This window comes from Scyliorhinus canicula, chromosome 7 (genome assembly GCF_902713615.1).
Source record: "Scyliorhinus canicula chromosome 7, sScyCan1.1, whole genome shotgun sequence".
In the NCBI taxonomy this organism is placed as follows: Eukaryota; Metazoa; Chordata; class Chondrichthyes; order Carcharhiniformes; family Scyliorhinidae; genus Scyliorhinus; species Scyliorhinus canicula.
Window position 1 is genome coordinate 90,412,908 of NC_052152.1, and position 144,179 is coordinate 90,557,086.

Consider the following 144,179-nt stretch of genomic DNA (forward strand, 5'->3'; position numbering starts at 1 on the left):
TGATTTCCAAAGCCTTTTCCCATTTAGAAAACAGTATATGCCTCTATTCTTCCTACCAAAGTGCATAACCTCAAACGTTTCCACATTGTATTCCATCTGCCGCTTCTTTGCCCACTTTCCTATCCTTTCCAGATCCTCAGCAGGCTCCCTGCTTGATCAACTACAGTCTGCTTTTATGTAACTTGCAAGTGTACTCATTCTCTATCTTTCCCTTGTTAATCAATTTATTGGTCCTTCTTTGCTGAATTCTGAATTCTTCCCAATCCTCAGGCTTGCTGCTTTTTCTAGCAACTTTATATAACTCCTCTTTGGATCTAATATTATCCTTAATTTATTTTGTTTTCTATGGTTAAGCCGTTTTTCTAGTGTTTTTGCATCAGAAGGAAATGTATAATTGTTACAGTGCAACATTAGCCATTATCTATTCATCATCATACCTTTTAATGAAGTTCCACAATCTATCTGAGCAACTCACTCATACCTTCATAGTTTCCTTTGTTTCGATTTAGGACCCTAGTTACAGATCAGACTTCTTTACCTTCCATCCTAATGAAGAATTTTATTATGTTCTCTAAAAGATCCCACAAAACAAGATTATTAATTAACCCCTTCTCATTGTGTAATATCAAATCTAAGATTGCGTATCCCCACTGGTATCCTTGACATACTGGTTTAAAGAACCATCACGGACACATCCAGAATTCATCCACCGCAGTATTATTGTTAATTTGGCTTGCCTAATCTATATGTAGATTAAAATCAACCATGATTGCTGTAGCTATCTTATTACGGGCATCTTTAATTTTCTATTTAGTACCATCCCCTTCCTTATCACTACTAGTTGGAGGTGTATAGATAATTCCCACTAATGTTTTCCGCCACTTATTGCTTCGAAGTTCCATCTAGACTGATTCTACATCTATATTTTTTGAGCCAGGGCGCGGGATTCTCCGTCCCCGCGCCGGAGATGGAGTCAATGGTTGGGAGGCAGGTTCGTGTGATGGACTGGGCGGTGTTCACGACTCTGAAGTTTCTTGTGGTCCTGGGCCGAGCAGTTGCCATACCAGACTGTGATCCAGCCAGATAGGATGCTTTCTATGGTGCATCTGTAAAAGCTGGTAAGGGTTAATGTGTACATGCCAAATTTCCTTAGTTTCCTGAGGAAGTATAGGCGCTGTTGTGCTTTCTTGGTGGTAGTGTCGACATGGCTGGACCAGGACAGAATTTTGGAGATGTGCACCACTAGGAATTTGAAACTGCTAACCATCTCCACCTCGGCCCCGTTGATGCTCATAGGGGTGTGTACAGTACTTTGCTTCCTGAAGTCAATGACCAGCTCTTTAGTTTTGCTGGCATTGAGGGAGAGATGTTGTCGCTGCACCACTCCACTAGGTTCTCTATCTCCCTCATGTATTCTGACTCGTCGTTATTTGAGATCCAGCCCATTATGGTCGTATCATCAGCAAACCTGTAGATGGAGTTGGAACCAATCGTATAATCTGTCAAATCTACAACACACCAGAGAACATTGCAAACTTATTAATTATAAGAAGACAGTGAGACTTATGGAAAACACAATTAAGTTAATGGGCAACTGGCAAAGTGGCATTGTAGCACGGTGGGCATTGATTTAATTAGATCAATGGATGGGGCTGTGGACAAAACAACAGGCAATAAGTAGAGGTGGCCTGTTGTAAGCCAGGAAGTGGGAATGGAGTCGGCCAGCACCTGTGCAGTGCAGAGTGGGTGTTCTATCTTACCTGGAAGGGGAGCCTGCATGGAGTAACACTGAGAGCAGTACAAAGGTACCAGATAGACCCACAGTCACCAAGGTTGATTTTGGGCATCTGGTGAATTCAACCTTGTTCACGAAAATTGACCTTTTATTTAAGATTGAGGTGCTACATACTATGCAGAGAGAAGCAAGCACACCCATCTCACTGATGTCTATAAGTAAACATGTGTATTCTTAAAACCATTATTAAAAAAACTTTCACATTATGAGTATCATGTAATATACTTTTTATTTTTTCCATGAGATGTGGGGGTGTCGCTGATAAGGCCAGCATTTGTTGTCCATCCCCAGTTTTCTTTGAGAAGTTGGTAGTGAGTCACCGTCTTGAATTGCTGCAGTCCATGTGGTGTTGGTACACCCACAGTGCTGCTAGCGAAGGAGTTCCAGGGTTTTGATATGTGACAATCGTGAGGATGATGTATGGCTTGTGCCTTGAAGATGATGGACAGTCTTTGGTGAATTTGGAGATGAGGGGTGAAATTCTCCAACCCCACGCAGGGTCGGAGAATCGCCCGGGGGCGCCGATAATCCCGCTCCCGCCATGTTCAAAATTCTCCCACCCGCCATAAAACGGCGTTCTTCAAATCCCGCCGCCCGCCTCGGAGAACGGCTGGCGCCGGCGGGATGCCATTGTTTATTGAGGCTTAATTATTCTCCGGCCCGGATGGGCCGAAGTCCCGCCGCTGGGAGGCCTCTCCCGCCGCCGAGGTTTAAACCACCTCTGGAAGGGCGGGATCAGCGGCGCGAGCAGGCCCCCGGGGTCCTGGGGGTGATCATACCCCGGGGGGTGCCCCCACGGTGGCCTGGCCCGCGATCAGGGCCCCCCGCTCAGACTCCGGGCCAGTGCCCTGGCTGCACTATTTTCCTCCGCGGCCGCCATGGCCTTCGTCCATGGGGGAAGCGGAAGAGAACCTCACATCGCGCATGCGCCGGCAGTGACATCAGCGGCCAGCTGCCGCTGACGTCACTGCTGGCGCATGCGCAGACCGGCGAAAGCCTTTCGGCCAGCCCCGCTGCCGGGGGCGCCGGTTTTTTGCGCCAGTCTTCTGGTGGCAACCGCTCCGGAGCGGGGCTGGCCCCCAAAGGTGGGGAGAATTCCCCACCTTTGGGGAGGCGCGACCCCTGAGTGGTTGGCGCCACTCCCCTACTCCGGGACCCTCCGTCACGCCGGTTAGGGGAGAATGCCGCCCGAGGTACTTGCTGCAGAATGTCCAGTGTCTGACCTGTTCATGTAGTCACAATATTTATATGACTGATCTAGTTTGGTTTCTGATCAATGTTAACTCTCAGGAAATTGCTAGTCAGGTATTCAGCGATGGCAATGCCATTGAATTTCATGGGGAGATGGTTAGATTCTCTCCTGAAGGAGATGGTAATTGCCTGGCACTATGTAGCATGTTACCTATCAGCATAAACCTGAATGCTGTCTTACTTCATATTGACTTAGTATGTGAGGAATTGCAAATGATACTGAACATTGTGCAATCATCAGTGAATATCCCCACTTCTAACCCTATGAGACAGGAATATTATTGAAGCAGCTGAAGATGGTTGGGCTCAGGACATTTTCCTGAGGAACTCCTCCAGTAATGTGCTGAGACTGAAATTGCTGACCTCCAACAACTGCAAACCTCTTCCTTTGTGCTCAGTATGACTCTGATTCCCATCAACTGTCAAGGGTAGTCGTCTTGACCTCCCTTCTTGAGTTCAGTTTTTTGGTCCATGCCTGTCCCAAGGCTATTACTAGGTCAGGAGCACAGTGAATCTGGCACAACCCAAACTGAGCATCAAGGAGCAGGTTAGTGCTGTGTAAGTGCTGCTTGATAGTACTGCCAACAACACCTTCTATCACTTTGCTGTTGATTGAAAGGAGGCTGATGGGATAATAATTGTCCAGATTGGATTCGTCCTGGTTGTTGTTGACAGGACGTACCTGGACAATTGTCCTCATTGCTGGGTAGATGCCAGATTGTAGTTGTACTGGATTAGGGATGCAGCTAGTTCTGGAACACAAGTTTTCAGTATGATTGTTGGGATGTTGTCAAGGCTGAATCCAGTGCCTTCAGCCGTTTCTTGATGTTATGTGGAGTGTGTGGTGAGATGCATGCACACATAAAATTGTAGAAATGTATAAAGTTACCTATCCGTACATGTAATCATCGGTGTGACCTCCGGCCAGGGGGTGGCTCAGACATCTAGCACGTGACCCATCAGTTGGTAGTAGGACATACAACAGGACAGTCGTATTTAGAGTAGCTCCCAAGGAATTCAAGCAACTTTGTCTGTATATAAATCTGTTAGTTAACAATAAATCATCGTTCCAGTTAAACACATATATGTTCTGTGTGTATATTTGTCCACGGTGGAACCACAGAACACAACAGGGTGAATCGAATTGACTTAAGACTGACATATGTGATGCTGGGAGCTTCGAGAGGAGGCCAAGATGGATCAACCACTCTACACTTCTGACTGAAGATGGTTGCAAGTGCTTCAGCCTTATCTGTTGCATTGATGTACAGGGCTTTCCCATTGGGTTTGGTGATATTGGTGGAACCTCCTCATTCTGAGAGTTTAATCGTCCACCACCATTCACTGGACTGAAGACCTCTGATCTGATCCATTAGTTTAGAATCCCTTAGTTCTACCTATTGCATGCTGCTTTTGCTGTTTGGCATGCAATAGTCAAGTGTTGTAGCTTCACCAGGTTGGCACCTTGTTTTATGTATGCTTGGTACATTCCTGGCATGTCTTCCTGCATTCTTCATTCAACCAGGGTCGATCCCCTCCCTGACTTGACGGTACTCAAAGAGTGAAGGATATGCCTGGTAATGAGGTAAGATTGTGGTTGAATATAATTCTGCTGCTTAAGGCCCACACTGCCTCATAAATGTGCATTTTGAGCTCCTAGACCTGTTGTTATATTGTAACATAATTTGGATGGGTGACCGTGAATATTTGATAAGAACTTCTTCAACCAAAAAACTTTTATAACCATTGAATTAGATGCTGATTAACTTTTCAGTTTTCAAAGCACCAATTATTAAAGGAATATATGGAAATCATAAAAGTGTAATTTTGAAATGTTGTCATAGAGAAATAATTAATATCTGAGATTTATGGAATTATTTTAGCCACAAAAAACTTACTCTTAAAGTATCTTGGAATATTGTGGAAAATATTTCAACATACAAGTAATAAGTTGCATACTTCATGCCGTTTTTATTCTGCATTGATACAAGAGCTGTGCCAACACTACCATCAAAGCGATGTACACAACCATTGATGTAGGCCAGTATAATGTTAAGGTTTGGTTTTGCTCCCTTCACAACAGCAACTTGCATTTTTTAAGCACACTTAATGTTGTAAAATGTTCAATAACATTTGACAGGAACTTATCAAATAAAATTTGACATTAAGCCACATAAGAAGATCAACCTACACAGAAAACATTACTGCTTTTGGCTCAGTTGATGCTGCAAAACATGGATTATGCAAATTTCCAGGATAAATTTGAAAACAGGGTTGAGAATTTAAAGGCCTAAATGCCTATGTTTGCATATGAATAGGATTTGATTCAGGTTAGGATGTAGATAATGGAGTTTTGGGTGAACTCAGGTCTATGGAGAGTGGAATAATCAGGTCCAGTTCTAACAAAAGCAGAGATGAAGGGCGGAATTCTCGGCTCCCGGGAAAAATCGGGAGGGCCGTCGTGAATTCGGCCGAGTTTAACGACGGCCTCGGAGGCCGCTCTTCGCCCCCTATTCTCCCCTCCCGGCGGGGCTAGGAGCGGCGCTCCGTAACTCTCGGCCGTGGGGCCAAATGACGCGGCTGGCGCGCCTAATGATGTCAGCCGCGCATGCGATGTAAATCCTGCCCATTGTGGGCAGGATCACTATTTGGCAAATCCGCATGTTAAAGACAGCTAGTCTCACTTTAATGTGCAGGTTCCCGAGGTATCCTAGCCGTTCAAATCTATCCTCTTCATCTAGAAGATCTCGGGCAAGCACGTTCAGTACTGACCTCCACAAATGGGGACAAGATGGAATGGCATTAATGGTGAACTCTCAGAGGATCGGAGGTCCCAGGTGCATGCCCTTTGGATGGTACACTGGCACTGTTGGTGCCACCTCAGCTGGCAGTATCACCTGGGTGCCAACCTGGCACTGCCAAGCTGGCATTTTTTGCACAGGGTGGCAATTGGATTGGGGGTGCCATGCATGGGTGTTGAGGGTGTATGGGCCAGGGACCACTGGGGCTGGGGGTCGCTTTAGGGGATCCATAGATTGGGATGCCATTTAAAATTGGCAACCCGATCGCTCACTACAGTGAGGACTTGTGCAGCCTCCACCGTGTGTTCCCAGTTGAGGTCTCGAATCTAACCCGGGTACCGTTTTATAGTGTTGTGTTTCTCAGTGCTCTGAGCAGTAGGAAACACATGGCTAACGTGCTCGCTATGGAACTGTTTTTAGTTAAATCCTGCCCAATAGCTTCAATCTTCCCAATATTTAGTCAGAGGAAATTTCTGCTGATCCAATACTGGATGTCAGACATCTAACTTGAAAATCAAGACAGTGGAAGAGTTAAACAATGTGCTGAGGTAGAGCTGGATGTCATCAGTGAACATGTGGAAACTGACATCAAATGATGTCACCGAGGGGAAACACGTACATGAGAAATAGGCCAAGGATTCTTGGAGATTCCAGTGATGGAATGGCATTCATGGTGGACTCTCAGAGGATCGGAGGCCCCAGGTGCCTGGAGTGGGAAAATAAATCATCACAGGCGATTCTCTGACTCGGACTTCATAAACAGGCATGGAATCTGACAAAATAGTCCCACCTAGTTGGATGATGAAGGAGCGGTGTTGGGGGAGGACTGTGTGCTCAACCCTGTCAAAAGGCAAGAAGAATAGTTTACGATGGGCACAAAAACATAGGATGGCGTTTGTGACGTTTTATAAAGGGCCAAGTGAAAGAAAGGATTTAAAATTGATTGGAAGAGTTTAAGCACAGAGCTGTGGGAAAGATAGGTATGGTTTTGGGAGGTGACAACAGGGGCCTTGGACATTAAAGTGAGTTTGGAGATGAGACAGTAGTTCCCAAGATCAGAAGAATTATGGGTGGGTTTATTTGTGGAGGGGGTTATAACACCAGGTTAAAGTGACAAGGGACAATGCCTGAGGAGAGAAAAATGTTGACAATTATCATCTATCATGGGGGCCAGGGATGGAAGTTGGGTGGTCAGCAGTTTGATGGGAATAGCTTCTAGGGAGCAAGAGGTGGGTTTCATGAACAAGATGAGTTTTGAGAGAGCGAGGGCTGCAGTTCTGCAACCTGCTTTTGTAATCATTACATTTGATAATGTAGGAAGAAAGGGAGAGAATTAGAACGGGTGACATATATTGTACACCTCCATAGTGTATCTGGCTCTCGAATATCTGACCCTGTCAGCCTGGAGATTAGATGTGAGTGCAATATTCATCTGTAATGCACCGTCTTTGCATAGGAGAAAGCTCCTATCCTCAAACAAAGGCGAACAGACATACATCTAATAGAGGTCACTGGATAGTCTTCAAGAGTAATAACACTTGCAATTTTTTGTTTTCTCCAGACTGGGATCAATGCAGCTGAACAATTAGCACGTCACCACCACTGTGGTCGAGACTGATATCTCCATATAAACCATTAAGAACTGGAATCTACCAACGATCGACCTTTATCTTTAATGTCTTGGTAATAGAGTGATACAGTGAATTGTTTTCCGAAGCTGACATTAATCCGTTTAATTAGACACAGCTATCTAAACTGAAGATGGTAAGAAGTCTTGACTTGTTCCAAATCACAGCCAGGTTTGTTGACCATCCACTGATAGCTCTTCAAACACATTACTTCTGATGTAAGTGCTAAACTAATAACAATGTTACAAATACAAAGCTTATAAGCTTGTTATATTTTGGGACGATCTCTTTAATTTAAGGTAAAATGGAGGAATGGAGTCATATGAACAGCTCTGAATTATGCCTGACAACAAGCTTAGATCACTTGGTTTTAAAGTTAAAAAGGGGTGGGGGGAAGGCTATTTTACTGGGAGCAACATATAAGATGTGCACCCCTGTAAACAATAACCTGAGCAGCTGTGCCAATAGTCGATAGAATGTTAGTTTCCAAGTCACAGAACATAAGAACTAGGAGCAGGAGTAGGCCATCTGGCCCCTCGAGCCTGCTCCGCCATTCAATGAGATCATGGCTGATCTTTTGTGGACTCAGCTCCACTTTCCGGCCCGAACACCATAACCCTTAATCCCTTTATTCTTCAAAAAACTATCTATCTTTACCTTAAAAACATGTAATGAAGGAGCCTCAACTGCTTCACTGGGCAAGGAATTCCATAGATTCACAACCCTTTGGGTGAAGAAGTTCCTCCTAAACTCAGTCCTAAATCTACTTCCCCTTATTTTGAGGCTATGTCCCCTAGTTCTGTTTTCACCCGCCAGTGGAAACAACCTGCCCGCATCTATCCTATCTATTCCCTTCATAATTTTAAATGTTTCTATAAGATCCCCCCTCATCCTTCTAAATTCCAACGAGTACAGTCCCAGTCTACTCAACCTCTCCTCATAATCCAACCCCTTCAGCTCTGGGATTAACCTAGTGAATCTCCTCTGCACACCCTCCAGTGCCAGTATGTCCTTTCTCAAGTAAGGAGACCAAAACTGAACACAATACTCCAGGTGTGGCCTCACTAACACCTTATACAATTGCAACATAACCTCCCTAGTCTTAAACTCCATCCCTCTAGCAATGAAGGACAAAATTACATTTGCCTTCTTAATCACCTGTTGCACCTGTAAACCAACTTTCTGTGACTCATGCACTAGCACACCCAGGTCTCTCTGCACAGCGGCATGCTTTAATATTTTATCGTTTAAATAATAATCCCGTTTGCTGTTATTCCTACCAAAATGGATAACCTCACATTTGTCAACATTGTATTCCATCTGCCAGACCCTAGCCCATTCACTTAACCTATCCAAATCCCTCTGCAGACTTCCAGTATCCTCTGCACTTTTCGCTTTACCACTCATCTTAGTGTCATCTGCAAACTTGGACACATTGCCCTTGGTCCCCAACTCCAAATCATCTATGTAAATTGTGAACAATTGTGGGCCCAACACGGATCCCTGAGGGACACCACTAGCTACTGATTGCCAACCAGAGAAACACCCATTAATCCCCACTCTTTGCTTTCTATTAATTAACCAATCCTCTATCCATGCTACTACTTTACCCTTAATGCCATGCATCTTTATCTTATGCAGCAACCTTTTGTGTGGCACCTTGTCAAAGGCTTTCTGGAAATCCAGATATACCACATCCATTGGCTCCCCGTTATCTGCTGCACTGGTAATGTCCTCAGAAAATTCCACTAAATTAGTTGGGCACGACCTGCCCTTTATGAACCCATGCTGCATCTGCCCAATGGGACAGTTTCTATCCAGGTGCCTCGCTATTTCTTCCTTGATGATAGATTCCAGCATCTTCCCTACTACCGAAGTTAAGCTCACTGGCCTATAATTTCCTGCTCTCTGCCTACCTTCTTTTGTATCAGTGGTGTCACGTTTGCTAATTTCCAATCCACCGGGACCACCCCAGTGTCTAGTGAATTTTGGTAAATCATCATTAGTGCATCTGCAATTTCCCTAGCCATTTCTTTTAGCACTCTGGGATGCATTCTATCAGGGCCAGGAGACTTGTCTACCTTTAGCCCCATTAGCTTGCCTATCACTACCTCCTTAGTGATAACAATCCTCTCAAGGTCCTCACCTGCCATAGCCGCATTTCTATCAGTCGCTGGCATTTTATTTGTGTCTTCCACTGTGAAGACCGACCCAAAAAACCTGTTAAGTTCCTCAGCCATTTCCTCATCTCCCATTATTAAAACTCCCTTCTCATCCTCTAAATGACCAATATTTACCTTAGCCACTCTTTTTTGTTTTATATATTTGAAAAAAACGTTTGCTGTCTGTTTTTATATTCTGAGCAAGTTTACTCATACTCTATCTTACTCTTCTTTATAGCTTTTTTTAGTAGCTTTCTGTTGCCCCCTAAAGATTTCCCAGTCCTCTAGTCTCCCACCAATCTTTGCCACTTTATATGCTTCTTCCTTCAATTTGATACTCTCCCTTATTTCCTTGGATATCCACGGTCGATTTTCCCTCTTTCTACCGTCCTTCCTTTTTGTTGGTATAAACCTTTGCTGAGCACTGTGAAAAATCGCTTGGAAGGTTCTCCACTGTTCCTCAACTGTTCCACCATAAAGTATTTGCTCCTAGTCTACCTTAGCTAGTTCGTATCTCATCCCATTGTAATCTCCTTTGCTTAAACACAAAACACTAGTATTTGATTTTACTTTCTCACCCTCCATCTGTATTTTAAATTCCCACATATTGTGATCGCTCCTTCCGAGAGGATCCCTAACTATGAGATCATGAATCAATCCTGTCTCATTACACAGGACAAGATCTAGGACCGCTTGTTCCCTCGTAGGTTCCAACACATACTGTTCTAGGAAACTATCGCGGATACATTCTATAAACGCCTCCTCAAGGTTGCCTTGACCGACCTGGTTAAACCAATCGACATGTAAATTAAAATTCCCCATGATAACTGCTGTACCATTTCTACATGCATCAGTTATCTCTTTGTTTATTGCCTGCCCCACCATAACGTTACTATTTGGTGGCCGATAGACTACTCCTATCAGTGACATTTTCGCCTTACTAGTCCTGATTTCCACCCAAATGGATTCAACCTTATCCTCCATAGCACCGATGTCATCCCTTACTATTGCCCGGATGTCATCCTTAAATAACAGAGCAGCACCACCTCCCTTACCATCCACTCTGTCCTACCGAATAGTTTGATACCCTCGGATATTTAACTCCCAGTTGTGACCATCCTGTAACCATGTTTCAGCAATGGCCACTAAATCATAGTCATTCACGATGATTTGTGCCATCAACTCATTTACTTTATTCCGAATACTACGAGCATTCAGGTAAAGTACACTTATGTTGGTTTTTTTACCTCTGTTTTGAATCTTAACATCTCCAGTTTTAGTCCTTTTAGTATTACTGGGCCTATTCACTGAGCTCCCTCAGTCACTGTACCTTGTACTGTCGCCCTTTTTGATTTTTGACTATGTCTTCTCTGCCTTGCACTTTTCCCCTTACTTCCTTTAGCTTCTGTCCCTGTTTTACTACCTTCCAACTTCCTTCATCGGTTCCCATCCCCCTGCCACATTAGTTTAAACCCTCCCCAACAGCTCTAGCAAACACCCCCACTAGGACATCGGTTCCAGTCCTGCCCAGGTGCAGACTGTCCGGTTTGTACTGGTCCCACCTCCCCCAGAACCGGTCCCAATGCCCCAGGAATTTGAATCCCTCCCTCTTGCACCATCTCTCGAGCTACGTATTCATCCTATCTATCCTGACATTCCTACTCTGACTAGCTCGTGGCACTGGTAGCAATCCTGAGATTACTACCTTTGAGGTCCTACTTTTTAGTTTATCTCCTAACTCCCTGAATTCCGCTTGTAGGACCTCATCCCGTTTTTTACCTATATCGTTGGTACCTATGTGCACCACGACAGCTGGCTGTTCACCCCCCCCCCCCCCCCCAGAATGTCCTGCAGCCGCTCCGAGACATCCTTGACCCTTGCACCAGGGAGGCAACATACCATCCTGGAGTCTCGATTGCGTCCACAGAACCGCCTGTCTATTCTCCTTACGATCGAGTCCCCTGTCACTATAGTCCTGCCATTTTTCTTACTGCCCTGCTGTGCAGCAGAGCCAGCCATGGTGCCATGAACCTTGCTGCTGCTGCCTTCCCCTGGTGAGCCATCTCCCTCAACAGTATCCAAAGCGGTATATCTGTTTTGCAGGGAGATGACCGCAGGGGACACCTGCACTGCCTTCCTACTCTTGCTCTGTCTTTTGGTCACCCATTTTCTATCTCCCTCAGTAAGCTTCACCTGCGGTGTGACCAACTCGCTAAACGTGCTATCCACGACCTCCTCAGCATCGCGGATGCTCCAAAGTGAGTCTATCCGCAGCTCCAGAACCGTCAAGCGGTCTAACAGGAGCTGCAACTGAACACACTTCTTGCACGTGAAAGAGCCAGGGACAGTGGACGTGTCCCTGAGCTCCCATATCGCACACGAGGAGCATAACACGGGTCTGGGATCTCCTGCCATGTCTTAAACCTTAGGTAAACTTAAACAACTACAATTTCAAAGTAAAAATGAATAAATTAGACAATGAAAAGAAAAAGAGAAACTACTTACCAATCACTTACCAGGGTTAAAAAGCACCTCCGAAAAAGCACCTTCTCTCACTCTGCACCGAATTACCTCACTGCACCAAATTACCAAGGTCCAACTTCCCACTCTGGATTTGCCTCACTCCGGATGTGTCTCCTTCAAAAGCGCAGGCTTTATAAACAGTTTTATTTTAAACTGTCTATTTAATTTCAAGTTAGATTGGGTGTCTAAAGGATAACTAATGAGCATTTTTTCATGGATATATGTTGCCATGGAGCTAGGTTTTGAGAGATAAGAGGCCATAGCAAGCCATTGTATTATTGAGTCATAGGATATTCTAAGATATCAGTATGTAAATAGTCCAACTCGGGAAGGGCCCATACTGGACCTGGTATTGGGGAATGATCCCGGCCAGGTGGTTGATGTTTCAGTCAGTGATGACTTTGGGAATAGCGATCACAATTCTGTAAGTTTTAGAATACTCATGGACAAGGACAAGAGAGGTCCGAAAGGAAGAGTGCTAAATTGGGGAAAGGCAGAGTATAACAAAATTCGGCAGGAGCTAGGGAATGTGGATTGGGAGCAGCTGTTTAAGGGTAAATCCACATTTGAAATGTGGGAGTCTTTTAAGGAAAGGTTGATTAGAGTGCAGGACAGACATGTCCCTGTGAAAATGAAAGCTAGAAATGGCAAGATTAGGGAACCATGGATGACGGGTGAAATTGTGAGACTAGCTAAGATGAAAAAGGAAGCATACATAGGATCGAGGCAACTCAAAACTGACGAAGCTTTGGAGGAATATCGGGAAAGTAGGACGAATCTCAAACGCGCAATAAAGAGGGCTAAAAGGGGTCATGAAATATCTTTGGCTAACAGGGTTAAGGAAAATCCCAAAGCATGTTATTCGTATGTAAGGAGCAAGAGGGTAACTAGAGAAAGGATTGGCCCACTCAAAGACAAAAGAGGGAATTTATGCGTGGACTCAGAGGAAATGGGTGAGATTCTTAATAAGTACTTTGCATCGGTATTCACAAAGGAGAGGGACAAGACGGATGTTGAGGCTAGGGATGGATGTTTAAATATTCTCGGTCAAGTTGTCATACGGAAGGGGGATGTTTTGGGTATTCTAAAAGACATTAAGGTGGACAAGTCCCCAGGACCGGATGGGATCTATCCCAGGTTACTGAGGGAAGCGAGGGTCGAAATAGCTGGGGCCTTAACAGATATCTTTGCAGCATCCTTGAGCACGGGTGAGGTCCCGGGGGACTGGAGAATTGCTAATGTTGTCCCTTTGTTTAAGAAGGGTAGCAGGGATAATCCAGGGAATTATAGACCTGTGAGCTTGACGTCAGTGGTAGGCAAACTGTTGGAGAAGATACTGAGGGATAGGATCTATTCACATCTGGAAGAAAATAGACTTATCAGTGATAGGCAGCATGGTTTTGTGCAGGGAAGGTCATGTCTTCAAACCTAATAGAATTCTTTGAGGAAGTGACAAAGTTAATTGATGTGGGAAGGGCTGTAGATGTCGTATACATGGACTTTAGTAAGGCTTTTGATAATGTTTCCCATGGCAGGTTGATGGAAAAAGTGAAGTCGTATGGGGTTCAGGGTGTACTAGCTAGATGGATAAAGAACTGGCTGGGCAACAGGAGACAGAGAGTAGTGGTGGAAGGGAGTGTCTCAACATGCAGAATGGACTAGTGGTGTTCCACAGGGATCCGTGCTCGGACCACTGTTGTTTGTGATCTACATAAATGACCTGGAGGAAGGTATAGGTGGTCTGATTAGCAAGTTTGCAGATGATACTAAGATTGGTGGAGTTGCAGATAGTGAGGAGGACTGTCAGAGAATACAACAAAATATAGATAGATTGGAGAGTTGGGCAGAGAAATGGCAGATGGAGTTCAATCCAGGCAAATGCGAGGTGATGCATTTTGGAAGATCAAATTCAAGAGCGGACTATATGGTCAATGGAAGGGTCTTGGGGAAAATTGATGTGCAGAGAGATCTGGGAGTTCAGGTCCATTGTACCCTGAATTTTAATTTAATTTAATTTTAATTTTTTAAATTAAGGTTGATAGAGTGGTCAAGAAGGCATACAGCATGCTTGCCTTCATCGGACGGGGTATTGAGGACAAGAGTTGGCAGGTCATGTTACAGTTGTATAGGACTTTGGTTCGGCCACATTTGGAATACTGCGTGCAGTTCTGGTTGCCACATTATCAGAAGGATGTGGATGCCTTGGAGAGGGTGCAGAGGAGGTTCACCAGGATGTTGCCTGGTATGGAGGGTGCTAGCTATGAAGAAAGGTTGAATAGATTAGGATTGTTTTCGTTGGAAAGACGGAGGTTGAGGGGGGACCTGATTGAGGTCTACAAAATTATGAGAGGTATGGACAGGGTGGATAGCAACAAGCTTTTTCCAAGATTGGGGGTGTCAGTTACATGGGGTCACGATTTCAAGGTGAGAGGTGAAAAGTTTAAGGGAGATGTGCGTGGAAAGTTTTTTACGCAGAGGATGGTGGGTGCCTGGAACGCTTTACCAGCGGAGGTGGTAGAGGCGGGTACGATAGCATAATTTAAGATGCACCTGGACAGGTATATGAACGGGTGGGGAACAGAGAGAAGTGGACCTTGGAAAATAGGAGACAGGTTTAGATAAAGGATCTGGATCGGCACAGGCTGGGAGGGCCGAAGGGCCTGTTCCTGTGCTGTAATTTTCTTTGTTCTTTGTTCTATCACTGAACCCGACAGAAACATCAGTCTGCAAGAATTTGAGAGAGAAAGAGCAGATAAATAGGGGCAGCCAGTCTCTATTGTTCACCACACAAACTGCTTATGGGAACCCGTGCTTGGATTGAAGAGACCAATATCATTAGGATTTAAAGGAGTTTGGAAGATTAATCTCGCTTTGGCGAGAAGGAGGATACTCACAGTGAAGATCAGTTGAGGAATTAGAAGATATCTGGCTGGAAAAGGAATCAAGCCATCAGGAGATAAGAATCACTTTGGACTTAAGTGGTGGTGTCAAATACAACAGTAACATGGGATTTTTGTATGTGTGAACAGTTAAATGGGAGATGTTCTTTTCTGTAGTTGAGAATATAGGTTGTCTTGTGAAAGTGTTTACTTAATGTTGCTGTTACTTTTTTTAACCGTACAAATCTATAAGCTTTAAATCTTATCATGTAATTTTTCCAGTCAGTCTCTGGAAATTTAAATATCTTTCCAAATATCGGTCTCTGTAGGAATTGTAGCATGAAAAGCATTAGAAGAGACAATTTGAGGAATTAGAGATTCCAGTCAGACCAATGCAATTTAATATGCTCCATAAAATTCATAACATTATTACTGCAATGCATAGGGCTAGCCTTTCAAGGCTTAAATGATGCTGGCATTGTTAGTATAAATACCAATCTAGGTTGTAGGTTGATGTACCATCAATTGAACGCGAGACGAGTTGCTGAACAAAAGTATGGCTTTAATATACTAGATGTTAAGTCCTGCGGTCGATTACTGTAGAAGGACGACCACTGGGAGTACTGGGTATTTATACCCCGCCCGGCGGGGTTAGCTCAGCCTCTCGACCAATCGGGGAGCCGTCACATGACTGGTCTCAACCAACCGGTCGAGAGGCACATGATCGACCAGGGCCAAAGGTAAGCCGGTGTTCTGCACCAATGGCAGGCAGCTATGCTAATCATACCACCACATAGGTGCCATTGATCATATCAGCACATCAATTATTGTATTGACCAATTCTGGAAATACAGTGTCAAACACAATTGGCAAAATAAAACATGTTCTTAACAGCAAACCTTTCTTTGGATCCAAGTTTATGGCTTCTGAAAAGGTCAAGCGGAATAGGCAGGAGATTTACACAGATGCAAAATTTTCAATCTATTAGAATTGGTGAACCCAGAAGCTGCTTCCACGGTTCAGTGGACGACTTTTCCCTCTGCATTATTGGGTTTGGATGAAAAAATCAGTTTATGTCAGGCTACATGGCAACTGCAAAGGAGTCAAATCAATCATGTTGCATATTATGTCATTAATATTTGACTCCTAATTAAATGTTGTTTAATTCCAATTATTCAGTAACTCAATTTTCTCAGCACTAAATTTTCATTTTACCATTATTTATATTGCTTAAATCAAGTATTTGGATAAATCAAATTTATTTAGTGCAGAAAACAACTGAATTATCAGTAGATTGTAAATATAGCCAGGCTTGTTTAAATTAGCCTATTTTCATTTACAGTAACGCAAAGCTATACAAATCATGTAAATATTTTAGCTTTATGCATCATCACAAGTATTCAGCAGAAATTCAGCTTTGTTGCAAAAATTGCAGTTTTCTCGGCTCAGTAACAATGCATCAATTCTCAAACTACATCCCAGACTTGAAAATATTATGTTGTTCTATCATATGGTTTCAGCTACAGAACGAGAAACAAAGATGAACTGGACAAACGAGAATTTGCCTAGCAACAAAAGGCATTTTCATCAGTCTTTCGTAATCATGACTGACCTTTCACCCAGAGGCTGCAAGTTGCACCTCTGTGTCATCAACTTATGCTAAACAACCAATGAACAGTCCTTCTCACACTGCTAACTGAGTCAAAGCCCATTACCATGGTTACCTTTAGACGTCAAATCAGCTTGTTTGTCTCATTGATAATTAGCACCTTTCCAAGACAGTAGAAAGAAATTGCTGGATTATTCCTGAGGTGCTTCCATTTTACCTTTAAAGGTGAATAACATAATGCCAGCTTGCCTGAGTACGAAAGGTTATTGTTGACTCAGATTCACTCAATACATTTCTATCCTAACAAGTGAACATTTCAGCAAAAAGACAACGAAAACATTTTCTACTGGTGGCACAGACTACAATTGTGAAACCATTGTTTTTATCCAATGCCACCCCACTCTCTATCCTTGCCGCCGACTTCACCTACCTCCTCGCCCAGTGTCCTAGATTGTTTGCAACCTTGGTGTCCTATTTGATCTTATATCTAGTTAAAATGAGCACCACATTGCCTACCTCGTCAACTGGCTCATTCCTGCCATTGCCACATCGAGCAGACAATTCTGATACTCTTCTGCTGGTCTCCCATCTTGCACTCTATTCAGAACCACGAGAAGCTCACTCATCACCCCTATCTTTGCTGACCCATATTGTTTTCTGTATTAAGTCTCCTAACAATTAACCTTGTATCTGGGTTGAATGGTGGTTAGCACTGTTGCCTCACAGTGTTCTATTCTGGCCTTGGGTGACTATCTGTGTGGCATTTTCATGTTTTCCCTGTGTCAGCGTGGGTTCCCTCCAGGCGCTCTGGTTTCCTCCCATCTTAAGATGTGCATGTTAGGTGGATTGGTCATGCAAAATTGCTCCTTAGTGTCCAAGGAAGTACAGATTAGGTGGATTGACCACAATTAATGTGCGGAGTTTTGGGGATAGGGCAAGGGAGTGGGCTATACGGCAGGGGAGTGGGCTGTAGGTCATTTTTGACTTCTCCATCATGAGAGTCTATTAATTATCCTGCCCTAAATGCCATGAATTTGAACACTTCTATCACATCACTCCATAATCTGCATTATTTTAACAAAAAAGTCTGTTTTTTCAAGTCTCAAAATGCTGAAACAATGGTCCACTGTTGGAAGTGCCATCTTTTGGATAAGTCATTACACTGAGGCCCCCTTCTGTTCTCTGAGGTGAGTTTCAAGAGCATAAGAATTAACCACAGCGTCTTGGTCAATCAACGCTGTTAGGATATGGTCATCTGTACACTGCTGTTTGTTGGGAGTTTTCTGTGTGCAAACTGACTGCCACATTTCCAACATTACAACAGTGACTACTTCAAAAGTACTTGATAGGATATAAAGACCTCCGCTTCCCAGTCATGAAGACGCTAAATAATTGCAAGTCTTAAGTCTCTCTTTTTTGTCTACTTCATTAGTAATAACCAGATCTAGCAGCATTGCTACCCTTGTAAAGCACTATCTTGTAATGCTGGAAGAAGTACATGAACCTTTTCCTTCTTTATCTGTCGTGGTAAAAACTATAACACGGTAGCACAGTGGTTAGCACAGTTGCTTCACAGCTTCAGGATCCGAGGTTCGATTCCTGGCTTGGATCACTGCCTGTGCCGAGTCTGCACATTCTCCCCGTGTCTTCTTGGGTTTTCTCTGGGTGCTCCGGTTTCCTCCCACAGTCCAAAGATATGCTGGGTAGGTGGATTGGCTGTGCTAAATTGCCCTTAGTGTCCAAAAAAGGTTAGATGGGGTTACGGGGATAGGGTGGAGGTGTGGGGATAGGGTGGAGGTGTGGGGATAGGGTGGAGGTGTGGAGATAGGGTGGAGGTGTGGAGATAGGGTGGAGGTGTGGAGATAGGGTGGAGGTGTGGGCTTGGGTAAGGTGCTCTTTCCAAGGGCTGGTGCAGCCTTGATGGGCCGAATGGCCTCCTTCTGCAATGTAAATTCAATGTTCTATAACTAAACTCTCCCAAGAATACTGATTTTGACATTCCCTGTCTCTGATCTGATTGTGTGCTACCATTTTCTAATCTGATCTGGAGATCTTAAATGGCCCCTTGGCTATGGAGCAGGAGGCCGGCTAGTTCACAGAATCCCTACAGTCCAGGCTATTTGGCATCTAGTCTACGCCCACCCTCTAAAAGAGCACCCTCCCTCGGCCCACTAGTCCACCATATCGCTGTAACCCTACCTAATCTTTTTTTTGGACACTATGGACAATTTAACAGGTCTTTGCCCTGTGGGAGGAAACCGGAGGACCCAGATGAAACACCTAAGTGTGCAACCTCAACACATTCACCCAAGGTTGGAATTGAACACAGATCCCTGGCACTGTGAGGCAGCAATGCTAACCATTGTGCCACCTTGCTTCCCGTAGTTGGCAGGTACGAAGGAAAGATTTGATAGTCTGTTAGTTTTTTCACATGGACAGCTGTACTGGTTAGCGAATTCCTTTGCACTTCACAAAGCTGACTGCTCACCATCTCCAACCCAGCCTGAAGGACAGAAAGTTGCCTATGCGCACGGGGTTCTGGGGGCTGTCGTTCAGCAAGTATCAGCCAATCGGCTTCGAGATTAAGGCACCGGAAGACTACAGCTCCCAGAACACACTGCAAACGGCCCTTTGTCTCCAAAATCGTCACTATAAAGTTAACATTTACTCTCTGTGCTGCTCCTTTTCCTCACTAAAATTCTGTCCCACCAACATATTGATGCATCAGAGAACAGACGCCGGCGATTTGAATCCGCCCTGTGCTAACGGTCATTGCGCGGCCCCCTGTCAGGCCGGGCTATGGCGGCCTGTGTGTGAATAGCTGCCCGGCCGGGTGCCTGTCTCCGACTGCTCAGTCGAAGCGCAGAGTGCGGCCGAGTAGTGGCGGTGAAAGCGTTAACAGTCTCGCCGCTCGACCTCCCCCCTCCCCCCTCCCCCCCCCCCCCCCGCTCTCTCTCTTATCCTCCCCCCCCTGCTCCATCATGACCAAATGAACACTCGGGGAATGAAATTTAAATTTCGGAAAGGAGAACGAGTCCTCTGCTTCGAGCCAGACCCGACAAAAGCCAAAGTTTTATACGATGCCAAGGTATCCGCTCCTGGTTCATTGATGGGCGCAGCGCTAGAGTTTAGCCGATAAAACCGAAAATCAGTCTTGGAGAGCCCGTGGGTGGGGGGAGTGAGATGGGGAGGAGGGAGTGAGATCGGGAGGGGGGAAGGAGGGAGTGAGATCGGGAGGGGGAGTGAGATCGGGAGGGGGGGGGGAAGGAGGGAGTGAGATCGGGAGGGGGGGGGGGGGGAAGGAGGGAGTGAGATCGGGAGGGGGGGGTGGGGGGGAAGGAGGGAGTGAGATCGGGGGGGGGGCAGGAGGGAGTGAGATCGGGAGGGGGGGAAGGAGGGAGTGAGATCGGGAGGGGGGAAGGAGGAGTGAGATCGGGAGGGGGAAGGAGGGAGTGAGATCGGGAGGGGGGGAAGGAGGGAGTGAGATCGGGAGGGGGGGGGGAAGGAGGGAGTGAGATCGGGAGGGGGGGGGGAAGGAGGGAGTGAGATCGGGAGGGGGGGGGGGGAAGGAGGGTAGTGAGATCGGGAGGGGGGGAAGGAGGGAGTGAGATCCGGGAGGGGGGGGGGAAGGAGGGAGTGAGATCGGGAGAGGGGGGGAAGGAGGGAGTGAGATCGGGAGGGGGGGGAAGGAGGGAGTGAGATCGGGAGGGGGGGACGGAGGGAGTGAGATCGGGGGGGAAGGAGGGTGAGTCGGGAGGAGGGAGTGAGATCGGGAGGGGGGGAAGGAGGGAGTGAGATCGGGAGGGGGGAAGGAGGGAGTGAGATCGGAGGGGGGAAGGGGGGAGTGAGATCGGGAGGGGGGGGAAGGGGGGAGTGAGATCGGGAGGGGGGGGGGGAAGGGGGGAGTGAGATCGGGAGGGGGGGAAGGGGGGAGTGAGATCGGGAGGGGGGGGAAGGGGGGAGTGAGATCGGGAGGGGGGAGTGAGATCGGGAGGGGGGGGAGTGAGATCGGGAGGGGGAGTGAGATCGGGAGGGGGGGGAGGGGGAGTGAGATCGGGAGGGGGGGGAGGGGGAGTGAGATCGGGAGGGGGGGGAAGGAGGGAGTGAGATCGGGAGGGGGGGGGGAGGGGGAGTGAGATCGGGAGGGGGGGAAGGAGGGAGTGAGATCGGGAGGGGGGGGGAAGGAGGGAGTGAGATCGGGAGGGGGGAAGGAGGGAGTGAGATCGGGAGGGGGAAGGAGGGAGTGAGATCGGGAGGGGGGAAGGAGGGAGTGAGATCGGGAGGGGGGGAAGGGGGGAGTGAGATCGGGAGGGGGGGGAGTGAGATCGGGAGGGGGGGGGAGGGGGAGTGAGATCGGGAGGGGGGGAGGGGGAGTGAGATCGGGAGGGGGGGAAGGAGGGAGTGAGATCGGGAGGGGGGGGAGGAGGGAGTGAGATCGGGAGGGGGGGGAAGGAGGGAGTGAGATCGGGAGGGGGGGAAGGAGGGAGTGAGATCGGGAGGGGGGGGAAGGAGGGAGTGAGATCGGGAGGGGGGGGAGGAGGGAGTGAGATCGGGAGGGGGGAAGGAGGGAGTGAGATCGGGAGGGGGGAAGGAGGGAGTGAGATGGGGGAAGGAGGGAGTGAGATGGGGGAAGGAGGGAGTGAGATGGGGGGGAAGGTGGGAGTGAGATGGGGGGGAGGGAGTGAGATGGGGGAAGGAGGGAGTGAGATGGGGGGAAGGAGGGAGTGAGTAGGGGGGGAGGAGGGTGTGAGATGGGGGGGTTGGAGGAGGGTGTGAGATCGGGGGGGGAAGGAGGGAGTGAGATCGGGGGGGGGGAAGGAGGGAGTGAGATCGGGGGGAAGGAGGGAGTGAGATCGGGGGGGAAGGAGGGAGTGAGATCGGGGGGGAAGGAGGGAGTGAGATGGGGGAAGGAGGGAGTGAGATCGGGGGGATGGAGGGTGTGAGATCGGGGGGGAAGGAGGGAGTGAGATCGGGGGGGAAGGAGGAAGTGAGATCGGGGGGGGAAGGAGGGAGTGAGATCGGGGGGGAAGGAGGGAGTGAGATCGGGGGGGGAAGGAGGAAGTGAGATGGGGGGGAAGGAGGGAGTGAGATCGGGGGGGGAGGAAGGAGAGTGTGAGATGGGAAGGAGGGAGTGAGATGGGGGGAAGGAGGGAGTGAGATGGGGGGAAGGTGGGAGTGAGATCGGGGGGAGGGAGTGAGATGGGGGAAGGAGGGAGAGAGATGGGGGGGAAGGAGGGGAGTGAGATCGGGGGGGAAGGAGGGAGTGAGAGAGCGGGAAGGAGGGAGTGAGAGAGCGGGAAGGAGGGAGTGAGGTCGGGGGGGGAAGGAGGGAGTGAGGTCGGGGGGGGAAGGAGGGAGTGAGATGGGGGGAAGGAGGGAGTGAGATCGGGGGGGGGAAAGAGAGAGTGAGATGGGAAGGAGGGAGTGAGATGGGGGGGAAGGAGGGAGTGAGATCGGGGGGGAAGGAGGGAGTGAGATCGGGGGGGGAGGGAGGGAGTGAGATCGGGGGGGAAGGAGGGTGTGAGATCGGGGGGGAAGGAGGGTGTGAGATTGGGGGGGGAAGGAGGGAGTGAGATCGGGGGGGGGAAGGAGGGAGTGAGATCGGGGGGGGAAGGAGGGAGTGAGATTGGGGGGGAAGGAGGGAGTGAGATTGGGGGGGGAAGGAGGGAGTGAGATCGGGGGGGGAAGGAGGGAGTGAGATCGGGGGGAAGGAGGGAGTGAGATCGGGGGGAAGGAGGGAGTGAGATTGGGGGGGGAAGGAGGGAGTGAGATTGTGGGGGGAAGGAGGGAGTGAGATCGGGGGGGGAGGAGAGAGTGAGATCAGTGGGGGAGGAGAGAGTGAGATGGGGGAGGGAGGGAGTGAGATGGGGGGAAGGAGGGAGTGAGATCGGGGGGAAGGAGGGAGTGAGATGAGGGGGGAAGGAGGGAGTGACGCTCGGGGGCCAGGGGAAGGATGGCCGGTGAGATCGGGGGGGGAAGGATGGGAGTGCGATCGGGGGGGAAGGAGGGAGTGTTACAGATCCGGGGGGGAAGGCGGGCGTGAGATCGGGGGGGACACACGAGGGATTGAGACGAAGGGGGGAATGTGTAGGGAGTGAGATCGGGTGGGTAGGGAGTGAGGATGGGGAAGGAGGGAGAGATGATGGGGGGGATAGGATGGGAGTGTGAGATCGCGGGGGGAAGGAGGGTGTGAGATCGGGGAAGGAGGGAGTGAGATCGGGGGGGAAGGAGGGAGTGAGATCGGGGGGGGGAAGGAGGGAGTGAGATCGGGGGGGGAAGGAGGGAGTGAGATCGGGGGGGGGGGAAGGAGAGAGTGAGATGGGAAGGAGGGAGTGAGATGGGGGGGGAAGGAGGGAGTGAGATCGGGGGGAGGAGGGAGTGAGATCGGCGGGGGGGGGAGGAGGGAGTGAGATCGGGGGGAAGGAGGGAGTGAGATCGGGGGGGGAAGGAGGGAGTGAGATCGGGGGGGGAAGGAGGGAGTGAGATCGGGGGGGGGAAGGAGGGAGTGAGATCGGGGGGGGAAGGAGGGAGTGAGATCGGGGGGGAAGGAGGGAGTTAGATTGGGGGGGAAGGAGGGAGTGAGATTGGGGGGGGAAGGAGGGAGTCAGATTGTGGGGGGAAGGAGGGAGTGAGATGGGGGGGAAGGAGGGAGTGAGATCGGGGGGGAGGAGAGAGTGAGATGAGGGAGTGAGATGGGGGGGAAGGAGGGAGTGAGATCGGGGGGGAAGGAGGGAGTGAGATCGGGGGGGTAAGGAGGGAGTGAGATCGGGGGGGAAAGGAGGGAGTGAGATCGGGGCGGGAAGGAGGGAGTGAGATCGGGGGGGGAAGGAGGGAGTGAGATTGGGGGGGGAAGGAGGGAGTCAGATTGTGGGGGGAAGGAGGGAGTGAGATGGGGGGGAAGGAGGGAGTGAGATCGGGGGGGGAGGAGAGAGTGAGATGAGGGAGGGAGTGAGATGGGGGGGAAGGAGGGAGTGAGATCGGGGGGAAGGAGGGAGTGAGATCGGGGGGGGAAGGAGGGAGTGAGATGGGGGGGGAAGGAGGGAGTTAGATCGGGGGGGGAGGAGGGAGTGAGATCGGGGGGGGAAGGAGGGAGTGAGATGGGGGAAGGAGGGAGTTAGATGGGGGGGAAGGATGGAGTGAAATCGGGGGGGAAGGAGGGAGTGAGATCGGGGGGGAGGAGGGAGTGAGATGGGGGAAGAGGGAGTGAGTTGGGGGAGAGGAGGGAGTGAGATGGGGGACAGGAGGGAGTGAGATGGGGGAGAGAGGAGGGAGTGAGATGGCTGTGGAGGAGGGAGTGAGATCGGGGGAGGAGGGAGTGAGATCGGGAGAGGCAGTGAGATCGGGGGGTAGGAGGGAGTGAGATGGGGGAGAAGGGAGTGACATCGGGGGGGAGGGAGTGAGATGGGGGGAGGTGGGAGTGAGATTGGGGGGAGGAGGGAGTGAGATGGGGGGAGGAGGGAGTGACATGGTTGGAGGAGGGAGTGACATTGGGGGGGAGGGAGTGAGTGAGATTGGGGGGAGGAGGGAGTGAGATGGGGGGGAGGTGGGAGTGAGATCGTGGGGAGGGGGAGGGAATGAGATGGGGAGGAGAGGAGGGAGTGCGATGGGGAGGAGAGGAGTGAGTGAGATGGGGAGGAGAAGAGGTAGTGAGAATGGGAGGAGGAGGGAGTGAGATCGGGGGAGGAGGGAGTGAGATTGGGGGGAAGGAGTGAGTGAGATCGGGGGGGAAGGAGGGTGTGAGATCGGGGGGAAGGAGGGAGTGAGATCGGCGGGGGGGGAAGGAAGGAGTGAGATCGGGGGGGAAAGGAGGGAGTGAGATCGGGGGGGTAAGGAGGGAGTGAGATCGGGGGGGGAAAGGAGGGAGTGAGATCGGGGCGGGAAGGAGGGAGTGAGATCGGGGGGGGAAGGAGGGAGTGAGATCGGGGGGGGGAAGGAGTGAGTGAGATCGGGGGGGAGGAGGGTGTGAGATTGGGGGGGGAAGGAGGGTGTGAGATCGGGGGGGAAGGAGGGAGTGAGATCGGGGGGGGGAAGGAGGGAGTGAGATCGGGGGGGGAAGGAGGGAATGAGATCGGGGGGGGATGGAGGGATTGAGATCGGGGGGGAAAGGAGGGAGTAAGATCGGGGGGGGAAGGAGGGAGTGAGATCTGGGGGGGGAAAGGAGGGTGTGAGATCGGGGGGGAAGGAGGGAGTGAGATCGGAGGGGGAAGGAGGGAGTGAGATTGGGGGGGAAAGGAGTGAGTGAGATCGGGGGGGGGAGGAGGGAGTGAGATCGGGGGGGAAATGAGGGAGTGAGATCGGGGTGGGAAGGAGGGAGTGAGATCGGGGTGGGAAGGAGGGAGTGAGATCGGGGGGGAAGGAGGGAGTGAGATGGGGAGGAGGGAGTGAGATGGGGGAGGAGGGAGTGAGATGGGGAGGAGGGAGTGAGATGGGGAGGAGGGAGTGAGATGGGGAGGAGGGAGTGAGATGGGGAGGAGGGAGTGAGATGGGGAGGAGGGAGTGAGATGGGGAGGAGGGAGTGAGTTGGGGGAGGAGGGAGCGAGATGGGGGTGAGGAGGGAGTGAGATTGCGGGGGAGGACGATGTGCGATTGCGGGGGAGGAGGGAGTGAGTTGGGGGGACAGGAGGGAGTGAGATGGGGGGACAGGAGGGAGTGAGATGGGGGGACAGGAGGGAGTGAGATGGGGGGACAGGAGGGAGTGAGATGGGGGAGAGGAGGGAGTGAGATGGGGGAGAGGAGGGAGTGAGATGGCTGTGGAGGAGGGAGTGAGATGGGGGGAGGGAGTGAGATGGCTGTGGAGGAGGGAGTGAGATGGCTGTGGAGGAGGGAGTGAGATGGGGGGAGGAGGGAGTGAGATGGGGAGGAGGGAGTGAGATGGGGAGGAGGGGGTGACATCGGGGGGAGGGAGTGAGATGGGGGGGAGGGGGGAGTGAGATGGGGAGGAGGGAGTGAGATGGGGGGAGAGTGAGTGAGACGGGGGGAGAGGAGGGAGTGACATCGGGGGGAGGGAGTGAGATGGGTGGGAGTGAGATCGGGTGGGAGGAGGAGGGAGTGAGATGGGGAGGAGAGGAGGTAGTGAGAACGGGAGGAGGAGGGAGTGAGATCGGGGGGGAGGATGGAGTGAGATCGGGGGAGGAGGGAGTGAGATCGGGGCGGGAGGAGGGAGAGTGAGATCGGGGTGGGGAGGAGAGAGTGAGATGGGGGGAAGGAGGGTGTGAGACCGGGGGGGGAGGAGGGTGTGAGATCAGGGTGGGGGGGTGAGGGAAGGAGGGAGTGAGATGGGGGAGGGATGGGGATGTGATATCGGGTAGGGATGGGGGAGTGAGATCGGTGAGTGGGATTGTGGGCGACATCAGGGGTGGGATTGGGGGCATGATCGCATAGAGACGAGGTAGGCAGAAGGATTGGGGGTGAGACGGGGAGGGATGGATTGGGGTAGCTCAAGTGGCTAGCGCTGTGGCTTCACAGCTCCGATTCCTCGCTGGGTCACTGTCTGCGGAGTCTGCACGTTTTCCCCGTGTGTGTGTGTGTTTCCTCCGGTTTCCTCCCACAGTCCAAAGACTTGCAGGTTAGGTGGATTAGCCATGATAAATTGCCCTTGTTGACCAAAAAGGTTAGGAGGGGTTATTGGGTGGAATAGGGTGGAAGTGAGGGCTTAAGTGGGTCGGTGCAGACTTGATGGGCCGAATGGCCTTCTACACTGTGTGTTCTATGAGACCAGGAGGGAGGGATTGGGGCTGGAATCGGGCTGGAGGGACTGTGGGAGAGACTGGAAGGGAGTATTAGGGGCGAGATCAAGGGGGTTATTGGGGGCATGATCGGGGGTGGGGAGCAAGGATGGGGGACGAGATTGTGAGGGTGGGATTGGGGGCGAGACCGGGAGGGAATGGATTGGGGACGAGACCGGGAGGGAGGGGTTGGGGCGATTGTGGGAGAGACTGGGAGGGAGGAATTGGGATCGAGAGCAGTGTTGGGTGGGAGGGGGATTGGGTACCAGATCCCGGGATGCAATTCGAAAATCGGGGCAGGGGATTGTTTCAAAATCCTGGGACGGGATTATGGATGAGTTCCCAGGTGGGGGTTGTTGGGAGCGTAAGGGTTTGAGATCACGGCCAGGGGCAATCTCAGGATGGGGATGAGAATTGGGAGGTGTAATTGATTGAGGTTGAGGAATTGGGGCAGATATTTGTGATATGTATGGGAAATTTTGTCAGTAAGATATTGGGAAACTTGATACAAGATTGGAGTGGGGAAGATTAGATTAGAACTGTTCACATAGAATGGTTAATGGGTGAGGTCTTGTGGGAGGTTGAGATCTTGGTGAGGGGGGAGTGAGGGTGAGATCTTGGAAGGCTGCCACTGAAATTTGTCTTTGCTTGCCTCTGATCTTGGCGATCACCATTCACAGGAAACAATGATAGTTCTTGCTCGTCTCTTCTATTTCTTTTTCTGTCACAGAATGCATAACATGCGCACACCAAAAAAACCTGTTGAAGAATTTTGGTTATTCGATTTCTGGGCTGTTTCTCTTTGAAGTTGACCCTCTTTCCCGCCCCCATCCCCCACCACCAACTCTAGGAGCAAAAATTGGAAATTGCTGTAAATAAATAGCAAGCCAGTCAACATCTGTGGAGAGAATTGGCAAGTTGGATCAGCAAGCAGGGTGTCTCACAGTTTGCCCCACAGGATGCAATTTGCAAAATGTTTCCCACAAGTTTTCTGGAAAAGTGAGCTTATTATAGTGGCACAGTAGTGGAAATAAGGCATTTTTGATCTGAGTGGATGGGGTAACCAGCGATTATATTGTTAATTGATGTGATTTAAGGATTTGGAGATGAACAGGAAAGAGCGGGGGGGGGGGGGTGAATTTAATGTCAAATCGGGTACAGAAATAGAGGGATATGAAGGTTGAAGTAAGAGAGGGAAAAAGGTAAGAACTTTTACAATTTACTCGAAAAATGCAATCTGAAACAATCCACAACCTGGAGGTGAAGGGATGAGATTCCATGCTTTTAATTGTTCACTTTCTGGGCAATGGTGTTTGACAGTCGGACAGTTATAATGCCATTACAAGGGTACTTTGAGATTAATTACGATACTTAATTTTCTATGGTGAGTTTAATGGGTAATTAATATGTAAATACACCAATAGCACATAACTCACAGGAACATTAAAGGTGAGATGCTGTTTTTGCGAAGCTCACTGTGATTTGCAATTCACAGGATATCACTTCTTTGCCGCCGCCGCAAGTTACTGGCTATTTGCATATTAATAACATTGAGTTCAGAGAATTCTGGGCCAAAAATGTTTTAGGTGAGGCCCTTCATCAATAGTCTATTCAACATTTTCTTAACCATATTTTGCTGCTTACCCAATTTGGCTGGCAGCCACCTGGGAGATTGTACGGACTTGGATGGTAGGTTAATAGCGGCGAGGATGATCAAGAAGGGATGGATGAGGTGGAGGAGGTTAGAACAGCAATTGGGCAAATGTAGACGGGTAAAGCGCTGGGGCCAGATGGGTTTTATTTAAAAAATTGCTTTTCTGCTGGTGGAGATGTTTGATTTCTTCTGTAGATTTCTTCTTAAATGTAGATGCTAAGATTTTGGATAAGATGTTGGGTGATTGGGGAAGACCAAATGAGCTTTGCAAAGGGTAACTTGACGTCCAATGTGAGGCAACTTTTGAATGTAGTGTTGTCCTCGCTGGAAGGGAAGGAACAGGAACTCATTGTGACATTGGATGCTTAGAAGGCCTTTGATAGGGTAGAATGGGGATATTTGTTTGTAGTGCTGGAACATTTTTGGAAAGGGCGTAAGTTTGTGGCGTGGGTTCCGTTATTATGTAAGGCACCAAATGCTAGTGTTCGTACACAATGTGAGCGCTTAGGATATTTTTAACTGCACAGGGAAATGAGGCAGAGGTGCCCTATGTCCCACCTCTTGTGCGTGTTGGCAATTCTCCGGATAGGAGGAGAGAGTTAGTAAGGGGGGGGGGGGGGGGGCAGGGTGGCTGAATGAACACGGTGTCCCTAATGCTGATGGCCTTTTATATGTAACGGATCCGATCCCCACAAAGGGTGATATCATGGCACTGCTGAAACAATTTGGGGCTTTTTCGGGTATAAATTGAATTGGGAGAAAAGTGAGTGATTCCCGGTAACTCTACCGGAGGGGGGACAATCTGAAGATGTTGCCGTTTCGCCTTACAGGTTCCCATTTAGATATTTATGGGGCAGGTGGCCCGTGAGTGAGTCCGGCTTCTGAAATTGGATTTCTTGAGCCTAGTGAACAAGGTGAAAGTGGACTTAGAGGTGGGACAGCCTCCCTCCGTCCTTGACTGGCAGAATTCAGTCGATCAAATTGAATGTTCTGCCGCGTTTTCTGCTTTTATTTCAGTGTTTGCCAGTTATTAAGCAAATTTGCTTTTTTAGGAGAGTGGATAGATTGATTTCTATGTTCATTTGGGTGGGAAAAGTAGTCAGGATTAGGAAGATGAGGCTTCAGAAGAATCAGCAGTAGGGGGCCAAGTCTGATTTATTGTTGGGTGGCGAATGCTGAGAAGGTGCTGGGTTGGTGTGGGGATCCGGAGGCTTTATGGGTGCAGATGGAGTTGGGCTCGTGTAGCGGGTCGGGGCTAAGGGTTTCTCTATCTTTTTCTCCCGGGACATACTCAGGGAATCAGTTGGTGGCCTCCATACTGAAGATATAGAGACAATTTCAGCAGCACTTCAAATTGGGTATCGAAGTTAGTGCCGGTTTGTGCCCATGTTCGAGCCGGCAAAGTTGGACGCTATGTTTAGGGGAAGGGAGGAGAAGGGGGTTGCTGTGATGAAAGATTTGTTTTTGGAGGGCCGGTTTGCGAGCTTTGAGATGTTAGCCGTGAAACTGGACTTTCACGGGTGGATCCATTTAGATAGTTACAGGTGTGTGACTTTGCGAAGATCTTTCCAACCTTCTCGGTGGTTCCCCCTTCCTTGTTGTTGGAAAGGGTTTTGTCAATGGCAGTGACAGAGGAGGGGAGAACCTTGGGGGTTTATGGGATACTTATGGAGGAAGGAGTATCCTTGGAGGGGGTTAAGGCCAAGTACGAGGAGGAGGGGTGTGATAAGAGATTCTGCGTGAGGTGAATGCAGTGTCATCATGTGCAAGGTTGGCTGTGTTGGGGCTCTTATTTTATCTTCTAATAAGAGTCGATAGTCCGGTTGATTGGAGGTATCAAAATATGATTTATTGCTAATTATTCACTTGAATACACTTGGTTAAGAACTGAATCAAAACTTTGAAAATGAAATACCAAACGATACATAAAAGGGTCGAACTCATTGCAAAAACAGCATAAATCATAAAGACATAATAAATCATTTCAAACACAAACAAACAGATAGATGATTCAAGAACTCAGGAATGCAGTAATTCAGGAACAAGACCTCGTCCAAGAGGTCCGACTTCTAAGGGAATTCTTATCTCTAGTTTAATCCCTCATTTACTCTCATTGGTTTCTAATTCTCAGCTGAGACCTCCTGATTTGTTCAAATGGATGTCTGTTACTTAGAGGATGATTTATTAATCAAACATTGGACATTATTTAAGATTGACTGGTGCCTATCAATACTGGCTCAGCATCTGCGTGTGCAGTCTGAGGAAAATTACGAGATATGTTTCTCACGCCACAGCCCGACCTAGGGACCTTGCTGTAACTGTTTATTTGATACTTTCCTATTGCTAAATACAGTGGAATTCATCATGTGAAACATTGACTGAAACAATGTCTGGATTCCCACAGTCAAAGGCACTTTTAATAATTTTTACCTCTGCTACATGCATTCGATTCACACCTAAAACTATGAATAAATCAATACTCTATCAGTATCCCCACCTTTTGAAGCTCCCAAGGACTCTAGCCACCCAGTAGCCCAACTCCAAAAGGTGCTGGACTCGGGTTGCTTGAGTTTTTCAACCTCCTTTTGGAAGTGTTTTGCCAAATCAATGATTTCTTCAGAGCTATCTGGAATGTAAGCATGAAACATAAAGACATAAGGAAATCATTTTAAACATAAACAAACAGATAGATGATTCAAGAACTCGGGAATTCAGGAACAAGACCTCGACCATGAGGTCCTACTCTTAAGGGAATTCTTATCTCTAGTTTAATCCCTCATTTACTCTCATTGGTTTCTAATGCTCAGATGAGACCTCCTGATTTGTTCAAACAGTTAACACTCTGATCCAATCAAAGCACATGTCCCACCACTTTTGGTGAGAATATAATCAAGAGCCATTAGATTTTGCAAGGCCACAGTACGGATAGCTCGCATTTCAGCGGAAATCCTGAACAGGACTCCGGTGGCAACATTAGCTACCTTTTATATGATGGCTGCCATTTTATTAAACTCTTTGGCTCCCTTGGCATCCCCATAAAAAGAACAAGAAATCTATCATGTAATGGCACATTTACTTCCTGCCTCTGCCACCTCTAATAGAGATGGGGAATGACGAATAGCGGGTATCACATACCACCGATAATATGATCCTGACCAAAACGTGGAAGCCAATGATAGGCTCTGTGGTCGCAAACAAAATAAGTACCATCAGAGGAAGTAAAGTGAGCAACATCCTCTGGGTACCAGTGGTCTGAGAAACATCCACCGCCGGTAGAATTGTGTAGGTCTGTTAGTGGGGAAGAACCAAGAGCGGCCTCTATTAACGCTGGAGTACGTCTGTCAACTCTACATACGCTAAAATAGTGGGTGCAATTACAATATCCCATCTCCAGTCCCTTGGGGTGTTGATTTGTGAAACATATGGACCTCTCTGAATGAAGGTGGTTGCGAGGTTTGTATAGGGAGGATTCTGGTCCCTGTCTTTGTTGGGCTGGTACCACACTGAAAAGGTAATCAGAGACTAACCTGCAGAACTCCACAACTGAGCCCTCTCTCAGGAAGACACAGGATCTGGTTCCCCGACATTTGGTGGTCCCTCTCGATCTTGGGAAGAATAGGCAGTGCCTTGGAAAATGTACCATTCTGCTGTTTCAGAAGTACTAAAAGGAAGAGACAAAAAGGATTAGCTTCCACTGAGTGGGTGAGAATAGCAATGCATACCCAACAATTGGAAACATTGAAATCTTTGGCATACACCTTGGACATATAAAGAAAAGCGTTATCATTTGACTCCTTGCGAGCCTTTGTGGGTTGGCCATGGTCTGTTAAATTAAAAAGACAACCAAAATTCAAAGTTTAACATGTGAGGCATAGATCCAGGATTTAATTCCTTGGACCTTCACATCCGCTTGGGTTGTGAGAAGCGCCTGATAGGGTGCCTCCCACTTGGACCGCAATGGCTCCTTCTGCAGTTTCTTCACGTAGCCGTTTGCTCCTGGCACGGGGTCGTGCCCACCTTCGGGAGGGTCATCCCACGCTGCTAATACAGGTAAGGAAGCAGAACCGATGGGATTTGTTAGGTTCTGACAATATTTGAGTAATGCATCACTCATCAAATGACAATCAGCTTTTCATAAGTCAATCGTCCCTGGCAAGGACATGGGCCTGCAGTAATTACTTCAAATGGACTCGAGCCCATGGTTATGTTTGGTGTTATTCTGATGCTGCACAGGACTAGGGTAAGGCTTGAGGCCATGGCATCCATTCTTGGTGATACATTGATAACCGCTCTTTCAGAGTCTGGTTCATACGTTCCACTTGTCCTGACGATTGTGGGTGATAAGGGTAATGTAGCTCTCGCTGGATATCCAATAGCTTACATACTTCTTTGCAAACAGCACCTGTGAAGTGGGTTCCGTTGGTACACCCCGTCTGGGAATATAGTTTTGCATAGAACCTTAGCTGTGTGGGTAGCTGTAGCTCTTCTGGCTGGGATGGCCTCCTCTATTGATTTCCGATTTCCCTTCAAAATGTCATTCAATGCTTGTGCCAACTGTGTGTATGAATCAATCCAATTTCTGTTAAAAGTTACACAAACCCAAAAAAGATCTCAGTTCTTCGACAGTGGGGCTCTTTGGCAGCCCGAAGTGTCACTGTTCTATCCTGGGTAAGTTCTCTTTTGTCCATCAAAATCTTCTGGCCTAAGCAGACAACCTCATGTTCGGCAATTTGTGTTTTGGCCATGTTGGATTTATGTCCTCTCTGGCTGAGATGGTCCAGAAGAACATGTAATTCACTCTGATGATCCTCTTCTTCAATAGTGGCCAGTGGAATGTCATCTACATACTGGATAATAGTGGAGGGCAATTCAGGCAGTACCCTCAAATGGTTCTGTCAGGCCATGTGAAACACAGTAGGGCTGTTATGAAAACCCTGTGGTAGTCTTGTCCAGGTGTATTGCTGCTGTTGAATTGTAAAGGCAAACCATGGTTGCATCTCCTGTGCTAGTGGTACCGACCATAAGCCTTTGACCATGTCGATAATTGAAAACCACTCAAGTTCTGATTAGGCCATTAAAATGGTGGAAGGTTCAGCCACCAAAAGAGCTATTTTATCAATACACAGGTTTGTCTTTCTGTAGTTAATGGTCAGGTACCATGTGCCATTTGTCTTTTTACAGACCAAAGCTGGGTGGAGGGTTCAGGGGAGAGTGTGTTACGCACAAAATTGAAAAAGTTGAATAAAAATATTTTTTTAAAAATTGATAAGACTGGTAAAGGTCACGGGGCAAGGAGATGTTCCTCAAACTAAACTCCAGGAGTTGCTACACATTTAACTACGCAGATCAGCGAGTTTGTGCAGGGGGTCGGGATTGAAAGCACGAGCAACAGCGCCGCTCCCAATAGCTCCGGGGAAATACTGAGGGAGTCCGGTAATAATAGCTTCATTGAGAATTTGGAGGCAGTTTCACCAAAACTTCGGGTTGGGGGCAGAGTCAAGGGAAATGCCAATTTGGGGGAACAACAGATTTGAGCCAGGGAGGTGGGATGGAAATTTTCTGAAATGGGAGGGGATGGGATTAAGGCACTAAAAGATTTGTTTCTTAGGGGACGGTTTGCAGGATTGCAGGAACTGGAAGCGAAGTATGGTCTGGAGCAGGGGGACATGTTTAGATACGTGCAGGTTTGAGATTTTGCCAGAAAGGAGATACAGAGCTTCCCTGTGGAGCTGGCCTCCACATTGCTGGAGGAGGTGCTGACGACAGGGGGACCGGAGAAGGGGGTAGTGTTAGCGGTTTACGGAGTTATTTTGGAAGAGGAGAAGGCACCACTGGAAGGGATCAAAGCAAAGTGGGAGGAAGAGTTGGGAGTGGATATGGAAGAGGAGTTCTGGTGTGAGGTGCTCCGGAAAGTGAATGCCTCCAGCTCGTGCGCGAGGTTGGGGCTGATACAGCTGAAGATGGTACACAGAGCACACCTGACGAGGATGAGCCGATTCTTTGTAGAAGATGTGTGTGAACGTGGGGGGAGGGGGGCGCTAATCATGTTCATAATGTTTTGGTCCTGTCCAAAGCTGGAGGATTACTGGAAGGAGGTTTCTAAAGTGGTGCACGTGAAACTGGACCTGGGCCCCCGGGAGGCCATATTCGGGGTGTCGGACCAGCCAGGGTTGGAAACGGGTGCAGAGGCAGATGTTGCAGCCTTTGCCTCGTTGATCGGCCAAAGGCGGATCCTGATAGGTTGGAGAGCAACCTCTCCACTCTGTGCCCTGGCATGGCGGGGGGGGCCTGTTTTTTGACTCTTGAGAAGGTTAAGTTTGAACTGAGGGGAAGCATGGAGGGGTTCTACAATTCATGGGCATTATTCATTATGCACTTTCCAGAACTGGATAACATCGAACATTAGTTGGGGCATGTGGGTGGGGGGGAGGGGGGCTGCGTGTGTTAATGGCGACTATGGGTGATCTCTAATTCCTTTTTCTCATTTGTATGAACATGCAGGCTCATGTTTGGGGTTTGGTGGGAGGATGGGATCGTTGTTATTGATATGGTGATTGACAAAATACTGTTTATTGTTAATTGTTGGTGGGTGTAAATTTGGGCGCAAATATGTAAAAGGAGGAGAATAAAAATATATTTATAAAAAAACTACGCAGATCAGCAACAGAGCAACATAACTTTCCACTAAATCTTATGTTCTCTGGTTTTGTCTGGAGCTGTAAGTTGTCCTATGTCATCAAATCCAGCATATACCTTTCTAGTGGTCAGGTCTCCAAAGAAAATGTGAGGCAACCAAATAATAATGCCAGTGGTCTCTCTTTGTTCCGAAATTTGGTGTCACAGTCCAAATGGCTGATGATATTTTGACATTTGCCTAATTACTCAACTTCTGAATGATAGTTAACAACATGTATGCCAATGAAATGCAACAAAATTGAGTAAGTCCACCCTTTTAAAAATAGGTGGATAAATATTGACACAAAATTGAAAAATTTGGTTCGGTGAAGGAGACTAATTGGATAACTTTTCGAGAGCCAGCATTGGTATGATGGGCTAGATGGCATTCTTTGCTATAAAATTTAGATTCCATTTAGTCCAAGCATAATATGGTTAATTGATTTGATTCATTAAATAATAAACTTACCGATAAGAAAACTGCCCAATAATTTTTTGGCACTTTTCTCTGTAATAGAATTTACAGTGCAGAAGGAGGCCATTCGGCCCATCGGGTCTGCACCGGCTCTTTGAAAGAGCACCATATCCAAGCCCACACCACCCTATCCCCATAACCCAGTAACCCCACCCAACACTCAGGGCAATTTTGGACACTAAGGACAATTTAGCATGGCCAATCCACCTAACCTGCACATCTTTGGACTGTGGGAGGAAACCAGAGCACCTGGAGGAAACCCTCGCACACACCAGGAGAACGTGCAGACTCCACACAGACAGTGACCTAAGCTGGGAATCGAACCTGGGACCCTGGAGCTGTGAAGCAATTGTGCTTGCTACCGTGCTGCCCGAAAATAAAGCGGGCCCGGATTTGTTTTGGTCTGATAAATGCACGCATCCCCACGCGGGTCAGTGGGTCAAATGGGAGATATGGACATATTCATGATGTTCAAAGATGTTAGTTCTAACATCTATAACTTTCAAGTTATAGATGTAAAAATGTAATTCTTTCCATTTGTGAACAGGTGGCACAGTGGTTCTTATGCTGCCTCACAGCTCCAGGAGCCCGAGTTCAATTCTGGCCTTGGGTGATGATGTGGAGTTTGTATTTTCTCCGTGTGTCTGCGTGGGTTTGCTCTGGGTGCTCCGTGTGTTTCCTCCCACAGTCCAAAGATGTGCAGGTTAGATGGATTGGCCATGATAAATTGCCCTTAGTGATCAAAGATGTGCAGGTTATGGGGTTACGGGGATAGGGTGGAGTAGTGCGCATGGGTAGGGTGCTCTTTCAGAGGTTCAGTGCAGACTCGATCGGCCCTCCTGCACTGTAGAAATTCTATGGTTGTATGGAGTCTGCTGTATGTATTTTTGAATATTTGATCATCTCTTATAATAGATTGTTGATGTAGAGGTCGGTAGAGATGAAAAAGGCCGAAAGATCCCAGAATATCTGATTCATTTTAACGGTTGGAACAGAAGGTAAGATAATTCTTTGTATTTCTCAGAAACTAATCCTTTATCATACATCTGTCTGGATGCGTAATTAGCTCCTGGCAAGTTTAAATCAAATAAAATGATCAAACCACAATGAACTTGGTAAACACAGAGAACAGAGTACTTCAACCAAGGCTTGAAAGGGTCAAATATTCCACTGATTCAAGGGCACAGCTACAGGAATTTCTCCAGCGGTTCATCAGTCCCTCAGTTTAATTTAGAAATTGCAGTGAAATGGCATGAACGTTTAGGCAGTTAGTCTGGTGATTCCATCAATCTTTCATCAAAGTTGCAGTGGGAGATTTGAAAACTTACTGGCAAGTGGCTTTATTGAGTTAGGACTGCAGAAACATTTCCAGGGTAGTTTACAGATTTTTATGCAGCCTGACAAAAGGCACTGGATTTGCAACATCAATTTGCATTGGGGAGCAGGAAGGAAAAGTTTAAGTGGGAATGTGGTGAAATGAGCATGGTTTGGATCTCATGGACAAACTGAGCTTGAATTGAAGGCAGTGTGAGGGTAGATGAGATAGGAATTAGAGAAGGACACAAGATTGGAACAAGTGCAGGTTTTTGAGAAAGGAATAGTGGGGAAGTCGCATGGTGGCTGAACAGAGCCTGAATCTCACTGATAAAGAGCTACATCAATTGCTCACATTTCTTTAGAAGTGAAGATGAAGGGGGTCAAGGTGAGGAATTTAAGGAGATGGTTGATGTAGGAGGAACTAAAACAGAGATTATCTTTGCTTTTCTAATTATTCTGGAATAATGGGACTTTTGGCAGTAGATTGAGGCCAGATAGTGCTAGATGTGAATTAGCTAGGTCTATAACAGTTGTACGCAAATATTTTTTTAATTCTTCATGGGACGTGGGTGCCACAGGCTGTGCCAGCAATTATTGTCAATCCCTAATTGCCCTTGAGAGAGCAGTTAAGAGTCAACCGCATTGCTGGAGTTATATGTACGCCAGACCAGGTAAGTATGGCAAATTTCCTTCCCTAAAGGACATTAGTGAATCAGATGGGTTTTTACAACAATCGACAATAATTTCATGGTCATCATTCGACTTTTAATTCCAGATTTTTAAAAATTGAATTCAAATTTACCATCTGCAGTGGTTTGAAGGTCCCCAGAGCATTACCATGGGTTTCTGGTGTAGTAGTGACAATACCATTATGCCACCGCCTCTATATGTTGGTGTCTAATAGAATATTTGAATCTCAGACTTGACAACCTCCGTGTAAGACATACCATTGTTGAAGTAGAGTCCATAAATTATTTTAGAAGGGAATTTTAGTTGCTTCATAAAATAGATATATATGAGTATAGGGATCAAACAGGAAGTTGGGTTAGACAAAAAGGCTGGTAGAGAAAAGTGCAAATTTAGTGCATAAAATTGTCTGTTCCTGTGTTGTAATATTTAAAAATGTAAAAGGGATAAAGTAAAAAGTGATTTAATTGGAGAAATGATGGAAGGTATACAAAAACGGAAATAGAGAGCTATCACAGTAGCAGGAAAATTAAGCACCATCCAAATTGAGTCAGGTTTTTTTGAACTAATTCCAATTATAACTCATTTGGTTTCTGCATCAATATTGGAAGGTATAAAATTTCTAATGAGATGTGGCTGGATGATGTCTGGTCTTTTCTTTAGTTCTCAATATTTTAGGCAAGAATTTTGTATGTACCACCACACAAACTCAACCAAATCAGTTACCATGGGCGGGATTCTCCGTTTTGCCGGCGCCTGGGGGTTTCCCGACGGCGTGGGGCTGCCCTACAATGGGAAACCCCATTGACTGGCCAGTGTAATGGAGAATCCCGCCGGCGGGTCGGGGCCGAAATGTGGCGGGGCGGAGAATCCAGCTCCCTGTGTTGAATTTGATCACATTTTCACCAGCTTTTGTTAATTTCTGTTTATATTTGTCTGATATTTACCAATTCAAAGATTGGTATTTTCTGTGTTCTGGGAAAAGCAATGCTTAATTTTACTGCAGAAAAATCCCCATTATCTCCAATCTTAATGCTTTGTATAGTTATGCATTGGTTAAAAATTGCTGTGCTGCACATTGCTGAGATTATTTCCATGAGCACTTGTGCTGTTATTGCATGACATTTTGCATGTTCAAGGATGTAGTATCCTTTTGTGTTGATCTGAAGAAGAAAGGCATCTGTATACTGTGCATAAAAAGAGTAGCAAGTGAAAAGACCTGTGTGGTGTTCTATCTTTGTATCTTAATCCAAGCCAGTATTCCAACACTGCTTCACTGTCTGTAAATCTATTCAGATTCTTCATTCCTTTTCCGTAGGCAAGTTCTAACTTTTAGTGAAGACATTTTATTTCCATTTAGCTGGTGTTATTTCTGCTGGATTTTTGCTTCTGAGTCATAAAGATGTTTCTACCTTGATTCATGATTCTTGCCTTGTTATCTTTACTGAGAATGAAGCTATTTTCTGTTCAGAACTCAACAATGTGGAATTATCCTTGTACCTTTGCACCCTTTCAAGTGTCCCTGTGCCTTCGGAATTGGGTAATCAGATATAGACGTAACCTGAATCTTGCCACATTTCATACATCACATATGTTGCGCCTGGAAATTTGTGTGTGCATCATACAGATGCAAAAATTATTCACTTTCCCCTATCTACTCTTGATTGTGGAGAGTTCAAATCAGAATTTGAAGATGACCAAACCACCAAGAGTGACGCAAATAAATCAGAAAATGCTGGATAAATGCAGCAGTTCTGGCAACATCTGTGGACAAAAGAGTTAACGTTTCAGATCTAAATGGCACATCTTTACCAATGCTACAGATGAATTATCTTTCTAGAAGGGCAAATCACTGAAAGGGTGCGGACAGATGGCTTTTGTCATTACATATACATTTGGCCATCGTTTAAATGTGCAGCTCATCTGAGCACTTTATTTTCAAACTCGGCTGAAGAGTACTTTGAGGTACTTTTAACATCTGCTAGTTGATCACCACCCTTAACATACCATTTTGAAGTGACAAATTCACTGCTACTGTTTTGAGTCCAGTATTTTAGTCATTTTCATATATCGACTTCTGTTTCACTTTATTGAAAGCTTCAAAGAATCTTTGTTGAGAGGTTGTAACGTTAGTTTAAACAGATGAAGAAACTATGATTTAATCGTAATAAATAATTCTACTGGTACTTTCATTGTCAATTGAAAATAAACTACTTGCAGTCTTGAACTTCACATTGTTCAGCATCTGATCTGTCTCATTGAATATTTATATGCTTTTAGATCTATGGCAGACACTTCTTTATTATTTAACTTTATTCTGCTTTTATTAATAACCCTTAATTGAAACTGATGTTTTAACTCTAAAAAATGCAAAGCTTTTTGTTCTAGCTCTTGCTATTTGTTTAGTCGCAATCCTGATAAGTCATAGTATTCTTGTGTACAAATTTGTTACGGTACCATCCAAGGGCAAAATAATTCTGATTGTTTTGAAATTCTGATTGATATTTCATTATTTAACATGTGTTAATCCATTTTAAAAGTTGTACATTGCCTACGTTAGGGAAAATACATGTATTTTGCATGTTTGAAAACTAAGCTGCCAGTGCGATGTACAACCAGCATCATATATTTAGTTCTAATTGCAAGCTCGTTCTGTTCTCAACTTGAGAACAAGGTAAATGCAAACTTTAATCAAAAAGAGTGAAATGTAGTCTACCAACAGATGGTTGACATTTGAGATTGTTTTAAGAATCAGGCCTTCCTGGAATCTACTCCATATATTGATTGTAAAGTCCTGTAATTTCTATTTTGGACCAGAGTTATAAATAAAGGAAGAAACATTTCCATGATTTCTGATAGTTTAGTACATTGGATGTAAAATCCAGTTTTTGTTTCTTCGGTAATGTTTTTGACATCAACCAACGAACAATGTTTGGTTGAGATTTGATGAATTGGTGCCATTAGTTATAAGAATGTTGGACTTTACCAGTCCTTCTGCCTTTTAGAAGATTGACAAAACCGCAGTCTCTTAACCTGTAACTGTTTCATATGAATACTTCAGTGAAACAAGAGGGTGGGAGGATAGAATTCAAAAATAGCATGTTATTTTTTCAAAGAATTTATTAGCTGTTGATGGGAATAGCAGATTTTCAATTATTTCTATCAAAGTTTGATTATTCATTGATCCATTTTATTGGTTAGACTTTTAAAATGTTGCTTCCTATGTAAACTCTGGCGATTAATGGACTTTGCGTGATGGAAATGTTTTGTATTTGTGTCAGTAATTCAGTGTGGGTAGGAATTAATTGTTTATGGTGTATTGTACTTGTGAACCATCTCAGTACAATTTGCTGTCTTTCTCTTCAAATAATGTTTATGGTTGCTCATGGTTTTTATATTGTAGCATCATTGTTGTGGTCTTGTACATCGGAATACAGAGAAATAGCTACATTAAATAATTTATACGCAAAATGCCATAAAATCAATAAGATCCAGGACTATATTTCAATAGTTCCTTTGAAGCCTGACAATTATGTTGCATAACTGGGAAGAGCAATTGACGCAAGACTCTCTTTTTGTGAACAGCACACTGCCAAGTAAAGGCCAACAATAGAATGATATGTTTGGCATCACCTGGTATTTTTAATTACCCATGCTGCTTTTTGAAATGAAAACTCAAGGACCCAATTCACTTTAACCTTGATACTCGACGGCCTTTCAGATTCCGTTTTCCTGTGCTTACTACATACTTCTATATAGCAAAAAAATTTTATTTCAAATATTGCTATATGGTGGTGTTTTAAAGCTTTTGATTTTAGCAGGTCAATCCTTTCCATAAGTACGCTTTTAACCCTTTCACTGACAAATTAGTTAGAATTTCATTTTGAAAAAGTGAATTTGTGTTGTTGAATGGGTTAATGGCTTTATTTTGGTTTTGTAAGCTTTATTTTGATTTGAGTTCTTTTTTTTTCTGTTGCCTTTTATTTTTACCTGTCTTTATCCTCCTGTCTCCAGCTGGGATAGATGGGCAGCAGAAGATCATGTACTTCGTGACACGGATGAAAATCGCAGATTACAGCGTAAATTGGCCAAGAAAGCTGTGGCTCGCATGTAAGAATAATTTACGTGATGTAAGCATCATTACATACCCCAAAGTATTTACAAAATAGTAATTATATAAAAATTCTTGGTCGCTTGGTCAGATAAATGCAGAAATCTTTTATCTGAAATCTGGCAAGAAAGACGTTCTTCAGAGGTTCACCTAAAGGATTGATGAACTGAAGTTAGAGTTAGGGAAACAAATAAATTGTGTTAATTGTCAGTACAGTATGCTGCCAGGGTACAGCTAATGCACAAATGGAATGGGGTCCCAATAGGAACAGGTTTATAAGGTGAGTAAATGTGCTCTTCTAGAGGCTCAGTTCAAAAAGCAAAGTCACAACAGGAGTTTTCCAAAATATTCAATGTGAGTTGCTTTCATATAAAGAGTGCTGTGATTGTCAATGAGGTACCATTTATGTCACAAGCAGGAGTAAAATTGTACAAAAATTGCAACTGCTGCAATGTCGGGCAGGAACTTCATCCAGTGCATCATGTACAGAAAGGTCCATTGATTGAAGTTGCCTGCAGTGTTGTGAAAAGAGTTCCATGACCACTTGCAACTTGCCAAATTTAAAACCAAATCCAGCAATATATGTACAAGTGTTCACTTCATCTATGTAGCTTTCTTTATGCTGCTGCTGAACTGTACCCAGCTGGAATAAAAGTATTGAATCATCTTAATTGGCATCTTGGTATATAAATATGAATGCAAAATGGTATATGCAATAAATGCAGTTTGAGAGTTAAAGTTACTGTTTCATTGCTCTCTATGATGTGGAGATGCCGGCGTTGGACTGGGGTGAGCACAGTAAGAAGTCTTACAACACCAGGTTAAAGTCCAACAGGTTTGTTTCAAACACGAGCTTTCGGAGCACTGCTCCTTCCGCAGGTAAAGTAGGAGCAGTGCTCCGAAAGCCAGTGTTTGAATCAAACATGTTGGACTTTAACCTGGTGTTGTAAGACTACTTACATTGCTCTCTATATACTTGTACAATTATTTTACTGTTTTCTTAAACTTTTGAAGTGACGATTTTAAGTAGCTGAATTTGTTTAATAGTTTTTGTGTGTGCTGTCTATATCTTTGGACAGTGTTGTCGCAAATATAATTTTTTAGCCGTTATTCAAGCTCTTGCCCCGTAGACTATGTTCATGAAGGATTGATTGGTTTCATACTAACTTTCATGTGATTAGGAAAAACAAAGGGAAAAAGAAGCGTCGTTGTCGGCTACCAGGTGTTGACTCGGTGCTAAAAAGTCTTCCTGTGGATGAAAAGGAGGAGAAAGATGAAAACTGTGAGTATTCATCTTTTTAGAAATCAGAGAGAAATTATGACACAGAAGGAGGCCATTCAGCCCATTGAGTCCATGCATTTCACAAGAGCAATCCAATCAGTCCCATTCCTGTGCTCTATCTCCTTAGTCCTGTAAGCTTGTTCCACTGATGTGCCCATCAAATCCCCTGTTGAAATCATTTATCATCTCTGCTGCCGCTGCCCTCTTAAACAAAAGTTCCAGGTTATTACCACTCACTGTAAGAAAAACGTTCCTCCTCACATTCCCCTGCATGTGTTGTCCAAAACCTTAATTCTGTGCCCCCTGCTGCTTGTGCTTGGGCAGCACAGTAGCATGGTGGTTAGCATAAATGCTTCACAGCTCCAGGGTCCCAGGTTTGATTCCCGGCTGGGTCACTGTCTGTGTGGAGTCTGCACGTCCTCCCCGTGTGTGCGTGGGTTTCCTCCAGGTGCTCCGGTTTCCTCCCACAGTCCAAAGATGTGCGGGTTAGGTGAATTGGCCGTGCTAAATTGCCCGTAGTGTCCTAAAAAGTAAGGTTAAGGGGGGGGGTTGTTGGGTTACGGGTATAGGGTGAATACGTGGGTTTGAGTAGGGTGATCATTGCTCGGCACAACATCGAGGGCCGAAGGGCCTGTTCTGTGCTGTACTGTTCTATGTTCTATGTACTGTCAGCTAATAGAAGCAGCTTTCTTTTGTCTACCTTATCTAGACTGGTCATAATTATTGTACATATGTGTTAAATCTCTCGGCAGTCTTCTTTGTTCTGTTAGAGGGAACAAAAGCCTCAAAGTCTGTTCTCGACCGCGTGGTGTTGGTAAAACTTTGTTTAATTTGGAAAGACTTGTGTGCACACAGGTGGGATAGATTCAGCGACTATCCTGTAGCTCGCAAAAGTCAGCTCTGCCTGTCCTCAGAATGACTTGTGTATATACATATATATTTATAGTTCTTCGGAGTCACAAGCAGGTATTGATGTCACTGAATCATCCGGAACAATACAATGTGATCAGTATGCATATTTTCTGGTCCCCGTAATGGGAAAACGATTAAAGAATACAGTGTTTCCTTACAATCTCATGGGTTTGTGCTTAACATATTTAACTTCTAGAAGAGGTGCGAATGTGATGGACAATGGATCCCTGAGACATACTGGAACTTCCTGTGTTTCCTTTTTCATATTCAAATGCTCTGTGAGATGATTAAATCATTTCCAATGTGGGTGACCTTTACCCCTTGCTTGCTGGTTTTCCCTCGGTATATGTTTAACCCCTTGTCTGCTGGTTTGCCCTTGACCTGTGCTATTACAATACTTCGAGACATCTTTATTATACCAATCCTGACACATATAGCAATTTCTTCCGCTAACAGTTCCAAGGAAAACAACCTGGTAAATCACATTCGAACCCCCTCAAGGACCTTCATATCCTTTTGAAAGCATGGTGACTAAAACTGAATTCAGAACTCTGGCCTAACCAGAGTTTTAGATATGTTCAACAAAACTTCTATACTTTGTAATCAATATCTCTTAATAAAGCCCAAAATTCCATATGCTTTGCTAACGTGCTTTTGAATTTGATACCTCTTCATAAAGCCCAAGATCATAAATGCTTTGCTACCTACTCCCTCTCAATATGTCCTCCCATCTTCAAAGATGTGAACATCCATGTTCTTCTGTCCCTATACACATTTTAGAACTATGTCATTTAGTCCATATTGCCTTCTCCATTCCTTCTGCCAATGTGCATCACCTCTCATTTCTCTGTATTAAATTCCATTTGCCACTTGTCATTTTATTCTGATAGCCTGCCTATCTATTTCCTTTTGCAGTTGATTGGTATCATTCTCACTGTCAGCCACACCTCAAAATTTATATCAGGAAATTTAGAAATTTTACTGTTGTGTTTCAAGATCCAAATCATTTGTACATAGAAAAAATAAAGCAATGGTCGCAGCACTGACCCTTGGAGAACACCACTGGCTACCACCCTCCAGTGCAAAAGAACGGCAACAAGTTCATAAGGTTGGATTCTCCGACTTTGCCGCTATGTCTGGAGGAAGCATCTGGAGAATCGGACACCACTCAGGCGCCGTACTAGCCCCCTGGGAAGGGGTGAATACCTGGGTCTGGAGGCTCATTGATGCCGGAGTGGCTCGCGCCGCTTTTGATGGCGGCGTCAGAACTTGGCCGCGAGATCGGACAATCCCGACCTAGAAGTCTGCGAAGATTAGTGGTAGGTTAGATGATTGGATAGATTTTAAGAACTGAAAAAAACGGGAAAAATTATGAGGGGAAGCTAGCTAGAATCACAAACCCAGATGGTAGGAATCTCTACTAATATTTAAATGGGAAAAGACTAACTAAAACAAGTGCTGGTCCTCTGGAGACTTAGTCTGGAAAATAAGGAAATGGTGAAAACGTTGAACAGTCTGTCTTCACTGTAGTAGACTTAGAAAACTTACTGATGATACTTGAAAGTCAGGAGGTGACAGGGAGGGATAAATTTAGAACAATCACCATCACCAGGGAAAAGGTACTGGGAAAATACTGGGCCTAAAGGCTGACAAGTTCCCAGGACGTGAGGGCCTGCATCCCACTTTTTAAAAAAAAGTGGCTACAGAGATGACAGTCATTGGTTATAACCTTCTAAAATTCCTTAGTTTGTGGAAGGGTAGCTGCAGATTTGAAAATAGCAAATGAAACGCACCTTTTGTCAAGAAAGGAGGGAGACGAAAAGCAGGAAATTATAGGCCAGTTAGCTTAACATCTGTCATAGGGAATTTGCTAGAATCCATTCTCAGAGACAAAATTGTTTTGTGTGATTTTTGTTCGAAGGAAAACAACTTGGTAAATCATATTTGGACCCTCTCAGTGACCTGCATATCCTTTTGAAAGTGTGGTGACTAAAACTGGATGCAGAACTCTGGCCTAACCAGAGTTGCAGACATGTTTGGCATAACTTCCATACTTTTTAATCAATATCTGTTAATAAAGCCAACTCAGGAGTGGTGCAACCGCTGGGGCCTGAATTAGAGCTAAAGAGCCGATCAGTTGGAGCTGGTTTTTAGGTTCTCCACTTAGCACATACTCATTGCAGCCATCAAGATGGCTTTGAAGACATGCACCCCCCCCCCCCCCCCCTCAGATTTCTCGCCGCCCTAAACAGCTCCTGGGAGGAGGATGCAGTGCCAGTCTTTGCTGCCAACGTCACTGTGGTGAATGTAATTCACACTGTATTGTATTGTGTCCTTGTGGGCTCTGTATTCACACTGTATTGTATTGTGTTCTTGTGGGCTCTGTCTGTGAGCCATTGCCAGCGCCCCGCAGAGTCGCTAGAGGACTTCCTCCGCGACTTAAAAGCCCTTGCTCGGGACTGCAACTTTCAGGCTGTAACTGCCTCCCAGCATATGGAACTCGCTGTCCATGATGTGTATGTTGCGGGGGTCCGGTCTAACTATGAGCGCCAGCAAATACTTGAAAAAGGGGCCCAGAACTTGGAGGACATGGTAGCGCTAGCAACCACTATGGAGGTCGCGTTTCAAAGTCTCAACTCGTTCCCCGCAGACCAAGCGACCCCATCGTGGACCCCCGACCAGCGACTGCCCAAGCCTGCGCCGCGCGGCCACCCACTCACTATGGAGCGCCAGCATGCCATTTTTGTGGCCAGCCCCAACATCCACGGCAGCGCTGCCCAGCCCGCAACGTGACCTGCAGCAGCTGCGGTCGAAAAGGACATTATGCCAAAGTATGCCTGGCAAAATCAAAACCCTCTAACTCCCCCGCAGTCCAGAACAATCGCCCCCGCAACGTTGCTGCATGTCTGCCGACTCCGCCTCCCTCCGCCCGACATGTGCGACTCATGGGGGCCGCCATCTTGGCAATCCTCCCCCACGCGGCCAGCCATGTGCGAGTCATGGGGGCTGCCATCTTGGGCGCCATCTTCCTTGCCGCCCTCCACGGGGGCGGCCACCTTGGACGCCATCTTCTTCATCGCCCGCCACGTGCGATCAACGGGGGCCGCCATCTTGGCCATCATCCGATGTTCACCTCGACGACTACGACCTCAGCGGGCAGTCATCACGGGGCCACTCCAGCATAGCTGATCGAGCCGCCGACTACCCGCAACTCAACGCAGTCACATTGGACCAGGTGCGTCCGAAGCACCTCCGGAGCTCGATGATGTCCGGTCAAATTAACGGATACAAGACACCGTGCCTCTTCGACTCCGGGAGCACTGAGAGCTTCGTACATCCCGACCTGGGGCACTACCACGGGGGCTTCGCTCCCATCTTGGTTGAAGTCACCGGGCCCGTTCTCCTCCGGAAGCACGTCTGGACACACAAAACGGACCCACTAGTCGAGAGGGTACTACTGCTACACTCGAACCCACACTACGCCTTCATTGAATACCCCGACGGCCGCCAGGACACCGTTTCCCTCCGGGACCTGGTGCCTGCAGGATACACCACCACCGCCGATGTACCCCTCACACTACACACCACCCAACCCCCCACACCCTGCGCTTCCACGCCTATAGGTTTCCTGCGCCTGTCACACCGGTCAGGAACGGAGCTCGGACCAAAACACCCCCGGAGTCCACCCTCATATCCAAACCGACCGTCACCACCCAGCCACCCGAAGAGGCTACAATCCCAGCGCTCCGCCGATCCCAAAGGACGACTCGGCCACCGGACTGGCTCAACCTGTAGACCCGTCACCCCCGCCGGACTTGATTTTTTTTACAGGGGGTGAATGTGGTGAATGTAATTCACACTGTATTGTATTGTGTCCTTGTTGGCCCTGTATTCACACTATTGTATTGTGTCCTTGTGGGCTCTGTCTGTGAGCCGTTGCGCGGCTCTGCCCACAGGGGAGATGAGGAGCTTGTACAGGGCTCCACCCTCGGCTCCGCCAATGACCCCTCTCAGTACCGGAAGAATAAAGTGCTGCAGCCGTGTGAGCCTGCTCTCAGTTCTTCTGGTCGCAGGCAGGCTCAGTTGTAAGTCTATTAAAACCACAGTTCACTTCCAATCGTGTCGCGAGTGAATTGATGGTCACATCAGTCACCAGGAGACATGAGATACTCTGGTACAAAATCCAACTGGTGCTTTTGTTTCCAAAATTGATTTAACATTGCAAGAACAACGACACATTCTTCCCCTCCGTCACCTTTCAACCCAATCTGATGAATGTAATATTTATTAGACATTGTCGGAGGGAAAAAGACTAGGGGCTGGATTCTCTGATTTGAAGACTTATGTGATGACGCCGGCGTGGGAACAGTGGCACTTTACGGCAGAAGAAATGGCGCAAAAGATGCGCTGATCCTCCATCCAGGGAGGTGGGGGGGGGGGGGGGGGTTGCTAGCAGCCACGCAGCATAAAGCCTCCATCTTTACCTGTGGATGAGGCTGGAGAATTGCCCGGTCTGTAGCTGAGCATACACACGGCGGCGGCCTGCAGCGGCCGCGTCGTGCAAGACGGCGGCGGCCGCGTGCGGACCACCCTCCACCAGTGCCCCTGGCTCCTCCCCTGACTGTGGCGGCGCTGGACTCAGAACGGCTCCCTCCGTCTGTGGCCGCAATTAGTAAAGGAGGCTGGCAGGGTACGATTACTCGATGTGGATGTCTTCTCTGGGTTTGAAACCCAAGGGGCGAGATTCTCCGCAAATGCGGAGAGTCGTAAAGGCTGCCGTGAAACTGGCCGTGTTTCACGGCAGCCTTCACGCCCGTTCCCGGGACCCGATTCTCTCTCCCCCCCCCCCCCCCCCCCCCCCCCCCCCCTCATCGGGGCTAGGAGTGGGACCCCGGGAATCACGGCGTCGCAGCCTTAACGACCGTTGTGCGGACCCGGCTCCAACCCGCGCATGCGCGGGTAACGTCATCACGCCATTGACTGAACCCGCGCATGCGCGATTCCACATTTCTCCACCACCACCTGACAAGATGTGGCAGCTTGATCTTGTCGGGCGGCGGAGGGGAAATAGTTCCTCCCTTTTGGACGCAGGCCCGACGATCGGTGGGCACCGATCGTGGGCCTGTCCCCTCCCGAGCACAACGGTGGTGCTCCCGCCCCAAACGGGCCTCTGGATGCCCCAAACGGGCATCCAGCGCCCGTTTTTACGACGGCAGGAAGCAGGTGTGTTTGCTGCCGTGAAAAAACGGGCGTAAAGGACCCGCCACTCGGCCCACCGGCTGCGGAGAATCGCCGCTCGCCGTAAAAAACGGCGAGCGGCGATTCTTGACGTGCGTCGGGCGAGGGGGGTGGGGGGAGAATAGCGGGAGGGCGCAAAAAATGTCAGGAGGCCCTCCCGCTATTCTCCCAACCGGCGTGGGCAGCGGAGAATCACGCCCAGGATCTTTGCTTCTTGCAATGGTTGTGCCTGGAGAACTCCCAAGTTATTGCTGAAGATCAGTTCGATGTTCCTTTCTTTATACTGGGAAGCTGGGGTTGAATCATAGGTATACACCCACCACTAGCCACACTCCAATTTGTTAATGGGAAAGACAGAGTACCTATGTTTATCCATGGTGATGCAATCAAGATCCAATGTCCTCTGAAACTCCCCTTGTCTGATCAGCCATCAGCTCATTATGGAGTCTGATGGTTTCTTTTGTCTGTTCTTCGTCCTGCTGTAAAGTTGATCACCTGTGGCTGAAAGTTTGTTACACATTCATAGTCTTTGGAGTGGGTAATCACAAAGTCCATACAGCAATAAAGGTTTATGCCTTGACTTGAGTGCTTTTGCAGGTGGCCAGTATTGATTGACAGTTTTTGTACCTGGTCTACATGTATTTTCGCAGCCTATTTTCAGTACCACGCTGTATTACATTAAATATATTACACTGCCAATATTATTTTGTTCATGACGAATGGAGGTAGCTTTTAGTTACTTCTGTTTGATCAAAAAGTGAAATAGATGTGTAACTGAAGTAAAATGTGAAAGGATTTGTCTGAGTTAATATTGCATTTAACCTTCAAAAATATTGATGAAGTTATTTTTGTTTTGATGGCATTCATTCAGTTTCTGAATGAAGCTTTTAACTATGATTTAAGCAACATTTGATTTTAATGGTGTTTACTCTTGAAAGTTAATTTTGTACAAACTGAATTACAGTCTTCCTGAGCAGTTGCATTATTTTCATTTCTTTTTTCTCACTAAACATGGGAAATAGGAGCAGATGTAGACCATTAGGCCTTCAAGCATGCTCTGTAATTTATGATGATCTATCTCAATGTGATTTAACTCCACTATCCCATATCCTTTGATGTCTTTAATATCTACAAATCTATCGATCTTTGTCTTGAACATACTCAATATCTATCGATCTTTGTCTTGAACATACTCAATGACTGAAAATGCATAGCCCTCGGGTAGAGAATTCCAAAAATTCATTACCCTTTGAATAAAGAAATTCCTCCTCATCTTAGTCCTGAAATGACCTGTCGCTTGTCTGGGATGTCACCTTGTTCAAGACTGCACACCCCCCCCCCCCATCAACCTATTGAGCTCAGTCAGAATTTTGTATGTTTTCAATTAGATCATCTCTCATTCTTCTAAGTGAATCCAGGCTCAGTCTCCTCAATCTCTCCACATGAGAAATCCCACCATCCCAGGAATAAGTCTGGTGAACCTTTGTTGCACTCCTTTGTAAGGAGACCAAAACTGTACATAATACTCCAGATGCAATCTCACCAGGCTTGATACAATTGCAGCAAGATGCCTTTACCCCCCTGCACTCAATTCCTCTTGCAATAAAGGCCAACATACCATTTGTCTTAATGATTGTTGCTCCACAAGCATAGATTTTAATGGCCCAGAATGGTCTTGAATAGACTACAGTTAGCAGCAGAAACTCCAGTTGCTTTATGCATACCAAAGGTACTCCCCAAGATTGAAGCTTGAATCAAAACACACAAAGGTCTGAAGTTCCTGAAAAACAAATGAAAACTGATGTGATGCCTCTATGACTAGTGAAGAACATTTTCTTCATAAAAATAGACAGTTATAATTAGAATATAGCGACATAGAACATACAGTGCAGAAGGAGGCCATTCGGCCCATCGAGTCTGCACCGACCCACTTAAGCCCTCACTTCCACCCTATCGCTGTAACCCCAATAACCCCTCTTAATCTTTTTGGTTACTAAGGGCAATTTATCATGGCCAATCCACCTAACCTGCATGTCTTTGGACTGTGGGAGGAAACTGGAGCACCCGGAGGAAACACACGCAGACACGGGGAGAATGTGCAGACTCCGCACAGACAGTGACTCAGCGGGGAATCGAACCTTGGACCCTGGCGCTGTGAAGGCACAGGGCTAGCCACTTATGCTAATTGATGAGGAGAAAGCTCTTACAAATCAATGTTCAAAATTCTTAATACTATATATGATGTTTCTATGTTAGATTTCTCTTTATTCCCGTGGTTGTATTCACTTAATCCTCATGAGTGAACAAATTACTATTTCAAAAATAATATTAAGCACCTTTCCCTTTTCTTCCCCTTTTGAAGCTTTAAGTGCTACTTCTAACGATGAGGTTGATGATGATAACGATGACGAAGACAATGATATAGATGGTACGGATGAAGAATCATTAGAGTGTGAAGATGACAGTGAACCAGAAGAGATAATAGAAATGGTAAATAAAACATTATTTACCGGCGTTCTGATGAGGTCCTGCTCCCAGACTCCGGAGCCTGGCCATTGTCCTTAGTTGGATGGATCTCATGGAGGTAGCTACCTAATTATCCATCTCCCTCAAAATCACTCTCTGGATTCCCCAGCCAGAATTTGTGGGACCCACACTTCATCCCAACTATTGGGATCGGGACCCAAGGAATAAAAATCCAGTCCTTCAGGTCAGATGATCAGAAGCTTTTGACAGAGAGACATAGGTGCCAGGAAAATACAGGACGGGTGTAGTATAATGATTACAGTACAAGATTGGTAATAAAACTAGTCTTGTTTGTGACATGCACAAATAACACTGTTATAAAATAAGAACATTTGTAATGTAAATCGCTAAAATGTTATTTCTTTCTTTAAAATCTGGTGAATATGCTATAACAAACCTCCCAGTTGTGCATGATGACATCATAGCAATAGGAAAATGCATGATAAAACATAAGAATTTAAATATTTACAAGGGATGGAAAATTACCTATTGTATTTTTTTTAGTTCCTTTTTCCAGAAACTCACCAGCTTGTCTCCTGATGTAATTTGTATGATCTATTTCAGTGACTTTCCATCGTAATTTATTCCACAACTCTCTTATCCATTGGCTGGAAAAATGTTATTAATTACTTCAAATTATCAACATTTCAACTTTTCTTTCCTGCCATTTGTAAAGTCCATATATGATCTTCAGAATTTAAATTTAGATTGTCTTGATTAATTATACATTTATCTCCAGAGAATGAATTTGATTTACTTAATTTCACCATACAGTTTAAATTCTTGATCGCCAGAATCATCTTAACTCACTTCTGTACCTCCTCAAGGTTGAAAATATTCTAGCTACATTAGGTGCCTCGAACTGCACAGTGCTGCAGCCGAGGTCTGACAAACATACGATTCATTTTTATCCATTTGCTGAGGCAGAATGCCCTCATTTGCATTTTTACATCACTGCTGATTTTTTAGAGCTTGCCTGCTAAAGACTCAGATTTATTTCGTAGTCTGCACTCTGGTATTGTTCCATTTAAAACATAAAGCCTCTTTTGGTTCCTTGTTGCCTGTTACGATCCCTGAAGAGACTGATGATGTTTAAGAGAAGTGAATTTCTTAGTGCTGTACGCAAAGAGTCACATGATGGGATTTCACGTTTTAAAACTTTTAAAAACTGTCCCTTGAGGGCATTAAGGCCAGCTGCACGGGTGGCACGGAGGCGCTGTGCTTAGCATTGCTACCTCACGCCGCCGAGGACCCGGGTTTGATCCCAATCCCGGGTCACTCTCCGTGTGGAATTTGCACATTCTCTCCGTGTCTGTGAGTCTCACCCCCACAACACAGATTTGCAGGCAAGTGCGTTTAGCTGCATGTTTCTCGGTGCTCACAGCGCCAAGCAACACATGGCTATAAAATGCCGCCCTCGTTAGATAAGGGGCTAAGCGAGGAACCCGAGGCCACACATGGTTCTGTGGCGTTCCAAGGCCTGTGAAATGACCCCCGACCTCCCCAAGTTCCAACGCACTATACTGCACCCCCAAACACCCGCACCGGCCCAATTGTCAGCGCACAAAAATGCCAGCTTGGCACCCGGCAGTGCCCCTGCCAGCTGGCAGTGCCACCTGGGAACCATAGACAGTGACAGGCTGGCACCCAGGTGGCAGTGCCAAGGTGCATAGGTGGCACCAGCAGTGCTAGGGTACCATCCTGCCCAAAGGGGATGCACCTGGGGGCCTCCAAACCCTCACCAAACTACTCCACCTTACCTCAAGTTACGAGAGACGGCTTTAAACATAAATGCCTTATAAAGTCCGGGATCCTTAACACCATACTAATCACACATTTACCCATAAATATTTGCATCTGTTATTGTCCTTCCATTTAGATCTTTTATCTTTCTTTAAAATGTTACAAAAATATGGATCTGACGATGGGAAAATCCCATCAAGACTGCTCCCCACATTACAATCGCTGGACCATCATGACTAAACACTTCCCACTGCTGCAGCCACATCAACGCGAGGGAGATGCAAAAAATAGAACTAATTAATAGCTATAGTTGGTATTTTGTGTTTAACTGCCCCCAAATGACCAATTTTCTTCATAATCTAGAAGGATGATCAAGAGACTTGCTTTAAAAAGGAAATGGAAGAGAAATGTATAAACATAGAAATTCCAGAAATTCTGAAGAAGAAACTTGAGGATGATTGCTATTATATCAACAAAAGAAAAAAGGTACCATTGCTGTTGTAGAGTGATATTTTTTAAGTGTTTTCAACCAATACTGGTTTGCCAATACTGAAAGGAGTTGTACTATAAATGAAGGTCTGCCAGAAGCACCTTCTCTGATTAAACAATCTGGGTGCCGAGTTCTTGCAAAAGTTGTCTCCAACTCCCCTATGCCAATTTGCATAGTAGTAAGCTTTTAAATAACAGACAAATTTTAACACAGATCATGCCCCAACCCCTATAAATAAAATACAAAGAATACTAAATCTGACAGACATTTCCACAAATCATATCTATATGACCTATGCTTGGTAGAAGGTATACTATAATTTACTCAACTTTCCTTACTATGTCAATGTTTAGGAGGATGCAAAAGAGGTTTCAGGACAATTTAGACAAGATTAGTGGGTGGGCATATGAATGGCAGATGCAGGATAATATGGAAAAGCGTGAAGTTATCCACTCGCTAGGAAAAATAGAATAGGAGAATATTATTTAAATGATAGATTGGGAAATGTTTATGTACAAAAGGACCTGGGTGTCCTTGTACACAAGTCACTGAAAGCAAGCATTCAGGTACAGCAACCAATTGGGAAGGCAAATGGTATGTTCACCTTCATAAGACCACAAGACATAGGAGCAGAATTAGGCCACTTGGCCCATCGAGTCTGCTCCGCCATTTAATCATGGCTGATATTTTCTCATCCCCATTCTCCTGCCTTCTCCCCATAACCCTTGGTCCCCTTATTAGTCAACAACCTATGTATCTCTGTCTTAAAGACACTCAGTGAATTGGCCTCTACAGCCTTCTGTGGCAAAGAGTTCCACAGATTCATCACCCTCTGTCTGAAGAAATTCCTCCTCATCTCTGTTTTAAAAGATCGTCCCTTTAGTCTGAGATGGTGTCCTCCGGTTCTAGTTTTTCCGACAAGTGGAAACATCCTCTCCACATCCGCTCTATCCAGGTCTCGCATTATCTTGTAAGTTTCAATTAGATCCCCTACTCACCCTTCTAAACTCCAACGTGTACAGACCCAGAGTCCTCAAATGTTCCTCATACGACAAGTTCTTCATTCCAGGGATCATTCTTGTGAACCTTCTCTGGACCCTTTCTAAGGCCAGCACATCCTTCCTTAGATATGGGGTCCCAAACTGCTCACAATACTCCAAATGGGGTCTGACCAGAGCCTTATACAGCCTCAGAAGTACATCCCTGGTCTTGTGTTCTAGCCCTCTTGACATGAATGCTAACATTGCATTTGCCTTCTTAAACTGCATATTAACCTTTAGAGAATCGTGAACAAGGACTCCCAAGTCCCTTTGTGCTTCTGCTTTCTGAAGCATTGCCCCATTTAGAAAATAGTCTATGCCTAAATTCCTCCTTCCAAAGTGCATAACCTCACACTTTTCCACATTGTATTTCATTTGCCATTTCATTGCCCAGTCTCCTAGCTTGTCCAAGTCCTTCTGCAGCCCCCTTGCTTCCTCAGTACTACCTGTCCCTCTACAGATCTTTTTATTAGCTGCAAACTTAGCAACACTGGCTTCAGTACCTTCTTCCAGATCATTAATGTATATTGTAAAAAGTTGTGGTCCCAGCACAGACCCCTGAGGCACACCACTAGTCACCGGCTGCCATCCTGAAAAAGACGCCTTTATCCCCACTCTCTGCCTTCTGCTAGTCAGCCAATCCTCTATCCATGCCAAGATCTTACCCTGAACACCATGAGCTCTAAACTTATTTAACAGTCTCCTGTGGCGGCAGCTTGTCAAAGGCCTTCTGGAAATCTAAATAATCACGTCCACTGGTTCTCCTTTGTCTAATTTGCTTGTTACCTCCTCAAAGACAGATCTGTTAGACACGACCTCCCTTTGACAAAGCCGTGCTGACTGGGAGTGCTTACCATGCACTTCCAAGTGCTCCGCGATCTCATCTTTAATAAAAGACTCTAACATCTTACCATGACCGAACCAGCCTATAATTTCCCGTCTTCTGCCTTACTCCCTTCTTAAACAGTGGTGTTACATTAGCCACGTTCCAGTCCTCTGGGACCTTTCCTGCCTCCAGTGGTTCTTGAAAGATCATCACTAATGCCTCCACGATTTCCTCAGCTATCTTTTTTAGGACGCTGGGGTGTAGTCCATCCGGTCCAGGTGACTTATCCACCTTCAGACCTTTCCGTTTCCCCAGATCTTTCTCCTTAGTAATGGTCACTGCAATCCCCTCTATCCACTGGTTCTCCTGGAGCTCTGGCATCCCCCTGGTGTCTTCCACCGTGAAGACTGATGCAAAGTAACTAGTCAGTTTGTCTGCCATTTCTTTGTTTCCTATTATTACTTCTCCAGCCACATTTTCTAGTGGTCCAATGTCTATTTTTGCCTCTTTCTTACCTTTTTATATATTGAAAAAATCTCTTCTTATCTTCCTTTGTATTACTAGCTAGATTGTACTCATACTTCATCTTCTCCCCCTTATTGCTTTTTTAGTTGCCCTCGGCTCGCTTTTAAAGATTTCCCAATCCTCTGGTTTCCTACTAATCCTCGCCACTTCGTATGCTTTTTCTTTATGTTGTCCTTGACATCCCTCGTCAGCCATGGATGCCTTGTCTTCCCCTTAGCATGTTTCCTCCTCCTTGGGATAAATATCTGTTGTGCCTCCCTAATAACCCCCAAAAACTCCTGCCATTGATGTTCCACTGTCTTCCCTGCTCGGCTCCTTTTCCAACAACTCTGGCCAGCTCCTCCCTCATGTCTTTGCAGTTTTTTTTAAATTTAGGATACCGAATTCATTTTTTCCAATTAAGGGGCAATTTAGCGTGGCCAATCCACCTAGCTTGCACATCTTTTGGGTTGTGGGGGCAAAGCCCACGCAAACACGTGGAGAATGTGAAAACTCCACACAGACAGTGACCCAGAGGATCGATCCTAGGACCTCAGCGCTGTGAGGCCGCCACCATGCTGCCCTTTGTCTTTGTAGTTACCCTTATTTAATTGTGATACAATCACATCTGATTGTAGCTTCTCCCTCTCAAACTGCAGGGTAAATTCTATCGTATTGTGGTCACTGCTCCCTAAGGGTTCATTCACCTTAAGTTCCCTAATCAAGTCTGCCGCATTACACATCACCAAATCCAGAATTGCCTGTTCCCTAGTTGGCTCTGTCACAAGCTGCTCCAAACAAACATCTCTTAAGACATTCCACAAATTCCCTTTCTTGGGATCCCATACCAGCCTGATTTTCCCAGTTCACCTGCATATTGAAGTCCCCCATGATTATTGTAATATTGCCTTTTTTACATGCCTTTTCTATCTCCTGATTTATTTTCTGCCCCACATCCTGACTACTGCTAGCGGATCTGTACATAACTCCCATCAGGGACTTTTTACCTTTGCGATTCCTCAACTCCACCCACAGAGATTCTATGCCTTCTGATCCTATATCGCTCCTTGCTATTGATTTAACTTCATTCCTTACTAACAATGCAACCCCGCCCGGTTTGCCCATCTGCCTGTCCTTTTGATAGGACATATATCCTTGGATATTTTGATCTCAGTCCTGCTCCCCTTGCAGCCACGTCTCTGTGATGCCCACAATATCGTACCGGCCAATTTCAATGTGCGCAACAAGCTCATTTACCTTATTCCGTATACTGCCCGCATTTAGGTACAACACCCTCAATCCTGCATTGGTCACCTCCCTTTTCACACTCTCCTCAGTCACTGTAACCTGTACTGTGGCCCTTTTTTATTTTTGACTGTGGCTTTCCCCCTTACTGCTTTGGTTTAGCTCACTCAGCTAAATAGCTGGCTTTTAGAGCAGGCCAGCAGCACGGTTCGATTCCCGTACCAGCCTCCCCGGACAGGCGCCGGAATGTGGCGACTAGGGGCTTTTCACAGTAACTTCATTGAAGCCTACTCGTGACAATAAGCGATTTTCATTCCATTTTTGTTTCTGGCCCCGTTTTACTTCCCTCCGACTTCCTGCATCGGTTCCCATGAATACAGGGGCAAGATGACTTATTGCAGCTGTACGTGGCCTTGGTGAGACCACATCTGGAGCATTATGTGCAGTTTAGGTCGCCTTGAGAAAGGATATAGTTGCTCGAGAGGGAGTGCAGCAAATGTTCATCAGACTGATTCCTGGGAGGAAAGAATGGTATGAGGAGAGATTGGGTTGACTAGGCCTGTATTAATTGAAGTTAAGAAAAGTGAGGGTATCTCATTGAAACACATATAATTCTGAAAGGGTTGGTCAGACTGGATGCATGGATGCTGTTTCCTCTGGCTGCGAGGTGGGTTCTAGTGTAAGGGGTCACTGTCTCAGCATTCAGAGTGGGCCATTTAGGACTGAGATGAGGAAATGTTTTTTTATTGAGAGGGTGGTTCACAAAGAGACTATCTGTGTAATTCTCTTCCACAAATCACTGACTATATTTAAGAAGGAAATAGATTTATAGACATGGTTAATGTTTCGAGTCTGGATGACTCTCCGCTTTGACAAAGAGTCATCCAGACTTGAAACGGTAGCTCCCTTCTCTCTCCACAGATGCTGTCAGACCTGCTGAGATTATCCAGTATTTTCTGTTTGTTTCAGATTTCAGCATCCGCAGTAATTTGCTTTTATCTTCAGTTCTAATTTTGACTTCAGGTGATAGTGTAATAAGGTTGATCACAGCCCTCTGATATACATCTTTCGATTTTCACTGACTTCATATTTTCTTCCATGCTAATTTGGAGTCAACAGTTATCATCTGAATATTTTAATTGGTATATTGTATTATCGTTTGTTCTCATTACTTTATGACATTTTCGGGTTGTAAATTTCTTCAATTAGCCTTTAAATTTTCAAATGCTTATAATTTTAAAAACCTACAGTTCAATGTAAAAGATTTGGATGATTTTTTTTTTTCAGTTGGTGAAGCTCCCGTGCCAGACGAACATTATCAATATTTTGGAATCCTATGTGAAACATTTTGCAATTAATGCAGCCTTTTCAGCCAATGAAAGATCTCGACATCATCAAAGTAATTCGCAGATTCCAATGAATCCTCATTACATTCCACCTGAGAAGAAGTAAGTCTGCCTCATGGCTTTTGGAAATAGGAAAAGGTATTGGCCAGCAGCAAACAAAAGGTGCTAGCCATTCATTCTGCCTACACCTGTCCGCAGACTTCCTGTGCACTATTGCTCTGGAACTTGCAGTGTTTAGAAGTACAAAAGTATGAAGTGCCCTCTACAGGGGATTGGGGACCTGTGTAAACAGGATACGAATCCAATCAAATTGAAGAATCCTTATCGAGACATGCAGAATCCGAAAAGTTTTTTTAAAAATTGGCAACAATGAGTAAAATCTGATAGAAGGAGACTTTGCATTTGTAAAAAATAAATTTCAGTGCCAGTGAAATTATTTGGTAGTTCTTGAATCTGATCACGCCATTAAAAATTCATTTACAGTTGAATGGACCAGCCCTAACTTTCTGGCCTGTTACATGGTTATCAGGTAAATACCCCCAGTTTCTCTCCCGTCATGTATTTCAAAACTACATCTCCCTTCAAGATACTGCTAGAGTGAGGTTCCTGGAGGGTACGGCCGGAAGCTGATGTCTTAATTCAGTTCTTAATAATATATATATTTTTTTTAAAATAAATTTAGTGTACCCAATCATTTTTCCAATTAAGGGGCAATTTAGTGTGGCCAATCCACCTAGCTTGCACGTTTTTGGGTTGTGGGGGAGAAATCCACGCAGACACGGGGAGAATGTGCAAACTCCACACGGACAGTGACCCAGAGCCGGGATCGAACCTGGGACCTCAGCGCCGTGGAGCGATTGTGCTAACCACTAGGCCACCGTGCTGCCCCAGTTCTTAATAATATTAAAAGCTGATTGCTTCACCATTATTTTTTACTGCAAAATTTGGATCCATTAAATAAACCAATACTACTTGAGTAATTAAATACTTTATCCTTATTTTTCTGCAGTGTTGAGCTTTGTAAAGAAATGGTGGATGGTTTAAGAATTACGTTTGATTTTACACTACCCATGATTTTGCTCTACCAGTACGAACACGCTCAGTTCAAGAAGGTTACTTCATCTAAATTCTTTGTTCCAATTAAGGAAACATTGCCACATGTTCGGTAAGTTGCCTCTTGTCCAAGGATATGACATTATCAAAAGTCATGTCAGTGGGGAAACTTAAAACTTAATGTCCATGCTCTTTTCAAGGCTGATTTTAATAAATTACCTTTGTACCTGTATCAAAGTATGGTATTTATATTCCAAGGACTCATAGTAAAATGTACATGTGTATTACAGAAAAGAGATTAAAATTTTTCAAGGACCAATTAATCTAATTATCATAGGATTTTCAGTGCAGGAGGCCATTCAGCTCATCGAGTCTGCACCGACCCTTGGAAAAAGCATCCTACTTAAGCCCATGCCTCTACCCTATCCCAGTAATCCCACCGAACCTTTGCTGGTTTAGCACAGTGGGCTAAAGAGCTGACTTGTAATGCAGAACATGCCAGCAACGCGGGTTCAATTCCCGTACCAGCCGCCCCGAGCAGGCGCCAGAATGTGGCGACTAGGGGCTTTTCACAGTAACTTCATTGAAGCCTACTTGTGACAATAAGTGATTATTAAGGGGCAATTTAGCGTGACCAAGCCACCTGACCTGCACGTCTTTGAACCATGAGAGGAAAGCGGAGCACTCGGAGGAAACCCACGCAGACATGGGGAGAAAGTGCAAGCACCGCACAGACAGTTATCCGAGGTCAGAATTAAACCCAGGTCCCTGAAGCTGTAAGGCAGCAGTGCTAACCACTGTGCCACCGTGGTGGTGTTGACTTTCACTTGGTGATGTTTCCATGTGTGCTGCACTTGTCCTTCTAAATGTTGGCAGTTGTGCGTTTGGAAAGTGCCATCTAAAAGGTCTTGGTGAGCTCCTGCAGTGCATCTTGTCAATGGTACACGCTATTGCCACTGTTCGTCCGTGGTGAAAGGAGTGAATGTTTGTGGATAGGTTGCCAAGTGGGCTGCTTTGGCCTGGATGCTGTGAATCTTCTTGAGTATTGTTGCAGTTGAGCTCATTCAGGCAAGTGGAGAGTATTTTATCACTCTCCTGACTTGTGCCTTTTAAGTGGTGGACAGGCTTTCGCAAGTCAGGAAGTGAGTTACTCGCTGCAGGATTCCTAGCCTCTAACCTTCTCTTTTAGACACAATATAGCCGAGTATAGTTCCTGGACAATGGTAATCCCCAGGATGTTGATAGTGAGGAATTCAACAATAATAATGATATTGAATGCTAAGGTGTGATGGTTAGATTCCATCCTGTTGGAGATGGTCATTGTCTGGCAATTGTGTGGTGCGGACTTCCCACTTGTTAGCCTGCGCCTGGATATTCTCCAGGTGTTGTTGCATTTAGTCATGGGTTGCTTCATATCTGAGGAGTCCTCAATGGTGCAGAACATTGTGCATTCATCAGCCAACAACCCCATTCATCAGTGAATGGCCCTACTTCTGACCTTATGATAGAAGAAAGGTCATTGATGAAGCAGCAGGAGATGGTTGGGCCTAGGACACTATCCTGAGGAACCTCTGCAATGATATCCTGGATCTGCGATAATTGACCTCCAACAACCACAACCATCTCAGAACTATAAAACTCCTACACTGCAGAAAGAGGCCATTCGGCCAATTGAGTCTGCACTAAACCTCAAAGAGCACCCTATCTAGGCTCACCCTCCCTATCCCCGTAACCCCATTATCCCACCTGACCTTTGGACACTAAAGGGCAGTTTAGCATTGCCAGTCCACCTAATCTGCACATTTTTGGACTGCAGGAGGAAACCAGACTACCTGGAGGAAACCCACGCAAACTCCACACAGACAATCATCCAAGACCAGAATTTAATCTGGGTCCCTGGCGCTGTGAGGCAGCGGTGCCAACCGCCGTGCCTCCCTTTTCCTCCCGACTTCCCATTGTAACATTCCCGGCCGCTTTCAGGGGAGAGAGTCAGAAATCAGCCGTTTCTTCCTGTTCCGGTGATGCCTGTGTGAAGGAGTTGTGTGAAAGAAACCCCCAGATGCTGCCATTTCTGTCCAACTCACTATTTATCCTGAATAAAACTATTAGAAAATGGGAAGCAGTTAAGACACTTTTTGCTGTCAATGGAGAATGTGTCATCCGGGTAAATAATTAACTATTAAATTCCCACGTTCCCCTTGGAAACAAATCACTCGCTCACATTCTCGATCCCAGTCTATCCCAGCTCCCATTCCCAGTGCTTCTTTTGTGCTCGATATGACTCCAACCAGCGAAGAGCTCCCCCCCCCCCCCCCACCAATTCCCATTGACATAATTCCAGCATTAGAGCAACAGTACTTTAAAACCTGCTTGTCATTAAAAGTTAATGTGTTACTTGGTGGGGCGATTAACTGGGAAACCTCCAGAAAATTGTCCAGCTTACTTTGATTCTTGTTAGGTGTCTCATTGTCGACTTTGGGAATTTTAGTTTTGCTTATGTGTATCCATTCTCAGCATAACTTATGGTGTACTACTAAGTCTGTTCATGTTGGTATTTACCAAAGTATTGCACTTATTGAAGTGTTTACTTTATTTCCTTACTTAGAGTTCAAAAGGAGCATTCACCAAGTCCTCCTCCTCTTCTGAACCCATCAACACCCCAATCCACAGACAGCCAGCCCTTGTCAGGCGATCCTGCAACACCGAAGCGACGAAAGATTGATCCTGAATCTGTTCAGTCGTTGAGGCGATCTACACGGCATGCATCAGGCTGTGACAGACTATCTGAAAGCAGCGCTTCTCCCCAGTCAAAGCGCCGGTTTTATGAATCTGCTGCCCAAATGCCCAGATTGCTTTTACACTTGGAAAAAAGTAGGTGTTTAACACTTTTGTTGTAACTTAGCGATTTTAATTGAAAAGAAGCATTTTCCAAGTTGCACATTCTGACATTCTTGTTGTGATGATCACAGATCACCTTTAGAATTGTCAGATATTTATTGTTGGAGATAAGTAGTGATGTAAAAACTATTAATAATGAAAACTACTATTTGCATGACATAATAGTTTCAAAGTGGACCTATGTAGTGAATTAACATTTCAGGTTGGGCTAAGTATACCAGAATGGGTGGAGTTAATTAGTTCATGCCCTGCCAACTCTCGGACCCAAATTCAAATTCAGTCCAGCCTGATCGAATTAAAGTCTTCCTTGAATGCTGCAGTGTCCTATAACTTTTGGTTGTTTAGTTGCAGCTGGACACTCCTCTTGCCCTCGACTGTCAATTTCATTCAGAAGCCTTGTGAGAAAAGTGAGACCAGATCATTGTCTTACTTCACCATATCTTCAGGCTTGTTGAATAATTTAGTATTCTAATTGCTTGCTTATTGCTGCTCCACAATGACTGCCAGATCACTTCTCTATTACCTATTTCCACACCGCCAATGATATATTTGTGAAATGTATTTCTCCAACAACTGTAACTTCATTGCAGTGTTATGTTAGCTTGTTAGTTGTGACACTAATAAAGATTATTACTATAGGTAGTACCTTCAATATATCTGAATTTAATTTGATCTGGGACCATATTGCCCAATTGAATACTCCTTTTGTAGGTTGCTGAGTGCTTTGTCCAGTTCAATAGTCCTTTTTGTGAACTTGACCACAGACTCAATGGGCCGAAGGGCCTTTTCTGCACTGTATTTTTCTGTGAAATGGGTTTCTGTATCTTCGGCATTAGTATAAATTACACCATCCCTGGGAAATGCTAACATGGAAAATTTTACTTGAAGGAAATAATCAATATCTCTTTTGTGGTGAATGCATATGTCAAATTCTGTTTCCATTTCATGAAGTTTAAATGATTTTCTTCAATATTATGGAGATTGGATTATGTGATTTTTATTTTTTTTTGCTCGTTTTTCTTGTGGGCAAACCAGCGAATGTGAAAATAAATGGCACATTTAGGTTTTTTGAAGATGTTAAGGCACTTAATAATTGTGCTTGATAGTAACCCCTCATGCTTTCTCCATTTATTTGGTAACTGGTTAAAATGAAAGTTAGTATTTGTTTAATTCAAATGCATTTTTTTACTTTGAAGAAACGCCTGTTCATAGTGGCTCCTCATCTCCTGTCACACTGACACCAAGTAAAGAAGGGGCTGCAGTGTTTGATCGCAGAAGGAGCAATGAATTGAATGAGGTACGAGTTTCTAACCTCTTTGTGGGCTCAGTACGTGTGAATATTATTTTAAAACACATGTACGAGTTTCTAACTTGCCATTCTCTTGATGTGGACCATATATTTTCTTCCAAAGAAACAATCCATCCTTTAATAAAATGCCGTCACTGCAAATCAACAGTTTATAATGGATTGCAGAGAAAATGAGAAACATCCAAAAGTTTGTTATTTTATGTTCCGTCTGTATTTGGCATTCCTACAAACTCTATTGCATAATGGGTTAAAGGTGACAACTGCTGCACAAGAACACTCATTTCAAAGTGGAGGGAGGCTTGCCTCTCAAAAACTTTGAGTGTGCAGTTGGATAGCATGGCCCACCAGCACCACTCGGCACAGGAATCATTACTGAAAAGGGGTTTGAAACTTGGAAGATGGAGGGGACCATGCAGAGTATTTCAGAGTCTGGGCTGAAATGATATATGATTCTGCAGCCAATAGTGGAATGGACCGAAGGTTGTGGGGGGAGGGGAGGAAATCTCAAAAAGAGTTCAGAGTCAGAAGTGTTCTTGAAAAAAGGAATGAATGAGGTTGTACATATAAGGAGGGGCAAAGACATGGAGTGATTTATAGGTTGGGATAAGAATTTTGAAATTGATTCATGGAAAGTTTTCAGGAAGCCTCTGGAGGTTGGGAAGCACAGCAGTGAAAAGGGAAATGGGACTAAATCATCATAGAATTTACAGTGCAGAAGGAGGCCATTCGGCCCATCGAGTCTGCACCGGCTCCTGGAAAGAGCACCCTACCCAAGGTTAACACCTCCACCCTATCCCCATAACCCAGTAACCCCACCCAACATTAAGGGCAATTTTGGACTCTAAGGGTAATTTATCATGGCCAATCCACCTAACCTGCACATCTTTGGACTGTGGGAAGAAACCGGAGCACCCGGAGAAAACCCACTCACACATGGGGAGGATATGCAGACTCCGCACAGACAGTGACCCAAACTGGAATTGAACCTGGGATCCTGGAGCTGTGAAGCGATTGTGCTATCCACAATGCTACCGTGCTGCCCACGGTAAATGTTGGATAGAATATTATAGGTCAACCTGTCATAATTCTGAAAATTAGATTTTATTCGTAGTACTATGATGGTATTGAAGCAAGCGATCTGTTAAATTTGTTTTTATGGTTTTATCCAAATTTTTGTGTATCTTTTAAGATGTACTCTGGATTAACGGCACAATTTCTAGAATCCAAAGAGAAAATGCTGGAAAATCTCAGCCGGTCTGGCAGCATCTGTAGGGAGAGAAAAGAGCTAACGTTTCGAGTCCAGGTGACCCTTTGTCAAAGCTATAAGATAGAGAAAGTGGGCAATTTCTAGGATGACAGCTTTAGTTGTTTTTTGTATTGGAGATTTTACATTAACCTCGGGTCAAATTACAATTTCCAAATTAATCTTTTTCAAAATTCTGTAGAATGAATGTCAAGTAACAAAATGGAAGAGATTCTGAAAATTTCTGAAGTCATGGTTCAGTTACTTTATAAAGAAGGCAGACTACTTCAGTGACAGGAGAACTTTGAAAATTTTAGTGTAAACCACACTATGAATTTGTTTCTGGGATTCTACATATTTAACACAGAATTCTTTGGGAGAAGATGCCTATTGCCTCTTAAGAAGATGTAATAGTTCATTTGGTTGAAAATTCAGTCGAAATTGGTCTATTAGTTGTTTCAAGAATACAAAGAGAATTAAAATGTATTTTATTCAAAAATATAGTATTCTGCAAATATAAAACCAAAAAGGGAATTGAGATTCTGAGGTGTGGCTCCTGAGACAAATGGATATTGATTTAGTAGAGAATAAGTGGACTTTGAGCATTGTTAACATGAGCATGGTTGACAAGTACTTTCCTTCAGGGTTTGCTAAAAGATAATGTCGAGAAGGAGGTAAACTTTGAAATTGATTAGAAATGGAACAAGATAATTTCTCACTTTTCTTTTATTTATTAAGATAAAGTGGATGAAATTGCTGATACCTTTTGGCATACTATAGAGGAAACCGTAGGAATTTTATTGCCAGACTGTTAAAAGTGGATGTGCACCCAAGGACTGGAGAATGGCCAATGTGATAATCATTTTCAAAAAGAGAATCATGGTGAACATCTGTATTCACAGTTCAGTTAATTAACATCTGTGACAGGGAACATGTTGACATGTTTTTTAAAAAATGAGTTTGCCAAATATAAAGATAAGAAAAGCATTAGCAGCCGCCAATAGGATCACACTTACCATACCTGATAAGAGTTCTTGAAAGAATGGTCAGTCTAACGGTGAAGATAATGCAGCACATGCAGTGCACTGAGCATTTTGAGAAATCCTTTGATAAGGTGCCACACAGCAGACAACGAAAGGATTAGCAATATAGAAGTAAGAGATTAGCAATGTAAATTAAACACTGATTGGAAGGGATGCAAGAAATTTCTCAGTAGTTAGAAATGGATTGTGGTGTTCAGTAAGGTTTTATTCTGTGACTATTTCTATTCACTCTGCCCTTCAATGATTTGGATACAGGGCAAGTGGGAATGGATGTGTCCAGATTTGCAGATTAGACTAAAGTAGAGGGTTAAGTGTAATTTGGAGGGCCAAGGAAATGGCAAGATGCCCTTTTTCTATTTTGGAACTTCCATGTAATTTTATATTAAAAATTCCTTTTTTAAACTTGAAAAATGTACAGGATAGAAAACATTTCTTAGTATTAGCATAAACTGGGCCTGTCCTTAAAAAAAAAATGTAATCGTGATAGTTTAAACATCATGGGTGGGATTTGCCGACCAACCCACCGCGTGAGTTTTGGCGACGGAGGCAACCCGCTAGCGGGATTTACTGACCACGCCGTTGTCAACGAGATTTCCCAGTAATTGCGCTCCTTGATGCCGGGAAACCCGTGTGCCGGCATGGGACTGGAATATCCCATCGGCGTGTACAGTCGGTAGATCGCGCCCCATACATTTCACTTACATGCATTTTTGCAAAAACAGTTGAGACCTAAAGTTTGATTCTAGGATGGATTTGGCAGTCGATCGATCATTAAGATTCAGCAAACTGAATCTTGATAATATCTAATTAGATTGAGAAGCATTTAAGTATAAAATATAACTATGTTGGATTAGGAATTCAGGAATAGATTGGATTTGGCTTTGATCTGTTGAAATATTCTTGCACTGACTACTTTAATAGTGAACATATGTCACTGAAAACTGACTTTTGCGTTGGTTTAACAGGTTTTGTCTTGGAAAATGATGCCAGATAATTATCCATTGATTGAACAGCCTCCAGCACCCTCGTATATCTATGGAGCTCAGCATCTTTTGCGACTGTTTGGTAAGTCTTTGTGCATTTTTATTTTCAGTGGAAGAAACTGGGAGTGTACAGAGGAAATTATAGGACTTGAGTAGATGCCATATAATATGTGTTAAATGGAAACTGATTAAAAATCTGAATATCAAGTGACTTTTCAATCTCAGTAAGGAATTTCTAAAAATGGCAGGTCAGCCTTCAATCATACCATCTTTTGCAATGTAATGGGGAAACAGCAAGGAGTAAAATTAATTCAATAGGTCTTTCAAAGAGCTTGCACAGGCATGATATTTTGAATGGTCGCCAGCTTTGCAGTGTGATTTTATAATGTACCTGGAAAATATTGTAATTAATTTAATTGGTTTTGAATATTAATCCAAAAGGTATCTGTAAGAGCTAACCATTGTTTGCTGTATAGAAATATGAAATTATGTTGCATGAAACAGACTGTTCTTATATATGGATGGAAATCCTAAAAATTGCAAGAGTGACAGAACTGCATTATGATATGCAGTCTTGAATATGTTTCTGTAGATATGTGACCCCAAAAGTATGTATGACGAAGTTGAAAATCTATTTATAACTAAGCTTAGGTGGCTGGTAATATATTAAGATTGAATTTTGCTTCACCTTTTAATACAAATTTAACCCTATATATTAGAATTCTGAATTTGCAATGTTGTAACAGGAGTTTTTTTTGCAATGCTGAGGTGTGTTAATGTTTGCAGTAGAATCAGAGGGAGGTGACAGGAATTGTGGTGCTGACCTTGGATAGTGGCCAAGTTTCATCAGGTGATCAGCCAACAAACCAGTCAGAAAATAATTATAGTCTGGCGCTGATTATTGAACACTCATTATGTTGGGGGCTCCAGGGGATGTCTGGGGTTGGAATTCACTTCGCCGGGTAAACACCATAAATCCACCATCGAATGCAAGAAGAAAACTGAAAGCCAATGTAATTTTGATCTGGGAAGAATATAGAATAAATACAGATTTGCATCTTAAATAAATACTGCAAATACATATTGGGATGTGCAGGGGAAAGTACAGTAAATAACTGAAAAGAGAATTTGGTAATTTGCTCTTCAAGTTTGAAAAAAGAAAACAAATGGTATCAAGAATATGGTCACACACTTGGGCAGCATGGTGGCGCAGTGGGTTAGCCCTGTTGCCTCATGGCGCCGAGGTCCCAGGTTCGAATCCCGGCTCTGGGTCACTGTCTGTGTGGAGTTTGCACATTCTCCCCGTGTTTGCGTGGGTTTTGCCCCCACAACCCAAAGATGTGCAGAGTAGGTGGATTGGCCGCACTAAATTGCCCCTTAATTGGAAAAATGAATTGGGTATTCTAAATTTATTTAAAAAAAAAGAATATGGTCACACACTTTATTACCAAGGTATAAAAGGGAGGATGAAAGACGCTTCAAAAGGATCCCGTACAAGTTTTTTTTTAATGGAATTGTATTGTACTTTTATCAATTTTCTTGCAGTAAAGCTACCAGAGCTGTTGGGAAAGATGCAAATTACTGACCGGAATCTAAAAGTCTTGGTAAAGCACCTTGCACTGTTCCTTAGGTAAGAAGTTAAAATATATTCATGGAATTAGCTGCAGTGGGTTGCGAATTGGCTAAAGTTATTGCTAAACTAATGTTCTCGGTTGTATTCGCAGGGAATTCATTGTAAAATAAAGCATATAACTTGACCTTGTGGAAGGAGAAGTGGTGGCGTAGTGGTATTGTCGCTGGATTAGTAATCCAGAGACCCAAGGTGATGATCCAGGGACCCAGGACTCAATAAAATATCTGGAATTAAAAATGTCTAATAATGGCCATGAACCATTAGCGATTGTTGTGAAAGCAAATCTGATTCACTAATGTCCTTTAGGGCAGGAAATCTACCATCCTTACCTGGTCGGGCCTACATGTTACCCACAACAATGTGGTTGACTATTAATTGTACTCTGAAATGGTCCAGCAAGGCACTCAATTGTCTTCCACTGCTTCAAAAACACAAAAAAGGAATGAAACCGGGCAGACCACCCAGAATCAACACGGGCACTGGAAATGCCAATGGCACACTCAGCCCTGTCAACCCTGCAAATTCCTCCTTACAAGCAACTGGTGGTTTGTGCCAAAGTTGGGAGAGCTGTCTCACAGACTAGTCAAGCAACAGCCTGACGTAGTCATACTCTCAGAATCATACCTTACAGAAAATGTCCCAGACACCGCTATCACAATTCCTGGGTATGTCCTGTCTCAACTGCAAGACAGGTCCAGCAGAGGGGACGCACAGCTGTATACAGTCGGGAGGGAGTTGATCTGGGAGTCCTTAACATCCACTCTGAGCCCAATGAAGTCTCATGGCTTCAGGTTAAATATGGGCAAAGAAACCTCCTGCTGATTACCACGTACTGGCCACTATCCGCTGATGAATCAGCCTCCTCCATGTTGAACACCACTTGGGGGAAGCATTGAGAGTAGCAAGGGCGCAGAATATACTCTGGGTGAAGGACTTCAATATACAATCACCAAGAGTAGCTTGGATGACAAGTGTTCACGCCACACAAGTGCCAGGCAGTGACCATTTCCTACAAGAGAGGAACTAACCATTGCCTCTTGACTTTCAATGACATTACCATCACTGAATCCCCCACTATCAACATCCTGGGTGTTACCATTGATCAGAAACTGAACTGGACTAGCCTTATTAATACTGTGGCTACCAGAGCAGGTCAAAGTCTAGGGATCCTACGGCGAGTAACTCACCTCCTGACCCTCCCCAAAGCCTGCCCACCATCTATAAGACACAAATCAGAAGTGTAATGGAATATTCTCCACTTGCCTGAAAGTGTGCATCCCCAACAACACTCGAGAAGCTCAACAGCATCCAGGACAAAGCCCGCCTGATTTCTGCCCCTTCCACAAACATTTAGTCCCTCCACCACCAACAAAAAACAGTGGCAGCTGTGTGTACCATCTACAAGATGCACTGCAGGGACTCGCCACGGTACCTTTGACAGTACCTTCCAAATCTACGACCTCTAGAAGGACAAGAGCAGCAGATACCTGGGAACCCCACCACCTGTAAGTGCCAGTCAAAGTCACTCACCACCCCGACTTGGAAGTATATCGCTGTTCCTTCACTGTCGCTGGGTCAAAATCCTGGAACTCCATCCTGAACATCACTTTGGGTGTGCCTACACCTCAGGGACTGCAGCGACTCAGGAAGGCAACTCACCACCACAGTCTGAAGGGCAACGAGAGATGAGCAATATATGCTGTCCTAACCCATGACACCCACATCCCTTAAAATGAACTAAAAAAAAATCTTCGGGTAGGCTTAAAAGTATTGCATGAGATTCTCCGTCCAACGACGCCAAAATCACGTAGCATAGCCTGGCGGAGAACAGCGCGTTAGCCGAATATTGAGTGGTGCAGGGCGCCACACAGAATACCATGCTCCGGTGCTTCGACTGTGGCGTGAATGTGTTCTATACCACACGGCGGTGTAAAGATTTTAATTGTACAGCAAATGGCATTGGCATATCACTAATGGGCCCGCCCCAGTATTCTCTGTGCCTCCAGCGATGCTCCGTCTCCGCCATGAGGAATTATCCACCACGAGGTTCACTTGCGGTATTTAAAATCGGGAAACAGGCACATGCGTGCTGTCCATTCCATCTCACGGTCCTTTCCGAACCTTCTGGGGTGGTGTGATTCCCGCCCTGTGAACTGGGTCCTCTTTTTGGTGCCATTCTCTGGAGCGACCAAACCTGGATGGACCCAGATGTCACAGGTGGCATGGTGCCACCCTGTTCGGCCAGCTGCCCATTGGATGTGGCAGGCACAGGTGGGGACAGGATGGCTGCCCTGTCCTGTGCCTCGGCCACCGCCTGCACCGAGTGGCCAGGCCCTGGACATCCTGACCCACGGCCAATACCGTTGCACCCGAGGCCTCCAACGCTGATGCCACCCGAGCAGTGTTGCCTAAGTGGCATGCATGGTTGCACCCTCCCCTGCCCCTGCGGGTGGTTGGACTCCTCCAACTGCACATGCAGGTGCTGCATGGTTGCTGACACCCCCTCATGTAATTCTTGGTTCTGCGCTTGCACCTCTAACATTGTTGACACCGCCATTTCCAGAAGCCTGAGACCCATCTGGACTGCAGCTCGCCCCTGGTGTTGGGCCGCCCGCCCCCCCCCCCCCCCCCCCCCCCCCAATCGGCTGCCCCCGCGGGGGTTCCTACCTCCACCTGATGTACCGCACCACATGTCTGGTGCGCACCACGTAGTGCCGCAGGAGCCTCTTCACTAAAGTGCCCAGTCGAGGTGAGTATCTCTGGAGTGGTTGAGGGTGCCAGTGCCAAAATGTCGCTGTCGTCCCCGACGTGTCCTCCGGGGTCTCGCAGGCTGGGGACCTGCGTCGCCAGCAGGTCGCCTCTCATCACCAGATGAGTCTTGGGGTTGTGTCCGGGGGGCGGTGTATGCCCGATGGCCCCGCCACATCGTTGGGTGATCCTGCAAGACAAAAGATGCATAGTTAAGTCATAGAATTTATCATAGAATTTACAGTGCAGAAGGAGGCCATTCAGCAGAAGGAGGCCATTCAGCACATCGTGTCTGCACCGGCTCTTGGAAAGAGCACCCTACCCAAGGTCAACACCTCCACCCTATCCCCATAACCCAGTAACCCCACCCAACACTAAGGGCAATTTTGGACATTAAGGGCAATTTATCACGGCCAATTTATCACGGCCAATCCACCTAACCTGCACATCTTTGGAATGTGGCAGGAAACCGGAGCACCCGGAGGAAACACGCACACACAGAGAGGATGTGCAGACTCCGCACAGACAGTGAACCAAGCCAGAATTGAACCTGGGACACTGGAGCTGTGAAGCAATTGTGCTATCCACAATGCTACCGTGCTGCCCGAAACAGTAGTTGCATGGGGGATTGGTTGGTGATGGGGTGCCACACATGCAGTGTGGACACCGTAACCCATCGGAACTCAGTTGCTTCCCCGAAGCCGATCGTCTCGGCGACTGCCCGTTCTTCAGGTCCACCGATAGGTCCAATGCCCTCTGCTCTGCGATGGTGAGGGGCTGCAGGTCCAGCGGGCCCCTCTGGTCTTCTCTCTCTCCCTGCGGTTGTGGGCTGCCTTCTTCAGAGGTTTTTGGGGGGGGGGGGGGGGGACATTCAGCTGCTTGGCAGCACAGGGCATCTGCAGCTAGTGGCCTGTGTGTGCTGGACATCTGGCCTTGGCAAGCGGTAAGGATGTTGACATGTGGCGCGGGGTGGGGTGTGCACAGACTGCTGGCGGGTGGGATTCGATCGCCCCCCTCCGGGGAGCGGGGCATGAGGGGGGGGGGGGGGTGGTGGGTGTTGGTGCCAGGGGCACAGAGGTGGTGGCTCACCCAGGCTGTCCTCAAGAGGTCCTGCAGATTCTTCCTGCACTGCTTCCTGGCCCATGCGCTCACGGCCTCTGCCACCTGTGCTCAGGCCTGGTTTACATCCTCGGGTTGCAACCTTCTTGCCATCCTGGGGATTGGCTGTCCTGCCTTTCCTCCACGCCATCTAACAATGTCTCCAGCTCGGCATCTGCGAATCTCAGGGCTGCTCTTCGGGGTGGCATCATCTTGGCTGGAATGAGTGTGTGTGGGGAATGGGGTGCTTATATGCGGCTGCAGCCTGTCAGGCTCTCCAGTGTCAATCTCGACCCCAGTGAATCAGATGCTGGTGTTGTATGTACTTGCACTAGTTCCACGTGGCGACAGTGCTAGCGCATTACGCATCCTGAATTGCACCCGGATCAGGCCCGCTTTTGGCAACGTAGAACTCTCACAATTCAGTCCCAGCATCAGCACTTAGTCTCTCAAACAGAGAATCCTGGCCATTGTGTTTTCACCTTTGGTCCCTTCACATGCAGATGATAAAGCCCCATTTAATATATCAGTTACCCATGCTCAAGGAACTGGATATACATACTTTAGCAAAGCACAGATTTGGATATTTAATTAAGGTTTCTTAAATAATAAAAGGATTTGTTTGGTAATGTGGACTCATTATTGAATGGGATTATTTTAGTGCCGAACTAAGTCGGATGTTATTCCAAGTTGACGTGGATAATGTTTTTCCCAGAAACCCGTAAAACAGTTGCCGACTTGTGCAGTGAACATTTATTGAATCAACAGAGTTGGAGCTACCTCTGTTTAAGCAAAACTGTTACCCCTTTACTTAAAACCACTAAAGGAAGCCATTTCACACAAATCTCAGTTCCTACCTATTATCTCAAAAGTGTTACTTCTGTCTGGCCAGTAATGTGCAATTATCATTCTTAATGGATTATGTAGAAAACTTATTCCTTGACTTTTGTCTGAAAGCCAAGCAAACCTGTGAGGATGCTCCATTTCCTGAGAGAATTGACACTTCACCATTAAAGAAATTTGTCTCAGTTATTCTGGAATATTATCGGAGTACCAGCATGAGTTGTTGCCTCGTTATATCAGATATGCAAGAGCTTAGCAGCTACACCTTAACATTAAGTATGAAGCAAATAGGTGCATCACAAATGGTATTGAAGCACAACCCACTAGTTCTGCTTTCCAGACAACGTTATTTGCTTGAAATGTTCTTCTATACTAAATTCTAAATATAGAGTTAACTATCCTGAACGAGATTCAGTAAATCATACTCTAGATATGCAAAATCTATATCTTTTTCCTCCTGCACAACTTCTCCCACGTTAATTTTGTGCCCCCAGCATCTGCCTTGCTGCACATGTCTCAGCCTGCATCCTTTTTACCCGTCTGTATTGAATTCACTATTTACCTGTGTGTAGAACAATTCAATGTTCACCAGCTCAAATCAAATTGAGAGCAGGAATTTCCTTAATCTTAAACCTCTTTCAGGTAAAGGTATTCATGTTATAGAAGAAATAAAGTGGAATTTGGAAGGAACATATTAAATAGCTAAACTGTATCTTCTGTGCTTCACTCCAGTATGTTCAATTGTCATTAGTTCTAGCTTTGGGAATCATGTCCCTTGTAGCGAATGCCTTGATAATCAGTAAACTTCTTATCTGCAGTTCTGTAGGGAGAAAAGAATAAGGAATCATCTCTGAGAAACTTGTAAAGTTAGCTTTAATAATAACTTAATTTTCGTCCATGGCAGTCCCTCAACTCGAGAATAACATTTAATCAGGCTCCGGAGTCTCTGCCATGGGTCTTCATGTGACTGAATAGGCGATTCTCATAATCTTTGTGCACATGGGCCAGAATATCCCATGAGGTGGTGGGATCCAGAGTGCAGAATTTGCTTTAATTTCTTCCCTTGTCTGCTGCCGCAGGGATCATTATAGGCATTTGAACTCAAAACATTATGTAGCTTGATGGATGAATGAGAGTGACTGCCTCTAACATCAAGGTAGCATTTGACTGAGGGTGGTGTTAAGCAGCCCTAGCGAAATTGAAAAATGGGAATAGGGCGGGGAGTCTCCACTGGTTGGAGTCATACATAGCACAAAGGTAGATCGTTGTGGTTGTTAGAGGTCAGTCATCTCAATGCCGGAACATCGCTACGTGAATTCCTCAAGGCAGTATGTAGGTTCAGCCACCTTTAGCTGCTTCATAAATAGCCTTCACTCCATTAAAAGATCAGAAATGGGGATGTTCACGGATGTTTACACATTGTTCAGCACCATTCGCAACTGCGCAGATATTGAAATAGTCCGTGTCCATGTGCAGCAAGACCTGGACAATATTGAGATTTAGGCTGAAAAATGACAATTAACATTCATGCAGCACAGTGCCAGGCAATGACCATCTCCAATAAGAATCCAACCATCTCCCCTTGAAATTCAATGGCATTACCGTCGCTGAATTCCCCCCTATCACTATATAAATACTGTGGCTGTAAGAACAGGTCAGAGGCTGGGAATTCTGCAGGGAGTAACTCACTTGTCTACCAACTGCAAGGGACAAGTCAGGAGTGTCATGGAATATGCTCCACTTGACTGGTTGAGTACAGCTCCAACAACTGTCGAGAAGCTCGCCACCATCCAGGACAAAGCAGCCCACTTGATTGACACCCTATCCAACGTTTTCAATGCTCACTCCTTCCACCAATGACGCACAGTAGCAGCAGTGTGTACCATCTATAAGATGGACTGCAGCATCTGACTCCTTTGACAGCACCTTTCAAACCTGCGACCTCTACCACCTAGAAGGACGAGGGCGGCAGATGCTTGCGAATGTTATGTTGTGCCTGAACCACATTGTGTTTTTACTTGTATACGGTGGACCAATGATTACAAGTCTGTTTCATTGAACAATTCAATATTTATTCACTATCGCACAATTGTTACGGTTAAATAAATCACACATACACATAAGTTAAACTATAGAGCAAGTTCGCACAAGGCCTTAACTCAACTTCAAGTGACCGACACTTACGAGACAAGCCTTTATCTGTGACTTGCAGTCCTCAATGGTTGGTTGTTGGTCTTCCTCGTTCTCGACTCTGGTCTTCCTTCTGCTGGTGACGTGGATGGTCTTCCTATTTGGCTGGTGAAGGGTCACCGGTGTTGGGTGCTGCTGTACAGAGAGCGATTCTAAGGTGGTGCAGCACCTTTTAACCTGCTTGGATTTCGTGCCCTTTGGTGGGTGGTCTCTGGGTCATTGTCAATCAATTGATCAGGGCTCGATCACCCTGATCAATCCAGTCCAATCATGACTGACATCGATTTGGGGTGGGCACTCAATGACCATGTTTACATGTGTTGGGGATAGGTAGGCCCTTCCAAATAAGGAGTTTAGGTGCAGCTGTGTCTGGTAAACAAATGTGATTGACAGGTCAGTTCCATTGTTCCTGGGGTGGCCTGGAGTTGGCTTTATTCCTGTGTATTGTAGAGTCTGAGCTGCAGTTTATTTCTTAAGTGTTTATTTGAGCTGTAGCCTACTGTCCTCGAACGTGGCCAATTCTCCCAGCACCCTTTGCAGGACGCCATTTTAGGTGGCCGTTTGGCCACAGTTACCACTTGCAGCTTCTCCACCAAGTCACACACTTTCCTGACTTGGAAGTATAACGCCATTCTGTCACTGTCGCTGGGTCAAAATCATGGAACTCGTTTCCTGACAACACTGTGGGTGTCCCTGCAGCACATGAATTCAAACGGCAGCACAACACCACTTTCTCAAGGGCAATTAGTGGAGGGCAATAAATGCTGTTGCAACCTGTGATGTGCACATCCCATGAACGAATGAAAAAGCAAGTTGTCGCTATTTTGAACAATTGGTAGCCAGCCTCTCCCTGGCATTAATGTCATGGAGAGCTTCAGAGTGCCGTTGGAGCATTTTCTTTGTCTCCTGGAACACGGACATTTGAGAGTTGAGACACTTTTAAGTCCACTGGACACTGTGCCCAGTCCATTGAAGTTGATTTTGCAAGAGTTTTACCTGTGGAGCGGACTTCATGAACGGCACCAGCATTTGCTCAGTGGTCCTCCCAATGAATATGGAGGATGAGGAAGAGGCATTGCTGATGGAGTTTCTCTAATGCTCCACTGTCCCTGGCTCCTTCACGTGCAAGAAGTGTGTCCAGTTACAGCTCCTGTTAGACCACTTGACGGCTCTGGAGCTGTGGATGGACTCACTTTGGAGCATCCGCGATGCTGAGGACATCGTGGATAGCACGTTTAACGAGTTGGCCACACCGCAGGTGAAAGTTACTGAGGGAGATAGAAAATGGGTGACCAAAAGAGAGGAGGAAGGCAGTGCAGGTGTCCTCTGCAGTCATCTCCCTGCAAAACAGATATACCGCTTTGGATACTGTTGAGGGAGATGGCTCACCAGGGGAAGGCAGCAGCAGCCAGGCTCATGGCACCGTGGCTGGCTCTGCTGCACAGCAGGGCAGGAAGAAGAATGGCAGGGCTATAGTGATAGGGAACTCAATCGTTAGGGGAATAGACAGGCGGTTCTGCGGACACAATCGAGATTTCAGGATGGTATGTTGCCTCCCTGGTGCAAGGGTCAAGGATGTCTCTGAGCGGCTGTAGGACATTCTGGGGCGGGGGGAACAGCCAGCTGTCGTGGTGCACATAGGCACCAACGATATAGGTAAAAAATGGGATGAGGTCCTACAAGCTGAATTCAGGGAGTTAGGAGTTAAACTAAAAAGTAGGACCTCAAAGGCAGTAATCTGAGGAGAGTTTTGTGTTCAAACAAAGGAGAATACAATGGGATGAGAGAAGAGCTAAGGTAGACTGGAAGCAAAGACTTTATGGTGAAACAGTTGAGGAACAGTGGAGAACCTTCCAAGCGATTTTTCACAGTGCTCAGCAAAGGTTTATAATGGTAGAAAGAAGGAAAATCGACCGTGGATATCTAAGGAAATAAGGGAGAGTATCACATTGAAGGAAAAAGCATACAAAGTGGCAAAGATTAGTGGGAGACTGGAGGACTGGGAAATCTTTAGGGAGCAACAGAAAGCGACTAAAAAAGCTATAAAGAGTAAGATAGATTATGAGAGTAAACTTGCTCAGAATATAAAAACAGATAGTAAAAGTTTCTACAAATATATAAAACAAAAAAGAGTGGCTGAGGTAAATATTGGTCCTTTAGAGGATGAGAAGGGAGATTTAATAATGGGAGATGAGGAAATGGCTGAGGAACTGACCAGGTTTTTTGGGTCAGTCTTCACAGTGGAAGACACAAATAACATGCCATTGACTGATAGAAATGAGGCTATGACAGGTGAGGACCTTGAGATGATTGTTATCACTAAGGAGGTAATGATGGGAAAGCTAATGGGGCTAAAGGTAGACAAGTCTCCTGGCCCTGATGGAATGCATCCCAGAGTGCTAAAAGAGATGGCTAGGGAAATTGCAAATGCACTAGTGATAATTTACCAAAATTCACTGGACTCTGGGATGGTCCCAGCGGATTGGAAATTAGCAAACGTGACACCACTGTTTAAAAAAGGAGGTAGGCAGAAAGCGGGTAATTATAGGCCAGTGAGCTTAACTTCGGTAGTAGGGAAGATGCTGGAATCTATCATCAAGGAAGAAATAGCGAGGCATCTGGATGGAAATTGTCCAATTGGGCAGACGCAGCATGGGTTCATAAAGGGCAGGTCATGCCTAACTAATTTAATGGAATTTTTTGAGGACATTACCAGAGCGGTAGATAACGGGGAGCCAATGGATGTGGTGTATCTGGATTTCCAGAAAGCCTTTGACAAGGTGCCACACAAAAGGTTTCTGCATAAGATAAAGATGCATGGCATTATGGGTAAAGTAGTAGAATGGATAGAGGATTGGTTAATTAATAGAAAGCAAAGAGTGGGGATTAATGGGTGTTTCTCTGGTTGGCAATCAGTAGCTAATCAGTGTTGGGCCCAGAATTGTTCACAATTTACATAGATGATTTGGAGTTGGGGACCAAGGGCAATGTGTCCACGTTTGCAGACGACACTAAAAATAGTGGTAAAGCAAAAAGTGCAGAGGATACCGGAAGTCTGCAGAGGGATTTGGATAGGTTAAGTGAATGGGCTAAGGTCTGGCAGATGGAATACAATGTTGACAAATGTGAGGTTATCCATTTTGGTAGGAATAACAGTAAACGGGATTATTATTTAAATGATAAAATATTAAAACATGCTGCTGTGCAGAGAGACCTGGGTGTGCTAGTGCATGAGTCGCAAAAAGTTGGTTTCCAGGTGCAACTGGTGATTCAGAAGGCGAATGGAATTTTGTCCTTCATTGCTAGAAGGATGGAGTTTAAGACTAGGGAGTTTATGCTGCAATTCTATAAGGTGTTGGTGAGGCCACACCTGGAGTATTATGTTCAGTTTTGATCTCCTTACCTGAGAAAGGACGTACTGGCGCTGGAGGGTGTGCAGAGGAGATTCACTAGGTTAATCCCAGAGCTGAAGGGGTTGGATTACGAGGAGTGGTTGAGTAGACTGGGACTGTACTCGTTGGAATTTAGAAGGATGAAGGGGGATTTTATAGAAACATATAAAATTATGAAGGGAATAGATAGGATAGATGCGGGAAGGTTGTTTCCACTGGCGGGTGAAAGAACTAGGGGGCATAGCCTCAAAATAAGAGGCAGTAGATTTAGGACTGAGTTTAGGAGGAACTTCTTCACCCAAAAGGTTGTGAATTTATGGAATTCCTTGCCCAGTGAAGCAGTTGAGGCTCCTTCATTAAATGTTTTTAAGATAGAGATAGATAGTTTTTTGAAGAATAATGGGATTAAGGGTTATGATGTTCAGGCCGGAAAGTGGAGCTGAGTCCACAAAAGATCAGCCATGATCTCATTGAATGGCGGAGCAGGCTCGAGGGGCCAGATGGCCTACTCCTGTTCCTTGTCCTTATGTTGTGTGTTAATGACACACAGTCCAGCTTTCACTGCAGTACAGGAGTGTGATTTTGTGTTCTCAAACACTCTCTGGCATAGTTTGTAGAAGGCTGAGCTGGCACAGCTGATCCTCTGTTGGATCTCCTTGTCAATACTAGTCTTTTGAGACAGATGGCTGCTAAGGTATGGTAAATTCTTAACATATTCCAGAGTTCCTCCTTCAACATATATGGGAGGTGAAATATTTGGCAACCAGCTGTTCTTTGATGTATGGGTTTTGCAAACCATTCTTGATCTCTTCAATTCTGCGTACAAGATATGCAGCCTTTCCTTGAATGTTGTCAATAATACTTAATGTTTTGCAAATGACAGCCGTCCAGAAAATGGTTCTTGCAATTCTTTATACCTTACATTTATTTACAATAGTTGAATTAGTTTGTAATCTCTTTGCTGGGTCTTTGCCAACTGATACAATTTGATAACAGGACAGATTTTATTGCTGCTAGTGCAAATGTAGTAAAAATTAATTAACTAACCACTTTGTCAAGAAATTATCCTTGTGCATTGACCTCTTATGGGAGCAATAAGAAGTATTAACTCAACAGATATATATTTAGCTGTGCTTCACTGTGATGTACACTGACAACATGAAGAATTAATTGTGTTCATAAAATAATGCACAAGATGTGAGAAGTATGTAGCTGGTTCTCTCACTTCGAGATATATCAGCTATTCTTTATTTTTCATGTGTAATTCTATATCGGAATTTTAACTCATTTCTGTTATGCCCTTTAAGTTTAATGGGAACAGGAAGTGAAAACCAAGTATGGTTTAGCTCCTAGTTAATTTACTACAAAGCTTATATCTAAAAAGATAACAAAGATATAGGTAGATAGACTTATCTATCATTATATACATCTGTCCTGTCTAAAATGGTAACTTTGATTGTTATAATTTTTGCTGTTGCTTGTCCCATTAGCATTTACCATTGACAAATATTGATGCTGCAACTTTCATTCCGTTTTTTAGTTTCAGCTGTAGCTAACAAATCGCTCTGTGGTGCAAATGTTGCCTCTCCCAATAATAATAATCTTGATTAGTGTCACAAATAGGCTTGCACTGCAATGAAGTTACTGTGAAAATTCTGTCAGCATCTATATTAAAAAATGAAATTCAGTAACAGACCATGGGACATGGGAATATTCTTAACAAGTGTTAGCTTCTTCGACAAGAACATTTGATCTGCGTGCCTGCCATTTATTTCTTGTTTATCACACAACATGCTGGTAGACTGTCACAGTAGACTAACTGATGCTTGGGAAAATGGTGATCATGGAAGCAAACCTAATGATAAAAGACCAAAGGCTGAGAGGCCATCATGATATCTATTCAGAATAACAGAACCACAAGAGACTTTGTTTTAGACTTCTAATCGAGAATTGTGTGGAAATTAAGAGCTTAGTATAAGTAGAAGATTGGCTGAAACTGTGTTCGAAGACAAAGGAGGATGATAGGTGACCTAAACGCTGAATAATAGATATTGATGTAAAACCTTCCATTTCAAAGCATCGCAAATGCCAACGTTTTCTCAGGTGAGGTTTCCCATTTACAGAGTCAACAGGATTCTTCACTGTATCTGCCCCAATTCCTTTTACCCACACTCCAACTTATCTTACCCACACTCCAACTTATCAACAGAAGTGCCCTGTTTACCTTGTCTTCTACCCCTCCAGTCTCTACATTCACCAGATTATCTTTCTACCTCACCAACATATCTTCCATTCATTTCTTTCTCTGCTTTGGGGAGGGACCATCTATTCCACCCCCACCTTGTTCATTCTCCCAACAGCCGTGCTTCCAGCAGGCTTTTTCCCTGGATGATACCCTCCCTACAACAGCAAGAACCAGCAGCAGGGTCAGCAGTGCCGCCTGGGAGACAGTGACAGCCGCAGTGAGTGGAGGTAGCATGACCAGGAGGACTGCCATCCAATGTCAGAAGAATGACCTCCAACGAGCTGCAAGGGTAAGTTATCACCCCTCTCATGGCATCAGTTCTACCTGCCAATCCAATCCCTCTCCATGATCAACCCCCCCATCCACTGGCCTGACACCTCGCACCCTCCCAATATCCGGTCGTCAAGCTTGTTCCTTGGAACTGCCTGACACCCACCAGCACAACCCCTTCATGTCCAGGTACAGTGTCCACACATGCCACCTGCTATGTTATTTGGGGGGCGGGGGGGGTGTTGAGCTTGACGGATACAGCCTCATCTCAGGAGAATCTGGAGATGATGAGGGCCTCCATGATCCTCCTGGCATTCAGACCCTAGCCACCGCCTGTCCTCCATCCTCTGGCCCGTCGTCCAACCCCTCATGATCCGCTGCATCCTTCTCCTCAGACCAGGTTACATATCCATCCTCCTTATCCTCCACCAGTATTTCGGACCACTGCTGTGCCAGATTGTATAGGCCACAGTAGTCCACCACAACGCAAGAGATCCTCGGAGGGGGGTGCACTTTAGAGCCCCACAACGTAACGTGAGACTCGTATCGGACCTTGGTCTCGGGCCTCCGTACCGTTGTCATTAACTATGACCTATAAGGGCAGCACGGTGGCCTAGTGGTTAGCACAACCGCCTCACGGCGCTGAGGTCCCAGGTTCGATCTCGGCTCTGGGTCACTGTCCGTGTGGAGTTTGCACATTCTCCCCGTGTCTGCGTGGGTTTCGCCCCCACAACCCAAAAATGTGCAGAGTAGGTGGATTGGCCACGCTAAATTGCCCCTTAATTGGAAAAAATAATTGGGTAATCTAAATTTTAAAAAAAGAAAAAAAAAAAAAAACTATGACCTATAACCTCAGTTGGTAGAACCTGTCCCCCATGAGCCAACTCACCACCCTGGAATGTCCCTCAAAGAAAACTGGGATCTCCAGGTGCACTAGGGTCATGCATGCTCCCAGGGATTAGGGAACTTAAGGTGAAAGAACCCCTAGGGGGCAGTGCCCACAATATGATAGAATTCACCCCGCAGTTTGAAAGGGAATAGCTGGAATCCAATGTAACGGTATTACAATTGAGTAAAGTTAACTACAAAGACATGGGGGAAGAGCTGGCTGGAGTTGATTGGAAGGGGAACCTAGTAAGGAAGACAGTGGGATAGTAATGGCAGCAGTTTTTGGGGGTTATTTGGGAGGCACAACAGAAATTCATCCCAAGGAGGAGGAAATATGCTATGGGGAGGACGAAGCATCCATGGCTGACAAGGGGAGTCAGGGACAGCATAAAAGCAAAAGAAAAAGCATGCAATGTGGCAAAGATTAGTGGGAAACCTTTAAAAGCAAGCAGAGGACAACTTTAAAAAAGCAATGTGTTTGGGGGGGGGGGGGATGGAGGAGAAGATGAAATATGAGTGTAAGCTAACTAGTAATATAAAAGAATATTGCAAGAGGTTTTTTTGATATAGAAAAGATAAGTGGGAGGCAAGAATGGACATTGTACCATTGGAAAATGAGACTGGAGAAGTAGTAATGGGGAATAAAGAAATGGCAGAGAAACAGAATAGGTACTTTGCATCAGTCTTCACAGAGGAAGACACCAGTGGCATACCAGAACCTCAAGAGTCATCGAGCAGAGGTGAGTGTAGTGGCCATTACTAAGGAGAAGGTGCTGGGGAAGCTGTAACGTCTGAAGGTGGATAAATCCCCTGGACTACACTCCAGGTTCTGAAGGAGATAGCTGAGGAGATTGTGGAGGAATTGCTGGTGATCGTTCACTGGAGTCATGGTGGGTCCCAGAGGACTGGAAAATGGTTAATGTAGCATCCCTGTTTAAGAAAGAAGGGCGACAGAAGATGGGAAATTATAGACCAGTTAGCTTGACGTCGTTCGTTGGTAAGATTTTAGGGTCCATTATTAAGGATGAAATTGCAGAGTACCTGGGAGTGCATGGTAAAATAGGACTGAGTCAACATGGCTTCATCAAGGGGAGGTCATGCCTGACAAATCTGTTAGAATTCTTTGAGGAGATGAGGAAGTTAGGCAAAGGAGTGCCAGTGGACGTGATCAATTTGGATTTCGATTTGACACGGTGCCGTACAAGAGGCTGCTAATAAGATAAGAGCCGTTGTGTTGGGGCAAGGTAATGGCATGGTTAGAGGATTGGCTGTCTGGCAAAAGGCAGAGAGTGGGGATAATGGGGTCTTTTTCAGGATTGCAGCCGGTGACTAATGGTCAGTGTTGGGACCACAATTATTCACGATATACATTAACGATCTTGAAGAAGGAACTTAGGGCATTGTTGGTAAGTTTGCAGATGATACAAAGATGTGTAGAGGGATAGGTAGTGTTGTGGAAGCGGGGAGGCTGCAGAAGGACTTGAACAGCCCCAAAGAGTGGGCAAAGAATTGGCAGATGGAATGTAAGTGTGAGGTTATACACTTTGGTAAGAACAATAGAGGCAGGGACTATTTTCTAAGTGGGCAAAGACTTTGGAAATCTGAAGCACAAAGGGACTTAGGGTCCTAGTTCAGGATTCTCTTAAGGTTAACATGCAGGTTCGGTTGGCAGTTAGCAAGGAAAATGCAATTCATTACGAGTGGACTAGAATACAAGAGCAGAGATGCACTGCTGAGGTTGTATAAGGCTCTGGTCAGACCCCGTTTGGATTATTGAGAGCAGGTTTGTCCCCATATCTAAGGAAGGACAGGCTGGCCTTGGAGAAGGTCCAGAGGAGGTTCACCAGAATGATCCCGGGATGAAGGACTTGTCATGTGAGGAGCGGTTGAGGACTCTGGCCCTGTATTTGATGCAGTTTTGAAGGATGAAGGACGATCTTATTGAAACTTACAGAATACTGAGAGGCCTAGACAGAGTTGAAAAACTGTTTCCACTAGTAGGAGAGACGAGAACCCAAAGCTACAGCCTCAGACTGAAAGGATGACCTTTAGAACTGAAATGAGGTGGAATTTCTTCAGCCAGAGGGTGGTGAATCTGTGGAACTTACTGTCACAGAAGGCTGTGGAGGCCAAGTCACTGAGTGTCTTTAAGACAGAGATAGATTGGTTCTTGATTAGTAAGGAAATTGGGTTATGGGAAGAAGGTTGAGCCATGATCGAATGGCAGAGCAGACTCGGTGGGCCGAATTCTGCTCCTATATCCTACGGTCTTCAGGTATCGGGTGCACGCGTGCATGATTCTGAGACGATGGTCGCACACGATCTGAACTTTCAGGGAATGGAAGCCCTTCCTGTTAATATAGGGCTGTTCCTGGTGCTCGCAGGGCGATATACCTGCCATCGATGGCCCTTTGGTCCTGGGACATCCTGCTGATGGCGGCGCATCCTGCAGCCCAAATATCTTGGTTAGCGTGGTCCAGGTCGAAGGCAATATAATCTGATGTCCTGGCATAGAGAGCATCTTGTCACCTTCTGGATGCACCTGTGGGCTGAAGATTGCGATATGCCACACGGGTCTCTGCTCAAGCCCTCGAATGACCCGGTGACAGAGAAACTTAGTGTTGCAGTGACCTTCACAACCACTGAGAGTGGGTGTTGCCCTCCTCCACAGGTTGCCATGTCTGTGAGGATGTGGCACAGGTACTGCACTGTCTCTCCTGTTGAGTCTTCGGCAGCATATGCTGTCTGTCAGCTTATTGAAGGACCGACGACTCCTGAACACTTTGGCATGTCGCTGGCCTCCCCTTTATTTAGACACTTACCCTTTAGCCAGACAAGTGTCCTCAGTGATGAAGCCCTGCTCTTTAGTATTTGATTGCTGGCAGATGCCTCTATAGTTCTGACACGAGTTCAGGGACACTCTTCAGGACATCCAATCCACGGATCATCGGCCTCAACATGGCATCTGTTCCTTCAAGCACGCGTTTAAGAGTTCAAGCGTGAAGTGCTCCTACAGCTCGCAAAGCTAAGCCCTCCTTTGAAATAACTTTCAGCTATGAAGATAGAGGCTGCTCACAGTAAAAGGGGGTGAAATTGACTTTCATCGGACAAGCTGCAACATGGCTCTGCTCTGAGAGAGTTTGATAGGGTAGCCAGGTTGCAGCTATGGTTGCCACTGCTATGGCTCTGTTGCTCCTGTTATGGCTCTCAACAATATTTAAAAATGGTTTGCAGGCACACAGCAGCCCCCCCCCCCAGCCAATGGCGACTCCTGACCTGGGCCCCACCAGCCCCAAGCCCCTGAAGGCCCCCCACCTACCCCGAGTACTGGGGCAGCAGCTCTCTGGTGAAATACTAAACAATGCCCAAGTGACATCTTGCTGTTGGTTGACTTCCAAGAAGCCGCTGCATTCGACTTCAGTCTTGTTAATGAGATCGAAATTAATGCAAATTAGACTTGGTGACCCTCTCACCATTTTTGGGCTGATCTGGAACTCGCCATTGGGAGCGGGCTAGGTGAATTGCAAAATGGTTCATGTCTGGCGCAAATCTCGATTTTGCCCTCTCCCTCTATTCACCTGGATCAGCGCTGGGCGCAATGCGGTAGTTGAATCACACCCAATATCTCATCTTTCTCCTGGCCACTCTACAGTGTTTTCGTCTGACTGTTGAGTAAATTAAGTCTTTGGTTATATCGCCCAATTTCTTACGAACAGCCGAGGCTAATTATGGTGGAAGGGGTCTACTTGTTCATGGTGGGGTGGGGACTGACTTGTCAGGTGCTTCATTTGAGCACAGTGATGGTGGAGGGAGGAGGAAGAGATGACGTGGGGATGGTGAAGTTACTGTTTTATCAGAGTCTTCTCACTTTGTTTCAGACCTTCTGCACTTGGAGGGGCCTGTCTAATTTTCTTTCTTTTTTGTAACCTCTAATATCATTTCTTTTATTTTCTTCATTATTTGCACATTCTTGGGTTCTTTTCATGTCTTCCTCTGGTGCCACAAGATTTCAGGCCATTTGCCCTATTAATTCACTCTATTTTTAGAATATTATGGGGGCGATTCGCCGAGCCCCGTGCCGTGCCGGAGAATCGGAGCAACCGCGCCCCGAGGTGCGGAGAATCGGCGCATTTGGCGCGGCACAGGCTGCTGGAATCTGCGGGGCCGCCGATTCTCCGGCCCGGATGGGTCGAGCAGCCGCTGCAACACGACAGAGTCCCGCCGGCACCTTTCACCCCTGGTCGCTGCCGGCGGGAACTCTGCGGGAACGCTCGGGGGCGGCTTGTTTTGGGGGGTGGGGGGCTCCGATGGTGTCCGGCCCGCGATCGGGGCCCACTGATTGGCGGTCCGGCCTCTCTGTCGGCGGGTTTCTTCCCCTCCGCTGGCAATGTTATATCCCTGCCCTATTTTTGTGCGGTGCGGCCTGGGGGCGGACGGCCACTGCGCATGCGCTAGTTGCCGCCTGCCCAACTGCGCATGCGTGGGACCCAAGGCGCCGCGTCCTTTATGCGGGGCCGGGTCTCCGACGCCACGCCAAGGCCCCATCCCTGCAAATCGCGCTACGCCTCTGCCAGCCCCACTGAGGCCCTAGAATGGGGTCTGGGAATGGGCGCCGACGCCGGAGTAAAACTCTCCGGTTTTTAATCCGGCGTCGGCACTTAGACTCCAGTTGGGAGAATCCCGCCCTGTGTGTAGTTTACCAAGTTCCCTATTTTTTTCTGACTGTATTTTAGTTTTTCATTTTTCAGTTCTGATGAAGGAGGACGGAATGAGTATGTTATTAAACCGCATCTTTTTAATTACCAGCTTTAAAAGAACCATGGTGTAATTTTTTAAAATTACTCCATATATTTTACACCTCATGTAACAGATTGCGTTTAGTTTTTATATGTTAATGTATCATTTGTGTGATAAATTCCGAATCTTAGCCTGGGCATGCATGTTGCATTTTTCCTGAGGCTGAATTTATGACCATCCATTGGATCTTCCAACAGCGAGTTACAAAGCTGTATTGGAAGTGGTAGGTTGATGGGCAAGGTGGAAATCTTTTCCGTATTCAAAATAAGTTCCAACCATGTTCGATATGATCAGCACACATGCGATGGGCCAAAGGACCTTTTCTGTACTGTGGACCTCTATGGCTGCACCAACATTTTAATGAACTACAACTTATTTTGTATCTTTAAATCTGCAGGTTTTTGGCTGAATACCAAGAGGACTTTTTTCCAGAATCTGCTTATGTAGCTGCATCTGAAGCTTACCATTGTACCAAACACCCTCAGGCTATCTACTGAAGCATTGGAGAGTTGCAGACTCATTGTTGCTTTTATCCGAGTGGTGTTGGTTAAAGGAATGTAAATGATCTTCAGCAGCTGAGGACAAAAGAGCGTTGACATCCTCTTAAGTCGTGCTGCCTGTTGGAAGGAAATCTGTTGACATTACATTGTGGAGATGGACCACTTTCTGTTTGAACTCAGCTGTTTCCAATCCACCTTCAACCCTGCTTGATGCTGTGGGCACAAGTTCTGTTCTTCTGTGGTTGTGTCAAGAATGAAAGCATTGACTATATGCAATCAAAAATCTCTTCTGCAAATAGACTAAATGCCTTCTGAAAGGCAGACTGCATTTATTAAACAAGACTTAATACTGTACGTAATGGAAGAACATGTTTTTGAGAGATGTTCTGAATAGTTGCAAGTTGAAGAAGAATGTATTGTATAATTTCGGTAGAGCTTGCTTACACATTAGAAAATAAATTCTCTGTATTGTAATATTTTGTTTTAATGTTGATGGTTCATGTGCCTGTTCAAAGTTGAATGCTACTATGTTTTTATGAGTGTTATTTTATGCAATGGAACAGTATTGGCAATCGTGGGACTAAACTCTTGAGATGGTTATGTAGGACTAAACTCTTGAGATGGTTGTGTTTCATTGAAGTTTTGCTTTACGCGTTCTGGAGCCACACCTTTTTTGGCATGAGAATGAACAGAGAAAATGCTGGAAAATCTCAGCAGGTCTGGCAGTATCTGTAGAGAGAGAAAAGAGCAAACGTTTCGAGTCCAGATGACCCTTTGTCAAAGCCAAGACTCGCTTCCTCAGCCATATTTCCTTCCTCAGTTACTGTCTTCGTCTCCGACTTACCCCACGGGGCTTTCAACTTAAATTCCACCCTGCATGTAACCTCCAGGATTACAGGTACCTCCAGCATATACAACATTCTTCCAGCTACTGTTCTCGCCGCATCCTGAAAGCCATACTCAGTGCCATGCGCCACCACATGAAGACACTCGACATCTCTGTCCAGCCGCACCGTCTTTCTCTCAAAGCTGTCCCTGTCCCCAGTTTCATTTCATCCTTCGCATCATTCGCTGCCTTAACAAGAATCTTTTCCTGTTCTTACAGATGTTAAGGAACGCAAGCTTCAACAACATATCAACACCACTGCCCATCCTAGGCCCTCCACCAGTCCCAATCCCTTGTACCCCATTTCTTCCAGTCCCAGCCCTTGCCGCGCATTCACCATACCTTCCGACTTTCCCCCCTCTGAGGATGAGCATTCTGTTCTCAGCAAAGGACTCAGTTTTGTACCCTTACGTCCCCCCGTCAATGAATTCCGGGCTCGACATGATGTTGAACTCTTCTGTCGCCTTCGTCTCCGTGCCCACTTCTTTGGGCAAGAGTCCTCCCCCTGTTCCACTGATCCTTTCATGTGCCTCCAACATTCTTCCTCCAAGTGGACACCCCCGCCGGAACAATTACCTGCCCTCAATCAAGAGTTTTGACAAAGGGTCATCTGGACTTGAAACATTAGGTCTTTTCTCTCCCGACAGATGCTGCTAGATCTGCTGAGATTTTCCAGCATTTTCTCTTTGGTTCCAGATTCCAGCATCCGCAGTAATTTGCTTTTATTTATGAGAATGAACAGAGTGGGTTGCTTTTGTGTGGCTGCCTGATGACTGAGTTTATGGTGTTGGGAGTATCCCAAAACCCAGAAGGGTAACTGGGAACACCATTTCTTCGTGGTGTATATTTTTAATTGGGTATATTGAGAAAAGATATGCAAACTGTGGAAGAATAGTCCAGTTGTTTTGTGATTAATGAGGAAAATGTATTAACTTAAAAGAAAAACACACAAGAAGGACTATAATACACTGCAACACACAAGTACACTGATGGTTATACACACACACACACTATTACAAGAAATTACCCCTTGGTTTCAACTACCTATGTTCACTGAACTCAGAGATGCTCCTTTGTTCCCAAACAACATAAATATTATGCAACTTTACGAGCTAAATCCAGCACGTAATTACCATGCACAGGTTGTGTAGCCACATTTAGGAGAACTGTCTTCAGTTTCAGCGAAGGTAAAATCTGCTCAGTTCGAGTTTTGATCTTAAACTGTTTCGGGAGACTGTTTCTGCAGCTGGGTGTGGCTAATGGCAGCTCTGTCTGTGTTTGTCTGTCTCTTTCCTCAGCCATTGTCATGGATATACCATTTTCCTCTTGGGTGTTATTCACCCTGTGAAGTCGGCTTTTTGCATATGCGTTTTAATTTCCTTATCTCCATTTTGAAGTCACCTTTTCTATATCCCTATTGTTTTCCTCTTGTCACCTACATACCACTAGCTTTTCCCACTGATATGATAGTTCATATCTCAACATCCCTCCATGCATCTTCCTGTTTTCTTTTATGCCAATTTTTTTTAAAATCATAATTTCCTGAATTCTTAACACGTTCTGTTTTTTAAAAAAAATAAACGTCTTAATTTGAAAGATAATTTCATTTCTCGACCATTTCTTCAACCATTTCCATTGCGTGCAGTTCTGGTCGCCGCATTATAGGAAGAATGTGGAAGCATTGGAAAGGGCGCAGAGGAGATTTACCAGGATGTTGCCTGGTATGGAGGGAAGGCTGAGGGACTTGAGGCTGTTTTCGTTAGAGAGAAGAAGGTTAAGAGGTGACTTAATTGAGGCATACAAGATGATCAGAGGATTAGATAGGGTGGACAGTGAGAGCCTTTTTCCTCGGATGGTGATGTCTAGCACGTGGGGACATAGCATTAAATTGAGGGTAGATAGATATAGGACAGATGTCAGATGTAGGTTCTTTACTCAAAGAGTAGTAAGGGCGTGGAATGCCCTGCCTGCAACAGTAGTGGACTCGTCAATATTAAGGGCATTTAAATGGTCATTGGATAGACATATGGATGATAAAGGAATAGTGTAGATGGACTTTAGAGTGGTTTCACAGGTCGGCGCAACATCGAGGGCCGAAGGGCCTGTACTGCGCTGCAATGTTCTGTGTTCTTATCAGTTTTACCTTATCAAACTTTACAATGATTTAAAACCATGCATTAACATAAAATATATCCCAAAGCATATACACACACGAGGTTCCCAGTAATCCTTTTTACATTCCTGATAAGGCATCCACTTGGAGGTTTTCTCTCCCAGCCACATGATTGATTTTGAAATGACATGGCTGTAGAAACAAACTCCATCTAAGTAACCTGGTATTCCGATTACAAAATCTCCAGATATTTTAGGGGATTATGGTCTATATATGATTGTTTCTGCTGAATTACTGGCGACATAAATCTCAATGTTGTAATGCCGATACCAAAGTTAAAGTCCCTTTTCCAATTGTAGAACACTTCTGTTGGCGATGATTTAATTTCCTTGAGAAATACCCCACATGCTTCTCAATTCCAAGTTCATCTTGTGACAATGCTGTTCCCACACCAATGCCACTAGCATCTATAGCCAGTTTAAACTGTTTGTCATAATTTGTTGCAGCTAACACTGGTTTTGTTGTCAACAGTTTTCAAAAGTTGGAATGCAATTTGAAGTCCTGTCCAGTTAAATTTCTTGTTGTTCTTCAAGAGTTCTGTTAGTCGTGCTACCACACTGTTGAGGTTCAGAAAGAGCTTACGATAAATTTACTCATTCCCAGAAATCTTAAAAACTCTTGTTGTCGGTTCTAGAAAATCTCAAATCGCCTATATTTTTGCATCTCATGGAACCATTTGACCATGTCGTACGTTATGTCCAAAATATGAAATTTGAGCTTTAGCAAATTTATCTTTTTGCCAAATTCATGACTAGATTAACTTCTTTTAAGTGTTCAAACAGTTCTTTTAAGTATTGCAGATATTCTTCCCAACTTCGACTCAACACCAGTAAATTGTCAGTGTACACTGCACAGTGATTCAGTGCTTGAGTAACTTTAGTCTCTGAAATGTTGTGGGTGTGTTCGTCACCTAAACAGTATGACTTTAAATTAATAATGTCAATTTGGTGTCATGAATGCTGAAATTTCCTTTGCCTTCTTGGACAAAGATACTTGCCAATATCCCTTGAACAAGTCTCTTTGTGTGATGAATTTAGACTGTCCAACTCTTCCAGTGCAATCCTCCACCGTGGTATAGGAAGCAAATTCCCCCTTGGTGTTGGCATTCACTTTCCTGTAATCAACATAAAGTCTTTGCGTTCCAATCCAGCTTTGGCACCAGTACAATCAATGAACTCCAATCACTAGAACTCAGTTCCTTAATGCCATTTTAGAGCAGACATTCAATTTCCTTCTGTACTTGTGATAACTTTGGTAGAATTAATCTATATGGATGTTGTTTTATGGGAACTGTTTGCCCCACATCTACATCATGCATCACTATCTCTTCTACCTAATTTATTCCCACAGATACAATTATAAAACTGTAGCAACTCTTCCAATTCACCTCGGCTCTTTTATCTGGACGATAACTTAACCAGTCGTTTAAATTTTCCAGTTCTTGCTTGTTACCCAAATGAATTAAGGAAAGCCACTCTCAGAATTTAACCCTTCCTCGCTTCATTACTACCAAGACCTGATGCCCTCTATCGCAATACCTCTCAAGCATATTAATACAACATACTCTGTGAGATTTATATCCATCTAGTGTGCGTACCAGATTATTTTCTTTGCTCAGTTTTCTTTCAATTGGATACAGATCACCAAATCTAGCTTTCACCTGACACCGATAATAACACCAGCTCTTTCTCCTCTCCTACCAAACTATACAGGTCTGCTTTCCTGTCAGCCATTGCCTTAATTCCCTGCTGTGCTATCTTTAAATGTGTCCTTGCCACCTCACATGACCCATTCAGTCTTTCTCTGAAATACTATATGTAGTCCAAAAGTGTAGCCTCTTAACAATTTTTCTTGAATTAATTTCTGTGGTCCTCTAATCTCTTGTCCACAAACCATTTCAAAAAGACTAAATCTTGCAGAATAATTTGGTGCATTCCTAATGTAAAGTAATACAAATGGAATCTCTTTGTTCCAATCATGATGGATTCCAATAATTTAGGCTATACACTAGTTTTCAAAGTTTGATGTCACCACTCTAATGCTCTCTGTGACTCTGAATGGTAGGCTGATAATTTAGACTGTTTTATTTCCAGGCCATTCATGACCTCTTTAAATAATCCTGACATGAAATCTGACCGTTGATCTGATTGTATCTCTTCCGGTAAGCCATATCTAGTAAAGAGCTTGGTTAATTCCAATACCACTCTCGGCTGTAAAGTTTCTTAACGGTGTGACTTCAGGAAATCTAGTGGATATATCCATAATAGTTAACAAGTATTGTTTTCCACTTTGTATTCTTGAGAGTGGTCCAGCACAATCGACTAGAACTCTTGTAAAAGGTTCTTTGAAAGCGGGAATGGGGATCAAAGGTGGTTACTTTATTGCAGCTTGCGGTTTCCCTATTGACATGTTCGACAAAATTTAACTACAGCTTTATTGTAGTCCCGACCAGTAAAACTGTTTCTGTGTCTTGGCTTGTGTTTTCTTTATTCCTAGATGTCCTATGGAATTTTCTGAGCTATTCTTAGAATCTATTTTCTATACTCTGAAGGTAATACAATTTTATGTATTTCTACATTTGTCACCTGCACTAATATGTCCAGGAAGCCATTTTCTCATTAAATGTGATCCTTTACATAATAACATTCAGGAATACACTCACTCTCCAATTCCAAGTCAGCCATTTGATAGCCATTTTAAATTGTCTTTCCCATCTTCATTCAACTTACATTAGTATTTTCTCATCCTGTGCTCATAACTCCTCTTGTCACGTGCCTGTGATTGTATTAACACATAACCCAGAAACACTACAGGATGATCTGTTTGCAATTTTTCTACAGCTTGATTTTCTACTGGCTGTTCAACCATAGTGGGCATCACTATTATCAGTGATCCAGCTATATAATTCCAGAGGATGAGTTGAATCTCTGCAATGGGCTCTGTTTCTACCACTGCTACAACTATTTCTTCCGTCTTCAAACTACCCTTTAAGTTTATTTTTACAAAATGATTTTCTTTTGTCTCGTGAATGCTGCTAATCAGAACATCTTACTTCAATATCCCGTCTGGACAACAAATATCCTGATCCCACAAAATTAGGGTTAACTTGCTCTTGTATCTCTTAAGAATATAATGGGCGTGATTCTCTGTGAAAAGTTCTACGTGTGCTCGCGAGTGGGAATTGTCGCATATTTCCCTGCACTTGGCCCAGCGAGGCCAGCAACAATATTCAACGTTAATTAGTTCCACTTAACGAGGCCTCTCAGGCTTCCCACCCCGAATGTAGATTCACCGGGACCGTGTTCGCCAGCCTCCCGCTAACAAGGTAGCACTTAAGCTGCACTTGCTCAACCAACCCCAGCCAGCTCGCAACAACGACGCTGGGATTCAGGGATGCTGACGTGGGGAGGCTCCTGGATGCGGTGGAGGCCAAGAGGATGTCCTGTTCCCCCGAGGGTCAAGGAGGGTGAGCCACAAGGCAGCCAGTGCTGCCTGGGACGAGGTGTCAACTCGGGGAGTGTGACCAGGAGGACAGGCCTCCCGTGTCAGAAGAAGGTCAACACCAGGTAGCACGAGTGATAGATACCAATGTCCCATGCCCCCACCCCCCAAGGGAGCAACCTCCCAGGCGACCTCCAACACTCCATCCCCCTCTCGGTGGCACAGTGGTTAGCACTACTGCCTCACAGTGCCAGGGACCCGGGTTCAATTCCGACCTCGGGTGGCTGTCTGTGGGGTTTGCACATTCTCCCTGTGTCTGCGTGGGCTTCCTCCGGTTTCCTCCCACAGTTCAAAGATGTGCAGGTTAGGTGGACTGGCCATGCTAAGTTGCCTCGGAGGGTGGGGTTGCAGGTAAGTTAGGGGATTGGGCCGAAGTAGGGCCTAATGGCCTACTGTACTGTAGGGATTCTATGATTTCCCCCTTCAGCACTCCCTCCACCCACTCCTTCAGCGCTCCCTTCATCCTAACCTTCCCTCCACCCCCCTCCCCTTCAATCCTCCCTGGAACCACCTCCCCCTTCAATCCTCCCTCCACCCCAACCTTCCATTCACAACCTGTCCCACAGCTGTGAACCATGCGTGTGGCTAACAATGCCCTCTGTGTTTACTCAGGAAAAGCTCTCCCATAATCGGCGGGATAGGGCCCAGACTGGCGATGGGGTGCTGGACTTGAGAATCCTCACCTCCTTCGAGCTGTGGGACCTGTAGGTGACAGGTATGGCCGAGGGCATCGAAGTCACCAACGGGGAGCCTGGCGGACGCCATAGAGGTGAGAAAACACTAGGCTCCACCCGGGTGACCTGTCGAACGTGTGATTGCCTTACTGACCGACCCATTACTCTCACTGACCACATATTCATTCTCCTGTAGGTCCAGCAGGCGACGGCGCTGGCCCATCCCGGGTGGCACCTCTCCTGACCCCGAGGAGAACACCTCCGAGAAGAGCTCTTAGGATGCAACTGTTATAGTTGCGAAACAGCTGTCATCCCCACCTTCCACAGTGCAGGTATACACACCTCAGTGAGAAATGTTAGTGGACAGGCTTCTTGGGCACAATCTGGTGAGCACACACACTGCTGATGATGCACATCTGGTACAGGCAGGAACCTCCAGGCGATACAGCAGTTGGAAGTCTAATGGATCCTTGGACCCAGCTGGATCCCAGCCTGATGCTGAGCCTCTGGAAAAAGGTTACCCAGATCTGATGGAGACGATAGAGAGGGGACATTCAGAGGGAAATGTCAGCGTCACTCCAGCAGATCTATAGCCGATTGGAGGAGTCCTCGAGGCGATGGGCGCAGGAGATGGCGTCGGCAATGAGTGGCATCGAGGCCAACACTGCTAGGGTGGCGACTGCAGTGGAGAGCCTGGTGCACGACGTCGGCACCATGAGTGATTCAAGGCGTTGCACCGTCAGTGATGGTAGTTCGTCTGCCTTGCCGGAGGATGTCGCCCATTACCTTATTGAGGTGCTGCGAGACATGTCCTGCTGTCAGATCGGAATGGCTGCAGAGCATGTCCCAGTCTCTGAGGAGCATCGTCGAGGGTGTCGACACCATGGTGCGAACCATGGGGAGATGCCAGGGCTGGCAGACCCAGACGATGCAGGAGCAGCCGGGGCTCAAATAAGCTGCCCCTCCATCCCAAGATGAACCCCAGGGCCCTTTGGGCACCGACCAGGATGAGGGAACGCTGAGTGACAACCCAGACCTCTCCCAGGGGGCAGCGACTTTGGCCACCAGCTCTCCCGAATTCCTCCCCTTTGATGTGGCTACATCTCGGCATCAGCACACGAGACGGGGCAGCACAGCTGAGCATGTACTGTCGACAAATAAACCCCGGCCTCGGAGCCCCCAGAGGATACCCACCAGGGGCATTGAAGGCCACCGGATGAGATAAGCAGCTGGCTACCTCCAACTGAGATGAGCATCCTGGGAACACACTGAGAAGTATAGATAGAGCTAGGAGGGCAAAGCACATCGAAGATCTCTGAGGACACCAGGGGAGAGGAGATGGGGTAGAACATAGAACACGACAGCGCAGTACGGGCCTTCGGCCCTCGATGTTGCGCCGACCTGTGAAACCATCTGAAGCCTATCTGACCTACACTATTCCATTTTCATCCATATGTCTATCCAGTGACCACTTAAATGCCCTTAAAGTTGGCGAGTCTACTACTATTGCAGGCAGGGCGTTCCACACCCCTACTACTCTCTGAGTAAAGAAACTGCCTCTGACATCTGTCCTATATCTATCACCCCTCAATTTAAAGCTATGTCCCCTCGTGTTGGTCATCACCATCCGAGGAAAAAGACTCTCACTGTCCACCCTATCTAACCCTCTGACTATCTTATATGTCTCTATTAAGTCACCTCTCAGCCTTCTCCTCTCTAACGAAAACAACCTCAATTCCCTGAGCCTTTCCTCGTAAGACCTTCCCTCCATACTGTAGCCATGCTGGCCACGCAAAATGGACACTGAGCCAAACTAAAATGGAAGGCTGCTGGGAAACAGACAGTTCAGCCAGAACAGCAGTCTGCAAAGAGCAGTTTGCATTCTGCAGCAGCAGAAACCAGTTTGGGCTCAGGTGAAAAGACCTTAGCTAGGTGCAAATGGCAAAACGCTTTGCATGCTAATGAGGCCATCAGACTTGAACACCCACACAATAGATACATTTGGTTCTGAATGGACACATTCCAATCAAGACCCAGACATCGAGGCACCAGAAACCTCCAAACAAAAGGACATAAGAAACGCCCCCTCCATCACGGAGACCCCCTCGCATTGGGGAATTAATCCAGTATCGATAAGAAATTGATCCAATAGGTAGAGCCCGCCCGAGAAGAGGGAAGGACAACGGAACCCCTATAAAAGATAGGGACCTCGTGTTGTCCGGTCTGTTAAACCCGTGCTCCGGCCCCGACTGACACCTGGTATCCTGACTCCAGCCGTTGAGCACCAGCCGCCGAAACCGTAAGTTCAACGCTCGCTACGCGATCCAAGCCCACTAGACTCCCAAGTGCCAGAACGCTTGCTGAAGGCTGCAGACAAAACCAGGACGAAGGCCTCGTTCTCTGACCTTGCCTGTTCCTGTTAGATAAGTATTCTGTTTGCTTAAGTTTAGTTATAGCTTAGTCTCTTAGTGTGTGCATGAGTATTTATTATTAACTGTATAATAAATATTGATCGTTTGAACTTGACTAATCGGTGTATCGTCTTTATTACTTTGAATTTGACCTTGGAATACTTGTGACGTTGCCTATACGGCAACTGGCGACTCCAGAGCTAAATAATTACATAGAACAGAGCCTAGCAGTGTTAAGCACACGTCGAACTCGGAGGCGTGTTAATACACTCCAATAAACGCGTTTTACGCCCATAGTAAAACGTGCAACATTTAGTGGCGACTTCCGCCGGGACCCTGTTGTAAGTGGAAACACCACAGTGTCCAGGACCCTGAAATTTGAATTAGAACTCCAAATTGCAGAGAAAGAAAGAGATCACAAGTATTCAAGGTGTTCAAAATAATAAGCGAAATTCGGAAGTGTGTTTAGTGCATGCGTACTAACAGGGCTGTAAGGTAAAACTGAAAGCTTTTTGTTGCGACAAACTTTCGGTAGTTTTGTGATCGGAAAATAGCGTAAGCCGTACCCTTTTCTCAAAACACCACCCCAGCAACCCCCTGTTCCAAATTATAAAAAGAGAGTCAGAGGAAATGGCCATGCAGGCAATGGAACGTCTGATGGATCCAGCAAAGTTTGTGGTCGCAGCGACCAGCAGCAGTAGCAGAGTAGGCCAGTGTCCCACGTGGGAGCTGGAACTCCGCAAATATCTGCAGGGAAAGGGATGGCCCCTTTGGAAAGAGTTTTGTGCAAATGAGGAGACAGGTCCCGGAAGTATAGGTCATACTTGGTGGGAGAACCTCTCTCAAATACACAAAAAGAGTTTAGGAAAAGCACGCAAGCCGATGGCGATTGTGTCCTGCTTGGCACAGTTGCGAGGCGCAGAGGAGGTCATCAGGACGCTCCGGGCAGATTTAGAGGAAAGGAACCGAATGAGTAAGGTCGATGTCAGGGACATCGAGAAAGAAAACCTGGAATTAAAAGGGAAGTTGGCAGAGAAGGATAGAGAGGTGGATGATGCCAAGAGGGCTCACCAGTCTTGTCTAGCTCATCTGAACAGTTCCCAGACCCAGTATGAGAAAGCCTATCAGGACGTGCAACGTGCCGTTCTGATAAGACAGGAATCGGAAAAGCAGGTGGAGGCATTGCAGAGGCAATGTTCCGATCTCAAAGCAGCTTTGAGAGCACTCCACGCTGCAACGACCGAACAAAGACAAAGCACAGTTGACCACGCGAAATGCAGGAAACAGATTGCGGAACTGCAATCTCTGCTTTCGGTGCAGAATGGCTTCCAAAGCACCTTTGGAGCTCAGTTAGATGGGGAAAATGCCCCAGATTGGCAGGAATTAAGCGAGACAGCGCAGCGTTATGTTCAGGGAACATGTGCGCCCGCAGCTCAGCAGAAACGACAGGCACCCCAACCCCCCACAGCTCAGATCATAACCGCACCCATGAATCCCGTAACCACACAGAGGAAAGCCGAATCAGAAGGCGCCCCAGACATAACTTACACCACCCCTTTAACAGTAACCCAGCTAAGGGACGCTTGTGAAAAGATCACTCCGTTCCTCCCCACCGCAGACCCCCACCAGTTCTTTGCTAAAGTAAAACAGCAGGCTACCATGTACGGCCTGGATGAGAGAGAGCAGGTTAAGCTCACCGTGCTGAGCTTAGACCAGAGTGTAGTGGCAGCCCTCCCCGACCCACAGAACGTGGCAGGAGGCAGCCTAGAGGAGATGCACACTGCCATTTTAGATGCCATCGGGTACAATAGAGGTGACCCCGTAGAAGGCTTGAATAAGTGCAGGCAGAAGAGATCCGAACACCCCACAGCATTCGCAGGAAGGCTGTGGATTCATTTCAGCGCAGTTTTCGGACAGCTAGATAGAGCGCATTTAACCCGTGAAAACATGGTTAAGTGGACGCGCACAATTATCTCACACGCGACAGAAGCAGGACAGAGCGCTTGCAATAATTACGACCCCTCAGAAGAGGCCCATAACGAAAAATGGGTCCTGAAAAGATTGTCCCGCGCTTGGGAGCAATCGCTTCAGGCAAAAGGAAAGGTTAGATCCCCAGAAGAGGCTCAGGCTGCTGCAGATATCCAAGCAGTCAGAGAGCACCAGAAGCCCGCATGGGTAAACGAAGGCAAGAGCAGCCCTCAACAGAAAGGACAGGAATGCTATAACTGTGGACAGTTAGGGCATTGGGCAAAAGAGTGTAATGCACCCCAGCGATCTCAGAGAGGCCAGCAGACAGGCACTCTGAACCGCAACAAGGCAAAACCCATCCACAATGTAGTAGTACAGTCAGGACCCACCAATGTGGACGAGACGAACTGACGGTGTTCGGGCTCCCCCACTTGGGTCTGTGACACACTATGGGACTCATCAGGGAGGCCCGTAGTCACGGCAAAAGTCAAAGGGAAGCCCATAGAGTTACTGTGGGACACAGGAGGATCCCGCACCACCATTAACTCCACAACCACGGCACACTCAGACACGTGGCCGACCACCTCCACCATTACACTTAGCGGGTTCACCGGACACTCGCAGCAGGGACATATCACAGCACCCGTAGCGATCCAGCTAGGGAACATTTCCACAAGACACCCCGTAGTTTTAGTAAATCTTCCCCGGACAGCAGAGCACATCCTGGGGATAGATTTTATGAACGCTCACAGCTTGTCGTTCGACCCAGTGAACCAGTGTGTCTGGCGAATGGCGAGATCAGACAGAGCCCCAGCCACCCTCATAGTAGGAGACTACGCTAATCGGATTAGCGCAGTGGGAGAGTACTCATTCGACCTGACTACACTCCACACCGACAGACAAATTAAGGCCCTACTAAACAAACACAGGACAGCATTTGCAAGTCACCGTCATGACTGTGGCAGAATGACTGGACAAGTTCATGTTACCGGACAGGACCCCCGACCGCAAAAGCAGTATAGATTTCCCCTTGAAGCAGAGGTGGAAATAGAAAAAGTTATAGGTAGCTTGTTGGACCAAGGTGTACTGAGAACGGTAGCCTCCACCAACAATGCCCCTATTTTGCCAGTGAGGAAGCCCGATGGATCATGGCGTCTGACCATCGATTATCGGGAACTCAACAAAGTAACCCCCGCAGTAGCCCCAACGGTAGCTACTAGTCCCGAGACCATGCTCAAGCAGGGTCTCAACGCCAAGTACTTCACGGTATTGGACATCAGTAATGGATTCTGGTCAATACCATTGGCAAAAGCGTGCCAATACAAATTCGCATTCACTTTTAAAACACAACAGTACACGTGGACATGCCTCCCACAGGGATTCCACAATTCACCCTCCATTTTCCACCGACAGCTGGCAAGTGGATTAGAGAAATTTTCCCGACCCGAATGTCTGGTACAGTATGTAGACGACCTACTACTGCAGACAGACACAAAGGCAGAGCACATTTCGCTTCTGGCCGAACTCCTGGAACTCTTAACTGAAATTGGCTGTAAAGTTAACCCGAAAAAGGCCCAAATATTGGAAAGTAAAGTGATGTATTTGGGATCAGTCATCACGCACGGCAAACGCGAGATCGAATTCAAAAGAATTGATTCGATCGTCAAATTGCCCCTTCCCCAGAATGTATCAGCCCTCCGGTCGTTTTTAGGACTGGTTGGCTATTGCCGGAACCACATAGACGGATTCGCGACAAAAGCCGCCCCACTTTCAGACCTCCTTAAGAAAGGAGCCCCCTGGGAATGGCTTCCGCAGCATACAGGCGCTGTGGAAGAGTTGAAACGAGCCCTTAGTGCAGCACCCGCGCTGCTAGTCCCCGACCAACTTTCACCGTACGCAATAGAGGTAGCGAGCACCGATCTGACCCTCTCGGCCGTGTTGCTTCAGGAACGGCACGAGCAGCTAAGACCAGTGGCTTATGCCTCCCGACTGTTAGACCCGGTAGAACAAGGATTTTCAGCCTGTGAGAGGCACCTCCTTGCTGTCTTCTGGGCAGTACAGTATTTCTCATACATCACCGGACTCAACCCCATTACTATTCTGACCGAACACACACCCACACAGCTACTACTAGACGGTCGACTGAAGGACGGTTCAGTTAGCCAGATTAGGGCAGCTAGGTGGACCCTACTTTTACAAGGACGGGACATTACAGTGAAACGGACACGCACACACACATACTTAGCAGACAACCTCCAATACCCCGGACAGCCCCATGACTGTGAAATTGTAGCTCCCCTGCATAACACAGGACCCTTTTTAGCCAAAACACCCCCCAGGAAGATAGGGAACCCGAAACAAAGCCCCCAGCCCACAGACACGTGTGGACCCTTGAGGATTTATGTAGACGGTTCCTCCACAGTTTTAAATGGTGAGCGTATCACAGGATGCGGCATCTATGTAGAGGACGCGCAGGGGCGCGCTCTCGAAGAGATAGCTCTTAAGTTACCAGGTCACTTAGGCGCGCAGGCAGCAGAGCTAGCAGCCATAGCGTACATAGTGGACCACCCCGATTCTTTCCCCAGCCCAGCAGACATATATTCAGACAGCTTATATGTCTGCAATAGCCTAACAGATTTTCTGCCCCTGTGGAGGACACGAGGTTTTGTCTCCGCAGACGGAAAACCCCTTCCATCAGCCCCCTTACTCCAGCATATCCTAGAGAAAGCGAAGGACAGGACCTTCGGCATTATAAAAGTTCGAAGCCACCATAGGTCATCACCCCCTGGGAATGTAAAAGCCGACGCATTGGCTAAGGCAGGTTCCAGGAGAGGACACTTATGGACCCCCCCAGCTAGCGCACCAGCTAGCGCCCCTGTGAGCGCAGTCCAAGTCTCACAGACTGATATTAAAGATCTCGTGGCAGCACAAAAACAGGACGGAGACCTCAGGGAGGTTTTCAAGGGAAACTTTGTGCCTGCTTACGAGCACTTTAAACACGCACTGACCACACATGAGGGTGTGATCATTAAGGACCGACTTTATGTGGTCCCACAGCAGGACAGGAATCAGATGATTGCCTTGTTCCATGACGGACACGGGCATCAGGGAATTGATGCAACAACGAGGCACCTCAGGCAACTCTGTTGGTGGCCTAATCTCAGGAATGATGTAACGCACTACATAGAGAATTGCCTGATTTGTGCTCAGAATAACCCGGAGCGGTATTCTAAGAAAGCACAACTTCGGCATACTCGCCCAGTTAACGGCCCTTGGACAAACCTCCAGATCGACTTTATAGGTCCATTGCCCCCTTGCAGGAATGGCTATAAATACGTTCTGGTGGTGATAGATACCTTTACCAAGTGGGTAGAGGCATTTCCCTCACGAACAAACACAGCTAAGACAGCTGCAAAGATCCTGACCCACCACATCTTCACGAGATGGGGTTTACCCCGAAGTATCGATTCGGACCAGGGATCTCACTTTACAGGACGGGTCATGAGGAACGTCCTGACAATATTCGGAATCAAACAGAACTTCCATATTGCGTATCATCCACAGTCCAGCGGGATTGTGGAGCGCATGAATCGGACCCTAAAAACTACCCTTAGGAAAATGGTTCAACAGAACAATTCCACATGGGATTCAGTGCTCCCATTTGCACTTATGTTCATAAGGAACACTGTCTCCACATCGACAGGATACACACCACACACACTCATGACCGGACGCCCTATGAAAGGTACAGAATTCCTTTTAGGACTGGACATGACAAGCCCCGAAGTGACGGCCCTCACACATGAAAAGGCAGTTAAAGATCTAGTTGAGACTGTGAGGTCTGCACAGCTCGCAGCCGCAGTCCAGCTAGGGAAACGCCGACAGCAACGGACTGCCTGTTTCAACAAGACCGTACACACCACAGAATTCCAGGTTGGGCAACAGGTAATGTTATCTGTTTATAACCCCAGCAGTTTTTTGGCTCCAAAATATTCCGGTCCCTACTCAATTTCGGACAAAATTAGCCCCTCCGTTTACAGAATAAAGTATCCTAATGGGAAGACCGCGTGGTTCCATATAAACCAGTTAAAGGCATATGGAACACAGGCCAACCATGCTCACCATGTCCTGCTGGATGCAGCAGAACACTCCACCCCGCCCACCAGAGACACTTTTCCACCATCCCCCTCACAGACCAGTTCATCCACGGACTCGCCCACGACTCCGCCCACAGACCACTACAGACCACGCCCCGACACGCCCACAAGCTGCCACAGCAGAGACAGCAGGGCTGACACTGACTCTGAAGACAGCGACACCACACAGCCATACAGCCCACACTGCACCAACTACGACCCCGACTCCAGTGACCCCATGGAAGTCACCTACCTCAAATATCCAGAACCACCACCCGACCCCGACTACCCCGACAACACACTCGACACTACACAATGGCACAGGGACAATTCCTACAGACTTGTCCGCAATGACGAGAGTGACCCCCGGTCACACAATTCCAAAATTGCATGCCTGATCCACACAAGGGTGTGGGATCCGGGAGAGCAGGACGACACGGTGTCTGACTCCCGACACGGCAACCCCTTTGTGACCCTGTTCACAGAGGCAGAATCAAAGTGAGGTGTCCAGATGATGTAAGATAGGAATCGTTTGAGGGAAACGATGTCCTTTCTGATGGAACCTGCACGTATGTTTGTCTTCGTTTTATGTTTGTTTGTTTCCAGGAATGTAAATGTTTCAGTTGGAGGATGGACATCTTCTTTTCAGCTGAAAAGATTGTGACCACCTCACATACACGTTAGCTTGTCCGCAGATACTTTTGAGAACTTCGGTTTGATTGGAGAACTTTTCCAAAGTTGTAAGGCCACACGCCAAATAGTTTATCTGCAGATATCTCTGAGAACTTCAGTGATGTCCTCAGTTGGAGCATCTTGGCTCCCTTGGTTTTTTTAGGTGCCCCTCTATTCGGCGAAATAGAGGCTGCAAGTCATGGTAAACACATTCGTACCCGTTTTTTCCAGGTTACTCAGGCAGTGGACAAACGGCACTGAGGACCCGCCCTGTCTGAGAACCAACCCTTGGTCAGCCAAGCTCGGGTATGGCACAGCACGCCCTACCCGGGGATCCCATCCAACTCGTACCCGTCGCGGCCCATACGCAACTCATTCGGATGTTTGTTTCCAAATTTGTTTTCATTTTACGTTAGGTAGCCCTTCGGCCGCCATCCCACATGCTATTTACATCCGGAAACATTCGGATGGGAAATCAGCAAAGCCTGCGAGACGGCTCGCAGAAGGAAGGATTGTTAGGTGTATGCTGGTCTTTAAATTCGCTTTTTGAAAAAAAAATGAGGGGAGTCACAGGGTGTGACTTAGCCAGTCATTTTAAAGGGTCAATTGGGTTTTGAAAGACAGATGCACTAACAAGTAAAGGTCTTAAACTGTGTATTGACAGATACTGTGCTTGATCCCAAAGGTTTCAAAGGACGAGACAGAGGTCGAAGCCAGGATTATCAATACCGGAGGAAGAAGGAAGAGAAAGAGGAAGAACAGCAAAATGATGGAAGCCCACTTATTACTGTTCAATGTCATATGTATATGTGTGGAAACAAGACACGTTTCCCCCACAACCCCCACCGTAAATGTTAGTACAACAAACCCCCAGTGCTCAGCTCTGATCAGCGAGGTTCAGACCTGGTGTACTAAATTCATGACGTGGTACTCCATGTCCTACATAATCGAATCACTGTTGGTGATCGCGATCCTCACCATCCTAGTGCAGACCCTCAGGTTGAGGAAATGGAAGAGGAGAGCCTCTCGTTCCAGCACCTCACCCATCTATAGAGTGCAATCCCCCATCTTCGGATTCCACCAAACCCCTCAACCCCTCACTGATTACAACACTCTGTAAATAAAATTCAGCCATGTATTATATTGTTCCATACTCGACTGCCGAGTTGGGAAGTGTGATGTTGTGGTGTGAATGGTTAAGATTTTAGAGTGATTAAATGTTTAAGTTAAGGTTAAGGTTAATAGTGATAGGTAGAGGTTCCCAATTGTAGTAATGCATGTCCCTTTTGACATAGGGCCAAGTAGAGATGTTAGTTAAAAAAAATTTTCTCTTCTTCCCATAGTTTAGAACAGAGTAGAACAGGAACTGGCAAGAGGTCAGAACACAAGGAGGCAAAGTACATAGGTGATCCTTCACAATAGTATGATTGTGAGGATCACAAGGAGGGAATGTAGCCATGCTGGCCACGCAAAATGGACACTGAGCCAAACTAAAATGGAAGGCTGCTGGGAAACAGACAGTTCAGCCAGAACAGCAGTCTGCAAAGAGCAGTTTGCATTCTGCAGCAGCAGAAACCAGTTTGGGCTCAGGTGAAAAGACCTTAGCTAGGTGCAAATGGCAAAACGCTTTGCATGCTAATGAGGCCATCAGACTTGAACACCCACACAATAGATACATTTGGTTCTGAATGGACACATTCCAATCAAGACCCAGACATCGAGGCACCAGAAACCTCCAAACAAAAGGACATAAGAAACGCCCCCTCCATCACGGAGACCCCCTCGCATTGGGGAATTAATCCAGTATCGATAAGAAATTGATCCAATAGGTAGAGCCCGCCCGAGAAGAGGGAAGGACAACGGAACCCCTATAAAAGATAGGGACCTCGTGTTGTCCGGTCTGTTAAACCCGTGCTCCGGCCCCGACTGACACCTGGTATCCTGACTCCAGCCGTTGAGCACCAGCCGCCGAAACCGTAAGTTCAACGCTCGCTACGCGATCCAAGCCCACTAGACTCCCAAGTGCCAGAACGCTTGCTGAAGGCTGCAGACAAAACCAGGACGAAGGCCTCGTTCTCTGACCTTGCCTGTTCCTGTTAGATAAGTATTCTGTTTGCTTAAGTTTAGTTATAGCTTAGTCTCTTAGTGTGTGCATGAGTATTTATTATTAACTGTATAATAAATATTGATCGTTTGAACTTGACTAATCGGTGTATCGTCTTTATTACTTTGAATTTGACCTTGGAATACTTGTGACGTTGCCTATACGGCAACTGGCGACTCCAGAGCTAAATAATTACATAGAACAGAGCCTAGCAGTGTTAAGCACACGTCGAACTCGGAGGCGTGTTAATACACTCCAATAAACGCGTTTTACGCCCATAGTAAAACGTGCAACAATACCAGGCAACATCCTAGTAAATCTCCTCTGAACCCTTTCCAAAGCTTCCACATCCTTCCTATAATGTGGTGACCAGAACTGCACGCAGTACTCCAGGTGTGGCCGCACCAGAGTTATGTACAGCTGCAGCATGACCTTGTGGTTCCGAAACTCAATCCCCCTGCTTATAAAGGCTAGCACACCATATGCCTTCTTAACAGCCCTATTAACCTGGGTGGCAACTTTCAGGGATTTATGTACCTGGATGCCGAGATCTCTCTGTTCATCTACACTACCAAGAATCTTGCCATTAGCCCAGTACTCTGCATTCCTGTTACTCCTTCCAAAGTGAACCACCTCACACTTTTCCGCATTAAACTCCATCTGCCACCTCTCAGCCCAGCTCTGCAGCTTATCTATGTCCCTCTGTATCCTATAACATCCTTCAGCACTATCCACAACTCCACCGACCTTCGTGTCATCTGCAAATTTACTAACCCATCCTTCTACACCCTCTTCCAGGTCATTTATAAAAATGACAAATAGCAGTGGCCCCAAAACAGATCCTTGCGGTACACCACTAGTAACTGAACTCCAGGATGAACATTTGCCATCAACCACCACCCTCTGTCTTCTTTCAGCTAGCCAATTACTGATCCAAACCGCTAAATCACCTTCAATTCCATACTTCCTTATTTTCTGCAATAGCCTACCGTGGGGAACCTTATCAAACGCCTTACTGAAATCCATATACACCACATCAACAGCTTTACCCTCATCCACCTGTTTGGTCACCTTCTCAAAAAACTCAATAAGGTTTGTGAGACATGACCTACCCTTCACAAAACCGTGTTGAGTATCGCTAATCAACTTGTTCTTTTCAAGATGATTATAAACCCTATCTCTTATAACCTTTTCCAACATTTTACCCTCAACCGAAGTAAGGCTCACAGGTCTATAATTACCAGGGTTGTCTCTACTCCCCTTCTTGAACAAGGGGACAACATTTGCTATCCTCCAGTCTTCTGGCACTATTCCTGTCGACAAAGACGACATAAAGATCAAGGACAAAGGCTCTGCAATCTCCTCCCTGGCTTCCCAGAGAATCCTAGGATAAATCCCATCTGGCCCAGGGGACTTATCTATTTTGACATTTTCTAAAATTGCTAACACCTCCTCCTTTTGAACCTCAATTCCATCTAGCCTGGTCGACTGAACCTGAGTGTTCTCGACAACATTGTCTTTCTCCAGTGTAAATACTGACGAAAAATATCCATTTAATGCTTCCCCTATCTCCTCTGATTCCACACACAACTTTCCACTACTATCCTTGATTGGCCCTAATCTTACTCTAGTCATTCTTTTGTTCCTGATATACCTATAGAAAGCCTTAGGGTTTTCCTTGATCCTATCCGCCAACGACTTTTCGTGTCCTCTCCTTGCTCTTCTTAACTCTCCCTTTAGGTTCTTCCTGGCTAACTTGTAACTCTCAAGTGCCCTAACTGAGCCTTCATGTCTCATCCTAACATAAGCCTTCTTCTTCCTCTTGACAAGTGCTTCAACTTCCTTAGTAAACCACGGTTCCCTTGCTCGACAACTTCCTCCCTGCCTGACAGGTACATACTTATCAAGGACACGCAGTAGCTGTTCCTTGAAAAAGCTCCACATTTCGATTGTACCCATCCCCTGCAGTTTCCTTCCCCATCCTATACATCCTAAATCTTGCCGAATAGCATCATTATTGCCTTTCCCCCAGCTATAATTCTTGCCTTGCGGTATATACCTATCCCTGCCCATTGCTAAAGTAAACATAACCGAGTTGTGATCACTATCACCAAAGTGCTCACCTACATCTAAATCTAACACCTGGCCGGGTTCATTACCCAGTACCAAATCCAATGTGGCCTCGCCCCTTGTTGGCCTCTCTACATACTGTGTCAGAAAACCCTCCTGCACACAATGCACAAAAACTGACCCATCTATAGTACTCGAACTATAGTATTTCCAGTCAATATTTGGAAAGTCCCCCATAACAACTACCCTGTTACTCTCGCTCCTGTCAAGAATCAACTTTGCAATCCTTTCCTCTACATCTCTGGAACTATTCGGAGGTCTATAGACAACTCCCAACAGGGTGACCTCTCCTCTACTGTTCCTAACCTCGGCCCATACTGCCTCAGTAGACGAGTCCTCAAGCGTCCTTTCTACCGCCGTAATACTTTCCTTGATTAACAATGCCACAACCCCCTCCTCTTTTACCATCTTCTCTGTTCTTACAGAAACATCTAAATCCTGGAACCTGCAACAACCATTCCTGTCCCTGCTCTACCCATGTCTCCGAAATCGCCACAACATCGAGATCCCAGGTACCAACCCATGCTGCAAGCTCACCCACCTTATTCCGGATGCTCCTGGCGTTGAAGTAGACACACTTCAAACCAGCGTCCTGTTTGCCGGTGCCCTCTTTCGAACTTTTAACCCTATCCCTGACCTCACTACTCTCAACATCCTGTACACTGGGACTACAATTTAGGTTCCCATCCCCCTGCTGAATTAGTTTAAAGCCCCCCGAAGAGCACTAACAAATCTCCCCCCCCAGGATATTGGTACCCCTCTGGTTCAGGTGAAGACCATCCTGTTTGTAGAGGTCCCACCTACCCCAGAATGAGCCCATTTTTAAAATACTGGGCTTACTTTCTCACTCAGTTGTTGCCAAGCTTCAATGGCTCCCTGTGCCCCAGATATACTCATTTTTTTTTTTTTAATTTAGAGTACCCAATTATATTTTTTCCAATTAAGGGGCAATTTAGTGTGGCCAATCCACCTAACCTACACATCTTTGGGTTGTGGGGGTGAAACCCACGCAAACACGGGGAGAACGTGCAAACTCCACACAGACAGTGACCCAGGGCCAGGATTCGAACCCAGGTCCTCAGCGCTGTAGGCAGCAATGCTAACCACTGTGCCACCGTGCCGCCCAGGTGGGCATGGGGTGGGGGCTGCTACATCATCGGGAGAGTGGGCAAATATATTGAACACTAAACAGCCTTGTGCACAACCAGTAGGAAGCCTCTGTCACTTTCTTCCACAATGCGTCATCACGTGCAGGTGATGGTCATAGATATCATAGAAATTACAGTGCAGAAGGAGGCCATCGGCCCATCGAGTCCGCATCGGCTCTTGGAAAGAGCACCCTACTTAAGAACACATCTCCACCCTATCCCTGTAAACCAGCAACCCATTCTACCAAAGGGCGATTTAGCATGGCCAATCCACCTAACCACATCTTTGGACTGTGGGAGGAAACCGGAACACCCAGAAGAAACCCACGCCAACACGGGAAGAACGTGCAGACTCCGCACAAACAGTGACCCAAGCGGGAATCGAACCTGGGACCCTGGAGCTGTGAAGCCATATTGCTAACCAATATGCTACTGTGTGAGCGAGCACTCAGTAGACAGGCAGGGGTTAGACTATGGCTTAGACTGAGGAGAACCAGCTCTCTGCGGGTTATCATCACTACCCTGCCCTCGACAGTGACCTGCTGACAGTGCCGATACAGTCCCAGCACCCTGGAGTGTTGTGAAATATTCCCTGGGAGGGTGGGAAATGGGTGTGGTGCATGGGTATGGTTGCGATGCTGGGCCAGGTCACCTGCTAAGTGAATCGGGTGAGTATGAGGGCCTCTCTTGCCCTCTGGGCTTGCCGGACCCTCACTGCTGCCAGCTATCCAGCAGCCTCGGGCTTGGCCTCAGGTTCCTGCCCAGCCTTGTCCAGCCCCTGCTGGTCCGGCGCCTGATCGTCCTTGTCCCCCGCCTCCTCCTCGGAGGTGGCCACATGTTCCTCGTCACCAATCTCCAGCTCGCCACCCCACTGCTGTGCGAGGTTGTGGAGGAGAAACCTGGTGCCCAGGCATCCTGTTGGGCCTGGTCCATGTCAAAAACTATGTAGTCTTCCACCCAGGCATTCAAGGCATTTGTGACCTGGTGCCTGGGCAAGATGTCACACAGGTCCCCACTCGAGTCTGGAGTGATCTCGTGGCATAAACGGTTCAGGGCTGCAGTGAACTTGACAGCCATCGGGAGCGGGTGTCCTCCTCCTCCATGTGATGCCAAGTCAGCGCGGATATGGCACAGGTGTCGCACCATCTCTGTTGAGTCGGAGCCTCTTGCAGCACACATCTGTCATTTGTACAAATGGCCAGCGGCGTCTTCATCCTGGGCCATCGTGGGACTCCCCCTCTGGGTCTCTCCCTAGCCTGATGGGTGGCCGGGTCGTCAGGATGTGGGGCGGGGTCCGGCACATGGGCTGCTACCTCCAGCATCTGCAGACGCTGCTGCTGCTGCCACCTTCTCCGGCACCTGGTCGCATCGCGTAACACCAGCACCACTAGGGCAACCTCTGTGTCCAACATCCCTGCCATAGTGTTCAATATTTGTAAGAGATTGGGAGAGGGTGTTTGAGCGACAAACAGCGGTGGTTCCCACCCCCATTGATTCATCCCCCACCACACTACCCGGAACGTCCTGCCCACGTACTCCAGGGCGCAGGGAGTCTCCCTCACCGGGCCCTAGACCCTGTACCCTGGAACCCACTCACAACTTCAACCAGACTAGGCACTGGCTCCCTCCCCATGGCACTCACCCACCCTCCGGCCGTGGACATGTCCCCTGAGCTGTGTCCCATTCCCTGGGTGTTCGGATGTTGGTTGCTGCGTGTGTGGTGTTGCCTCCCACAGTGTTCAGGTACACTGTCCAGACATTGCGGTCGAATTGGGATGATAGGCAATAACTCACACATGCTACATGGCCTGCCCACCCACGGGGATACACTTGGCATGAGTGAAGTGCTCACTTTTTTTTTAAATTTAGAGTACCCAATTGATTTTTTTTCAATTAAGGGGCAATTTTAGCAGCCAATCCACCTCACCTGCACATCTTTGGGTTGTGGGGGCGAAACCCACGCAAACACGGTGAGAATGTGCAAACTCCACACGGACAGTGACCCAGAGCCGGGATTGAACCTGGGACCTCGGCGCCGTGAGGCTGCAGGGCTAACCCACTGCGCCACCATGCTGCCCGTGAAGTGCTCACTTAACCACGATTGCCAATTTCCTATTAGCAATAGCCTTAAGCTCCATGGCCAGGGGCCTCGGCAGTTGGTAGGGATTATGGGTGGTCCGGGGGCATACGGGCAGGGACAAGGGCTGCCCCCGGAATGGGTACACAGAATCCAGGAGTTGGTATGGTGGTGCAGCGCCCATTCGCCACCCCCCCTCCCCCCAGTGCCCCACCCCATCCCATGGCAGCCCAACCCTGCGGAGGGTCTCTCTACCCCCATCCGAGGGACCCCATCATCTACCAAGCACAGGGGCAGCGGCCCCGGGCTCTTTGCCTCCTCGGCTCCCCACAGAAGCCCTTCTGTCAGGTTCACGCTTTTAAAAAGGAGTATTAATCGGCGCCAGCGTGAACACTTGCTGGGGAGGAGGCTGATTGAGAGGAGGCTGTTGGAAAGGGGTGGCTCTCGTTAATTGTATGGACTATTCACTGGTCTCGTTACGCTTGAGCGCAAGTATAATGAGGCCACAAGATCGCGGCCAGTATTTTTCCCCATTCGATTCGGTAAACATGGAAATTTGTATGGAAATTACCGCGAGCTTCCCAGCGAGACCGGCAATGCAATTCAACGTTAATTGGTCTATGGCGAGATTCCGATTTCACCTACGGGAGCGGACTGGTTGCATCGCAAATTGGTACCTGGCGCAGTTCTCGTATTTGGCCTCTCCTGCTATTCACTGGCCTCGTTTGCTTGAGTGAGAACGTAACGAGGGCGGAGAATCATGCCCAAAGTCTTTAAACACATGAACCACCTGCTGTTCACTCTGCTTCTGTATAGGTTGTGCACACATTTTCAAGCTTCATTCACTCGTATTGTTTGTTCTTGACTGTGTACATACCCTACCAGCTTCTCTTGTTCTTTAGTCTGATTGACTGTTTCCTTTCTTACGGTTTATAACTGCAACTGGCTTTCGGATTAACCTCCAGCATAATGATTTGGTGTACCTGGTTTATTACAATGAAAGCATCTAACTTCTCTCATATCTCTCAATCCCCAGCATCATCTTTCTTACTTTGACGTGAAGCGGTTTAGCACACTGGGCTAAATTGCTGCCTTTGAAAGCAGACCAAGGCAGGCCAGCAGCACGGTTCAATTCCCATACCAGCCTCCCTGAACAGGCGCCGAATGTGGCGACTATGGGGGGTTGCAGGGGGACAGATTTTGCCAAGCCAGGGCTGCGCGCTGCCGGTGCAATGTTGTACGGCATAGCCGCCACAGGCCGCCGCCGTGTGCATGCATGGCCACGGACCCAGCTATTCTGTGGCCGTATCCGCAGGGTAAGCCACGGGCTTTACGCGGCGCGGCAGCTAGCCCCCCCGCCCATCGGGCGGAGGACCGGTACAAGGGCGGCGCAGATGTTTTGGTTGTATGACTGGATGGCTCCTGTGGACATAGCCGGAGATTTGGAGAATCCAGCCCTATGCCTTTCAAAATCCCAAATGTGCCCCCAATGTTTGTTGAGAAACCCGCTGATGTTAATTGCGAGAGCATACAAAACACAGAAGTTCTTAAAGTTATATATTTGGAAACAAAGATGTGTCACAAAATTCAGTGAATGTTGGTTGTTGGAACCAAGGGGTAATTTCATCTAATACAGTGCGTGTATAACCTTCTGTACTTGCGTGTTATAAAACACAGAAGGGTAACTTGGAATACCGGTTCTGAGTAGTCCATATTTCCAATTTGGTATGCAGTCAGAAGAATATGTAAACCAGGGTGGAGTAATTAATAAAAAGCACTCCAAGAAGTACCATAATATGCTATAATACCCCGGGCCGCAGGATGCCAGGCACCATTGTTCACCGTGCGTGGGTGGAGGTGGCCGAGGCCGTCAGCGCCATTGGGGCGGCAGCCAGGACAGCTGGCCAATGCCGGAAAAGCTGCACGACCCCCTCAGGGCAGCCAGGGTGAGTACCAAGCACTGTGCCCCGACACCAATCCCCCTACCACCCACACACGTGACCACCCCCTCCCCAGGGTGACAGTCCTACCCCCATCCTGACCCACATGGCTGCACCCACCCATGCCATGGCGCAATGGCCGGGTCCCTGTGCACCAGTGCCATCAGAGACCCAACCCACGGGCTGCATGCAGCAGGCCGTCTAACACTGGTGCTGTTGCCCCCCCCCCCACCCAAGGGAAGTCCGCTCATAACCGCCAGGAGCGGGAGAACACGGGAGGGGAACTGGAAGACCTACGTCCCCTCACTGTGCCCGAGCAGAGGGCACACAACATCGTCGGCGGGCCGAAGGAGAGGAAGGTCGCCGACGCGGAGGTCGGAGATGCACCACCAAGTGAGACCCCCTGCCTGGCTGCGACTCCTCACGACACATGTATGCCCACCCCATCTCCCCTCACCCCTCCACCCCTCACCCAACACACCAACAGCCCACACACCAACAGCTCTCACCCCTCCAACCCTCACCCAACAGCCGTCACTGCCTCACGTCTGCCTAAATGTATATGCTGTCTTGTGTCTTACAGGACCAGCTGGTGATGGGCACAACCCATCAGGGTCCCCCTGCCCTTAGCCAGTGCCAGGTCTGGTGCCCCCCAGGGGCCCAAGCACAGATGGCGAGAATCATCCGGAACGCCAGCCCTCTGTCCGAGACTACCCAGGACACCACGACCCAGGGGACAGAAACACTTGGGCCGACACACAGCACACCACGACCCAAGGGACAGACACAGAGGACACCACAATCCAGGGGACGGAGACACAGGAGACAGACACACAGTACACCAAGACACAGGAGTCACTGGACTTTGGGTCCAATGAGGACAGAGACTTTCTGGCACTGCTGGCTCCAACACCATCCACCCTCTCAGAGACTATCACCTTAGTTGGGCAATTTAGTGATGAGGCTCTGGGACACAGACTGGTGAGCACCACACAGATGTACCGGCACAGCAGGTGGAGGTAGGAGGGTTCTGGAGGGTTGACTGAGATGCTAGGACGGTACCCAGATGTATTCCAGCCCAGTTTGGGGAAAAGAAAAGGGGAAGTAGCCTGTATCCAAGTCGAACCAGGAGCCACACCGCGCTATTTCCGGGCCAGTGCCTTTATACCTTGCTCGAGAAGGCAGAAGGGGAGCTCACACGTTTGGAGACCTTGGGTATTATCAGGTCTGTCCATTTCACTGACTGGGCAGCACCAATTGTACCTGTAATGATGCCAGATTCCACTGTTCGTTTGTGCGGATACTACAAACTTACAGTGAATAAGGCTTCCTGGCTTGACCAATATCCAATGCCTCACATAAAGGATCTCGACGCGAAGCTTGCAGGCAGACTCTCATTCACAAAATTAGATATGAGTCACGCCTACCTACAGTTGGAGCTGGACCCTGCCTCCTGGCCACATGTAACTCTTAATACACACCGGGGCCTGTATGAATATTCACGGTTGCCCTTTGAGGTATCCTTTGCCTGCGCTATTTTTCGACGTGTCACGGAGGGCATCTTCAGAGGTTTACCGTGTTGCTGCCTACTTAGACAACGTTTTGATTACAGGGACATCGGAGCAGGAACATTTGGAAAATTTGGAGGCTGTCTTAGAAGCTTTTCGGACGCTGGAGTCCGTTTACGCCACACAAAGTGCGTCTTTCAGGTGAAGGAAGTAGTCTAACTGGGTTATCGGGTGGACCGCAAAGGTTTGCATCCTGTCATAGAGAAGGTGCGCGCAATTCAACAGGCCCCCGCCCCGACTGACACTTCGCATCTTCATTCTTTTCTCGGCCTCGTAAACTATTACGGAAAGTTCCTCCCCAATCTGACAACTATGCTGGCCCCGTTGCACCTTCTGCTAAAGAAGAATCACACCTGGGTTTGGGGTCAGCCGCAAAAAACCGTTTTCTGGCAGATTAAACAACTATTGTCATCGTCTGGGTTCCTAACCCACTATGATCCTGGAAAGCCTTTGCTCATCACGTGTGATGCATCCCCGTATGGTATTGGGGCCGTCCTGTCCCACAAGATGGAGAACGGGGCCGAGCGGCCGATAGCTTTCGCCTCCCGCTCATTGACTGCAGTGGAAAAGAAATACGCGCAGATCAAGAAGGAGGGCCTGGCGGTGATTTCTGCGGTGAAACATTTCCACCAGTATGTGTATGGCAGCCACTTCACTATCGTGACTGATCATAAGCCTCTGCTGGGACTTTTCAGAGAGGATAAGCCATTGCCGCCCATTGCTTCCGCACGGATCCAGCGCTGGGCTTTGTTGCTCGCTGTCTACAAGTATTCTCTGGAGCACAAACCAGGAACCCAGATAGCGAATGCCGACGCACTGAGCCAATTGCCTTTATCTACCATGCCCCATGTTGAGTTCCACCACTGGTGAGGTGGTTGCAACCCTAAATTCTATGGACACCTTGCCTGTCACGGCGTCACAGATCCGTGAGTGGACCCAGACGGAGCCAGTCCTGTCAAAGGTTCGGCACATAGTCCTGTATGGTGGGCAGCATAGACAGCTCCCAGGGGAGTTGCGGGCATTTTCCTCCAAGCTGTCAGAATTTAGCGTGGAAGACGGTATCCTCTTGTGGGGGACGTGTGTGGTCGTCCCGGAAAAAGGACAGGAGCTGATACTGAGAGACTTGCACAATGGGCATCCAGGTCTGACCAAAATTAAAATGTCGCTCAGGAGTTATGTCTGGTGGCCAGGCCTCGACACCGACATTGAGAAGGTGGCCCAAAACTGCTCCATTTGCCGGGAGCATCAGAAGCTTCCACCGGCCGCGCCCCTACATCACTGGGAATGGCCAGGGCGGCCTTGGGCGAGGTTGCATGCGGATTTCGACAGCCCTTTACAAGGATCCATGTTCCTTCTATTAATCGATGCTCAATCTAAATGGTTAGAGGTGCAGAAGATGGTAGGCACAACGTCCTGTGCAACAATCGAGAAGATGCGTTTGTCTTTCAGTATGCATAGCCTTCCCGAGGTGCTGGTCACGGACAACGCTACTCCTTTCACAAGTGAGGAGTTTGCGAGGTTCATGAAGATGAACAGCATACGCCATATCCGCACCGCTCCATACCACCCGGATTCCAATGGGGTGGCGGAGCGCACAGTGCAGAGATTCAAACGAGGCCTAAAGAAGCAGTCTTCCGGGTCTATGGACCCGAGATGGGTTCGTTTTTTGTTTTCATATCGGACCACTCCACATGCGGTGACTGGGGTAGCTCCCGCGGAACTCATAATGGGCCGGAGACTTCACACCCGCCTTAGCATGGTTTTCCTGGACATTGCCGCAAAAGTACGCCACACTCGAGAATGGCAGGGACATGGTTTTTCTCGGCATCGGCCAATTCGGCAGTTTACGCCCGGTGACCCAGTGTTCGTTCGAAATTTTGCAGGCGTGCCCAGTGGGTCCCTGGCGTTATCTTTCACCGAGCGGGCCCTATCTCTTACCAGGTGCAAGCCCTGGGTCGTGTCCAGCGTACGCATGTAGACCACGTTCGGTCCAGAAGACCATCTCGTGTGTGTGTGTGTGTGTGTGTGTGTGATTTCTTTCTATCCTTCAACTCATGCTGGATTCTTCGTGGCCCTCACAAAAGGAGATGAGGGTGGTCGGTGGTGTGGGAGGTGAGGGTGGTCGGTGGTGTGGGAGGTGAAGGTGGTCGGTGGTGTGGGAGGTGAGGGTGGTCGGTGGTGTGGGAGGTGAGGGTGGTCGGTGGTGTGGGAGGTGAGGGTGGTCGGTGGTGTGGGAGGTGAGGGTGGTCGGTGGTGTGGGAGGTGAGGGTGGTCGGTGGTGAGGTGGTGAGGGTGGTCGGTGGTGTGGGAGGTGAGGGTGGTCGGTGGTGTGGGAGGTGAGGGTAGTCGGTGGTGTGGGAGGTGAGGGTGGTCGGTGGTGTGGGAGGTGAAGGTGGTCGGTGGTGTGGGAGGTGAGGGTGGTCGGTGGTGTGGGAGGTGAGGGTGGTCGGTGGTGTGGGAGGTGAGGGTGGTCGGTGGTGTGGGAGGTGAGGGTGGTCGGTGGTGTGGGAGGTGAAGGTGGTCGGTGGTGTGGGAGGTGAGGGTGGTCGGTGGTGTGGGAGGTGAGGGTGGTCGGTGGTGTGGGAGGTGAGGGTGGTCGGTGGTGTGGGAGGTGAGGGTGGTCGGTGGTGTGGGAGGTGAGGGTGGTCGGTGGTGTGGGAGGTGAGGGTGGTCGGTGGTGTGGGAGGTGAGGGTGGTCGGTGGTGTGGGAGGTGAAGGTGGTCGGTGGTGTGGGAGGTGAGGGTGGTCGGTGGTGTGGGAGGTGAGGGTGGTCGGTGGTGTGGGAGGTGAAGGTGGTCGGTGGTGTGGGAGGTGAGGGTGGTCGGTGGTGGGGGAGGTGGGGGTGGTCGGTGGTGTGGGAGGTGAGGGTGGTCGGTGGTGTGGGAGGTGAGGGTGGTCGGTGGTGTGGGAGGTGAGGGTGGTCGGTGGTGTGGGAGGTGAGGGTGGTCGGTGGTGTGGGAGGTGAGGGTGGTCGGTGGTGTGGGAGGTGAGGGTGGTCGGTGGTGAGGGAGGTGAGGGTGGTCGGTGGTGTGGGAGGTGAGGGTGGTCGGTGGTGTGGGAGGTGAGGGTGGTCGGTGGTGTGGGAGGTGAGGGTGGTCGGTGGTGTGGGAGGTGAGGGTGGTCGGTGGTGTGGGAGGTGAGGGTGGTCGGTGGTGAGGTGGTGTGGGAGGTGAGGGTGGTCGGTGGTGAGGTGGTGTGGGAGGTGAGGGTGGTCGGTGGTGTGGGAGGTGAGGGTGGTCGGTGGTGTGGGAGGTGAGGGTGGTCGGTGGTGAGGTGGTGAGGGTGGTCGGTGGTGTGGGAGGTGAGGGTGGTCGGTGGTGTGGGAGGTGAGGGTAGTCGGTGGTGTGGGAGGTGAGGGTGGTCGGTGGTGTGGGAGGTGAAGGTGGTCGGTGGTGTGGGAGGTGAGGGTGGTCGGTGGTGTGGGAGGTGAGGGTGGTCGGTGGTGTGGGAGGTGAGGGTAGTCGGTGGTGTGGGAGGTGAGGGTGGTCGGTGGTGTGGGAGGTGAGGGTGGTCGGTGGTGTGGGAGGTGAGGGTGGTCGGTGGTGTGGGAGGTGAGGGTGGTCGGTGGTGTGGGAGGTGAGGGTGGTCGGTGGTGTGGGAGGTGAGGGTGGTCGGTGGTGAGGTGGTGTGGGAGGTGAGGGTGGTCGGTGGTGTGGGAGGTGAGGGTGGTCGGTGGTGTGGGAGGTGAGGGTGGTCGGTGGTGTGGGAGGTGAGGGTGGTCGGTGGTGAGGTGGTGTGGTAATGTGGTGTCCGTGCTCTTGCCGAGTAAGCCCCTCCCCCCACTAGTTGGTGAAACGTGCGGCTACTAAAACGTCCTGTGCTCGTTGGCCCTGTCGATGACGTAGTGCGGCCTCCCATGCATGGCTGGACCCCAGGTCCCGCCCATTGTCCCCCCCCCCCCCCTCTCATCTGCAGAGGCCTGCCCTTGCTCCTCAACGTCCTCCAGCACATCGCCTCTCTGCTGTGCTATATTGTGGAGGATGCAGAAAACCACAACGATGCAGCCGACCCTCCTTGACTCGTACTGGAGGGCTACCCCAGAGCAGTCCAGGCGCCTGAAGCGTATCTTCAGGACTCCGAAGCACCTCTCCACCACACCCCTGGTCGCACAATGAGCATCATTGTACCGGTTCTCCGTGTCACTCTGTGGCCTCCATATAGGCGTCATCAGGCGACTGCAATGGGTAACCCCTGTCGCCCAACAACCAGCCCCGCAGCCGGGGGTGGGGTGGGGGTGGGGTTGAGGGTGGGGGGGAAGGCGTCCCTCAAACATTCCGGGTATCACAGGTTGGGCCAACACAAACGAGCCATGCACACTGCCCGGGTATTGGGCGCAGATTTGCAGGATCCTCACCTGGTGATCACAGACCACCTGAACGTTCATGGAGTGGTCCCCCTTCCTGTTTGTGAACAGCAGCCTGTTATCTGCAGGTGGCCGCAGGGCAACTTGCACCCTGTGATTACCCCCTGGACGTGGGGCATCCTGGCGACAGCAGCGAACCCCGCTGCCCGGACATCCTGGTGGGCACGGTCCACAGGGAAATGGATACACCGGTCTGCCAGGATATGTGGGATTCAGTGACGGCATAGATGCACCTGTGCACCGATGCCTGCGAGATGCCAGACAGGTCCCCACTCATCGACTGGAACAACCCAGTCGCATAAAAGCTCAGGCCGACCGTCACCATGACGGCCACCGGTAGAGGGGGTCATTCCCCACTCCCGCGCGGTGCCAGGTGTGGCAGGTGTGTCGGAAAGTCTCCCGGCTCATCCGCAGTCTGCTCCTGCATGCCCGGTCCGGGAGTTCATCAAAGGACATGCGGTGCCGGTGCATGTGGGGCCTCATTAGGCGCCTCCTTGGCACCACCAGACCCTCCTCCTCCTCCTTGCCTTGTTTCTCCTCCTCGGACGGTCGGACAGGCGACCCTCCAGCCTGGCCGGCTGCCACCTGCTTCAGCCTCCGCCTCCTCTCTGAGCCGCTCCCACCCACATTGCCGAGGGCTGCATGCAGGGCAGCGGCCCCCGCCACGGTGGTCAACATCGCTGGCTGGTGACCAAACATGATCTGCAGGGGGTGAGGAGAGAAGGTGTTACCATTGGGGAATGAACCCGTGCACAACCGGGTGCCATGGGCCACGCATGTCCCCCACCCCCGCCCCGTCGATACCCCCGCTCCTGGTGCCCGTCCCTGCTGCCAGGGCCACTATTTGATGGCACTGCCCTAACTGTGGGCTGCCGTCACTGTGGCCCTGGATGGTCCGCCCGGTGTGTGTCACTGGTAGAGTGGGCTGAGCGGAGAGGGGAGCACACACCCATACAGTCGGCTTCTTGGCGTCCACCCAGGGGCCTGGGTGGGTGGTCACCAAGATGGCCACTGCAATGGCAGTCCTTATGTGGGCTCTGCCCTGCCATGTCGGGAGCTCCCCGACTGTTCAGCCTGTTTATCCCCCCCTTCCTCTCGACCCTGGCAACCCCCTGCAGAACACACAGCCAATGTCCGTTTCGGGAGCCCGCAGTCTCTCCACTCCCCCTCCACGCCGACCTCTACCTCCTCCCCCCCCCACAGCCACCTCAGCCAACACGTTGGCTTCACGATATTTTATAGGTGGTTAGAACCATGCTGTCGGGAACTTGGCCCATCCGGATCGCAGAATTGCCGTGGCCCCTGAGGATCGGTCGTCAATGCACCTGAGACGATTCTCCAGCCGTGCAGCAAACGCCGCGATTCCATCGAGTTGGGGGTCTGGGAAATCAGAAATCGGCACCGAAACGCGTCAATGTCGATTTCAGCATTGCAGCCGATTCTCCGGCCGATCGCATTTCGCGATTTCACCGCGATGTCTCGGAGAATCCAGCCTACGTTTTCCCCAGTCATTGTGTTATGGATACACCATTTTTCCCTTTGATGGTATCTGCTCTGTGAAGTCGACTTTTTGTGTAAACATGTCAATTTCCTTATCTCTCCGCTTTGAAGTTATTATTTTCTATATCCCCACTGTTTTCCTCTCGTCACCTTGGTATATACTTGCATTTCTCACTGGTATTCTAATTTGCATCTCAATATCTCTTTAGACAGCTCCCTATTTTATTTTATATTAATTTCATTTTTTAATCTTAATGTTCCACATTCTTAGTGAGAGTGAAAAGTGTTTCTCTTGAAATGAAACATGTCGCCGATACAATCCTCCATCTACCATCGCACCCATCCGTGTGACATTCGGCAGGAAGTCTGATTGCCAGTTCTACTTAGTTTAATATATTTAGTTCCTAAAACATTGCTGAGGAGCAGTATTTAGTTGAACAAATGTAATATTGCATCAGTGGGTGGATAGAGAATTCTGGACCAACTTCAACAGTGGCCTGTTGCCTCAATTTATCTCTTTCTAGCTGGAAAATACTGATCGAGCTTTAGGTAAACAGAACTACATTAATCCAGGTGAAAGTCTTTATAGTTTGAATTTTAGGCTTATTGAGGTACAGGGAAACAAAAGAAAGAAACAAATTGATGACTACGAATATACTAGAATTCAAATTGTAATAAATGGGTCTGCCATCTTCGATGCCCAAAGCCATTATATCAGGGAAGAAAAATCTATTGGCTGTCCATTTAACATAGTCGTATTGGAGGAGTTAAATTGGATAAAGCACAGTGCGCTGCCACATGAATGTTGGCTAGTCCATGTACCAAGAGTACAGATTTTTAAGTATACCAGGTTAGAGGTTGAAGCCACTGATGACGCCCTACTTGCCTTCCTCTTCTCCATCTTTATATGAGTTTCAATCTTATGGCATTTTTTTAAAAAATGAATAAATAACCAATAAAATATTAGGAAGAGCAAGGAACTTTGCCTGGCCATAAGTTACAATTATGGAGTACTTATAAAGTAGTGAAAATGTCCCAGGGAAATACCAAGCTATCTAAGGAGATATTAGGACAGGCGACCAAAAGCTTGGACAAAGGGGTAAGTTTTAAGGAGCAACCTAAATGACGCATAGATGCAGAGCCTTAAAGGAGGACGTCCAGAGCTTGTGGCATTTATCTGAGGCCTTATATTGTTGTTTATGCCATTTAGCACAATAAGGCACCACTGCGACCAGTCTGAGCAGGGCGAAGGTGGTGTCAGTTGCATTTGGCTTTTCAATATCTGATCACATTCTTTTACCTATTCGACCATGCCTGTCAGATTAATTACACTCTGTGGCCTCGCCTAAATATAATAGGCTCTCAAATCATGAAAAACATGTACTGCAAGGCATGCAAGTGAATGTTATTTTTAAGTCTGATGTTCCGTTTGTCATCTATATGAATCACTCTTCTCATCACTCTTCTGGCTTCATATATAATGTTGCATCACAAGAATGAGCCCAGAGATTTATCTATTCGTGGTGACTTTCCCCCACCTGCTCTTGCTTGGATTTCATTTTGTTTGCAAAGGTTGACCTTTGAAAAGAATGGGGAAAAATTAGGGCGCGATTCTCCGCAAATGCGGCGAGCGCGATTCTCCGCAAATGCGGCGAGTCGTAAAGGCTGCCGTGAAACTGGCCGTGTTTCACGGCAGCCTCCGCGCCCCCTCCCGGGACCCGATTCTCCCCCCCGGGCGGGGCTAGCAGCGGGGCCCCGTGAAGCACGGCATTGCGGCCTTAGCGACCGTCGCTAAGTACACGCGGCAAGCGTCACGCCGGCTGACGCGCACGATGACGTCAGCCGTGCATGCGCGGATTGGACGGCTCCAACCCACGCATGCGCGGGGCCGTCATCTCCCTCGGCCACCCCGCGGACTGATCCTGCGGGGCGGCGGAGGGATCAAGAGTGCGTCGGTTACGGAGGCACTGCCCGCGATTGGTGGGCACCGATCGCGGGCCCATGCCCCCCTTGGCACGGCCGTGGTACTGCCGTGCCAGTTGGGGCCCTGGAAGCCCAGAACGGGCATGTTGCGGCCGTTTTTACGACGGCAGCAAGCAGGTGTGTTTGCTGCCGTAAAAACGGCCGTAAAGGCCTGGGAACTCGGCCCATCGGCCTGGGGAGAATCGCTGTTCGCCGTAAAAAACGGCGAGCAGCGATTCGTGTCGTGGGGCGGCCGTGGGGGGGGGGGAGAATAGCGGGAGGGCATGAAAAATGTCGGGGACGCCCTCCCGCTATTCTCCGACTCGTCGTGGGCAGCGGAGAATGGCGCCTATCTCTGAATTTTTTTAAAAAGTTAATTGTTTTAGAATTGTAGCAATGTCTACATGCCTGGTGTTTAATAGCAGTGTCAGCCTTGTGAGCTCTGACTGAGAGTACCCATGTGAGACAATTATACTGCGGAATTTCACCCAGTGAAAATTGGCCTGAGATTAGTAGATTAGAAAACAAAGGAGAAAAAGGGAAGGAGGAAGGAACTTAAAACAGTCACGATTAGTAGAGAAAACGTACGGGGAAAACTAATAGGACTAAAGGTTGGTAAGTCACCTGGACCTGATGGCCTGCTTCCTCGGATCTTTAAAGACGTGAGTGGCTACCGAGATAATTGATGCACTCGAAGTAATCTTCCAAAATTCCCTAAAATTTGTAAAGACCTCAGTGGATTGGAAAACCGCAAATGTCGCACCATTATTCAAGTAAGGAGGGAAACAGCAGGAAATCTTAGGCTAGTAAATCTAACACCTATCTTTTGAAAAATGCTAGAATTCATTGTTCAGGAAGTAGGAGAAGAGCATTTAGAAAATCGCAATATAACAGGCAGAGTCATAGAACATAGAACACTACAGCGCAGTACGGGCCCTTCGGCCCTCGATGTTGCGCCGACCTGTGAAACCATCTGAAGCTTATCTGACCTACACTATTCCATTTTCAACCATATGTCTATCCAGTGACCACTTAAATGCCCTTAAAGTTGGTGAGTCTACTACTGTTGCAGGCAGGGCGTTCCACACCCCTACTACTCTCTGAGTAAAGAAACTGCCTCTGATATCTGTCCTATATCTATCACCCCTCAATTTAAAGCTATGTCCCCTCGTGTTGGTCATCACCATCCGAGGAAAAAGACTCTCACTGTCCACCCTATCTAACCCTCTGACTATCTTATATGTCTCTATTAAGTCACCTCTCAGCCTTCTCCTCTCTAACGAAAACAACCTCAATTCCCTGAGCCTTTCCTCGTAAGACCTTCCCTCCATACCAGGCAACATCCTAGTAAATCTCCTCTGAACCCTTTCCAAAGCTTCCACATCCTTCCTATAATGTGGTGACCAGAACTGCACGCAGTACTCCAGGTGCGGCCGCACCAGAGTTATGTGCAGCTGCAGCATGACCTTGTGGTTCCGAAACTCAATCCCCCTGCTTATAAAGGCTAGCACACCATGTGCCTTCTTAACAGCCCTATTAACCTGGGTGGCAACTTTCAGGGATTTATGTACCTGGATGCCGAGATCTCTCTGTTCATCTACACTACCAAGAATCTTGCCATTAGCCCAGTACTCTGCATTCCTGTTACTCCTTCCAAAGTGAACCACCTCACACTTTTCCGCATTAAACTCCATCTGCCACCTCTCAGCCCAGCTCTGCAGCTTATCTATGTCCCTCTGTATCCTATAACATCCTTCAGCACTATCCACAACTCCACCGACCTTCGTGTCATCTGCAAATTTACTAACCCATCCTTCTACACCCTCTTCCAGGTCATTTATAAAAATGACAAACAGCAGTGGCCCCAAAACAGATCCTTGCGGTACACCACTAGTAACTGAACTCCAGGATGAACATTTGCCATCAACCACCACCCTCTGTCTTCTTTCAGCTAGCCAATTACTGATCCAAACCGCTAAATCACTTTCAATTCCATACTTCCTTATTTTCTGCAATAGCCTACCGTGGGGAACCTTATCAAACGCCTTACTGAAATCCATATACACCACATCAACAGCTTTACCCTCATCCACCTGTTTGGTCACCTTCTCAAAAAACTCAATAAGGTTTGTGAGGCATGACCTACCCTTCACAAAACCGTGTTGACTATCGCTAATCAACTTGTTCTTTTCAAGATGATTATAAACCCTATCTCTTATAACCTTTTCCAACATTTTACCCACAACCGAAGTAAGGCTCACAGGTCTATAATTACCAGGGTTGTCTCTACTCCCCTTCTTGAACAAGGGGACAACATTTGCTATCCTCCAGTCTTCCGGCACTATTCCTGTCGACAAAGACGACATAAAGATCAAGGACAAAGACTCTGCAATCTCCTCCCTGGCTTCCCAGAGAATCCTAGGATAAATCCCATCTGGCCCAGGGGACTTATCTATTTTGACATTTTCCAAAATTGCTAACACCTCCTCCTTTTGAACCTCAATTCCATCTAGCCTGGTCGACTGAACCTGAGTGTTCTCCTCGACAACATTGTCTTTCTCCAGTGTAAACACTGACGAAAAATATCCATTTAACGCTTCCCCTATCTCCTCTGATTCCACACACAACTTTCCACTACTATCCTTGATTGGCCCTAATCTTACTCTAGTCATTCTTTTGTTCCTGATATACCTATAGAAAGCTTTAGGGTTTTCCTTGATCCTATCCGCCAACGACTTTTCGTGTCCTCTCCTTGCTCTTCTTAACTCTCCCTTTAGGTCCTTCCTGGCTAACTTGGAACTCTCAAGTGCCCTAACTGAGCCTTCATGTCTCATCCTAACATAAGCCTTCTTCTTCCTCTTGACAAGTGCTTCAACTTCCTTAGTAAACCACGGTTCCCTTGCTCGACAACTTCCTCCCTGCCTGACAGGTACATACTTATCAAGGACACGCAGTAGCTGTTCCTTGAAAAAGCTCTACATTTCGATTGTACCCATCCCCTGCAGTTTCCTTCCCCATCCTATACATCCTAAATCTTGCCGAATAGCATCATAATTGCCTTTCCCCCAGCTATAATTCTTGCCTTGCGGTATATACCTATCCCTGCCCATTGCTAAAGTAAACATAACCGAGTTGTGATCACTATCACCAAAGTGCTCACCTACATCTAAATCTAACACCTGGCCGGGTTCATTACCCAGTACCAAATCCAATGTGGCCTCGCCCCCTTGTTGGCCTGTCTACATACTGTGTCAGAAAACCCTCCTGCACACACTGCACAAAAACTGACCCATCTATAGTACTCGAACTATAATATTTCCAGTCAATATTTGGAAAGTTAAAGTCCCCCATAACAACTACCCTGTTACTCTCGCTCCTGTCGAGAATCATCTTTGCAATCCTTTCCTCTACATCTCTGGAACTATTCGGAGGTCTATAGACAACTCCCAACAGGGTGACCTCTCCTCTACTGTTCCTAACCTCGGCCCATACTACCTCAGTAGACGAGTCCTCAAGCTTCCTTTCTACCGCCGTAATACTTTCCTTGATTAACAATGTCACACCCCCTTTTACCATCTTCTCTGTTCTTACAGAAACATCTAAATCCTGGAACCTGCAACAACCATTCCTGTCCCTGCTCTACCCATGTCTCCGAAATCGCCACAACATCAAGATCCCAGGTACCAACCCATGCTGCAAGCTCACCCACCTTATTCCGGATGCTCCTGGCGTTGAAGTAGACACACTTCAAACCAGCGTCCTGCTTGCCGGTGCCCTCTTTCGAACTTTTAACCCTATCCCTGACCTCACTACTCTCAACATCCTGTACACTGGGACTACAATTTAGCTTCCCATCCCCCTGCTGAATTAGTTTAAACCCCCCCGAAGAGCACTAGCAAATCTCCGCCCCAGGATATTGGTACCCCTCTGGTTCAGGTGAAGACCATCCTGTTTGTAGAGGTCCCACCTACCCCAGAATGAGCCCCAATTATCCAGGAAACCAAAACCCTCCCTCCTGCACCATCCCTGTAGCCACGTGTTCAACTCCTCTCTCTCCTTATTTCTCACTTCACTAGCACGTGGCACGGGTAACAACCCAGAGATAACAACTCTGTTTGTTCTAGCTCTCAGCTTCCACCCTAGCTCCCTGAATTTCTGTCTCAAATCCCCATCTCTCTTCCTACCTATGTCGTTGGTACCTATGTGGACCACGACTTGGGGCTGCTCCCCCTCCCCCTTAAGGATCCCATAAACACGATCAGAGACATCACGAACCCTGGCACCTGGGAGGCAACACACCAACCGTGAGTCTTTCGTTCCCACAGAACCTCCTGTCTGTTCCTCTAACTATGGAGTCCCCAATGGCAAGTGCTCTGTTCCTCTTCTCCCTTCCCTTCTGAGCAACAGGGACAGACTCTGTGCAAGAGACGTGTGCCCTATTGCTTACCCCTGGTAAGTCGTCCCCCGCAACAGTATCCAAAACGGTATACTTGTTATAGAGGGGAACGACCACAGGGGATCCTGCAATGCCTGCCGGTTCCCTCTCACTCCCCTGACGGTAACCCATCTACCTTCTTCTTTTACCTGAGGTGTGACTACCTCCCTATAACTCCTCTCAATAACCTCCTCCGCCTCCCGAATGATCCGAAGTTCATCCAGCTCCAGCTCCCTAACGCGGCTCTCGAGGAGCTGGAGTTGGGTGCACTTCCCGCAGATGTAGTCAGAAGGGACGCTAGAGGTGACCCTTTCCTCCCACATTCTGCAGGAGGAACATTCAACTGCCCTAGCCTCCATTCCAACTGAACTAACTTCCCAACTACTGAAAAATAAAAATAAAAAACTTGTTAGTTTAGCAATCCAACAGACAGAATTTTTTTTTTGGTTAGAGGAGGAGGATGGGTGGGAGACACTACGTAAGTAGTGTTTCGGGTAAAGCTGTCACTCGAGAACAGCCCCTTCACAAACCACCTTCAACTTACGCTTTCCGCACTGCACGTATGCAAATCTCCCCGGAACAGCCAATCAGAAGCTCTGCTCTGCTGCCTCCGGCTGGATGCTTGACTTCCGGCGAACTCCTCGGGTCACTAATACAGGTGCACCTTCAACTTACGCTGACGCACTGCACGTAAGCAAATCTCCCCGGAACAGCCAATCAGAAGCTCTGCTCTGCTGCCCCCCTGCTGGATGCTTGACTTCCGGCGAACTCCTCGGGTCACTAATGCAGGTGCACCTTCAACTTACGCTGACCGCACTGCACGTATGCAAATCTCCCCGGAACAGCCAATCAGAAGCTCTGCTCTGCTGCCTCCTGCTGGATGCTTGACTTCCTGCGAACTCCTCGGGTCACTAATGCAGGTGCACCTTCAACTTACGCTGACCGCACTGCACGTATGCAAATCTCCCCGGAACAGCCAATCAGAAGCTCTGCTCTGCTGCCCCCTGCTGGATGCTTGACTTCCGGCGAACTCCTCGGGTCACTAATGCAGGTGCACCTTCAATTTACGCTGACCGCACTGCACGTATGCAAATCTCCCCGGAACAGCCAATCAGAAGCTCTGCTCTGCTGCCCCCTGCTGGATGCTTGACTTCCGGCGAACTCCTCGGGTCACTAATGCAGGTGCACCTTCAACTTACGCTGACGCACTGCACGTAAGCAAATCTCCCCGGAACAGCCAATCAGAAGCTCTGCTGCCCCCTGCTGGATGCTTGACTTCCGGCGAACTCCTCGGGTCACTAATGCAGGTGCACCTTCAACTTACGCTGACCGCACTGCACGTACACAAATCTCCCCGGAACAGCCAATCAGAAGCTCTGCTCTGCTGCCTCCTGCTGGATGCTTGACTTCCGGCGAACTCCTCGGGTCACTAATGCAGGTGCACCTTCAACTTACGCTGACCGCACTGCACGTATGCAAATCTCCCCGGAACAGCCAATCAGAAGCTCTGCTCTGCTGCCCCCTGCTGGATGCTTGACTTCCGGCGAACTCCTCGGGTCACTAATGCAGGTGCACCTTCAATTTACGCTGACCGCACTGCACGTATGCAAATCTCCCCGGAACAGCCAATCAGAAGCTCTGCTCTGCTGCCCCCTGCTGGATGCTTGACTTCCGGCGAACTCCTGGGGTCACTAATGCAGGTGCACCTTCAACTTACGCTGACCGCACTGCACGTATGCAAATCTCCCCGGAACAGCCAATCAGAAGCTCTGCTCTGCTGCCCCCTGCTGGATGCTTGACTTCCGGCGAACTCCTCGGGTCACTAATGCAGGTGCACCTTCAATTTACGCTGACCGCACTGCACGTATGCAAATCTCCCCGGAACAGCCAATCAGAAGCTCTGCTCTGCTGCCCCCTGCTGGATGCTTGACTTCCGGCGAACTCCTCGGGTCACTAATGCAGGTGCACCTTCAACTTACGCTGACCGCACTGCACGTATGCAAATCTCCCCGGAACAGCCAATCAGAAGCTCTGCTCTGCTGCCCCCCTGCTGGATGCTTGACTTCCGGCGAACTCCTCGGGTCACTAATGCAGGTGCACCTTCAACTTACACTGACCGCACTGCATGTATGCAAATCTCCCCAGAACAGCCAATCAGAAGCTCTGCTTTGCTGCCCCCCCTGCTGGATGCTTGACTTCCGGCGAACTCCTCGGGTCACTAATGCAGGTGCACCTTCAATTTACGCTGACCGCACTGCACGTATGCAAATCTCCCCGGAACAGCCAATCAGAAGCTCTGCTCTGCTGCCCCCTGCTGGATGCTTGACTTCCGGCGAACTCCTCGGGTCACTAATACAGTCAACATGGTTTTGTGAAAGAAATGGTTTTAGCAAATTTATTAGAGCTCCTTGAAGATGTAACAAGCAAGGTGGATAAAGGAGATCTAGTGCATGTAGTGTATTCCAAAAGGCATTTGATGAGGTTCCACAGTAAAGGTTACTACGCAAAGTAAGAGCTCATGGTATTGGTAATATATCAACATGTATAGAGGATTGGTTAACTAACAGGAAACAGATAGTCAGGATAAGTGGGTCATTTTCATGTTGGCAAACATAATAATCTTTATTGTCACAAGTAGGCTTACATTAACACTGCAATCGGCAGCACGATGGCGCAATGGTTAGCATTGCTGTCTCACGGCGCCGAAGTGCCAGGTTCGATCCCAGCTCTGGGTCACTGTCAGTGTGGAGTTTGCACATTCTCCCCGTGTTTGCGTGGGTTTCACCCCCCACAACCCAAAGATGTGCAGGCTAGGTGGATTGGCCACGCCAAATTGCCCCTTACTTGGAAAAAATGAATTAGGTATTCTAAATTTATTTAAAAAAAATAAAAATAAAAATACAAAACACTGCAATGAAGTTACTGTGAAAATCCCTTCGTCACCACATTCCAGCGTCTGTTCGGGTACACAGAGGTTGAATTCAGAATGTCCAATTCACCAAACAAGCACGTCTTTTGGGACTGTTACTAATGGAGTGCCGCTGGGGCCTCAGCTATTTACGACCTATATTAATGATCTGGATGAAGGGACCAACTGCATTGTAACAAATTTACTGGACTGGGGTGGGCACAGTAAGAAGTCTTACAACACCAGGTTAAAGTCCAATAGATTTGTTTCAAATCACTAGCTTTCAGAGCATTCCCCTGAGGAAGGAGCTGCCTCTGAAAGCTAGTGATTCGAAACAAACCTGTTGGACTTTAACCTGTAAGACTGCGTACTGATATTTAAATAGAGAGAGAGTGCAGAATACTGGGTGCAAAGTGACCTGGGTGTCCTTGTACATGAATCACAAAAATGTAGCATGCGGTACAGCAGATTAATTTTAATAATCTTTATTGGCACAAGTATGCTTACATTAACACTGCAATTAAGCTACTGTGGAAATCCCCTAGTCGCCACATTCCGGCGCCTGTTTGGGTACACTGAAGGAGAATTCAGCATGTCCAATTACCTAACAGCATGTCTTTCAGGACTTGTAGGAGGAAACCCACCCAGACACAGGGAGAACGTGCAGACTCTGCACAGACAGTGACCCAAGCAGGGAATCGAATCTGGGATTCTGGCGCTGTGAAGCAACAGTGCTAACCACTGTGCTACCATGCTGCCCGTGCTTATTAGGAAGGCAAATTAAACATTGGCCTTTATTGCAAGGGACTTGGAGTATAAAAGTAGGGAAATCTTGCTATTACTGTACAGGGTTTTAATGAGACTGCCTAAGAGTACTGTGTACAATTTTGGTCTAACTTAAGGAAGGAGTTACTTGCTTTGGAAGTGCTTCAGAGAAGGTTCAAGTGGCTGATTCCTGGCATGAAGGAATATGAGAAAAGATTGGGCCTATATTCACTGTAGCTTAGAAGAAAGAAAGTTAATCTTATTGAAACATATAAGATAGTGAGAGGGCTTGCCAGGGTAGATGCTGAAATAATATTTCCTCTTGTGGGGAACTTGGGGGGCACAGTTTGGAAATATGGGGCCCCCTATTAAAGATGTGAATGAGGAGGAACTTCTCTTAGAGGATCTTTCATCTTTGGAATTCTCTGCCAAAAATTCACAGTTGAGTTGGACAGATTGTTGATCATCAAGGAAGTGAAGGGTTGTGTGGGACAGGCAGGAAAGAGGAGTTAAGACTGTAATCAGGTCAGCTATGGTCTTATTGAATGATGGAGTAGGCTTGATGGGCCCAATGGCCGACTTGTATAAATACAAATTTCTTAGCTTAAGATTTGCCATGCTTAGTTTAACTTCCAGTCCTCAGGATGAGTCTCTCCTCTGCTCAGTGTGTCAGTCTGGTCTAATCTAAAGGTGGACCTGATGGGTGAAAGTAATTTGTATTAAACAAGTTAGCTGGGAATTTCCATGAAATAACGAAGAAGTCAGAACCTTACATAGCTTCTCAAAATAGAATTTATGTAGCTGCTTAATTAGTTCGAGGCAAAAGCTTCATATATAGAGCAAAGTTCTTGTAAGCTGCTCTCGATATTGGAGCATCAACTTTGTCTGAAACCACTGAGTCTATCTCTGAGAATTCCAAAGGGGAAATTTGCTTCACATTAATTTTGCAAGTGTAAAACATTTCATTTATTTCTCATGGGTTCCTTGGACATGCATAAATCCAACTTGATGTGAAATTTTAATGAACTGAATAATCAGTAAATTAATTCCCTAATCTTAGTAACAGCAGAATCTGAATTTATATGATTTTATAGTCTACGTGTAATCATTTGAATGGTCTTGATGCTTTTATGGCTTATCTTGGTGAACCTTATCACATAAGTCTTTTTCTGATCATGAAAATTGATGATGTTGTTACATTTAATCAGAATTAAATATTTTTGTGACTGAATGAATTATGAATAATTATATCTCATAACGTGTGATGTGGTCAAAATTTGAGATTTGTCGGCAAACATTGGGAATTATAACTGACCATGTTATTTTACAGTAAGACGTCTTACAGCACCAGGTTAAAGTCCAACATGTTTGTTTCAAACACTAGCTTTCGGAGCACTGCTCCTTCCTCAGGTGAATCAGCGCTCCGAAAGCTAGTGTTTGAAACAAACCTGTTGGACTTTAACCTGGTGTAGTAAGACTTACTGTACTCACCCCAGTCCAATGCCGCCATCTCCACATCATGTTATTTTAGATATAATTGAATGTAGAGAATATTAGCTCTGTTCAGAGAGGTGTTTGACAAATAGTTAATCCAAGAGTAATTTTGTATCTCATGGCTATTCAGTATGTGCAGTATTGCACTTACCCTAGAGTTGGTGGGTATGTTCTTTTGCGAAAAATAGCAAAATCATTGGGATTGTTGATTTAAAAATATTAACATTTTTTCCAACAGGCAGGAACCTGAACCTGTTTAATTACGAAATAAATAAATACAAGCATGTGTTTATTTTTCTGAGCAGCATCAGTCTCATTGTACTGCTACTGCAAGAGTATGAGCAAACTTAGCTAAAAAGCATTGTTATCCACTATTAACTCATGAGTTCCTTTTCCTAACAACTTCTATAATTTCTGAGAAATAAAGAATTACTTCTGATGTGTTTGGAACCATTACATTGGCAGATTGCGGCTAGGCCGGCACTGGAGTGGTTGGTGCCGCGCCAACTGCCGCTGAAGGGTCTCCGCCGGCTGGCACGAGATGGCGCATGCGCGGGAGCACCAGCATGTTCTGACACACGTGCAGAATCGCTGGTGTGACCCCTGTGCATGTGCAGGGGGTTTCTTCTCTGCGCCGGCCATGGCAGAGCTTTACAGAGGCCGGCACGGAGGGAAAGAGTGCCCCCATGACACAGGCCCGCCCACAGATCGGTGGGCTCTGATCGTGGGCCAGACTACCGTGGGGGCCCCCCTGGGGCTGGGTCCCCCCGGCGCCCCCCGAAGACTCCACAGGCCGCCCTCAGAGCCAGGTCCCGACGGTATGGACCTTGTGTATTTCAAGCTGGTAGGACCGGCCGAAAATGGGCGGCAGTTCGGCCCATCGGGGCCCGGAGAATCGGCGGGGGGGCCACTGTCAACGGCCCCCGATCGGCGTGGCATAATCCCCGCCCCTGCCAAAAAACCGGCGCCGGAAAATTCGGCAGCCAGCATCGGAGCAGCGGGGGGTCGGAGAATCCCACGCAATGTCTTTCATTCATGCAATCTTCGGCCATAACTTCCTGTTATGGAATTCCCGTCCTCCAAGAGCAGTGCTAGAAAGGTCTTGAACATTTTTAAGGCTGAATTTGGTAGATTCTTGACTGTCCAGGGAGTCAAAGGTTACAGAGGGTAGAAAGTCGAAACTTTGTTTAATTCAGAAAAACTGTGTGCACACAGGAGAGACAGACCCCGCGACCACCCTTACATGCATACATATTTAAAGTTCTTCGGAGTCACAAGCAGGTATTGACGTCACTGAGTCATTCGGAACAATACAAAGTTATCAGTATGCATATTTTCTGGTCTCCGTAATGGGAAAACGATTAAAGAATACAGTGTTACCTTACAATCTCATGGGTTTGTGCTGAACATATTTAACTTCTAGAAGAGGTGCGAATGTGTTGGACAATGGATCCCTGAGACATACTGGGACTTCCTGTGTTTCCCTTTTCATATTCAAATGCTCTGTGAGATGATTAAATCATTTCCAATGTGGGTGACTTTTACCCTTTGCTTGCTGGTATTCCCTTGGGATATGTTTAACCCCTTGCCTTCTGATTTGCCCTTGACCTGTGCTATTACAATATTTTGAGATATCTTTATTATACCAATCCTGAAACATATAGCAATTTCTTCCCCCAATACTACAATCCAATCAGCCATGATCTTATCAGGTGGGAGAGCAAGTTTGAGGGGTCAAGTTGTCTACTCCAGCTCCTAACTTGTTTGTTTGTATGTATGCCCCACTGTGATCAGGAATTAGACCCCAATTCCTTACCCTCTAATTGGAAATTGGACTGCCCCTTGGAGGTAGGGATGGAAAACCACTTCACTACCCCACTCCCCCAACTCAAGTGGAAGCCAGACTCCCAGTCAGGTAATCGATTGGTGATGGAGGACATACACGTCCAGCACGCCATTGCTCTGCCTCTCTCCACAGTACTGTTAAAGGTACCAACCTCCAACCAGAACATCCTGCATACCATTTCCCTTTCTAAGCAAAACTTAAAAAATAACAAGCAATAGAAATTTATTATGTGGAGATACCGGCGTTGGACTGGGGTGAGCACAGTAAGAAGTCTTACAACACCAGGTTAAAATCCAACATGTTTGTTTCAAACACTAGCTTTCGGAGCACTCACCTGAGGAAGGAGCAGTGCTCCGAAATGTAGTGTTTGAAACAAACATGTTGGGCGAAATTCTCCCAAAACGGGAGAAATCGTCAAACTGCCGTAAAACCCGGGCGGGTTTTACGGCATCGCGCCCCTTCCCGACGGGGGACCGATTCTGGTCCCCCGTCGGGGCTAGCAGCCCGACGTCGGAGGCCCCGACAAGTCGGGCTTAACGAAAATCGTTAAGCCCGCTTGTCGGACTTAGCGCCGGCTGACGCGTCATATGACGTCAGCCGCGCATGCGCAGGTGGGAAGACTCCACCCGCGCATGCGCGGGTGACGTCATCGCGTTTTTGCGCGAAACCCGCGCATGCGCGGTCCGGGTTGCCCCTCAGCCGCCCCGCGTATTGATACTGCGGGGCGGCGGAAGGACAAATAGTGCGCGGGCATCGGGCCCGCTGCCCGCGATCGGTGGGCACCGATCGCGGGCCCATGGCACCCTTGGCACGGCCGTGGTACTGCCGTGCCAATCGGTGCCATGGTTATTTTTTTCCAGGTGGTCACGACGTTTTTACGAATGGCAGGACCAGGTGTGTTTGCCGTTCGTAAAAAGGTCGTAAAGGGCTGGGACTTCGGCCCTTCTAACAGCTGTGAATCGCTGCGGCCGTAAAAAAACGGCGGCAGCGATTCGTGTCGGGATTTCGGCGGGGGGGGGGGGAGAATAGCGGGAGGGCGTCAAAAAAGTCGGGAAGGCCCTCCCGCTATTCTCCCACCCGTCGTGGGGGGGGGGAGAATTTCGCCCCTTGGACTTTAACCTGGTGTTGTAAGACTTCTTACTGTAGATATATATTGTGATGGTAAACAAATTTACATTACAATAATAAGGATCACTCATTTGTAATTACCATAACATATTGGACATATTGGAATTGTGCAATTCAATTCTCAAAAACTTCAGTTACAAAATACCTGAATACCACTTAATAAAAATGCAAATTTATTTTATCACCCTGATTCAGTAGCTCTGATGATTAATTGTGAATTATATTGTATAACAGATCCACAGTTCAGAAACATTGCAGCCCTGACTTACCATGAATAATAGTGATGCACGAGAGTGTATAATACATTATGGATATTAACATAGTGATACAAACATAGATAATGGAAAATAAGCTGTTACTCCACTAAAAAACAAATGTAAATATCGAAACACAAAACTCAACAAAGAAATCACTCTCCTGGAAACTCTGTGGCAGTAACAACCTACATAAATCATGTAAACACTGGGACAGCAAAATGTTCCAAACAACAACATTTCGGAAGACTTTGGAAACAACTATCAGGGATACTACTATGATTTATTTAAGATGAACACATTGCTTTCTATAGTAGAAAACCATTTTCTGAATAAAGCTGAGCCCCTCTTTCCTGCAGACAATGCTGGGATAAAATTATTTTAGGCAACAGCTCCTCATGTCTGGAATACCCATGGGCACCAAGCTTGGAATGGGTGGGCAATACCCTCAAGTTTCACTCCCATGGCATTCATTTCCAGTGAAAACAATTGGTTTGGTGAAGTAAACGAGCTGCATGGAGTATACATCAGTTTCCCATGTGCAGCTTTTTTTTTAAAGTACGTTTATTGAGATTTTGCATTTTATAAATTAACGCAACAGTTACAAAATACAGTAATAAATCACCATAAGCAAGGAAATGGATAAAAAAAACCCAGAAATGGCTGAACCTACATGAGCACAGCATGTCGCAGGAGAATGACACCACAACTGGTTTAATACAATGATCAGACAAAACTAGATACTCAAATAGCCCCACAAAAGGAACAAAGGAGAAATAGGATTGGATCATGAAAACATGACGCACACCCTCTCACACCCGACAACCCTGCAATCATCACAGGAAATCAGGATAAACCTCCCATGCAATGATCGGGTGGGCACCAACGTACATCCCCCTCAACTCCAGCAGCGCCAAAAGCATCAATGACCCAACAATTAGTGGGGTTATAGGTCTCGGTACTTAAAACACTAACAAAAATTATGAAGGTGGATATATTACCGGGACCTTTTGAGGCAATTTTGGGGGTGTTGGAAATACCAGGATAATAGAAGGGAAAAGAGCCAATATAGTGTCCTTTGCCACATTGATCGTCTGGAGGTGAATTTTATTAGAATGGAAGTCAGGGGCAGCACAGTGGTGCAGTGGTTAGCACTGCTGCCTCACGGTGCCGAGGTCCCAGGTTCGATCCCGGCTCTGGGTCACTGTCGGTGTGGAGTTTGCACATTCACCCCATGTTTGTGTGGGTTCTGCCCCCACAGCCTAAAGATGTGCAGGTTAGGTGGATTGGCCATGCTAAATTAACCCTTAGTTGGAAAAAATGAATTGGGTAGTCTAAATTAAAAAAAAAAAATTGTTAAAAAAAGAATGGAAGTCAGGAGATCCGCCAAAGGTATCGACGTGGTTAGGGGATCTTGCGGAATTCCTTAAACTTGAGGAAATTAAGTTTGCCCTTTGTGGCTCAGATGGAGGGTTCTGGATCAGATGGAAGCTGTTCTTGTCTCTGTTTACAGATCTGTTTTTACAAGCGGGTAAAGGGAGGGGGGAGAGGGGGGGACGTGGGAAAAGGGGGGAGGGAAGAGAGGAAAGGTTTAATGGAAATAAGGAAATAAATCTCAAATGAGGAGAATTGAGTATTTTTATATTTTGTTACTGAATGATTGTATGTTGTTATGTATCCTGATTTGAATAAAAATATTTTAAAAAGTAAAGAGACAACAACAGAATTAGAACAAATGGCAATTAAATACGAATAAACATAGGAAACAACAACTAATTTTTTATTTTTTTATTTTTTTTTAAATTTAGAATATCCAATTCATTTTTTCCAATTAAGGGGCAATTTAACGTGGCCAATCCACCTAACCTGCACATCTTTGGGTTGTGGGGGTGAAACCCACGCAGACACAGGGAGAACGTGCAAACTCCTCACAGGCAGTGACCCAGGACCGGGATTCGAACCCGGGTCCTCAGCGCCGTAGGCAGCAATGCTAATCACTGTGCCACCGTGCCGCCCTGGAAACAACAACTAATGACATCACGGCACTTACTGATGATATCAGCAATGTGTTTAAATAAAGTGCATAATTATAACACTCTGTAACATTTCCCCACTGTGGTAGTCACCACTGATGTATATATTGTGTATATCGGATGTATATAGGTGCTTTACAGTAAGGCCTCTGTACTACAGGTATGGGGGTAGATCTCTGCCTGCTGGCTCCGCCCAGTAGGCGGAGTATAAATATGTGTGCTCCCCGTAGAGCAGCCATTTCGTCAGCTGCTGCAGGAGGCCACACATCTCAGTGTAATAAAGCCTCGATTACATCCTACTCTCGTCTTTGCGTAATTGATAGTGCATCAATTTATTACACTGAGATTTTTCAGAGATGGACCTCCGCATCAAGCCGGATCGCCTGCAGCTGCATCCTCAAGCAGACAACGCCAAAAAGGACTTCAAACATTGGCTAGCCTGTTTTGAAGCGTACATCGGGTCTGCACCAGACACAATTCCAGAAGCTCCAGATCCTTTCAACGTGGCTGAGCTCCAACGTCTTTACACACGTCCAGGACGCGCTGACCTACGCAGAGGACATGGCGCTACTGAAGGAAAACTACGCTCAGTGGACTAACAAAATCTAGGCCAGGCATCTCCTCTCCACGCGGCGCCAATTTCCCGATGATTCGGTGGAACATTTCTGGTGCGCCCTTCTCGCCCTAGTTAGAGACTGTAACTGTCAGGCCGTTTCGGCCACGGAACACTCAAATTTGGTAATGAGAGATGCATTTGTTACGGGCATAGGGTCTGACGACGTCCGCCAGCGCCTCTTAGAAGGGGTCACGCGCGACCTCGCGGCAACCAAAATATTAGTGCTCTCACTTACGGTAGCATCACGCAACATTCAGGCCTATGCCCCCGACCGCGTGGCCCCCCCCCCCCCCATTCATCGTGGACTCCTCAGACGGCCATCCCATCATGGACCCCATCAGCGAGCGCCCTCAGCCACCCCCATGCCTCTGCCGCGCGGCTGCCAACCAACCCCGGGGGGGCCCAAACTCTACTTCTGTGGGCAGGCAAAACTCCCCTGACAATGATACCCAGCGCAGAGCGCCCTCTGCAAGGCCTGTGGCAAGAAGGGACATTTCGCTGCAGTGTGCCAGGCCCGTTCAATCGCCACTATTGTCCCGACACCCCCCACGTGTGGCGCCGCCATCTTCAGCTCCTCGGACCACGTGTGGCCAGTGGACGGTAGCCATCTTGCTCGGCTCATAACACATGCGGCCTGTGGGCGCCGCCATCTTGTTCCTCCCAGGACCAACGGGCGCCGCCATCTTGCCTCCCCCACGACACGTGCGGCCCATAGGCGCTGCCATCTTACCCGACTCAGGATCCCTGCCCGCCGGGCACCTGATCAGGCCGCTGATCGCCTGCAACTGCCGACGAGCAGCCGCGTCTCGCCTCGGTCATGATTGACCAGTCTCGACCACACAACCTCGCGACTGCTTCAACTAAAGTGAAGGTCAACGGGCACGAGATCTCCAGCCTGATGGACTCGGGGAGCACTGAGAGCTTCATTCACCCCAATACGGTAAGGCGCTGCTCCCTCGCCGTACACCCCGCTAACCAGAGAATCTCGCTGACCTCCGGATCCCACTCCGTGGCGATCCGGGAGTACTGCATCGCCACTCTCACTGTCCAGGGCATGGAGTTCAGCGGCTTCCGGCTCTACGTCCTCCCCAACCTCTGCTGCCTTGCTACTCAGCCTGGACTTCCAGTGCAACCTCCAGAGGCTAACCCTGAAATTCGGCGGGCCCGACCACCCATTACCGTGTGCGGCCTCGCGACACTTAAGGTTGACCAGCCTTCAGTTTTTGCAAATGAAACCCCGGATTGCAAACCCGTCGCCACCAGGAGCAGACGGTACAGCACCCAGGACAGGACCTTCATCAGGTCTGAAGTCCAGCGGCTGCTTCGGGAAGGCATTATCGAAGCCAGCAACAGCTCCTGGAGAGCCCAAGTCATAGTGGTCAAAACTGGGGAGAAAAACAGGATGGTCGTTGACTACAGTCCGACCATCAATCGGTACACGCAGCTTGACACGTACGCCCTCCCACTGGTTAATCAGATTGCACAGTACCGGGCCTTCTCGACAGTGAACCTGAAATCTGCCTACCACCAGCTCCCCATCCGCAAGGCAGACCACCCACACACCGTGTTCAAAGCAGACGGCCGCCTTTACCACTTTCTTAGGGTCCCCTTCGGCGTCACCAATGGGGTCTCGGTCTACCAACGGGAGATGGACCGAATGATTGACCGGTATGGACTGCGGGCCACTTTCCTGTACCTGGACAATGCCATCATCTGCGGCCACGATCAGTAGGACCATGACGCCAACCATGCCAAATTTCTCCACACCGCCACTCTCCTCAACCTCACGTATAACAAGGAGAGGTGTGTGTTCAGCATGAACCGCTTAGCCATCCTCGGATATGTGGTCCAGAACGGAGTTTTGGGGCCCGACCCCAATCGCCTGTGCCCCCTCATGGAACTCCCCCACTGCCCCAAGGCCCTCAAACGATGCTTGGGGTTCTTTTCGTATTACGCCCAGTGGGTCCCAAACTATGCAGACAAGGCCCGCCCACTCATTCAATCCACCGTTTTTCCCCTGACCAAGGCTCACCAGGCCTTCAACCGGCATTCACTGGCCGGCAGGAGATTCACTCTCCTCACTGACCCATGGTCGGTTGCCTTCATGTTTAACAACACACAGCGGGGCAAGATCAAAAATGCTAAAATCTTGAGGTGTAGGATCGAGCTCTCCACCGACAAATACGAGATTTTGTATCACCCCTGTAAGCTCAACGAGCCCCGATGCTCTATCCCGAGGTACATATGCCAGCGCACAATTGGACTGACTCCGGACCCTGCACACAAGTCTGTCACCCAGGGGTCACACGTTTTTACCATTTCATCAAGGCCCGCAACCTGCCCTACTCCATCAAGGAAGTCAGGGCGATCACCAGAGACTGCCAGGTCTGCGCTGAGTGTAAACCGCGTTTCTACCGGCCAGCCTGTGTGCGCCTGGTGAAGGCCTCCTGCCCCTTTGAACGCCTCAGCGTGGACTTCAAAGGGCCCCTCCCCTCCACCGACCGCAACACGTACTTTCTCAGTGTGGTCGATGAATATTCCCGATTCCCCTTCGCCATCCCATGCCCCGACATGACGTCTGCCACCGTCATCAAAGCCCTTAGCATCATCTTCGCTCTGTTCGGTTTCCCCGCTTACGTCCACAGTGACCGAGGATCCTCATTCATGAGCGATGAGCTGCGCCAGTACCTGCTCAACAGGGGCATTGCCTCGAGCAGGACGACCAGCTACAACCCCGGGGGAAACAGGCAGGTGGAGCGGGAGAATGCGACGGTCTGGGGGGCTGTCCAGCTGGCCCTACGGTCTAGAAATCTCCCGGCCTCCCGCTGGCAGGAGGTCCTCCCCAACGCACTTCACTCCATTCGGTCATTCCTGTGCACCGCGACTAATGAAACCCCCCATGAACGTCTCTTTGCCTTCCCTAGGACGTCCACCTCCAGGGTTTCGCTCCCGACATGGCTGGCAGCCCCAGGACCCGTTCTCCTCCGTAGACACGTTTGACTCCACAAGACGGACCCATTGGTTGAGAGGGTACAGCTACTTCACGCCAACCCGCAGTACGCTTATGTAGCGTACCCTGACATGCGCCAAGACACAGACTCCCTTAGGGACCTGGCACCAGCTGGTTCCACACACACACCCCCCCTTTGCCCGGGGCTACCCTCCCTTCCCCTGGCGCACCCCACCGCAGCCCCCGCTCCAGGACAATCCGTCCTCCTCTTGCTTACACCCGGGGATGAAGAGGATTTCGACATGCTCCCGGAGTCACCAAAGACCAAGCCGCCACTTGAGTCGCCACTAGCACTGCGGCGCCTCTCGATGGCAGATCAAGGCACCGGACCGCCTGAATTTGTAATACTATCTGTACTTTTAAACACAACGTTCTGTATATAGTTCTCCGCCACCCCCGCTGGACTCATTTTTTTAACAGGGGTGAATGTGGTAGTCACCACTGATGTATATATTGTATATATAGGATCTATCTGTAGGTGCTTTACGGTAAGGCCCCTGTACTACAGGTACAGGGGTAGATCCCTGCCTGCTGGCTCCACCCAGTAGGCTGAGTATGAATATGTGTGCTCACCGTACAGCAGCCATTTCATCGGCTGCTGTAGGAGGCCACACATCTCAGTGTAATAAAGCCTCGATTACATCCTACTCTCGTCTTTGCGTAATTGATAGTGCATCACCCACCATTAAATTTTAATCCCCCTTAAAAACAGAAATACTATGAAACTATTGTCGTCAATCTTCAGGATGTTTGCGACTACACTGTGATCTGTGCAGTAACGCTGGTGACTCTGTTAACTCCTCATCCACTTTGCCTATCATGGCTTAGGGCACTGTCCTTGGCCTGAGAAGTGAACAGTAGCCTGAGGATCAACAAACAATTTAATTGCTGTGCCCCACAATGTACCCCATTCATCTTTGCAAACCTCAGGCTACCGCTGAATGACAATCTCTGCCACCCCTGTGTGCCTTATCTCACCCGAGTTCATCTGAATTTTCCTGAACCAGTCATGTCTGAGTAGACTAAACCCATGACCTTTTGCGACCAGGGACCATGCTCTTGTTTCTTGGCTGTTATTTGCATATACACCTCTAACACTCCCGAGCAATGGTATAGTCGCGCTGGTTTGCGTCCAAAGGTTGATTCCTGCCTGAGTAAGTAAGGGTTGATGGCTGCTTGCAGCCCCAAATCCTCCTCAAGGTCTCCTCACTGATTACCGATCCAAAGGCTCCTGTGTCCACCTCCATCTTGATTTTCTGTCCATCGACCTCTATGTAGCATAAATAGGCTCTGCACGCCCCTCACTCATATTAAACATGTAATAGTGCCGAGCTGCTTGGCCTCAGTTTTAAAAGCGATGTGCCGTCAACTGAGGCTTCCTTGCATTTGAAGTTCCCTGGTCTACCGTCGACTTTAGAACATAGAACATAGAACATAGAACAGTACAGCACAGAACAGGCCCTTCGGCCCTCAATGTTGTGCCGAGCCATGATCACCCTACTCAAACCCACGTATCCACCCTATACCCGTAACCCAACAACCCCCCCTTAACCTTACTTTTATTAGGACACTACGGGCAATTTAGCATGGCCAATCCACCTAACCCGCACATCTTTGGACTGTGGGAGGAAACCGGAGCACCCGGAGGAAACCACGCACACAGGTGGAGGACGTGCAGACTCCACACAGACAGTGACCCAGCATGGAATCGAACCTGGGACCCTGGAGCTGTGAAGCATTTATGCTAACCACCATGCTACCCTGCTGCCCCTTTCTGCTGCTAAGACTTTCTCTTAGCACTTTGGCACTTCTTCGGTCAACGCCCCTTCTCGTTGCACTGGTGACAAACAGCGTCTATAAACTTACACTGATTTGCATTATGTGACCCTCCACACCTACCCTGCCCATCTTGATTCAGTGCACCCACCTACGTGCCGCCATTGGCCTTCTGAATATCTCTTGCATGATTGGCAGTCATTTCCATGCCGTGAGAAATTGCTAGAGCTTTCTTAAAAGTGAATGTGGCTTCTCCGAGCAAACGCTGTTGAATGCTGTCCTCTTAATGCCCCATACTCACAATATTCATTGATTTGCTGCAATTCAGCAATAAAAGTAGCTAATTTGAAACAATTACTGAGGACTGAGGATTCTGGTGATTCTGAACGAATGTAACTAAATCCCAAATGAAATGTTCCCTGGTTTCCGTGATGTTTCTAGATTTCTCACTAGCTTGTAATTCATTGCCCCACAGAGGCTCAGGGGAATTGAACACTTTCTAGCCTCATCTCCGATCCCATTTTCCAAGAAAAAATGTTCCAACCTTTCCACGTATTCAGTCCACTCCTCATTCTTTTCCACAAACTCACCGATAGACATAAACACAGCCATGGTGCTGATAACTTGTCTTCCATTGTTAAGCTTCGCAAAACTTTGTTTGAAACTCAAATTCTTTTTATTCTTGCCGCCAAAAAGATGTGGTAACTTGACCACAAAAAGTTAGTTGAAACGGGTTAATCTTAAAGTTAAAGTTTATCTTCTTTAATATATAAAAATAATGACGTTTAAAATACAGTGGCACAGTAGTTAGAACTGCTGCCTCATAGCACTGAAGTCTCCGGTTTGATCCTGGCTCCGGGTCACTGTTTGTGTGGAGTTTGCACATTCTCCCCCTATCTGCGTGGGTCTCACCCTCACAACCCCAAAGATGTGCAGAGTAGGTATATTGGCCATGCTAAATTGCCCCTTAATTGGGGAAAAAAAATGAATTGGGTACTCTAAATTTGTTTTTAAAAAAAGAACTGGGCAGCATGGTGGTGCAGAGGTTAGCACTGCTGCCTCATGGTGCCGAGATCCCAGGTACGATCCCGGCTCTGGATCACTGTCCTTGTGGAGTTTGCACA

The 144,179-nt window shown here is 47.3% G+C and overlaps 1 protein-coding gene across 4 annotated transcripts; it reads left to right on the plus strand.

The window, feature by feature from the left end:
- The first annotated feature begins 19,596 nt into the window (after positions 1–19,596).
- Positions 19,597–90,064, plus strand: LOC119969186 (male-specific lethal 3 homolog). 4 transcript variants are annotated; one of them, XM_038802430.1, is made up of 13 exons: positions 19,597–19,736; positions 36,093–36,175; positions 41,196–41,291; positions 42,474–42,574; positions 51,087–51,214; positions 53,357–53,479; positions 58,386–58,546; positions 59,454–59,609; positions 62,103–62,368; positions 63,592–63,692; positions 66,956–67,055; positions 68,519–68,603; positions 87,475–90,064. In XM_038802430.1, exons 1-13 carry the CDS (start codon positions 19,638–19,640, stop codon positions 87,572–87,574), a joined length of 1,599 nt encoding a protein of 532 aa, XP_038658358.1. In that variant the 5' UTR covers positions 19,597–19,637; the 3' UTR covers positions 87,575–90,064. The 4 variants fall into 4 exon arrangements, with proteins under 4 accessions (XP_038658358.1, XP_038658359.1, XP_038658360.1 ...); XM_038802434.1 differs by lacking the exon at positions 19,597–19,736 and adding an exon at positions 26,194–26,213 and having other exon boundaries at positions 41,196–41,311; XM_038802431.1 differs by lacking the exon at positions 41,196–41,291.
- The last annotated feature ends 54,115 nt before the right edge of the window (positions 90,065–144,179 follow it).

What these genes read in the sequence shown, in the direction of transcription:
- LOC119969186 (XM_038802430.1), top strand. Translation starts at nt 19,638, where the DNA reads ATGAACACTCGGGGAATGAAATTTAAATTTCGGAAAGGAGAACGAGTC. An exon ending in GGAGGAGAAAGATGAAAACT is followed by an intron (nt 42,575 to 51,086) that starts GTGAGTATTCAT and finishes CCCCTTTTGAAG; the next exon opens with CTTTAAGTGCTACTTCTAAC. An exon ending in ATATCAACAAAAGAAAAAAG is followed by an intron (nt 53,480 to 58,385) that starts GTACCATTGCTG and finishes TTTTTTTTTCAG; the next exon opens with TTGGTGAAGCTCCCGTGCCA.